At 41.4% G+C, this 144,179-nt stretch overlaps 1 protein-coding gene across 1 annotated transcript; it reads right to left on the reverse strand.

The window, feature by feature from the left end:
* Positions 1-27,421: 27,421 nt before the first annotated feature.
* Positions 27,422-113,193, reverse strand: FBXO32 (F-box protein 32). Its single transcript, XM_044066587.1, has 9 exons — positions 113,006-113,193; positions 93,974-94,077; positions 89,663-89,712; positions 89,468-89,560; positions 81,165-81,258; positions 62,200-62,384; positions 56,185-56,367; positions 51,037-51,180; positions 27,422-34,843 (listed from the first exon to the last, which is right to left on the reverse strand). The coding sequence occupies exons 1-9, from the start codon at positions 113,125-113,127 to the stop codon at positions 34,754-34,756; spliced, it is 1,065 nt and encodes a 354-aa protein (XP_043922522.1). The 5' UTR covers positions 113,128-113,193; the 3' UTR covers positions 27,422-34,753.
* Positions 113,194-144,179: the final 30,986 nt, after the last annotated feature.

The following is a 144,179-nucleotide window of genomic DNA, read 5'->3' on the forward strand; positions in this document are numbered from 1 at the left end:
TAAGAGTGGGTGAGAGAATAAGGGTGGATCCGTGTTGAATTCTGCAGAAATGGCTGAGGCGTGGATTTTTATGGAGGAAAATGAAAGTCCACTGTTCAGCAACTCAGCTAGATACTGTAGCACCTGAGGCAAATTCAGTTTTCTAGGGTCCTGGCCTTTTTTCTCATTCCAAGAGCAAAACTGTTTCCATTTTGCGGAGTAAGCCTTTCTAGTAGATGGCCTTCTGGCCTCCAAAATGATGTCCTGCACCTCTTTGGGGAGTAGTGTCTGATGAGGTGTTAAGGAATTTTCCATGCAGCTAGATTGAGTGTTTTCAGCTGGCTGTGAAGAGTTTTGTAGCTGTGCTGAGTCAACAGAAGAGGCATTAGAGGTAGGGGCCAGGGAGGAGTATGTGTTAGGCTCCTCAGGAGTGGATACCAGTGTTGCCTCGGCCAGTCTGGAGCAATCAATATCATCTTTGGTTTGTCTGTTCTTGCTTTCAAGAGCACCTTGGGCAGAAGAGGCAGAGGTGGGAAAGCGTAAACTGTCCATGCTGTCCAACTGAATGAAAGGGCGTCCACTCTCCAGGCCTTTGGATGAAAGGTCCTTGAACAAAACTTTTCCAATTGATGATTCCTGTGGGAGGCGAAGAGATCTATGTCTGGCCTCCCCCACGCTTGGATTATTTTTGTAAACACTTGAGGATGCAACTTCCATTCATGTGGATCTGTCATATTTCTGCTTAGATTGTCTGCCAGCGTGTTTTCCAAACCTGGCAAGTACTGTGCTTGAAGATCGATTTGCCATTCCAGAGCCAAGTTCCAAAGTGTCATGGCTGGTCTGCACAGGGGGTATGAATGTGTTCCTCCTTGCTTGTTTATGTACCACAATACTGTGGTGTTGTCTGTTCTTATCAATAACTGTCCTGGATGCAGGAGGTCCTTGAAAGCTGTAATTGCATTTATCACTGCTAGCATTTCTTTTTGATTGATGTGAAGGTGCTTTTCTTTTTGGGACCGTTTGCCCTGAATGCACCTGTCTGTCATGTGCGCCCCCCAGGCGTAATCTGAGGTGTCTGTTGTGATGACTTGATTTGCTTGAGGCTTGCAGAATGGGAGACCTGTGTTTGTTTGGCATGCTTGGGCCCACCATAGGAATTCCTTTTGCAAACATGGAATTATTGGTATTATTGTTTCCAAACTGTGGCTGTGTTGAGACCATAGGTTTTTTAGGTACCATTGAAGTTTTCTCATATGCAACTTTGCACATGGGATTAAAAGAATGCAAGATGCCATGAAGCCCAGAGCCTGCAGGATTTTCCTTGCAGTAAGCCTGGTACAATTTGCTAGCATTTTGAAGTACTGAGTTAGCTGCCCCTGTTTTTCTGGCATAAGATAGGCCATCTGGGTGTTTGTGTCCAAGTTGGCACCCAGGAAAATTATTTTCTGAGATGGTGTTAGTCTGGATTTCTCTATTGTTGATTGTGTATCCCAGAGAGTTCAGTAACCGTGTTGCATAAGCCAGATGATCCAGAAGTATGTGCTTGCTGTCCACTTGGATCAGGCAGTCATCCAAATAAGGGTAAATTTGTATCCCTTGAAGTCTGCAGTAGGCAATTACTGATGCCAGGCATTTCGTGATTACTCTGGGCACAGTAGATAAGCCAAAGGGCAATGCAGAGAATTGATAGTGGATTGAACCTGCAAGAAATCTGAGGTATCTTCTGCAGCTTTGTCTGATTGGGACATGCAGGTATGCCTCCTTGAGGTCCAATGTTACCAGCCAAAACTCCTTGCCCAGCATGGGAAGAAGCTGCTGTAATGTGAGCATCTTGAATTTTGGTACGAGTAAGAATGTGTTTAGGATGGATAAGTCCAAAATGGGTCTCCAGTCGGTTCCTTTCCTTGGTACCAGAAATAGCCTGGAATAAAAACCTTGACTTTGTTCGTGAGTAGGTACCTCTTGAATAGCTTTCAAGTCTATGAACTTTGAAATTTGTAGTTGTGCCTCTGCCCTTTGATTGTGTGGCAGGTTTGGCATGCCTCTCATTTTTGGTAGTGTGTGAAAATGAAATCTGTAGCCTCTGTCTATAACGTCCAGGATCCATTTGTCTGTTGTGACAATATGCCAATTTCTTGTAAATAATGCCAGCTTTCCTCCCAAAGGTGCTGCCAGCTGAGACTTGCTTGGCATGGAAAGGAGGAAGTCATTGGGTTTGTTTCCTATATTGTTGTGCACTGTCTTCGCCACCTCTTGGTGCTGGAGTTTGCCATTGCCTGCCTCTATATGATCCTTGTGATTGTCCTCTGCCCCTTGCGCCTGTATCTACCTCTTTGGGGCTTGTCCGTGGCTGGAAAGGACCAGTTTTTAGAAGGCCAATTTCTGCTAAAACTTGGTGGTTGAACTTGCAGAAAAGCTTTGACAGATTGCATAGATTTGGCTTTTTCTTCCATTTTCCGTAGTATCTCCTCAGCATTAGTACCAAATAGCACATCCTTTTGTAAAGGAGCATCTAATAGTTTAGCTTTCACATGATCAGGCAAGATTTGTTCCCTAAGCCATGCATGTCTACTAATAACTGATCCTGTAACAGCAGCTCTACTTGAGGCCTCTAGGGCATCATAGCCACATTGTAAGGTGTGTTTACCCACTTGTTCTGCACTATGCATCATATCCTGCAACTCCTTCAAATCTGGTTGTTCAGGTTGAGACATTTTATTTCTTAATTGTGATAACAGAAACTACTGATATTTAAGCATATGAAACTGACAATTTAAGGCCCTCATGGCTAGGGTGGCCGAGGTATACACCTTTTTTCCCCACCTTTCTAAGGATCTAGACTCTCTTTTGGAAGATAGTGGATTCTTAGCAGTAGAGGCCTTCATTCCCTTGGGACCTTGAGAAATGGTTTCAGGGTCAGCATTATGGCTTTTGTACAGAAATTGGTGAGAGTTAGGAACTCTGTAGTACCTATCAGGTTTGACTGGGGCAGGAGGCAGGGAATCCGGATTAAGGCAAGCCTCCGAATAAACATCATCCAGGACATCCAAGACAGGAGGAATAGCCAGAGGTCTGTGTTGAGGTAACAAAAGAAATTCCCTAAGTCTTTTCTTGGAATCAGAAAAGTCTTGGCCTTCCCAATGGAAGTGTTCCCTCAAGGTGTGCAAGGTTTCCCCCAAAGAAAAATCCTCAGGAGGAGATACAGAGGGAATGGACTGCTCCGCATCAGAATCTTCAAAAGGGGAGAAAGAGTGTTCCTCTACATCAGAATGATCTGAAAAAATGGAGCCCTGATCCGAAGAGGGAGAATCTTCCTCCACTCTGGGTCTCTTGTCTGGAGGGGGTTGGGAACCCCTGATAAGAGTAATTAAATCCTCAGCCATTTTAAGCATCTGCTTTTTAGGCATGGGGCCTGTGCAACAGGCCTCTTGGGATGCCTGGCTGATTTGGACTTAGTAAAGGCCTTAATTGAAAAGGAAGATGAGGGTCTAAAGACACCATGGTTGGAAGTGGACCTGTCCACATTAGGAGGCTCAACGCTCACAGTGGCTTCGGTGGTTGTAGTCTGGGTATGGGCTGAGGTACCTGCGGTCTCGGTTACAGAAGACCCCGCCAAAGAAGTGTCGTCGGTAGTCAGGGACTGCATAGGCATCTCGCTGAGAACCGGACCACGTTTTGCCGGGTTTGGCGTGGTGTCGGTGGGGACCGCGGACCTCACATGTCGGTCTTTGTCCTTGCGTTTTTTGGACAAAACGGTAGTTGGAGTCTCCGACGACATTTTATAATCAAAGGCTTTACCGAAAATGTGTTGGGCGAACTCCGTCCGACGCTTAATAGTGCGCTTATTGAAAGTAGCACAAAAGCGACAACCCGAGATGTCGTGGTCTGGGCCTAAACAAGGTATGCAGAGGGAATGGAAATCCTTATGCGGTATTTGCTTCCCACAAGAAATACAATTGTTAACTTTTTCTGACATCGGTCTGAGGCAAGAAAAATTTCCCCAATGGGGTACTTAGCTTTAATGAAGACTTCGGTTTCCAATTTTTCGTAAATTCAGGAGCTGGCCGACCGGCACTTGCGAACTGCTTCTGCTTCGGGCACCGCGCGGCAAAAAAGACTGAAGAATATGGTGTCAGCTGTGTCTTATATACCCCTGTAGCACTGACGTCAGGGAGGAGAGCGACGACAACCGATGCCGGACCAAGACTTTGAAATTCGGCCGTCCGAGGACCCGCCTGACGGCAGAGAACCCATCTGTGATTACTGCAGCTGTATGCACGATGAACATCAAGGACCTCAGGCCCATTTTAGATCTCTGAAGCCTAAATCTCTATGCAAGTAAGACCCTTCTCAGAATGGTCATGGTGGAAGCAATTTTGTGATGTCTTCAGGAAAATTACTGGATGTGCACAATAGATTTTCAGGAGACCTAACTCCATGTTGAAATAGTGCAGTCTTCCAGAAGATTTCTTATGTGGACGGCACAGTGGTGCAGTGGTAGAGTTGTCGCCTCACAGCAAGAGGTTCTCTGCACAGTCTGTATGCCCTCCCTGCATTCATGTGGGTTTCCATCGGGTGCTCCAGTTTCCTCCCACATTACAAAGACATGCATCTGGAGCATTTCTCCCTGGGCCTCCACTGAAAATTGGTGTCTTTCCAAGTCGGACTTTCCCGGTTAACAAATGTTAAATAAAAAATAAATTTCTATACTTCTATCTAGCAGCCAATCATTTCCAGTTCAGATCTCCTGCCCTTTGTTCTCATCACAGCCCCCCAGGTGTTTACCAAGTAAATGGGAGTAGTCGCAACCCATCTAAGACTCAAGGGGATTTGCATGTTTCCATATCTGGATGGTTGGCTCTTTGTTGTTACTACAGAATCTTTCATCGCAGTCAGAGGCTATTTTCTTCAGCTCTGCCTATCTTTGGGAATCTCAAACCTTAATCCCTCTCAGTCCATTCTGTTTATTAAATGTCATTTGAACACAACAAAATGCATAGTATCTCTTCAAGAAAGTGCATGGTTGCTCAGAAAAGCAGTTTTCCAAATATTTTATCAGCACTCTCCACCTGCAACCTTAGTTCTTCGTGTTCTAGGATTAATAGCTTTAACAATTATGGTTCAGTTCACCCTGTTCTATATGCAGATTCTCCAGTGGCTTCTCGGGATACAGTGGTCCCAAACAGTATATGATCCATCAGCCCCAGTCATCATTGTTCAGTTATATAAGGCTCATTTGGAGTAGTGGCTAACTTTTCACAGCATCTACACAGGAAGACTCTCACGGATCCACCTTCAGCAAATGTCTCCACAGATACCTCAGCTCTGGGTTGGGGGGCATTTTAAGTGGAGGATATTCCAAGCAACCTGGAATTGATTGAGGCCAATCATCACATAAATATCTTGGAGGAGAGAGAATTTTTTTTTGCATTGCAGGAATTTCAAGACACCTTGCCCACAGAACTAATTTCTACCCAGACAGAAAAAATGGCTTTAGTATAGTATTTGAACAAGCAGGGAGAAACTGGATATTACCCCATATGCTGAGAGACCATGAAGGTCTGGCAATAAGTGATCCTTTCTCATCACTTTCTGATAGCAACATACATTCCAGAAAGACCGATCCATTCCAATGCCTTATGAGTAGTCCCTTAATTTGGCAGTTGCTTGACAGATTTTCAATTACTGGAGCCAGCCCTACTGTGATTTTTGTTTTGCCTCCCATTCAATTCCAAATTCAGCAGTTACTTCATTCTGATCCCCAAGATGGGCAATCTCCACATGGTCTAGGTGGGCAGTGGCCTTCTGGGCTTCTTTATACATTTCCTCCTCTTCCTCTCATGGCAAGATAAAGTTGCAAGATGCAAAGCCACAGTAATCCTTATTGATCCATGTTGGCATTGGCAAGTTTAGTTTCCCCTTTTAAGGTCTTATGTCACGAAGCACCCATTAACAGCCTCACACAGATGTTATCAATCCCAGGTTAACTCCTTCATTTCTCAAATTCCCCTAATGGCCAAGGTCACTTCCTTACCCAAGAATCTTATCTGTTTTCTTACTTCATCTCAGAATATTCATGCAAGATTTATCACAGTAATGGAAATATTTTGCTATTTGGGCAGCCAATGTAGGTATTGATACTTTAGCTTTTATTCCTGACATTTTACAATTTCCTTTATATTGATTTTACACAGGTTCCACTCATTATACAATTATAGTACAGCAGGCTGACAGTTTTAACCAATGTATTGGATTTGACTGTCATCCTATAGCCTCTCATAGATTATGGAAAAGGCATTTTTAGGGCACCTTTCTGCTTTGGCCTTCAATAAAGGAATAAATCCTCCTTGGTACCTCAATTTTGTCTTAGTGTCTTAACCAAGAGTCCTTTTTTGCTGATGACTTCTGTGCAATTGAAATTTCTATCCTGGAAAACCTTGTTTTTGGTGCTGACTAGTTCAGCAAGAAGGGTTTGGAATTACAAGCTTTGTCTTCCAATTTTTCTTAATTTTTCAGAAGGACGGGGTAGCTCTCAACACAAATCCTTTCATTTCCAAAGCTACATTTGAATCTAATTTGAACTAACATATTCACTTACCAGTCTTCTTTCCAGCACTGAGGAGGAGGACACCAAAAATCTCATTGCTGCAATTGCAGCTATGACTTCTCTTAGTAAGACTGAGCTTGAGCAGTTTGGATCTTTTGTTCAATTTTCTCTTGAACGTCCCCCTTTTTCCCTTCCCATTCCTCATCAGTATAAAATGCAATAACTGTTTTTTTTTTTTTTCAATAAAATAACTCCTTTGTCAGGTGGTGGTGTGATCTACCAGTGCAGTTATTTGTATTGTATTTTTTAAGAGATTAGGGTCATATTAAGTTGTTATTGCTACTGGTCTTTTAGTTGTTACAGTCTGACTATTGAGATTGTTCCTGTGGGGGCACTTTCCTCTTGCATTTGAATTAGGTCAGGCAGTCTCTTTCAAGATTGCCATGACTTCTGTATGGTGTGTTGTGCAGTGGAGCAACTAGACAATGACTGCACCATATGTAAAAATTTTAGTTCTCAGACTGTGCTGGATAGGAGGAACAAACTGGGTCTGAAGGGGCTTCTGTGATCAGTCACAGCTGAAAAAGGTAAAGAGAGAGATCTCCTGGCAAAGGCAAACCAGCTGTTTAAACCTACTGTCCCCAAAAGAAGAAAGAAAAACAGGAAGACTGAAGATTCAGACACATATGTTCTTGACAAAAATGCCCCCAAAGTTGCTAGGATCTCTACTTCTCCTTCCTGCCTAGGACCCTCATCACAGGCTAGACCCAGGTCCCCTTCTCAGTATGATTCTTTTGGTATGATGGACTCAGCTTCTCCTAGAAGCATGAGCTATGCAAATGCCTGACATGGAGGCCTGTGTCTGCATCTTATCTGCATTACTTTACTCCCTCTGGAGCCATATACCCTTGGATTGATACCACATGCCAGCCTTTGTGAAGGCCTTGGTTCAACATGATGTCATCTCAGCCTCCTGTTTATATGGCATGTCAAGAAGATCCCCTTATCACTTGTTCTGTGGTTCCTCCTCTGGGCCCAGTTTCAACCCCAAAGTCTGCACCAATTCCTTTGACATTGGTAGACATTTTTCATTTGATTCCAATCCCCTTGACATTGATAAAATCTTCATTGCTGACCATGTCAATGCCAGGGACCACTAGGGCTGAGGGTCTTGGCATCAATTGATAGACACCAACTCCAGGCCTGATACAGTTGAGGCACCTGCCTGTGTCAATGACCTTGGTGCTGAAATCTTCTGTTGTGACCTTGATTCTGGAATCTTTGGGACCAGTAGTACATATTTGTGTGTCTCTGATGACCCCAGTGCTGGCACAATCAGTGACAGAGGCTTCAGTGTTTTTATTGACACAGAGAAGAACTAAATCAGGTTCCTTGCAAGGGCAGGTACAGGCTCTACCACTTCCACCCTGAAACACCATTGATGCTGGCCCAGCACAGAGGACCTCATAGGTTCACATTACTGAGATCCAGGGTGCCTTCTTCCAAGGATAGTTCATATGACTCTCTTCCCAACCCTGTAAGGAAGACGTGAAGTATGAAGAAGCATCTCAATTCCTACTTGGAAATCTCCCTCCCCAGACATAAATCTGAGTGAAGGCGAGGTTCCCCCAAATCTCATGGGGAATATGTCACATTTGGTGAGATCATAGAGATGATGATGAGGGAGAGGGCATATTTGCTCATAGACCCCACCTCCCTCATGGAAGAGATTTTGCAGGAGGCCTAAAGGTCATCTTCCCCAGTGGTCTGGGTAGTGCTATTCCCAGATAAATTTATGTATATGGTTTGCTCCAAAAGTATGGAATAGTTTAAAGGAGATTAAAAGAACAGGAAGTGGGATCTTAAGAAAAGGGAATGAGAAAATTACATATAAATAAATGGAATTTGTAGAAACAATACCTGTAGAAAAATGTTCAAGAAGAGGAGTGAGGATTAAGGGAAGGCAGGAGTTGAGCAATGTATATAATATAATATTGGAGTGAATGAAAATGTCACTATGGTTTGTTTTCTGTTAATGCATGTGTAACTATTACTGTATAATTTGTGATTTAATAAAAATGTTTAAAAAAGTATGCATTAATAAATAAGTCATGCAGTTCACATAGCAGAGGCTATACAACAAAACTGAAATATGTATATCTAGATACCAAAACACAGTACTATACAGTTAGTTAGTCAGCAAGTTAGTACTAGATCTACAACAGACAACTTTTTCAAAGAGGTCTATTTTTGAACAATGAAAGCAGTGTAACCTTGAAGCCTTCATATCCTAGTTTTCATAGGCAAGTACTTGGTAATCAGTCTGCAGATAATACAAACCTACCCAAAAATTGCATTCAAAAGTTCCCTCTAACTTCAAAGAGGGAGAGAGCCAATCCCAAACTGTGGGTCCTAGAAGTGACTCTTGATCACTACTGTTTATTTAAAATGAGCAACTGAGATTAGTACCTCCATTAGGAATGGATCTGTTTTCACAATGGGTTTCTTATCTGCTAGCCTAGACACCACTGTTTGATAGTAACTCATATACTGAAACTTATGCAGCAAAGTGCAGTTAGCCATACTTGGAGAACTCTAGTGATGTTCCTTTCTCAGTCAAAGAAATTTTGTTAGAAAGGTCTTATAGATTGTGCCTATTACTGTTCAAGGCATGTGTGAGGTTTGATGGAGACCATAATTCTAACCATTCATATATCTTTACCAAGTACACTACAAGCCTTGGAGCACAAGAACCTAGGCACTTCCATACCTGTACAATGAAAACAGAGTAGAGTTAAAGCAGATTTCCAGATATATACACTGTACAAAACAGATAAAGGCCAAACTGGAAACAGGGCTTTCAACTTAAAGGTAGGATGGTGTTAAATGTTCCTGTTATTGAGCACCACTGATGACCCAGTACAGTTGAAACACCATTTAATTCTGCACAACTGCTATAATACTGCAAAGGCTCATTGAAGTTTGGAATACCTTTTCTACATACACAATACCATCTCATATTAAAACAAATTTATATACCAATTTAATTTTACTTGAGTGACATGAGTACTAAATGGGTTTTAACCTTCAAACAGGAATTCATTCAGACAGATTCCAAGATGGCTGTACTTTGAAAAGCAGGTTGATTAGCGCTATCTGTGTGTGAAAAAGTAAAGAGCAGTAAAGGAGCCAGAGGAAGCTAACAATTTGGGTAAAATTCAGTTTCTGGTTAGTCACTATACTGTCTGAATTTTAGCAAAGATGAAATCTGGAGAAAGAAAGAGAGAAAAACTACAGAAAGATGAAAAAAAACTCGTCTGGGGAAGAGTCATAGCTGTTCAGCAAAAAGCAGTTCAGGTTTCATCTTCCAGTAATTTAGGTGTGTTTAAAATGAGAAACTGGTGGAATATATAAAGTCAAATGACAAAAGGCTGGAAGGAATAAAAATGTTAAGTAGCCATCAGATAAACTGATAAAACTGTAGAAATCAGAGGCTGAAATGAAGGAAAGACTGAATATATGAGGCCTCTCAAGAACTATTTCAAAAAGTAGAGTTAGAAAACAGAGCACATGAGATTTTCTTCTATAGAAGAGGAACTGGAAGGAGCAGACTGCATTAATATTTATGAAAGTACAAATAAGCAACTGGACTGGTGTTCCACAGCAGGATTTGTTAATTGAAAGGGCAGATGGTGTATACACTGTAAATCTGGCCATGAGAAAAAAACTATAGTAATAAAAGATGAAGTCATACCAGCAAAATGAGCTGCTCCTAATAAAAGTGAGGCAGAAGGAAATGATTAACAACTGGGGGGACCAGGATGTTTGTGGAAATTGATTATTCACTGTACGCTAGACAGAAGAAAAGCAAGCTTATTCCTACATTCAAAGAGATGTCAGGAGGCAGGTGTGAGATTCAAATTGATATATCCAGCTCTTTTTTAGAATATTTTTCCTTGATGATCAAAGACATGTTTGGATGGAAAACAGGCTAAGGAGGAAATAAATGTTTAGCCAGCAAAAAAATGAGCCAGGAAGCTGAAGTGGACTACTTGTTCTTCTGATAACAGAAGAACCTAGAGACCAAAATTGCTAGTGAAATCTTTGTTCACTGTTCCCAAAGAAAATGAGCAACAGAAAAGCCCAGGAGCTGAATGGTACTTTTTTTTTTTTTTTTTTTTGGAGTAACTTGGATCTGAACCAGAGGTCAATATTGACTGGGTAAGATGAGGAAGAAGCCCATCAATAATGTAAAAGTAGGAAATAAATGGAAAAACTGTAATGTGTGATTTCAATAAGATGCAATTTGAACATGAAACTGTACTTCTGCAAATGGTGACTAAAAAAAGTTTGTAAACTGTGATATATTGGTGGGAGGACTGTAACGCATAATTCCTACTTTGTTATTATAGTTAATGAAGGGACTGATGATGCAACCAAGAAAAAATACATTTATTTTTTCAGTATAAAAACCTTCTTGAAATAAACTGTATGGCAGATTTTAAAGCAGATCTGTAAAGTATACAAAGGTATTTTAAATGTGGGGTGGGGGGTTCTTAGTAGTGACTGCTGCTTATGTTAGTGATTCTAAAAGAAAGTATTTTTTCATGATTTTAATGTATGTGGGGTTTAAACTGTAACAAGATAAAGGCTGAATATCAGCAATATAATGTGATATTGGGCTGTTGAGGAAGGATGGGAAATTGTACTGATTGTGCTGTGCGTATTAAATTATGATGGTTTTCTCTGTGTTAAACAGGTGGAGCTATAGACTAATGTTTGTGAGAAGAGCTATTCCATGCATATATAAAACTATTGGCCAGTTTTCTCTCCAACAGCAAAGCCCTGCATCTGGAGATGATATGTCTACAAGTGCAGACAATTAATCAGGAAATGACTTAATTATAAACTTTGACACATGACACATTCATATGAGAAACACTCTAATTAGTACATAAAGGTGAAGTGGCAAGCATTTCAGTGAAAGTAGGACACATTGAAGGGAATACATTTGCAAGTATATTCATTCACAGTAGCATTTAACACAATCACAGTAGTCCACAATCTAGTTTATTAATTTAAGGGTAGCCAGTGCACTTTTTAAGGCTAAAAATCAATTGAGAGCATGCAAGTTGTTTTCACATCTGGGAGGAAAATAGAGATGGGACAAGAATGGATGATGGTACAAGAGTACACGTTCAGCTCGATTAATCCTAACACTACACCAGATAAAGTCTGAGTGTAGTTGCCTATCTGGAGTAACTTCCTGTCAGTTAAGGGCTGGGGGTTAAAATTAAAATGTATATAAATTTGTTGTTTCTTGAATGGTTTTAATGAAGCAAAAGGTCTGTGAAAATATGACATGGGTTTAAACAGAGATGAGAAAATTCAACTGACAAGACCAGCCTGCCAAACATATACAGAAGCTGCAAGTTGGAAGCACATTGAAAAAACAGTTATGTAGAATGTGAAAGCAATAGCTTTTTATCAGAATGACTGCCTTATCAATTATATCATGTAAATGACATTATAGTTATGGACAAGAAGCAAAGAAAATTGAATTAAATTAATAATTTGTAAAGTGCAAATGGTAATATTACAGGAGCACACGGATATAAATGAGCATGTGACAATTTAGCAAAAGGATTTCAGATTTGATATTCAGCAGACTATCAGGGAGAAAGGAAAGGGGTAATACTAATTGTGAGATGTGCTCCAGTAGTGACAGAAAAGGTAAAAACAAAATGGTAGATTATTGGTAATGAAGGATTTGTGGTAGGGAAGGATTACACTGACATGTATTTATATTCCCCCACAAAATTACTATTAAGGAGCTTAAGATAATTATGGTAGAGGTAATTAGCTTTCAGCAGGGATTATCATTCATGGGTCGGGTATGGAGCTTGATCAGTAATACTGATGATGTATCAGGAGGACCTACAAGGAAGAATATAATAAAAGACATTTGGAATGGAAGATTTGAAGTTACAAGAACCTAGACAGAACTGATAAGATACAAGAAAGTTAAAGTGGATAGAAATACCATTTCACAGGAGTATTGATAGTTAATTGAAATATATCCAATAACTACTTTGGATCATGTACCAATAAAGCCCACTATAAAGATGCAGGATAATAGATTAAAAATGAGACACTGTTGCTTTTCTTATTTGTTAAGAGACACATTTAAGGAAAGGGTAGTGGAAATTATTCAAGAGTTATTATGGAAGATAAAATAAATTCTTCAGAAAGGATAGCTAAGGAGTGGGATAAAATGAAAATGTAATTTAAACATATGGTAGACATAATGGAGAAACCGGTATGGGAGAGAAGTATTAGAATTATTTAGATGGGTTATCAAAGGTTAAAGTACTGCAGATGAAGGGAAATCCTACAGAACAAGATGCACAATTGCTAAGTGCTAAAATGGAAATGAGGGAGCATTTAGATATGTATGAAATTGAATGGATGTTGCGATACCCTCTAAATGGTATAGACTCCAATATATCACCAGCACTCCGACATAGACCAAAAATAGACTTTATTGTAAAAAACAGATAAAACCATTCGGTTAAGCGCTTTCATCAATAAGACTTCCTCAGAACAAAACTACTCCATATTAACCTTACTTAAATACATTCTGTTCAAGTCACATGATGGTTCAATGAATGCCTTAAAGTGCTAGTGCATATCTTGAATAATAAAAACATTTTCATTTCACTCTACATGTTCATTCTATAAGTTAGTACTTCCTAAAAATTGTACTACTTAATATACATCTTAACTTAACTGTAAATTGACAACAAAAAATTAAAAACAAGATTATTATGCATACGTTGAACAACATACTATTAAGCCTATATGTATGTGTTATTTTAATTTGATTTAATTTATATGGGCTTCTATTATGGGTTTTATGGATAAATACTCATTTATACCTGGGGAATCTGAGGCATTTAATTTAATTTGCCAAATAACCTCCTTTTCCGCTACTTTCTTCTTGATGTTTCCACCCCTAGGATTGGCTTTAACTAATTCTAGTATTCCAAACAGGAACCCCGTACATTCAGTGTTGTCATTTATATGTCTCCAAAGAGCATTTCTGTCATCTTTCTTATGTATACCATACAGATGCTCGTATATTCTATTTCTAAAGCATCTGGTGGTTTTCCCCACATAAAAGGCAGTGCATTTTGTGCACTTAGCTTTGCTAAGTGCACAAAATGCACTGCCTTTTATGTGGGGAAAACCACCAGATGCTTTAGAAATAGAATATACGAGCATCTGTATGGTATACATAAGAAAGATGACAGAAATGCTCTTTGGAGACATATAAATGACAACACTGAATGTACGGGGTTCCTGTTTGGAATACTAGAATTAGTTAAAGCCAATCCTAGGGGTGGAAACATCAAGAAGAAAGTAGCGGAAAAGGAGGTTATTTGGCAAATTAAATTAAATGCCTCAGATTCCCCAGGTATAAATGAGTATTTATCCATAAAACCCATAATAGAAGCCCATATAAATTAAATCAAATTAAAATAACACATACATATAGGCTTAATAGTATAAGTTGTTCAACGTATGCATAATAATCTTGTTTTTAATTTTTTGTTGTCAATTTACAGTTAAGTTAAGATGTATATTAAGTAGTACAATTTTTAGGAAGTACTAACTTATAGAATGAACATGTAGAGTGAAAATGAAAAAATGTTTTTATTATTCAAGATATGCACTAGCACTTTAAGGCATTCATTGAACCATCATGTGACTTGAACAGAATGTATTTAAGTAAGGTTAATATGGAGTAGTTTTGTTCTGAGGAAGTCTTATTGATGAAAGCGCTTAACCGAATGGTTTTATCTGTTTTTTACAATAAAGTCTATTTTTGGTCTATGTCGGAGTGCTGGTGATATATTGGAGTCTATACCATTTAGAGGGTATCGCAACATCCATTCAGTTTCGTTTTAGCAACTGTTTGACTGTTTACATTATTGGCATTATATGTATGAAATTAGAAAGGCTGCTGTTAAGCAAGTAAAAAGAAGTTATGTACTCACCATAACTTTCCATGTTTGTTGTCCAGTATCTTGCCTTCATTTTGCTGGTTAGGTTCGGAACTGAGCATCAGTTCTGACTCGGCCTTTTACTAAAGCTCGAGAGCTCTTTACTGGCTCAAGGCTGCTCCCTGTCCCATGAAGCCTAGTGCCAGATCTCATTTGGTAAGCTAATAACACTAGACTGACATGAGATTTGTTTAATTTTAGAAAAAGAATTGCACACATAAATATAAAGAACTATATACACATATGTACAGCAAAAGGCACAAATCTTAAAGGACCCCAGAACAAGAGAAAGGAACAAGATATCGGGCCAAAATACTCCTCCAAATCATCCAGGAAGGGGGAAGGAGGGAGGGACACAAGAATGAAGGTGAGATACTGGACAACAAACATGGAATGTTATGGTGAGTACATAACTTCTTTATGTTACGTTGTCCCATTTTGCTGGTTGGGACAGCATCCCCAGAACCTACTTTCTTGGGTGGCTCAAGGGAACAAACTCTTCAGAACAGTGGAACCAAAGGAAGCCCTGTTCCGGGAGGCCACATCTACTTTGTAATGAGTAATAAAGGTATGAGGGTTAACCCATGTGGCTGCAGCACAAATTGAATCCAAAGGTAGTCTAGCTTGAAAAGCAGTGGAGGTAGACACAGCTCTAGTAGAATGTCCTTGAATTTTACTTGGAAGGTGTTTATGTTGAGAACTACAAGCATGTATTTGTAAGCCATTTAGACAATGTAACCTTAGAAACTGGAACTCCTTTTTTTCCACAAAGGATACAAATAGTTGGCCAGATTTCCTGAAATCCTTTGTTCTGTGCAGATAAAAACATAACTGTATATGTACATCCAGCTGGAGTTTATATTCTGCCTTGTTGCCATAATTTGGGAAAAATACTGGTAATTCAATGGATTGATTTAGATTGGCTTCAAAGCACACCTTAGGTAAGAAGGAGGGATTTGTTCTGAGGGAGACTGTCTGTGGAAGACTAAGTAAGGAGGACAAATAGAGCTTGTAATTCAGAAACTCTTCTAGCTGAAGTGATGGATATTAGAAAAAAAAGTCTTCCAAGATAAGAATTTTAAGGGACAAGAAGAAGCTGGTTCAAAGGGAGGCAACATCAGGGACCTAATACCAAATTTAGATCCCACGGTGCTGGAGGTTTTTATAGGAGGCCTTAGGAGGAATGTGCCCCTCAAAAAAGGTTTACATAATCTGTGAGACATAATAGTTGCACCCTTGATGCCTATATGAAAACTAGAAATAGCAGCCAGCTGAACCCAAGCAGTAGCAGCTACCGCCCTTGATTAAAAATTTCCATCAGGAATTCCATGATGGATGAAATGGGAGCTGTGAGAGGGTCCAACTGGTTTTTGTTCACCCAAAAAGAAAATCTCTTCCACTTACTCACATAAAGTTTTCTTGTAGAGCTTTTGTGCACAGACACCAAAATATATATCACTGCTGGGGATAATTCTGGAAGCCTGGCTAAGACTGGAAGTGGTGTAACCAAGCTGTGAACTGGAGAGTTTGGATGGAGGAATGGAGAGACCTGGACTGATGAGTCAAGAGATCTGGCACTGGGTCCAGGATCCAAGGATTCTCCTGGAGATAAGGTCATAGGGAAGGTGAACCATATCTCATGAGGCCAGTAAGGAGCAATGAGAATTATCTTGTGACTCAACAAGTTTGCTTTCTGGATTACCTTCAGTATCAGGGGAAAGTGTGGAAAAACGAAGTCCCAGGGCCAATAGTGGGCAAGTGCATCCCTGTGCGACTCCCCAGTGGGGGGATTAGGGCAAAAAAGCTGCTATATTTGGCATTGATGGACGTGGAAAAAAGGTTGCAGCTTGGTTGGCCCCATTTGTGAAAGATTTTGTTTGCAACTTCCTGTTTCAGGGACCACTTGTGTGGCATTAAGATTGCCCTGCTCAGCTTGTCCGCTATCACGTTGGATTTCCCTGGAATATGCGTCGCAATGAGAAAGCGGTGAGAAGAGACTGCCCATTGCCAAACTCTCTGGGCCTCTCGACATAAGGGGTAGGATCTGGTTCCACCTTGTTTGTTGATGTACCATACCACAGGCATGTTGTCAGATTGAATTGCAATTGTCCCCAAAGGAAGAGAGTTTTGAAATGCCTGCAATGCCATTAGCACCACTCTCATCTCCAGGATATTGATGTGCAGATGGTATTCATGATTCCGCCAAGTCCCTTGGACAGTCTGTCCCAGATAATGCCCCCCACCCTATCTGGGAAGCGTCCATGGTCACAGTCACTACTGGTTGGGGGAGAACAAAAGGTCTGCCTAATGTTACCTGTGTAGACTGGATCCACCAACAAAGATCCTTTTTGCATGTGTTGGTTATCAAACTTTTGTGGGACATGGGCAACTCTTGCATGGACCATTGAGTGAAGAGAAGCCATTGTAGCATTCTCATGTGTAGACAGGCCAAGGGAACCAAGGTTATTGATGCTGCCATTGAACCCAGAACCTTGAGCACAAACCTGACTTGTACTTTCTTTTTCCTCAACAGGACTGATACCTGATGTCATAATGTTAGGACTCTTTCTGTGGGCAGTTTTGCTACCATGCTTTTGGAATTTAAATTTGCACCTATAAAGGTAATACGCTGAGAAGACAACAAGGCAGATTTTTTGAAATTGACTGCAATGTCTAACTCTGAGCAGAGATGAAGTGTAGTGTCCCTTGCCCTGATTAGTACATGCTCAGTGGTGGCAGCCAGGAGTCAGTCATCTAAGTATGAAAACATCTGGAATCCTAGCCACCTGAGGTGAGCCGTGACCACTGCCATACATTTGGTGAACACCCTGGGGGCTGTGGTGAGACCAAAGGGCAGGGCTCTGAATTGATAATGATTGGCTCCCAGCCAGAAGGGTAGATATCTTCTGGAGCGCCTGCTCATTTTGACATGATAGTACGCATCCTGGAGATCTATCCAGCACATCCAATTGTCCTTTCCCAGAAAGGGGAGTATGGACTGCAGTGTTACCATCCAAAATTTCTCCTTCTTTACTGACTTTAGTGTGCTGAGGTCCAATATTGTTCTCCAGTCCCCTATCTTATTTGGTACTAAAAAGAATAGAGTAAATTCTGGGTCCTGATTGGTCTGCGGGGACTTTTTGGATGGCCCTATTTTCTAGCAACCTTTGAATTTCTAGGGTTGTTTGATCCCTTTGACTGGGTGGTATGTCTGGGATGGATTTTTGTGGATTGAGTGGATGAGAGAAGGGAATAATGTATCCCCTGGATATGACTGACTACACCCATCTGTCTTTGGTGATGTCTTCCCAGGCTTCTGGGTACAGTGATAGTCTCCCCCAACTGCTTCCAGAGGTGGACAGGTGGGCCTCCTTTCAGGAGCACTGGAAGGGCCAACCAGGGACCATACCTCTGTCACCTTGGTTCTGTGGTCCCCCTTTGCCACGAGGATGGCATCTTCCATTATTTCCCCCTCTGCCCTTGAGGGAAAATTCACCACATGCATCAGACAAAGCTCCTTGTGATTTGTGGAGTCACATCATTCCACTCTTCTGACCTTTGAGGCAAGGTCTAGTAGGGGTGGAAAAATGCACTCCTACGGCTGATAGAGTTTTGCTGTCCTGTTCACATCTGGTTAGTTTCTTTAATTTTTGGCCCGAACAAGGATGAGCCATCAAAAGGGGCATTTGTAAAGGAAGACTTGAAGGGTTCAGCAAACTCGCAAAGCCGCATCCAGGAATGTCTCTTCAGAGCAATTCCTGTACCTGCTGCCCTACACACACCATTAGCCGCATATGAAAACAGGCATATGGAGGAGTTTGTTATGGACATTAAGATTGCAAGTTGAGTCATTATTGCCTCTGGGAGTGCCTCAGCTGTAGCACCTTGGAGGGATTCTCCTAGCTCCTTGAGGAGATCCCTCTGAAGTCTCATGAAATGAGAAAGATAATTCAGTGACCTCAGAGTAAGCGCAGCTGAGGAAAACATATGCTTCCCATATCTGTCCATCGTTTGAGATTCTTTATTCAGCAGGTGGACAGATGAAGTTTCAGCTAATTCCTTCTTGGTGGCCACTGCCACCACCATAGCATCTACTGGAACACCTTTTGTAAGAAACTGCTTGTCCTCAGGGGCAGTGATAAACGTATTAGGCCTTCTCGGGACAGGGTCCACTGTCTCTGGAGAGCCCCACACCTTTCGACTGACTATACCCAGTAGTTTGTCAAAAGGTGGAAACACCCAAGAGGTGGAGGGTCAATAGCCAAATGCTTCTAGGTAAACAGACATCCTCAGAAGGGGATAGGGACTTCTATTCATCCCACTGTTAAAGGATCTCCAGGACGTCTGAAAATGAGACATCCTCAGAGGGTGAACGTGGGAACTCTTCCAAATCCTCTAAGTCTGTAGCCGATGTGATAGGTTCGGGGGAGTCTATATGCTTCCTCTTGCATGTATGCTCCTGAGGGATCTCCTCAGAGGGATGGTCTGGGGAGGTCTCGGAAGAAAAGGTCTCCCCTAAGGGGGTAACCTGAAGCATGGACTCTCTGTGCCTGGGGTGGAGTGGAGTTTGACACTGGCCCCTTTCAGGGAAGAGTGTCTGGAGTCAACTCAGGGGAAAGCATGCTTATCACCTTGAAGGCACCTCAATCCTGGCTCAAGATAGTCTCTGGTTCCGAAGAACCTGGAGATCTCCCCCACACCACAGATGAGGGCTCTGAGGCCAATGTTGGTGCTGAACTTACCTGTGCCAAAGTGCTGAGTGGGAGGTCTGTGTCCAACAAGAGTCGGAGCAGACTCTCCCTCCCGGAGCCGACGGGCAAGTGTCGGCTCCCAGATCTTTCAACAGAAGCGATCAGAGCAGAAGTCGGTAATGAAACACCAGATGTGGTTCTCAGAACCAATGGTTCCACTACTATGACCTCCAGATGCTCTGGCTCTGAACTGGATCAAGTCAGAGGAGGAATAACTGGTAAAGGCGAAATGGGCTTTGGCTCCACATCCTTTTGGGCTGGTCTGGACAGAATTTTTGCTAGGGCCGGTGTCTTAAATAACCTCCATACCACTCGCTCCACGTCATCATCTGATAGACTCTTGGATGATTTGGAGGAACACACTGAGGACTGTGGCTACCAGCCTCAGACTGTAGTAAAGGAGATTGAGGCACCGAGTGTACAGGCTCCAAGGATGGTGACCAATCCCTTTTCTTTCTTTTGGATGGTTCCGAAGAAGCTGGTGGAACTGAAGGTTTGTCTTTCTCGGATCTGACAATCTTTGGGTCCGAGACAACAGTACAAAGTCAATTGCTTTGCTGGCTCAGAAACTGGAGCGGACGGTAATTTGGAAGTTGAAGGCTGCTGAAGGGCTTGTTCAAGGGTCCCTTAAGAAGACCTCTGTTAATGAGTTTGTTCTTCTGCTCCTGCAGGACTCTTACACTAAATCCATGACAAATGGAACAAGAGTCCTGCAGGTGCACTGCCCATAAACAACAAATACAGCTGGTATGTCCATCTGTCATCTGTCAAATAGTCACTCACCGAACCACTCCAAAATCTTCAAGCTAACTGCTGAGAAAAGGTACCTATATACCAAAATAAGTATTGACTTGGCTCACAAAAAATGGCTTAGTTAACTAAGGATAGGTTAACATAGACTCCTGTTTCATGTACAATGTTTTCTATAAGGTTTTTGAGTTAATGAATATTGCATGGAAATGAGACTTGTACTTAATGCATTGTCAGTGCTCATTGCCAGTTTTCACCTTGGAGCTTCTTCTGTATGCTCTTTTCCTTGATTTACATGCATCTGTTCATCAAGTTTAAAAAAAATACCTTATAATATATAAAAGAAATATATACAGTTTACAAATAAAGATAAACTCATTAAATTTTGGGATCAAGCACATCCCAGCATTTTAACATTTTGAATACACTGATTAAATGGTTTAAAGTCTGTAATGAAACAGACATGTACTAAAGATTACTAGCAAGTAACAAAAAAAAAAGCACAAATACACACACACACAATTCTCAACTGTCCATCTACAGATGGAGAAACAACTTTTCATAATGTGGAAAAAATGGGCAAAAAGTGGAAAACTTAAGTTCTATTAGGAAGCCCTCAGAGGATAGTCAAAATTGATTACTTTATACATCTACATTTTTTGATGAAAAAAGTTGCCTTACCATAACGTTCCATCTGAGTTGTTTCATCCTCGTTTATTCATTACTCATGGGATTCGGTTCCGACCTCGGAACCCAACCGGCCTTTTTTCAAGCTCGCGTCAGCCACAAACCTCTCGAGCTACGATTTTACCCATCACAACCTTCTCCCTGTTACCTCAGATCTAATTTGCAAGTTGGAAAAATGAAGCAGAGGCTACCTCTGTCAGACATGACCTAACAACTGGAAAGAAGGACAAATGAGATCCACCAGAAACCTTCGGTGGGGAAAAGCGGGTGGGCCATAATAAATAAATGAAGATGAAACAACTCAGATGGAACGTTATGGTAAGACATAACTTCTTTATCTGGTGCTGTTAATCTTCGTTTATTCCTTACTCATGGGACAGAGTCCCCAGCTATCTTGTTACCTGGGTAGCCCTATGGAAGGACATTCTGGAGCACCATAGTACCAAAAGAAGCTTTTCCTATGGAGGCCATGCCCATTTTGTAATGAGCAATGAAGGTATGAGGCCTAGCCCAGGTTGTGGCTGCACAAATATCATTCAAAGATGTTCTCACATGGAAGGCTGCAGAAGTTGATACTGACCTTGTAGAGTGGGCCTTTACTCTGCCAAGTAAAGGGATACCATTCTTACCATAAATGAAAGTAATACAATTTCTTAACCAAGTGGCTAAAGTAACTTTTGAAACTGGACAACCTAGTCTAGATTCAGAAAAGGCCAAAAACAGCTGGTCAGACTTAGTCTTGTCTGGGTAAAAACAAATTTGTCTATGTACATCCAAGGTATGCAGGCAATATTCCCCTCTGTTAGAATGATTAGGGAAGAACACTGGCAAATCAATAATCTGACGGATAGATAACTCAGAAACAACATTGGGCAAGAAGGTTGGATTGGTCCTTAATGAAACTCTGTCCTTGTGAAAGATGAGGTAGGGGGTTTGATAGACAAGGCCTGTAATTCAGAAATACGTCTGGCAGAAGTAATAGCAACTAAGAACAGCATTTTCCATGACAAATACTTTAGATCACAGGTGGATGCAGGCTCAAAGGGAGAAGTTGTCAACCCTTGAAGGTTGAAGGCCAGGTCCCAAGGTTGAACAGGTTCTCTGAATGGAGGCTTTAGTTGGGTTATGCCCTTCAGAAAGGTCTTACAAAGTCTGTGTGACATTAAAGAAGAGCCCTGGAAGCCATTATGAAAATCAGAAATCACAGCCCTGTGAACACGAACTGTGGAGGCTGCTCCCCCGATTTAAAAATGTCTGAAAGATATTCTAGCACAACAGAAGTAGATGTAAAGGAGTCCATTTGTTTATCTTGTAGCTATAGAGAAAACCTCTTCCATTTGCTGTGGTAGAGTAGTCTGGTGGATGATCTATGAGAAGCAATCAGGATGTCATGCACAGGAGAAGATAGATCATGCTGACTGGCAATGATTGGAAGTGGATAAACCAAGCTGTCAGTTTCAGGCTGGATAGGTTTGGATGAAAAAGATTCTGCAGGTGAGAGATCAACTCTGGAGTTGGATTGAGAATCCATGGTCGATCTAGCAGATGAGGCTACAGGAAGGGAAACCAAACTTGTCGAGGCCAATATGGAGCAATGAGATCACTTTGCTCTTCAACCAATGTGCTTTCTTGAGGAACAGGGGAACGAGGGGTATTGGAGGATTGGCATATAGCAGACCAGAGGGCCAACCATGGACTACAGCATCTCTCGGTGACTGTCCCTGAGGGAGGATCAGGTAGAAGTAGTTGCTGCACTTGTGATTGGACGGGGATGCAAATAGGTTGCAGCAAGGCTGGTGCCAGCTGTCAAAAATCTTCACCACCACTACAGGATTGAGAGACCACTCATGAGGCTGTAGAATGCATGTGCTCAACTTGTCCGCTATCACATTGGTGCTCCCGGGAATGTGCGTTGCTATTAGAAAATGGTTGGAGGCTATCGCCCATTGCCATATTCTCATGGCCTCTCAACAGAGTGGGTATGATCTGGTTCCCCCTTGTTTGCCGATGTACCAGACTACTGCCATGTTGTCTGACTGAATTGCAATAGTCCCTGACGGAAGGATCGATTGGAATGCTTGCAACGCTAGTAGCACTGCCCTCAGTTCTTGGACATTGATATGCAGATGGGCCTCTGTCTGTGATCAAGTGCCTTGGACTGTCTTTCCCTGAAACAGCCCCCCCCACCCCATCAGGGAGGCATCTGTGGTCACTGTGGCATTGAGCTGATGAGGGGTGAAGGGGCGAGACCACTGGTGAGAGTTGTTTGACATACACCAGAGCAAGTCCTGTTTGCAAATCTTGGTTATTCGAATCGGAAAAGATAAGGGGTGCTGGGATGGGTACCACTGAGTAAGAAGCAGCCATTGAAGAAGCTTCATGTGTAGCCTTGCTAGAGGGACTATGGTGAGGGAGGCTGCCATTGATCCCAGCAGTTGGAGAACAGATCAAGCTGAGGCTAGACTTTGTGAAAGTATTGCCTGAACCTGTTCTTTGATCCTCTGAATTCTGTGATCTGGGAGAGAGGCTGTACAAGTCACTGTGTCCAGAATCACTCCAATGTAATCTAATGAGTGACTCGGAGTAAGGTTTGACGTCTTCCAATTTATTGATATTCCGAGCTGCTGTGCAGTATTTAGGGTGTAAGTCAAGGCCTGATCCAGTAGACATCTTGTTGGGGCAGTAATGAGCCAGTCGTCTAGGTAGGGAAACACCTGAAATCCTTGAAGCTGCAGATGAGCTGTGACTACTACCATGCACTTTGTGAACACTCTGGGGGCTGTAGAAAGTCCAAAGGGCAGTACGCGAAACTGGTAATGACTGACTCCCGCCCGGAAGTGAAGATATCTTCCTGAGCACCTTTCCACCTTAATGTGGTAGTACGAGTCTTGAAGATCTATGGAGCACATCCAATCATCTTTTTCCAAAACTGGAAGTATAGACTGAACCATGACCATCTGGAATTTTTCTGTCTTTACGAATTTGTTTAGGGTGCTGAGATCCAGAATTGGTCTCCAGTCCCCTGTCTTTTTTGGCACCAAAAAGAATCTTGAATAGAAGCCAGATCCTGTCTGGTCTGGGGGGACTGTTTGGATGACTTTTTTGATACAGCTCTGATACCTCTATAGCTGCAGCTTTCCTTTGACTGGGTTATATGTCAGGCAAGCTTCTGGGTAAGGGGGGAGTGAATAAGAAAGGAATATGGTATACTCTGGTGATGAGCCTTTGTACCAAAGCATCTGTGGTTATGGTTTGCCAGGCAGAAGGGTACAAGGAAAAACAACCCCTGACTGCTTCCAGAGGAAAGCAATCGGGCTGCTCCTCAGGAGCGCTGATAGGGCTGTTGAGAGAAAGGTTCCCTAGAGCCCCGGTTCCGCGGACCTCCCCTGCCTCAAAAGAGGCATCTTCCATTAGAATCCCCCCCTGCCTCTAGAGGAAAACTCAGCCTGAGAGTCACAGAAAGGACCCTGAGATTTTTTGTACCACATTTTCCCACTCTCCTGATTCCTAGAATAGAACTGCTGAGAAGATAAATGGGCACCCATGGCAGAGAAGGTCTTACCATCCTGTTCACATCTGGCCAATGTATCTTTTACCTTAAAGCCAAACAAACAAAGTAGTGGTCTCAATAGGGGCATTAAGGAAGGAAGCCTTGAAGGTATCCGCAAAGTCATAAAGGTGCATCCAGGCATTGGATCTCATGACTATGCCTGCACCTGCAGCTCTCACCACCCCTTCAGTAGTGTGTGATATCAAATGCATTGAGGAATTGGAAACAGATGCTAGGGTCGCTAACCGAGAGGCCACCTTGTCTCGGACCTCATCAGAAACTGCTCCTGCCAAGGTCTCAGAGCGTTTGGACACCAGGTCTCTTTGTAGCCTTGTGAAATGTGCCAGGAAGTTCAAGGACATAATAGCAAAGATCAATGACACAAAGACTCGCTCCCCTAATCTGTCCACTGCCCAGGAATCCTTATTGGGTGGGTGAACAGTCTGGCTTCTCCACTGCCAGTTCCCTCTTTATGGTGGCAACCACCACCATGTCGTATGCTGGGAGACCTTTTGACCAATGGGGGCACTCTTCTGGGGGAGAAAGGATTTTGTCTGGCCTACAAGGTATGGCCTCCACAGAGTCCGGTGCTTTCCAGGCATGTTGTACGATGAGCTTGATGAGCTCATTGGCATGTGGGGTAACCCAGGAGGTAGGGGGCCAGACACAAAAAGCCTGCAGGAACACATACTCCTCTGAGGAAGGGTTACAGGACTTCCATTCACCTCTCTGCTTTAAAATTTTGCGGATGTCACCAAAGGAAACCTCATCAGAAGGTGAAGGTGGGGACCCCTCCCTGTCATCATAATCTGTGTCTTCAGTCACTGACTCTTCTGTGGAGTCCATGTGCTTCCTCTTACATGTAGTCTTGCGGTGGACTTCCTCAGTTGGAGACTCTGGGGAAAGCTGCAAGGACGGGGTCTCCAGGGGGAGAATGGACAGAGACTCTTGCGACTGAAGTCGAGGGTTGTGACTTGAGACAACTAAGGCTCAGAGGAAGGAGTAGTCTCTGACAGAGGCGGCCAAGAGGCAGCAACCAGTGTCCTCTCCAAGGCTGGGAAGGTTGGCCTGCCCGAGGAGGGATGCCTTGAAACCTCCACAGAGATCGAAGGAGTATAGGTAGGAGTCTGTGGAGAAGGATGATCAACTCCAGAGGGGAGAGACACTTTTGAAGGGGCAGGAATTCCTCTGGCAAAAAGCAGCTTGTCTATAAGATGCACCACATCATGTTCAGAAAGGCTTCTGGTAGACCTCATTGAAAGCCCTGAAGGTGATTCGGGCCTGTCCAAAAAAGGGCTAGCATGACCACTGAAAGAAGGTGCCTGAATAGGTAACGTCTGTACCAAAACTGGTGGCGTTTTTATAGTCCGCACCACTAAAGCCGGTGCAGAAGCAGTATGCACTGAAATCAATGGTGTGGAAGATTCCTGCACCAAGAACGGTGTTGTCAAAATTGGAGTTATCTGCACCGAAACCATAGGTGCCGAAAAAGCCTGCACCGAAGAAATGGTGCCGAGGGGGTTTGCAACAAGAAAACTGCTGGCGCCAAAGATGTCTGCACCGAGAAACTGGACGGTGCTGAAGGAGTCTGCACAGAGACTTCAGTCGGTGCCAAAGATGACTGCACTGATATACCAATCGGTGCTGTAGTAGTCTGCACCATGAAGGCTGAAGTCTGCATCGAAAGCAATGGTGTAGAGGGACCAGCAGACATAATCGGAGACAGAGTCAAGTGAGCCTTTTTATATTTCAATTCCTTAGGGTCTCCAGAGGAAGATGATGGAAGAGACTTAGACCTTTTATGTTGTTTAAAAGGAAAAGATTCCTGTGACCCCGAAATAGCCTTGCAGAAAGAGGCCTTAAGGAGTTCCTTTAGTACTAGTTTATTTCTACGTTCGTTCAAGGTCCTAGCAGAAAAACCTTTACAAATCTGACAGGGCGGCTTCACTGTGAGATGAGGCATGCCCAAGCAGTATACACACCAAGTCATGCATGACAGAGTGAGACAGTTTGTGTCCACACTCCGAACATGTCTTAAACCCTGAACTCCCTTTCTTCTCAGACATTATATCCACAAAAAAATTCAAAAACTAGGCGCACACACACACACACACACACACACACACACACACACACACACACACACACACACACACACAGTAGCAAGGCCCAAGGGAGGGTGAGGAAAGACTATCAAAGGTAGTAGAAGATACCAAAAAAATACAGGTAATAAAAGAAAAAGAAGATACGACTTAATAAAGTTGAAAAACTAAGACTTCTGTGAGAAAAAAAATCAAAAAATTATCAAAATATACACTTAACTGGAGGGACAGCTCGACATAGCTGAACAGCAATGCGGCAAACTAGATCAGAGGTAACAGGGAGAAGGGCATGATGGGTAAAATCTTAGCTTGAGAGATTTGTGGCTGAAGCAAGCTTGAAAAAAAGGCCGGCTCGGAACCGAATCCCATGAGTAAGGAATAAATGAAGATTGACATCAGATTAATATGTTTCAGTATTAGTTACCACGGATATTAGTTAAGAAATTATTAACACTAATTGTGTGATAAAAAGGCTATGTTCCTCATTGTCTAAAATTCAAAATGAGGAATGTTCCTTGTAAATGAGATACACTTTGAGAGGTAGGCCATGTCATACTCCATACTAGTTTGGCCTTGCACGGGTCAATAGAAATGTAAGCCTGTTTACCTACTGGCCTGCAGTAATCAGGACAATTAGAACAGACACAAACCTCAATGCAATTAGGAGGCATACTTACCAAGTTCAAAATTGATGAATCATAGAATTCCTCTACAGTGACATACAGCAAATCTGGAGTTGGTAGAAAAGTAGCAGGGGAAACCCTTTGCAAACACACTTTACATCAGCAAGTTTCACAATTTTATAAGTACATTAAAAATTTCAAAGCATTGAGATTCACAATAACAAATCTTGCACTTCTGCTAGGGAGCTACCTAATGCGCAAGTTTTCTTTTTTCTTTTTTGGGTGGGAATGGAGAGGTCATGGACTACGTACCCTTGTATATAAATTTAACAGTTACTGCATAGATAAAAAAAAACGGAGAACTTGTTAAGTAAAAGTGCATTTATTACAATGTATTATGGTAAAAACAATAGAAAAGTACATCATAAACTCATCAACATTTGATATAAACCACAGAAAATAAGCTCTACATGCAAATATTTCATTTTCTTAAGCAACACAAATTATACATCTGGACTGATCACATATAGACTGAAAAAAATGCACAGTATCATTATAATTCACTTAAATTAAAACCTTCCATTCTCCATGCTTTAAAAGACACTAGTATTATCTTTTTAAAGTACAGCAAACTGCTTCACAGACCTTTTGTAACTTACTATGAATGTGCAAACATGGTAGCCTAGTTTAAAATTTCCAGCTTCTGAAAAGTCCTTCAATTTTTAAACCAGGTTTACAACAATACTTCTTTGAAGTATTCATTTTTATTGGAAACAGAATTTTCTCCATGAAGTAAAACTGGAAGAACCAAATCTTGCTAAAATACACTAATTTTCCATCCTTTCTCAAGATCTTGCTTAAGAAGCAGGTCTTCTTACCCAAGAATTGATATAATTTCTTTGAAAGCAGTTGTGTATTTTTAAAGTGAAAGCTATTTACCATCATGGTTTCCTCCAGTTTAATGAGGATCCTTAGATGCACAAGTAAAGTTAGCCACCCATTGTCTCCCAGTCAACATTTGTAAATTACATAACCTACATCACAGAAAGTGTGACAAATGAGTGATAAGCTGAAGACACAGAGTCAAAACAGTGACTGAATTCTAGAACATATGGTTAAGAACCAAGACCATCCTTATTGAAACTGGAAGTGGTGGCTGCTAGGGAAGCAGCCGTATACAGTATCTAAAAAAAAAAAAAAAAAAAGAAAAATATTTGGGTCAAGCAGCTTTCATCTGGCATGAAAGGTATCAGAGAAGATATTAAAACAAAGTGGAAGAAAATGGTGAATCCTTGTCCAAAACACACACTTCAAAATCCAGTATGGTTCTTTCATCACCCTGTGTGCATGGTACACTTCTATGACAGTAGAAACCAACAAAGACAGACATTTGCTGCACTACTTTAAACTCAAAGTATTTATCTGCATTAGAAAGCATGCCTGAAGATGGCTGCTTAAACCTAAATATATTGTTAACCATAATAATTACAGATGGGTGTCAACTTTTGCATTTAAAATGTGGACCCCACACTCTGGTCAAATGAAACATTCATCCAGCAGACTAAAAACATTAATACAATCAATAATATTACAGTTTAGAATATGCTAGGTAAGCAAAAATTAATCCATATTTTGTCAACTTCTTTAAAACAATCTATGTAACTAACATGTCTATAGTTAAATGTTTACTTAATGCTTGTGTTGGTCTAACTCTTGGGAGAACAGACCAGAAAGCCTGCAAAACTACTACTAAAAATGTGCAATACACTTTAAATATGAGATTTACTGATTTGGTTTACTCTAGAACGTGTCAAAAATAGAATACAATACAATAAAAATGAAAACATGGACGTTGTTGGTGTCACAGCACAAAGTCTGATAGTTTAAACATATTTAAAGGCAGAATATACAGAAAAATAAATCCGTAAAATACATAACCGTTATGTGAAAAAGTATACATCTCTTAAAAAAGTAATAAACACATTACGTCTGCTTCCGACCACATCTACATGGGACACATTACTATATTTAGCAACAGTACCTGCACTCCTGTAGCATGTTAACAATGTTTAGGCATGTACAATGGTAAGGCACTGAGAAGTAAATGCCTGCAAGAAGCCCAAATGTAATTAAAGATACTCAGGCACTCAAAGGCAAATGACTACAAGCCCGAGGCTGAAGCAGAAAAAGAAATGGCAGAGCAATTCAACACACTATACAAACAAAGAATCCTACAAAGCTTCATCCACCATTTCATTTTCCAAAACACAGGACATTATCACCAACTTCATTTATCCTCAGAAATGTGATTAGCTTCTAATCATATACTAGGTTCTGTACACTTCCATTGGCCGACTCCCCATCCATGCAGCATGTCTTTTTTATGTAGATCAAACGTAAAATGTTGACCTTTAACAAAATTTGTCTGTGCTTATACTATGCCGGATGGAGCTTCTGTAATGTCAGAAAATTTAGTACCACTTTGTCAGCTTCTGTGTCACCACAGGCTTAACCATTGTGTAAGTTAATTTTTCATCATTTTTGAAAATTATAAATGCCAGTTGCCTAGCTGTGCTACTGCGAACTGACAATCACGACCATACAAAGGAATATGCTACATTAAAACTTGGCACACAATGTTAACATATTTTACATTAACATCTAGGTGACCACCACTGTTAAAGTAGCACCCTAACCCCATTTACAAAAAATGTAAAAAGGGGTTGTGGATGGATGAATTTTTACACTTCCGTAAAAAAACAATAGTGTACTATACTAGGGAAGTATCCCTGTAAAGACACTTCAAGTAGGACCATAAACTGCAGCAACACCTTAGCATCTGGAAATCATTTTGCATTTTTCACTATCTGGTGGCATCTCCATAACATAGGTAGCTCACATAAGACTATACAAACTCTAAACTAATAAGGAAAGTGAGCATTATATAAAGTTAACAGTGGAAGGGACTGCTTTTACTCAAACATCAGAAGCAAAACATTGTGGTACAGTAGGTTTCATGAGACAAAACTACCTCCATGCTTACCTGATATACAGGAAATGCACTAAATATTTTTATCCCCTTTCCAAATCTTTTCTATACCTAAACAGTTTCTTTTGCAAACTATGTCACCTCCACAATGTTTCAAGGTGCAGTATTCATATTTGCAAATGTGGGTGCTTTGCTTCCACACTGCTCACTGCTCAGTACTAATAACTTACTCTTAGCATAGCATTTATTATAAGTGCTGCAATCTGCACTAAAGCCACTGTGAAGCATACCCTTCAGTATTCAGTTCCATTGGCACACTAACTGCATACAGACTTCTACAACATTCTGGATTTGCAAGTATATGTCTCAGTCTTGGTTAAACCAAATAGTAACTCCTACCCTACATCTGTACTCCATGTCAAAATTTAGGGCACCTTATCATGTTAGTAGTTTTTTTGTATGCTTTTGCCAATGTACCTGCTGACCTTCAAGCCTATTGGTCAGACCCATTCATTCTCCTATACAAGCAGCCTTAGTAGGAATTTGTGCCCTCAGTGGCATCCCAGAAGTAAGTGCATGTGTGTGTCTCACCCCTCCTCTTCCACAAACTTGAAGTGTCTTTACAGGGATACTTCCCAGGTATAGTGCATACAAGTGCCATTCATAAAAATGGAACAGAAATATAAAACTGGGAAAGTAGGAACACAAGGAATACCTCAACCAGTCAAGCTGTAATTTTAATTTGATGTTGGGCTGCCTTGTTACCATGCCAGTATAACTATAAACATAACATCATCCCCGATTTTGATTTTACTACATTGTTAACAAGGTTATATTATCATATACAATATATTACAGCCCTTGCGCCTTATACATTTGTTGAGCAGAGGGGCTCAAAAATGTACTTAACAGTTCCTATTTATGTACAAGGTACCATAATTATCACACTACTCCAAGGTAATGTCTAAATAAAAAAAATCCTTGAAAAACACTCATAGGGTAAAGGATGCAGAAAATATACAAAGGTCAAGTAAAAAATACATAAATATGTATTTACAATATGCACAGCTCAAGTTGTAACTATTTATCTTGAGTACTTCCCCTTCATTAAATGTTTACACAGTACAAATGAAACATGCTTTTATACAGTTATATAACATAAAAAAGAAAAGTGCTTTGAACATGGTTTAAAAATACACCAAACCACAACTGTGGCCTAATACATAGACTTCTACTTTTGCTGCTGAATATGAATATGCTCTATGGAGTTCAGGAATAACTAGACACCTAAACCCTGTACAATTCTGACAGCACAGCAGCAATATACCCCTGACTGAATACGATGTGCGGAGTGCAAAAGTAATTAGGAGTAGAATACAAACATGAATTTAAGTCAAATTTTCCCAAAAAAGGTGATGAATAAAGATACTAAGGAAAAAGCAACAAGTATCATCTTTAAACCATTCCCTATGAAAGACAAGCCAGAGAACATTCCATAGAACAGCATAAAAAAAAAAAACACCTGAAGGCAATCAGATTACGTAATCGTTCCTTTCTAACATTTCACAAGGAAACTCCATACTTTGGAACATAAGCAGCCACCAATGAGTCACTGTTGTGTTACTTAGTGATCTTACCGTATTTCACTCAAGCAGATACAAATCCTTACTGTTATGTGGCAGTTAACAAGAATCACAGCTAAAAAATTCAAAATGCTGCTGCTATGTACACAGATGTATTATTTATGTAACACTATTTCAATCTGCATGAAGCTTGTACCATCTTCCACTTCTTCATGTCTTCATACAACAGCCACTTCTTACAGACAAATAAACGTTTCATTTTTGCACAGTAGAGAGGAAGCATAATCCCTGTCCATTAATCTTGATATACTTGAACATGTCTTACAAAGCAGCTGACGTGTACATCTGAACCCAAGTTTGATTTAAGTTTCAAAACTGACAAGCAGGAACTTTTAATCAATGTGTTCTGAAGGTTAAAATAATCTATGAATAACAATAGGAGGCAATGCACGACTATATTAACCTTCTCTAATGACACCTGGAACATTCTGCATTGTACTTAAGATCATACAATAAAATTCTTGAAAAAGTTAGTTTTGTAGATAGCAGTTCCTACATGCCAGGGCTGAAAAATGCATTTGGAACTATGTATTACTTTCTGAATTCAATTACAATGTTGTTGTTTGTCTTTCGGCTTTTCCCGGTAAGGGGTCACCACAGTGGAACTCCGGTCTGCTAATGATTGGCAGATTGTTACAAAACGCTGAGGTGCCAGCTTGACGTCCAACCTTCAATGAAGGCATGCCCATTTACACACGGATGTCTTTTGAATGCTTCCCAACCATGGGGAGGGCATGCAGACTCCACACAGAAGGCACTCCTAAGCCCAGCCGAGAATCGAACGGGAGAACCTCTTGCTGTGAGGTAACGCTACCGCTGTACCACCGCAGCTTTGAATTCAATTACAATACCAGCAGTAAAAAAAGTTGTCTGCACAAAATGCATTTTTCATTTTGCATTCAAGAGGCTGATAAGTAGTGCACAGGCAAAAGAGCCATGTAATAGAGGTGGTCTGACCCCATCTGAATGAATTAAATTAAAATGAAGATAATTACTAAAACAACTGTCAATACTAAAATGTACAGTGGGGTCAGCAAAACCAACTACATTGATTAGCAAAAAGTGCCAACAGGCTAGCATAACATACAGTGATGTGTTCATAAAGCTCAAAACTTTTTCACTTTCCCCTCACTTAAAGCCAAATTTTATGCCAACTGTCCACTGATGTAATACATACTCTGATATAAAGATTTCAGGACACCAAAATTGATTTGACCTGATAAGCTCATGAGATGTGAAGCTGTAACCCGCAAGTTAAGAAATTCAAACCTCACTGACGCAAGTTACTTTTCATGTGTTTCACTATAAGCATCTTTAAATACTCTTAGTTGAACTACAAAAGTACCTCACTTTTGGAACAAGTGGCAGTGTTAAGTAAACTGCTAACAGACTAAAAACCGTGTGTGTATATGTATGTATATATTAAAGCACTCCTTGTTTGGTGGATCATTGTATGCCAAACAACTTTTAGAGCGTGTTTAAACTTCGCAGTCTTATGAATTTCAAACTACTTAAAAAGTGGTGGGCACTGACATATTAAACATCTCTCAGTTTACAGAGTACTGTGAGCAACTTATGTTCACAGTAACTCAATTCTTTTTAAATTATTCAGATTTGTGAGGCAATGGTGGGGATTTTTCTTCTTGCTTTCTTACATCAAAATAAATATATTCTTGCTTTTCTTTACTTGTTAAAAAATTAATACTAGTGTTACATTACTTATATTTTTCAGGTGGAACCTTTCTATTTAGAATATCCTGTTCTATTTAAAATTTACATTTATATTTAAAATGAAAAATGCTCATATGCATTTTTTTTTTCATTTTGAATCACTTAAAATGTTATGTATGAATAAAGTAGTATTCAGTTTGTATTTGTGCTGAATGGCACTGGCTTCTTTTTGTCAGTGAAGCTGGCATATTTAATGTTCAAATGCTTCATTTAAAATGAAAATGACAGAAATATCCACAGCTGAGGGGAGATGGTATCACATGCTTCTGAATACTTCAGTGACAGAACTGCCTAACAGTGACTTGCTGCTGAGTCTCGGTGTCAGTCTGCCACCAAACTGCAATAAAAATGTTTGCTTTTAACTAGTTAAAATATCATTTTCCCATAAAGGCCACATGGCTAAAATATGAAAAGTTTGACAAATCATTTCTGCTTGTTTGAAATACAGTACACAAAATCTTGAAAGACTAATTTGGATGGACACACACTTTGCTATATAATTAATATTTACTGAAAGTTGGGTATTCCCTTTGATTTTCCACTGTACATAGACTCAAATGCCAAACACTGCATGTGGCATTCATTCAGCGTGTGTGTGAGTTATTTCTAAACACTTAGAAACATAAGAGTTTCAGAAACAGCCATGCACTGTCTTTAGATCTAAATCTTAAAATGAAATGGAGTGGCAAGTTTGATATCAACCCTGCAATAAAGGGAATTCCTGGAAAGAGACAAGTAACACCTTTGGAAGAAAGCTATCAGTTCTACTCTACATTTAAAGGGCAGAACTATTTACTTATACATCAGGTATGTAAATTCAAGTGGCTTGGTTTCTTAAACTAACAAATACATTGGTTACTTTACATAACAAAACTGTGACTACCAAGCACATAAAAGCTGTATTAAATTGAGCAGCTGCATTACAGTAGTGCTTTTTATATTAAAAAAACATCACAAAACCAACAGAAGCACAAAATCAAAAATTTTCTTCACGGTTTGAAATATATTATTTACACCTAACATACTACCATCAACTAAGACAATGTACCTGTTATAAAGCAAATTCAGACTTCAAGAATAATGTTCCATAGTCTTACAAATCCCTGCATGAAAAGTTTGCCTTATTGTACTCCCTTATTCTTAGCTGAAAAACTAGAGTAAAGCAACAGCTTCACAGAGTACTCGTGTAACAAAATGTATCTTCTCTACTTAATTAGACCCAGGATCTTCATAAAAATAATTAGTATGTACAGTATTTACAGTTCCAAGAAGCAAATTCAGTGTTGCTAAATGTCCCAGGAAAATTACTTCAGCAGACTCCACCATTCCCAAAACTCAGTATCTGAAAAGGTTGATGAAGTCTTGTGGGGACAGAGGAGTGCAGCAGCTCTCTGGATTGTTGGCTGTACAAGGATGAACTGTATCCTGAAAAACAGAATGACAGTAGTTTAGAGGACAGCAGTCAATTATGTGGGACCTCAAAGTCAATATTTTACAGCAGTTTCCAACTTAAAACAAAGCAAAGCACTATGACAACCAATTTTGCTACGCAAGTGTATGTGTCTGTTGGTTAGCTTTTGTGGTTTCCAGTGTAGACATTAAATCCAAGCTATATTAATTCTGTAATTATTCTTACTGCATTATGACTTCACCACATTTGTTTCCATTCTTCTAAATAATGCACTAAATCAAAATGAACTGAAACTACTACTGTGTATGAATGTATACAGTTCCAGCATCTCATTTTAAGACACAATATCTACTTGGATGTTTATACAATTGATGGCTGATTTGTTTCATTCCACCAAGGTTACAAAATTAAGGGACTTCATTCAACTGTAAATAATTTTTTTACACCATACATCACATTTACAGACTGCACTGGTCTACAGCTATAACCCAATTCATATTTCTGATGCTAACATCTACTCAAAACAACTTGCATTAATATGGAACAACTAGTAAAAATATAATCTGCTTACTCACTCTTCTTCTGTTGGTGTGACTGAGTAAATACCAGTTCTATCCCCATTCAAACTTGAGTTTGAAATTCAGTAATGACAATATATTAACACAAGCTGAGATTTGTAAAAAGGTTCTTATAAAATAATGTAAAAATGTTTTAGAGTATGTATGTGTGTGTATTATATATACACACTATTTTGTGAAGCCGAGTGAAACTCAAGAAAAGAGAGAGAGCATGGAGACCAGTGTGACCTATGAAATGTATTATGTGGACTAGCTGGACACCTACAGTTTTATAAAAAAATGTGACAAGAAATTGGATAAGAAAGTGCACAGCCTGCAATTCAGGACACAGTTCTTGGTTTGTATGTATTGTGCAAAAAAAAGTGCTAAGGGGACAAGAAGAGTCCAGCACATAGAAAGCTACCCTGCTTTTGAGTGTACATAATGTGTTTAAAATATGCAGTTTCCCTTCAAGGGATATATTTTTGGGATAACAGTGAAGTCATTTGCTCCAGTACTATAGTAATAAGGTAATAATGAAGTATGCCAAAACAATGACACTTTCCGCTTGGAGTTAATGCTCCGTGGTGAACAGCCAAAATAAATCGTAAAAATAAAATACTGAGGAGCAAAACAATGAAGGAGTATATGTACCAAAGTCCCATTCAAAGAAATATTCGTTGTAAGAATGTGATAAAATCCAGGACACTCAAATAAAACTGAATAAATTTATTGTAGTAATTGAGTAGGTTTGGTTAGCTTCTTCAGACCTCATACAACAAAATACTCAAGAAAAATTATGAATACTAATTCGCATTATTTTAATACATTAAAAGTCATTCATTAATTAAAACCACATTGATGCATTAAATCATATACCTCAATGCAATGTAAAAACATTTACATATGAAGGAGTGTCTACAAAAAAAATATATATATATATGTGACACACTAAACTTCATAAATTTACTGCAACAAAACATAAAAAACAATAAATATCTAAATGTACATGCAGCAGAAAAAATGTAGGGAATAAATAATTAAAAATAAGAAGCGTATAATAAGGGAACATCTGTAGCCCTTTATTTATTATGTCTCAAGCTCCTCATTTTTAACAATGGTCTCAAAGGAACTTTACCATTGAGACCTGGTGACACGTCAGATCTAAATTTAATTATCCAGTGTGTTTCTCTGGCTTGAGTGTAATTATCTATATCTCCTCTCCTGATGTTAGTATATGTCCGTTCTAAAATCCTAAACTTAAAGGAGTGCTCAATACCTGCATCACGTACATGTCTGGCTAAGGCATTGTGCAAGTTCCCCTTCCTGACATGATATATGTGCTCACGAATCCTGTCCCTCAGACAGCGATTAGTTTTTCTATAAAAGCTTGACACAAGTCACATGTATATGTTATCCGTGGATATGAATGAGCGTGCATGGTTTGGTAAAACTCTGCTCCATGCAATACTTGTTCTTATAGACAAATTTGGGTCTATCACCTGTAATTTCCTTAATTTTAGGGTCTACTGAAAGTACATGCCAATGTTTGTAAAAATGTCCGAAATCGTTGTCGCTTGCCTCTCACTATGGAACAGGTCATCCACAAAAGCATAATAAAAGGAAACATGTTCCTTAAAGAAGACAATAACTACTTAACATATCAATACCCACATTTTGGTTGTATAACCGTGAACAAGTTGAACAAATATCACATCATCAATTAATGGTGGAAGTGTTGTGAACTGACACAAATCTAAAAAAGGTATCTCTTCTCTCTACAATTGGAGTGGACAGGTCCACAACAGGTCTTTGGAGACTTTCAATATAGATAGAAAGGGTTCAGTAGACCACCCTCTTCCAGCTACTATTGGTCTCATAGGTGGGGTATAAGGCTGCTCTCTGTTTTATAAGAACAATTGTATCTTCTCTTTCTTATTAAGACCATACCTTGTATTACCAGTTACATTGTCTTGTCCATTGAAAGCAATTTTCAAGGATAAATCTGATAAACAATTTGAAGTCTCTTAATGTTTCCTCCATACCTGCTGTATGTGGTGGGATAAATGTAAGTCCCTTCGATAACACATGTTGTTCATGACTCAACATATAACTAGATAGATAAGTTACTAACTAATTTTCCTGGATAGGAAAAGGGTTCCCCGATCAAAAAAATGGGCAGCAGAGGGTGTTGATTTAATCATATTAGTATCGTAATATCATATCTGTGTTGGTTCTCTTAATAACCTTTCTCCTGACTACTGCTTCAACTTGTGCATTATCTGATATGACCTCTGCACCTGTGGTGACTACCTCACTCTGCACAGTCAACTTTCATTTGAAAGAACAACATTTGCATTAAGTTTCTTGTTCTTACATTTAGTATCCAATTCAACAGTAGGTACAATATTTAAAATCATTGCTATCCCTTAGCAGCTTAGCCCTTTTTTCAGGAGGCGGCGTCCTACTAATGGCTATCCTTCTTAGCCTCTTTTTGGTTCAGGCGGGGCTCAAACTGTTTGTTTTGGTTCAGGAGTTTGGCAGGGCCTCCTCCACTAAAGAAGGGCTAGCTAAAAACAACTACACTTACACACAGGGAACTTAATGCAAATGTTGATGACATTGATGTTAATAATGATAGAGTGCATCCGCTGACTGTGCAGAGTGAGGTAGTCACAATCAGTACACCCTGCACCCATTTTTGATAGTGAACCCTCCCTTCCCCTATCAGGACCCCAATGAGAGAGGGAGGACGCGCGCTATCAGCAGGGACGCCCAGAAACGGAAAAAACCAGGAAAATGAATTAGTACTTAACTATCTAGTTAACTCCCAAAGATATGAACAGATATGCCTCATCTATGCTAATTTGAGAATGAGCTACTTACTACCAACAGAATGACAGAGTTAGTTTTGAAGTTGTGAAGATACACCAAACACTCCTCACAATGATGTCATTCATCAAGTCATTGACTGTTTGACTTTTGATGTTCCACTAATACTCAGTGATACATAGGGTCGACTCCAATTGTCATATCCTTAGAGAATACCAAGCGTTCCTTTTAGATTATTGTCAGTTCACCTTCACTAACCACCACACTGATGATGTGATATTCGTAACCATGAATGTTCATGTTCAATCCTTGTTCATACCTAACATACCCAATATTGATGTGTTAAGTATAGTTTGTACCTCCAGCGAGAGATGCGTGGCCATGGGCAATATCATGCGCCGCCAATACGCGCCAATCTCGTTATGGCATGGGAGAGGCATTATTTGTTTGAGGAATTCAGTGAATACTGGGCTATATCGCAAAAACCATGCCATAAGAACACCTTGCTGCATCGCACAGTATAATCGGGTGGTGTGTAAAAAAAAATAGTAGAGAGGGCAAGCGTCGCATTTCTAGGTATACCCCATGGATGCAAATTAACAGAAGATATGCCCAGCTTGGGATACGTATAGGAGGTTTGAAGTGAAACAGTATAGATATGATGGAATGCGCAAACAAACCAGTTTAGGCATAAACATTGGCATGTACTTTCAGTAGACCCTAAAATTAAGGAAATTACAGGTGATAGACCCAAATTTGTCTATAAGAACAAAAGGTTATAAGTATTTGCGTAGACAGAGAGCAAACCCAAACCATCTGATGCACTTTTTTTGTTTCATCGCATCCATATTATAACATAACATCATACATATCTTTTGGGATTAGAGATTTAAGATTAGCCCAAGGGAGACTGTATGATCGGCTAGAACTTGCACAATGCCTTAGCCAGACATGTAATGCGGTATTGAGCACTGTTTAAGTTTTTTATTTTAGGACGATAGAAGACGGGAATACTCAGATGACATAGAGATATAGATAATTACACCCAAGCCAGAGAACACATTAAACACAGATTTTATTTAAATTTGTGGTCACCAGGTCCATTGATAAAAAGTTCCTGAACATAATAAAATAAATGCTACGAATGTGAGGCTTATGATTTATAATTATTTATTATGTTCCCTTCTCTATTATCATTTTTTATATTTATTTCCTTTTTTTTTTCTGCTTTTCTGCTGCATGTTATTTTTTTATTTTTTATTGTTTTTTACAGTTTTGTTTAAGGTGTTTTATATATATATATATATTTTTTTAATGCTAATTAGTATTCATAATTTTCCCTTTTTTAGGTGCATTTAAATAATCTATTTTGTTTTATTGTATGAGGTCTGGTTTATTCAGTTTTATTTGAGTGTCCTGATTTTTTCACACATTCTTACAAATATATTTTTTTTTTTGGGGACTTTTTATATATATCTTCATTGTTTTGCTTAATAATGAAGTATGGATTAATATGGAAGGTTGTTCTGTGAGGACATTGAAATCCTTAGCTCCAGTAATATAGCAATAAGTAATGTGAAATAAATTATAAAGTCTAGATTATATGGGGAGGTAGCACAGTGCAAAAAATACCTGAAAGTAAAGACATAGCTTTAGAAGGAAAATAAATGAAAAGGATACTAACAATTTGTAGTTAAGCTTGCAAATTTGTTTAAGAATAAAAATATTAGCTTAAACTGATGAAAATGACAGGTCCCACTGAAAAAAGTAGCCCCTCAGCAACTACAGAGATTACTACTAGGATGCTGAAGGCAGAACAGAAGAGACTCGTGCCAAGATTAAGAAGCCCTTTCTACATCTAGTTGCTTAATGCATTAGGAACTACAGCTGTGGGATCTCTATAGAAGCAAATATGAGCATGCGTTAGTTCACAGAAGCAAATATGAGCATATTAGGATGGACCAAAACTGAGGTAGAATTAACCTGCAAACAGTAATCATCTTCGATTATATATTATACTGATGTGATCTGAATATGGAACAGAACACAGACTGTTATTAACAAAGGAGCTGTCTGGTGCCAGCAGTGAAGGCTACTTTTATTTTCCTAAAAGCAGTCACAGCTTTGAATCTGCTGTATGTTGTTTGTAGTAAAACTAATTATGAAGGAAAAAGAAACGAAGACTTGAGAACAGTTACTGTCCTGAAACAGGTGTGTGTTCCTCCCAAGAAATGTACAAGTTCACCAAAACATGCTACAGAGGTCCATTGTTGAAAAGGAAACTGCTGAGAAAACTAATATTTGAAAGATGTTCTGACTCTCAAACAGTTGTCCACCCTTTCTGAAAGGCATACAAGTAAATCAGAGACTGTTGAATATGCTTGTCAATGAACTTACTGCTGAGCAAACTGATACCTGAAAAATAGAAACTGCTCTGAAATAGCCATGTACCCTTTCTGAAAAACATGCAAATAATAAACTGTCTACTGTCTAGTTCTGAATTTTGAGAACAAGTTACTAAGGATAACTGTAATCAACGTTGTTTGAAAATAGCATTGTATTTTTCCTGCAAATCAGCAGATTTTTTCAGAACTTGCTGTCAGTTCAAGGAACGGCATATATCTGAGAGTGTTGAAAGGTATACATGCAGACAGCACAAAAGGTACCCCATACTTCAGGGGTAATAAAAACATTTACTGTACATTTTGTTACTTACTACTGGACATCTGAATAGCTACTGAAGTTACCCTTGCTGTAACCAAAGTACTCCACAAGATTCCTATCTTTCTGATATGTTACACAGAGGTCTTACCTGAATAATCTGATGGCAGTTCAGGAAGGTGCTGTAGCTTGTCTGGCAAATAGTAGGGAATTTCCTCCATGCCCTGGAGAGATTTTCCCCACTGTACATACACTATGTTTTGTGATGGGAAAAGAATCATATTACAGTGCACTTGCCTGATTACCAAAGGAATACATAGGACATTATTTTTCATTTGATGGTGGGAAGCTCAGGACTGAAAGAAGATTTAGACTTCAGGATTGAATCTGATGTGTTCTACTTTGTTTATCTGCAGATATTTTTTTACCAGAAAGATTAAAAAAAAGGACATTTTGGTATTGTGGAACATTGAGATACTTTCAAGTCTTTTTTGGCAAATAAAATTAATGATGATTAAACAAAGGCTATAGTGGTAAAGTAAAACTATGTACCCTCACATGAATAGGTTCAGGAATACCCATATTTACGGGGACATAAGATGATTTAGGTATATGGATAAAAAATGATTCTATTATGGCAACTAATGATATGTGGGGAAAAGACTAAACACAAGATGATGCAAAAACTAAGAAAATGGAAGCTCTTGATTATGGATATGGACAGTAAGATATAAGCAGTGAGTTTTTCGTCCCTTTAGTTTAATATACTGGGGATACATGTTTTTATCAACCAGAGGAGAAGCTGTGGATGATTGAAGGAATTTATTTGGGAGGGGAAGAGCACAACAGTCAAGTGAAATAGGCTGATCATTCCCACAGAAAAAGTTGGCTTGGATTATCTGATTTGAAGGGATACTTTACAGCTACAAAGTAAAGACTTGTATACATAACATAATCTGAAGGTTATAAATCAAAGTAGAAAGCAATGATGCAGCTGAGGGGTCAAGAAATGAGAGTTGGGGTTTAAGAAATAAAGACTGGTATTTTAGATGCAGGTCTTTACGGAAAACCATACAGAATATTATATTCATAAAGTAACAAAGTATTCTAAGAACTAAGACAACAAGGGACTGGAGAAAAAAAAATTGCCAATAAGGATGACTGTGAGTAGGGCTATAGAAAACATGCAAGAGGGGGCTGGAATTTACTGGAAAAATGGCAAAAGAACCAAGGTATTGACAGCAAATAATTAGAGAGGGAAAGTTACTAGAGGGACAAGGCCAAACAGAAGTTTAGACTGGAGGTTAATTTTTCTCCCTACTAGGGATTGATAGAGTACTAGCAAAGAGAAGGAGAAAGGGGAATGTCAAATGAAAGACCAGCTCTGGTAGACTTTTCAGCCAAGTCTAGAATAGTTAAAAGGAAAAATTATTACAGCAGTATAAAATATTGCTTGATAACAGTTAGAGGAGGTTGGGAAGAGACTGAAAAAGAAGTTATGTCCTTACCATAACGTTCCATGTGGAGTGTTCATCTCGCCTTGGTTATTACACATGGGTTCAGAGCCGATCCTCGGCTCCGTGCCGACTGCAAGCTCTGCATCGAGAAGAAGCTCGAGGACATCTAATACCCACAATCCCCCTCTGCCTTTACCTCAGATCTAGTTTGCAAGCAAACCAGACATAAGCACGCACACATGCCAACTATATACATAAAAAAACATATATATACAAACATACCCAGTGTATGACAGTAACAGTAATACTGCAATAGCAGAAGGAGAATACTCCAGACCAGGCACCAAATCGAACGTTCTTCCTAAGGGTGGGAAGGGTGGGAGTGTAATAACCAAGGCGAGATGAACACTCCACATGGAACGTTATGGTAAGGACATAACTTCTTTATGTGAGAGTGTTCAATCTCGCCTTTGTTCTTACACATGGGTAGCGTCCCTAGCTCCATGATCCTGAGGAACTCAAGGGAGAACGTTCTTGAGCACAGTGGAACCAAAGGTTGCCCTATCCCTAGAAACCCTGTCCACTTTGTAATGAGATATAAATGTATGTGGTTTAGCCCAAGTAGCAGCCGCACAAATAGTGTCTAAAGGTAAACGAGCTGCATGAGCCAAAGATGTAGAAATTGATCATGTAGAATGTCCTCTGGGTTTTGCTGATAATGTTTGATCAGAATCTTCATAAACATAAATGATACAGTCAGTTAGCCACTTCGAAAGAGTTCGTTTCGTAACTGCAAGACCCTTTCTGCTGTCAGCAAAAGCTACAAATAGCTGATCAGATTTCCTGTGATCTTTTGTTCTATCCAAATAAAATCTGAGTTGTCTATGGACGTCCAGTTTGTGCAACATATACTCTAATTTATTAGAGTGGTCTTTAAAGAAGGTGGGTAATTCAATGGACTGATTAATATTACTAGTAGAACAAACTTTGGGAAGAAAGGATGGATTAGTGCGTAGGGATACTCTGTCAGAATGAAAAATTAAATAAGGATGTTTGACCGAAAGGGCCTGCAGCTCAGACACCCGTCTAGCAGATGTAATAGCCACTAGAAATAATGTTTTCCATGACAAAAATTTCAAAGTGCAACTTGAAGCTGGTTCAAAGGGTGGTAACATCAATTTAGAGAGCAATAAATTTAAATTCCACGGTGATGTCGGACTTCTGACTGGTGGTCTGATATGAAAAGAACCTTTTAAAAGGCTTTACAAAGTCTGTGAGCCATAATAGGTGCACCACTTTCTTCTACATGATAGTTAGAAATGGCAGCTAACTGTACTCTTAAGGTAGCCGGGAAGCTCCTTCCTGAAATAATTCGGTCAGAAATTCTAAAACCTTATTCAACGGAGCTGTAACAGGGTCCAACTGATGTGACTCCCAGAAGACAAAACGCGTTTCCATTTACTGGTGTAAGTCTTTGTAGTGGAAACTTTATGAGAAGCTACCAAAATATCTTGAACCGCCGATGTAAGGGGAATTGACCTGGCTAAAAGGGAAGCAGCCAAGCTGCTAGATGGAGAGATTCAGGGATGGGTGAGGAACTCCTGACGAGTGAGTCAGTAGATCTGGCTCTGGGTCCAGCATCCAAGGTCCCCGAATGCGGTGATGCAAGAGAAAGGGGAACCAAATTTGACGAGGCCAGAACGGAGCAATGAGAATTATAGTCCTCTGAAGGTTGTTTGCTTTCTGTAGAAACTTTGCAATCAGGGGAAATGGAGGAAAAGCATATAGGAGACCCGGGGGCCAATCGTGCACCAGCGCGTCCCTGGGGACTTCCCCTGGAGGGGGTAATAGGGCAAAGTAGCTCCTGCATTTGGCGTTCATTGGAGACGCAAACAGATCGCAGGTAGGCTGGCCCCATTTGCGAAAAATCTTTTCCGCAACTGACTGTTTGAGGACCACTCGTGAGGCAATAGTATTGCCCTGCTCAGCCTGTCGGCTATGACGTTGGATGACCCGGGATGTGCGTTGCGATCAGAAAGCGACGGTGGACTCTGCCCATTGCCAAATTCTCATGGCCTCTCTGCATAGTTGGTAAGACCTGGTTCCCCCTTGCTTGTTTATGTACCAGACTACGGACATGTTGTCTGTCTGAACTGCAATGGTCCCTGGAGGAAGAAGGGGAGCAAAGTGTTGCAACGCCAAAACACTGCCCTCAACTCCAGAACATTGATGTGCAGATTGTACTCCAGATTGGTCCATTCGCCTTGGACTGTCTGTCCCTGAAAGATGCCCCCCCACCCTATCAGGGAAGCGTCCGTGGTTATCGTCGCTGACGGTGTGGGTAGCACAAATGGTCTTCCGCCGGATAGGTTGCAAGTCTGTAACCACCACATTAGGTGTGATTTGCATGTTTTCGTTATCAATATTTCGTGAGTCAGTGGAAGTTGTTGGAATGACCATTGTGCAAATAGAAGCCATTGTAGCACTCTCATGTGCAGTCTTCCCAATGGTATTGCTATGAGAGAAGCTGCCATGAGACCCAAAACTTTCAGAACAATTTTTGCTGGGGATTTTCTGGACGACAGCAGAAGGGAAATGTTGAATTGAAGTGCTACTATTCTTTCTGTCGGAAGTTTTAGAACTAACTGACGCGTATCTAATTCGCTCCTATAAATAAGATATGCTGTGATGGCTGTAGCAAAGATTTTTCAAATTTACTGAAATGCCAAGGTGTGTACAAAGTTGTAGGGAGTAATCCCTGGCTTGTATCAGTTGACGCCTGGTGGTGGCAGACAGGAGCCAGTCGTCCAGATACGGAAACACCTGGAATCCTAGGCGCCTCAGATGAGACGCTACCACTGCCATGCATTTGGTGAAGACCCTGGGGCTGTGGTCAGGCCAAAGGGCAGGGCTCGAAACTGATAGTGACTGGCTCCCAGCCGGAAGCGCAAGTGATCTCTGGACGCCCTGGCCATTTTGATGTGGTAGTATCGTCCTTCAGATCTATTGAGCACATCCAGTCGTCCTTCCGTAAGAATGGAAGGATCGATTGAAGCGTGACCATTGAACTTTTCCTTCTTGACAAAGGTGTTGAGATGACTTAGGTCCAGAATTGGCCTCCAGTCCCCTTTCTTTGGAACTAAAAGAACCTTGAGTAAGTTCCGAATCCTATTTGGTCCGCTGGGACTGGTTGGATGACTTTTTTTCTAGCAGCTTTGAAATTTCTGTAGCTGCTGGGTCTCGCAGATGGGGTGGTACATCTGGGAGTTTTCTCTTTGGAATGGGGTGGATAGAAATGGGATTTTGTAACCTCTGGTAATAATGCTTTTACCCAATTGTCTGAAGAAAGGTTTTGCCAGGCCTGAGGGTATAAAGCTAGCGACCCGACTGCCTCCAGACCAGCTCAGTCGGGCCTCCTCTCACGTGTGCTGAAAACGTTTTCCAGGGAGGTTATCCCTGTCACCTTGGTTTTATGGACCCCTCTGCCGCCAGGGCGGCGTCTTCCACCTCTGCCCCCCCCTCTGCCTCTAGAGGGGCATCACCCTGTGTGTTTGGAAAAGATCCTTGGGGTTTTCGAAACCACATTTTCCCACCACGTTGCCCTTTGGGGTGCGGTCTGGAAGGGTGGAAAAATGGACTCCGACAGCAGACAGAGTCTTTCCCTCCTGTTCACACCGGGTAAGGGTCTCCTTTACTTTAGGGCCAAAAGTGTGGCTCCATCAAATGGGGCGTTAGTAAAGGAAGACTTGAAGGCTTCCGCAAACGAACATAAGCGCATCCAGGATTGCCTACGAAGAGCAATCGCTGAAGCCGCTGCCCTACTCGATCCTTCGCTGCATAGGATATCAGCCTCATGGACGAGTTCACAATGGACGTAAGGGTGTTGAGGATGCGCTGTAACTTTCTCTGAGACAGCGGCATCTGTAGCACCCTGGAGGGTATCTCCCAACTCTTTGACTAGATCCCTCTGTAAACGTGTAAAATGAGTCAAATAGTTCAAGGAACGCATAGAAAGCCGCTGAACTGAAAATGCGCTTCCCGTATCTGTCCATGGTCCTAGAATCTTTGTTAGGCGGATGGACAGATGAGGAAGACTCCGACATCTCCTTTTCGTGGCGCTGCCACCACCATGGCGTCTACTGGAACTCCTTTGGTAAGGTAAGCTTTGTCCTGTGGTGCCGTGATGTACTTATTTGGCTTCCTAGGGACTGGTTCCACCGTGTCAGGAGTCTCCCACGCCCTTGAGCAATTAATTCCATTAACTCATCAAAGGCGGAGTGACCCAGGAGGAGGAAGGACGGGCACCAAATGCCTTCAGCAAAACTGACTCATCCTCAGAAGGGGAGGGCTTGCCAGTCACCTCTCTGTTTAAGGATCTCCAAGATGTCAGAAAAGAGACATCCTCTGAAGGTGACTTAGGGGACCCTTCTGACTCATCTAAGTCAGTATCAGATGTCAAGGATTCTTGTGGAGAATCCAAGTGTCTCCTCTTACACAGTCTTTTCCTAGGAACTTCTTCGTGGGGAGCATCCGAAGAAGCCTCCGAGGAAGAGGGGGCACCCTCCAGGGGTGGCTGAGACACTGGTGCCCGGCGCTTGGACGTGGCCGTGGGTGCAGAGGAGGATAACGGTCCTTTGCAGGGAGGAGAAGCTGTACCTGCTGATGTGGTTGTCTGGGTAGACAACACCTTCCTCATGAGGTCGAAGGCCCCCGGGTCCCGAGTCGAGGTATCTCCCGGTTCCGAAGAAATGGGAAGAATCCCCGAAACAGGAGCCGAAGGCACCGACCCCGAGGACGGAACCGAATCGATCCGTGCCGAGGCCCCGAGAGGGAGAGTCGGAACCGAAACATCGGTTCGACTCTCGGTCCCGGAACCAAGGACAGATCTTCGGGCCCGAGACTCCGGTACTGGATCGGATGGAGTCGAGGTAAACGGTGCCGACCGAGAAAAAGACGGTTCTGGCACCGAGGGCTCCACAATCATCAGGTCAGCTTCTTCCGGCTCCGAAGACTGAACAGGTCTCGGAGGAGGAACAGATGGAGATAGTGGCAGGCCTTCAAGTCTCGACATCAACTGAGAGGAGACCGAAATAAGTTTGGACAGGGCCGTATGCTCCATAAGTTTCTGCACCACCCGGTCCACGTCGGTGTCGGAAAGGGCTCTAGAAGAACGAGTCGAAGGGATCGAAGACGGAGCCGACCTCAACAGAGTCGGTGGAGGGAGCTCCGTCACGGTTCCAAGACTCGAGGCTCGAACTGCCAACAGTTGAACACTCGGCCCCGAAGTCTGTGGAACCGGTGATCTAACTAGACTCGAAGAGCTCGGAGCCGATGACTTTGGCTCCGACGCCTTCGACCCCTTCGAAGACTTGGATGCCTGGTCTGAAGCATCCAGAGCCTCCTGGAAAGAGGGTTTCAGTAATCCTCTATCCATCAGTTTCCTGCGCCTATCTGTCATGACCCTCCCACTAAAAGTGACAAATAGAGCAGTCCTCTTGTAAGTGGAGAGGGCCAAGACAGTAGACACAGGAACTGTGGTTGTCTGTGACCGACATTTTTTGGCCACACTGACAACGTTTAAAACCAGATTTCATCTTTTCAGACATATTGACAAATGAAAAAGACAGTCCAGTCCAGTAAAAAGTCCAATCCAGTAATAGTGTCAAATCCGGGAATAAGAGTCCGTTTGATAATAGCTAAAAACAAGACTACCACAAGTTTTTAGTCAAAAAAGTCAAATCCGATAACTGCCTAAAGGCAAGACTACAACAAGTTTCTAGTCACAAGTCCAAGAAGGGTAGGCCCGAAAAACTCTAAACTTCGAAAGTTAACTAAGTTAAGCTATTCTAAGTGTCGAGAATTTCTAATGCACTCACACACCTACTTTTATACTCTAAGTAACTAGATAGAAAGAAATTTCTGAAATTTAAACAGAATAGATAAATATCTTATCTGTACAGCCTCGAGCTAGTCTCCAGCGATGCGTATGCAGCAGCGGCAAACTAGATCTGGGGTAAAGGCAGAGGGGGATTGTGGGTATTAGATGTCCTCGAGCTTCTTCTCGATGCAGAGCTTGCAGTCGGCCGGCACGGAGCCGAGGATCGGCTCCGAACCCATGTGTAAGAACAAAGGCGAGATTGAACACTCTCACATAGTTAGTTTACAAAGGAATAACGGGAAGACGAAGTGTGAAGCTCCAGGGTATGCAACAAAGACTAGAAGGTTTAGCATTTTTGCTTGGAAGTTGTTTATGTAAGTATTTTTATACCTCAAGCAAACTCCACAGAATTTTTCCTCAGGTAAACAGCAAATGCAGTAGGTGTAATGGGAAACTGAGAAGTAACTGGAAACATGTTTTTTTTTGTGAGTGTGACGAATTGGCAGATTTAAAAAATTCCCTACACAGTACCTTGTCAGAAATGTTAGGGGAGCAAATGGTTGTAGCTAAGAAAATTCTTTTGATCTGGGTACAGGATCCAAATTGCCTAGACTAAGCAAGGCATTACTAAGTATAATGCTGTTGGCTGCCAAACAGGCAATTAATAGGAATGGAAATTAAAATCTAAACCAACTGTAATTGAAGTACTGAATATTGCAAATGATATAAAAGAACTGGAGGTGGGATCTTTAGAGATGGAGCCAGTTACAGAAATAAATGAAGGAACAGTATGTGCAGAATAAGATTCAGGAGGAGGAGCGAGGTTTAAGCGAAGGCAGGAACTGAGCAATTTATATAATGCCAAAGTGAATGATAACTGTTAAAAAAAAGAAAGAAAGCATATATGTAATGTATAATGAATGAAAACTACTAATATGGTGCGTTTTCTTTTCTATTAATGGTTGTGGGTCAATGTCTTAAGTGATAATTTGAAAAAGGTATTAAAAAAGACAACTCCTGACAAGACAGACCTTGAAGTAACACACAAGCACATTTTAGTAACTGCACTCCTATCTTTCCAAAGAAGTAACCAGTTTCTATATTGTTACTACTATGAAAAGTCTAAATTTTCCTGAGTTTTTTCTTAAGTAGCCCATTTGTAAGAAACCATTAGGGCTAAATAATTAAACTGTTCTCACAGCTAAAGAACAGGCTGCATTAACCTTTTCACAAATCATTACTTAAGGATAAGATTGTTAAGGCACAGCATTCCCATTTGTATCACAGACAGTAACAATCAGCCTCCTGTTACAGGTATCCCGTTATCCTTCTTGGCATCAGAAGGCTTTCCATCAGGAATCTATTAGCTTTTAATGACAGAGGCAGGTAACTGTCACCAATCACCACAAGTGGTGGGAGGGTGTCCTAATTGTTAAGGTGTTTGCCTTACAAACACAAGGTGCAGGGTTTGAATCTCACAAGAGGTAATTGGCTAGGCTTAAAATAGCTTGCAAGGGCAGTCAGCTTAGTACTAACCTATGAACCTATGGTGAATTTGTCACAACAGTGTGGTAGGTTTAAAAACCTCCCACTGCAAAGATTCTGTAAACCTAAAATAGACTCAATGCTTGCAAAAACGTATTAAGTGCTTTTACTTCTGATGAGCTTCACAAGGTGAAAGTGCTTAATCATGTCACAAGCAGGTTTTCCTTTTGGAATAAAGATCCACTTTGCCTCCATTACTGATGGGAGGATTTTTGTGGCATATTTGTTTAAAAAAAAAAAAAAAAAGGTTTCCTCAAAGTACAACATAAGAGAACTTCAAACCGTTACAAAATTAACTGTTGAATGTTAAAATCTTCAAGTAATCCAGAGAAGTTGCACTGATGAAAGCTGTGCTTACTTTAAGTCAAAGCTAATAAAGCCAGCAACATGGTACAGTTCACTGTGACTCAAGCAACTGGCGCTCTCAAGCAATCAGAAAAATCGAAGAAATACAGTACAATTTTCACGTGTTGCACTTTGCCCCCCCGCACAACAGAGTTTTAGAGTTTTAAAAAGGAAGATGGGAATAAATTCCCTCGCTCTCCAACCTGAGAACAAGTCAAACCAAACAACTAGTATAGGGTACTATTACAAATAGGCCTGACTAATAATATAACTCTCAAGCAACTAGAAACTATAGTTATCCTGCATTTACCACTCCCCATGGATGACAGTTAACTGACAGTTTACTGTAATTATTATGGTCAGTGTTGTGTTGTGAAGCAGGCCAATAGCTGTATTTCTGCAGATCTACAAGATCTGAATAAACTGACTGAAGAAGCAGGAGTCAAGGCAGATGGACATGAGGTGGGGCTAGGCTTGGCTGTCTCAGACATGGACTCCAGGTCACTTTCATTTAACCATTTGTTCTCCTACCTAGGATCATTGCACAACAGTTTGAGCTAGTCCATACACTGGTATTACTGTATCTTTGTTAAATAATGGGCAGTGAAAACCTCAAGCTCTCTCTTAAATACTGGTTAAAAAGATCAAAGTGCGATTAATAGTAAAGGCTTTCAACACTGATCTGTCCACAAAGCAGCAGTTTTTTACTACGAGTTCAGGAAAAGAAATGTGGTGACTTTCCAACTGATGCACATTAGGAGTTTGAAACTAACCCCTTTAACCATAAGAAGTGCAACCTTGTATTATGTTCACTGAGCTGCTCTGACTCAACAGGCTCCACATATCAGGCTTATTTTATACTGACACCAGACACATTGAACAGAGTCCTACTAAAAAGAGTGGCTATATTTATACAAATACAGCAAACATACCTTCCAGGAAAGGATATGGCAATGACTGCAAAGCTGAAGTGTTTCTCCATACTGCTCCTTCCGAGGGTAGCATCGTGATAGTTTGAAATACATTTTCTTCCAGTCTAGGTGACCTTTCTCGGACAGGATTAGGCGTTTTCGGATCTGAAAACATAATCACTAATTAAAAAGTAAACAGATAAATGGCTTTTTCCTAAGTTAGCACTACAGTAGACAGTTGAAGTTTCAGGATAAGCAAGGCACTACTGTCAAATGTCTGTGCCTCTCTTTCTTAAAACAACCTAGAACAAATAGCTGTTAATCCAGCTAGGGGTGGCAATATCTTAGGTCTCATGATAAAATAAATAGGATCTCTTTGCTCCCCACCCATGGTTACATTCTCTGTAATTACCACACATTATACCATCATCTTTAGCTTACATTTAAATAAAAAAACTAATGAATCATCCTTCTCATTCTTTCTAAACTTCACCACTGGGGATTATGATGCAATAAATGCATAACTATGAGAACAGTTAGGGGAAAGTTGACTCCATAACCCAAAATAAGTCTGCACTGGATTATCATCAAGGAGTTCTATGAGATTAATAAACATGCTCATATATTCATGTTATGCTGGTGTAAATTAAAAAAAAATACTTTAGCAGAATTACAAAATGAATAGGCTATATAATGTAAAGGCAAGTCTGCATTAAAGTACAGAAACATTCTCTTCAAGTCAAACCAGGTTAAACTATGAACAAAGCTTGGTCTCAAGGGCTGAAAATAGTAAGGTATTACATCACAAAATTGAAAGGGAAAATTTGTGATGGGACATAGCAGATGCAGTTGCAGAAAAAAAATGTATAAACTTCACAAAAAGAAAAACGTTATACTACAATTTGCTGAATGTAATGTGGATGATATTTCAACCATTCATGTTCATTTCCCCAAGGCTGAAGTCCCTTAATCACTTTAATTACAAATCTTTCTTTCCTCCATAACTGTGGAATTAGTACATGTTAGGGTGGGCTGAGAGACTAAAGATCCTCCCTCGTGGGTTGGGGCGCCTGGGGGAACTCACCCCTTGCAAAAAAATTATTTTCATGTTAAATGAAGAGAAGTTATTTCCTCTGGTTGAAGATTCAGTCAGTTTAATTTCAATGGAATGTAACATAATCCAAAGAAATACATCAGTGTGTTATGGAGGCAATATGAGACAGCCTTTGTACAACTATAAGCATAACACCAAGCAACCCATAATGTAATTAAGGGAAAACTCAGTAACTTCCAATCAATCTTGTTAATTGATACTGTAGTATGTAAACAGTCAGCTCTACTTCAGTAGACTGAAATCCCACTTACCCGACTTTCAAAACAGAGACAAAAAACACGAAACTCCACAAGACCGACTGCTCAGAACACCGACCGATCACTACAGGTAAGTAATTGCTCACCTAACCCCACAAACATACTAACATCAAAGCAAAGAAAACTCACCCATGTGGGGGGGTCTGCCCCCCTCAACTAAATATACCAACTCAGAGATCGCACTACCACGGAGGTAAGTGGCAAAGTTCAACATACTGGCCAAACACTGATAAAGATGCAACAAATCAGGAAGGGGTTTGCCTGTCTACCCAATACTGTCTCGAAGTGATCTGTACTGGGCCCCTTTTATGTTGGAGACAAACAATCCAGAAGATAAACATGCTGTTTAAACTCTTCAGTATGTAATCAATGTTAAAGATTATGTTGCACAAAGCTGTCTTATAAACACTTTGGTTAATGTATAGTTATTTCACTCAAGAGAGCAGATGCGCAATAAATAATGATGAAGGGGGCTACCATGTACCTCAGAAGCCACAGAACAGAACCCATATATGAATGCAGAGTTACAAGTTATGACTGAATGACTACCTGAATGCACTCTAATTTGAGAAGCAGAAGTAAGGCCAGGATGGGTCACTGTCCATACAATACCCCAGAAAAAAGGAAAGACTAAAACAGAGTGGCCTATGACTCTATCCAGTTGGAAGATATGTCTAGTCTTCAAAATGTTTTCCATAAACATGGTTGAGTATAATGTAAAGATGACAATTTACTTTCCTTGAATTTAAACTCTCCAGTTGCTTTTTCCATTATAAACCACTGCCATTGCTGTTTCTGTATTCTGGTAGTGAGTTAAACATTTTGGGCTTTACTTTTTTCTTCTCCATGGTTTTGTGACTGTAGATTTAGTATACAGACATAAGAGGAGATATGGTTGTGAAAACTCCCAAATGGAGGATACAAGGGGCCTGTCCACTTGCAAAAATCTTTACTGTTAGTTTCATCCAGTGAAGAATAAGCTGGTTTGTTTCATCTGGTTGCAGCTTCAACACGTTTACTGTCAATGAAACACAAGTTAAAACCTCCAAAACAGGTGTGAATCTGATCCCTCTGCCTAATACAAGTGACAAAAAACCAATTATCCATTTGTGGAAGCACGTGAATGAACAATATATGCAGCTGTGCCAACACCATGTATTTTGTGAAGGTTCTGGCAGCAGCTGAGAAACTAAAGGGTAAAATCCATAACTAGCAATGGTTGGCTCCTATATGGAAGAAAAATTATCCCTCTACCTCACTGTGATGAAGCAAGTAGGACATCCTAGGAGGTCTAACAAACAAGAAACAGTTTGCTGCCGAGGAGTATTAATGAGTAGTTTGACCACAAACAACCTCATCTGGGGAGTGAAAAGACTGAGAGAACAGAGTAATGATGGGTATCAGCCCTCCTGACTTTCATACTTCAAGGAAAACAAATGACCATGACCAATCTTGTGCATTAAGCATGCAAGAACATAAATGGTACACTTCTGAAAAAGGTTCTACAGCTCTCATTGGGCAGCCAAACTCTGCAAAAGGTATGTAGAGAATGAAGGTGGGCCTAGGATGAAAAAAGTCAAGATATAAACTTTGGTGACTACTTTCCCTATCTATTCATTAGTGGTGATAGCCAGTCAAGCTTCTGAGTGGAGAAAGATTCTCTCCAGTGCCCCCTCATAATAGAAGTAGGTCAGGAAGGATAGCTGAGAAGAGCCAAGGATAGCATCTCCTCTGTGTTCTGAAAACACAAAGCCTTGGTTCTAAAAACTACAGTCGGCATCCTTGTCTTACATCTGCTGTCCAGTGGCCTACTGTTGCTATGTCTGCCAACTCAATCAAGGTCTTAGATGTTTATGCAGAGACCTTAAAAATATTCCTTTGGGTGGGTGAAAATGAGTCCCTGAAATAGAAGCCCTGAGCATACCTACTTCTGTACATTCCAGTGCAAGATATATATATATATATATATATATTTTATACATTTATACATACACACACACACACACACACACACACACACACACACACACACACACACGTGTGTGTGTGTGTCTATGTTTAGTGCAATGATATGGAAGAAAGGCCTTGCAGTATACTCCATTCCCTACTTGCCTAGTAAACTCTGTGGGTTGCAATATCTGTTCATAGAGTCCTTAATGAAGTCAGATGCGACTAATCAACAGTGTAAGGTTGGATGTGTGTTGTGCACGAGTGAGCTTGTCCTGTAACAGGTTGCTTCCCCATTCAGGATAAGTTCCTCTTTTTGTACTAGTGTGTGCTGGGAAATGGTAAGGCTTTCCAATGATCCTGATCTCAGTTTAGCAAAAAGTAAAGAATATTTTTTTACAATGTTCCATAAAAATAAAATCACACAACCTAACAACTTAAGAATGGCAGTAGTCCACTTTCCCTTAACCCAGTATATGGTGTTCCTGACAAAAGCATGTGTACAATCAACACAAACTACAAACACTGAATTTTGTAAGCACATACACATACATAAAATCAGTATAATTACAAGTCAATCAGGGTTATAGAACTCAGCTGATGCTCTTTGTATCTCACTTTTAAATTAATGCATTCAAGGAAAGAAATAAGAGCATAGGCTCTGTGACGGAAGTGGCTTCTACCTTTTACCCCGTTTTCCTTTTACTAAAACAGTAGAGAATTTCCTAACATTAAATGTATGCACATCTAACAAGGAGCAAGTATTAGGAATGGATCTGATAATACAGAACATGCCTGTTGTGTTCACACAAGAGCATTAGGGAAAGGGCAGATGAAGAGCAATACAACAATATTGCTACGTACGTCTTCTGTTGAAACTGCTTTCTAGATCATACCTACTGGGTATTTCCTAAAACCTATTGCTGTAGGACATGTTACAGCCCAACAAATAACATTATTTGAATAACAGCTATTCTTTTTAGATGTCTAATTTCCCATAGATGCAATACTCCATGAATGCACTAAGGATGGAATGGTAAAGTGGCAAACTTGCCTGTTACTGAAAATAAAGTCCTGTGAAAGGAGAATTTGCTGTTGCTTCAAAGAGATCTGGTCACTCAGCTAAAAACCGATAGGAAAAGTTTTAATAGTGATAAAGACTTCCAAACTAGTACTGTTCCTCTGACCTGCCTGTTCTGAAAGTTGGTGTTGCTTCATAAACCAGCAACCACAAAACATAGCCGGCCCTAGGCATAGGCCAACTAGGCAGCCGCCTAGGGTACCGCTGTAGCAGGGGCACTTTTCCAGTATTTATTTGGTGTAGGTAGACCAGGATGGGGGCACCAGATGGTGTGGTAAGGGGTGCCATGGAGCCCTTTTGCCTAGAGCACCAGTTGACCTAAGGCCGCTGCTGCCACAAAACATATAAACAACTATCTACATGAAGACAAAAACTACTTCCTGACAAACAAAAAAAAAAAAAAAAAAACTTCAGTGTGATGGAAAGTTAAGCTGTTTTGAGTCACTACAACTTCAAAGACACAAAGCCATAACCTCCGATTCACAAATTAGATAGACTCCACGTGGAACACATTTTTAATATCAGACTGGTGGCTGTTTGACAGAAAAGTGACAAAAAATTTATTTCACACAATTCTTGGACCAGCTTGTATACTGAAATTCCTAAAACGAATGGCCATATATACCCTGAAATAAGTTCTTAATGGAAATTCTTTAAGGTTAATCTTCAAAGCTCAGAAGAAAGTTTTAAAACCACCGCTATCATCATGCAAGCTACAAAACTAAAGTGGCATAACAGCAGAACACTCCACTTCTTGCTGACACACTTACCTGTCTCTCTGTGAAATGGTAATGACACAGTTTCTTCCATAGTAATCTGTCTTCACTTAACACATACAGTTCAGGTGAAACCTGACCAAGACTGACAATATCTCTTCCATCTGTTAACCGCTGCATGATGTTCAGTTGTAAACAAATTGGTAAGTCTGTCAGGGTTAGCCCCTTAGAAACAGGCTGAAGGAGAAAAACATATCCAATTAAACTTTAGGTAATAAAAACTAGAAAGAGATGATCATAAAAATCCATTCCATTTTCAGAAATGCTCTAAACAGATGCCATCTAAAAACTCACCTGGAGTACTTTAAAACATTTTTATAGAAGTTAAGAGCCAAAAAAAAAATTACATGCATGGTACCAAGGCTCTGAATTTTTCATTTTTATGTTACAGCTGCTGCAGATACTTGCTGTATTTTACAAACTTTTTGCCAAAAAAATATACACATCTGCATAGCTTAAATAAAGGCTTACAGTTAGGTGGGTACTTAAAGAAAAAACCCTAGAGAGTATTACATGAAAATGGACCATGCTCAGTAAGAGCTGCACTCAGGGAGTGCCAAAACACACTCCTCAGGTTCTTCTGCAGTACCTATACATATATGTGTGTGTGTGTGTGTGTGTGTGTGTGTGTGTGTGTGTGTGTGCTCACCCATGAGCAGAGCTTAACAATGTACATTAACAAAAGGACTTGATAATCATGTTTACCAGTAACAGGGTGTAGAAATTTCATCATCATCATTAATGCATCAGGTATCCATTTCCTCTTTCTGCACGTCTTCAGACACTCAAATGCCATACCTACAGTAACTCAGCCCCATTCCCATTAAAAATAAAATTAACTGCAAACACCAAAAAAAAAATACACTCAAAAACCCTACAGAAAACTCCACATAAAAGCAAAGCCATCAAAATGAAATTTTATAAAATTAAAATAAAAACACAAAACCACCACCAGTGAATGAGAAAACAGAATTGCTAGCAAGTCACCCTGACTCGAAATAACAAAATTAAATAAGATTAAAACTATTCAAAAAAAGTATAACTATTAAGTAGATTGAACATAACTCTCACTACAGAAATAAAAGTAATATAAAAAATTACCCCATATCCTAAAGTAGAAACCCCCCCAGAAATAGCCCATTCATAAAAATCTACAGAAACTACATAAAGTTGTGCAACTACTTAGAGAAAAGTACTGGTCTGAAATGAAATGAGGACAGCAATTAAAAAAGCAACAGAACAAGTAAAGGTCTTGTTTGTGTATTAAATGGAATACTCTGTATTTCAGGATTAGGGAACTCCATTCCAGAACACTACGTCTGGAGTGATACATGAAATATTATGTTGTGTACATTTAAACGTATTCCATACGTATATATGCACATATACATGTTATACACACACACACACACACACACACACACACACACACACACACACACACACACACACGCAAGTGTGTGTGTGTGCGTGTACCAGCAGCATGTATATGTGGGTTACATATGTATACATTACCAACTTATTTGCTACTGGTCTCCAACAGTAATGCTTTATCTTCTCTTGTCATAAATGTATTGACAGAGGGAAAAACTGACCTTCACCATAGAAGTCTTACTGCCAAAATGAAAGACAAATGTTTTCCTTGTCAGTCCAAGACAAATCTCACCACTCAAGGGGAGGTATTAGGCCATTTACAAACTATATGCTATAATTGCCGGAAAGCTGGTGAGTACCAAATTCCCCCATGTGTGTCTGGATGACAGTTCCTCTCAAATCTCTTACAGGAAGAGCTGTTCACATGAACTCTTGGGCAATGAATGGGCTCAAGTCCAACAGAGGGTAGCTTGACGGTTAGCAGGCTGGGGGAAAAAGCACATAGAACAAAAAAAAAAGGCATATTAAAAATTAAACCATTATCTTGCCCTTCACTCCCTCACTAAAATCAGTCAAAAATTCAAAATTCTCTTCCCAAACTAGATAGATATGGAAGTGGAAGTTAGGGCCTTTTTTTACCGGCAGCCTTGAAGCAGAAAGCCAATGGCTGACTAACTATCACTAAATGCCTCATAATACAGAATCAGGAGTCAGTTCAAACTGTTGGATAAAACAGGTTTCTCAGTTTTGAGTCTCTTACATGTCTTAGTTAAAAACTGGACGTTTCAAATAGTGAAAATTCGAAAGCTAGCTTGAAGTCATGCTAAAGTGAGACTGCTTGAGCTTCTGATTTCACAGACCTATTTTCCTTCACTTCATTTTTTTTAAAGGTTATTTTTGTTCATAATTAAGCCCTCGGAGACTTAGTTCATTCATTCCAGCTTGGATGAAAGGTGATCACTGGAGGTCATATTCCAAGAAGCTATCAAAAAATGCATGCATGCTATGCCTCCTCAAATTGCTCTGTTTTAATTGAAGTTAAAAAACACTAAATACTGTAAAGAAATGTTTTATACTATACAGTTGTCTGTCTACAGAAGTGTAACTGTTTTCATTTGGTCAGTAATGGAAGAAATGTAGTATGCTGTGGAATTCAACTAGTTTGAGGAAGAAGCTGGCCAACAGTCCCAGAGGGGTGGCCATGATGTCTTGTGACCTGCGCCTACAAAAGTGAAATAGGTGTTGAGATTGAATGTGGCTGAGGTCGCAGACAGTACAGATGCTACCTAAACACTGCCGTGGAACCTGCCTAGCTGAAGCGTACATCAGAAGAATGGCCAGAGTAATATCAGATGCAGTGTAGTTTCTACATAACACCAACCACATACTTTTTACCGATTTTGAGACAAGGCTGTTGACAGGCTAAAACAAACTGAAGAAATCAAACTATGGTTGGCTGGAGTATAGGAACGAGGCAAGAAAACAGACGGTATGGAGTAGCAGAAGGTTTGAAAAAGTGAAAGCTTGGAGTATATAAAAATAGCAATGGTAAAACAAATGCCCCTTCCAGAACTGGGAAGCCCATCCTGATACTGACATGTTATAAATGAAACATTGCATACTGTAGAAAACCGTGGCATCAAGTACAAACCAACCAGCAATGAGAAGACCAATATTTCTACAGCACAATTATTCTGAATTCATCATTGAGTCTTTTATGAGCTATGCATGCAAGCAAAGAAAGCTAAAATTTAAACTGCCCTTCCCTGCTATCCTGAAGGTGTTTTTGAATGGGACTGTGCTGACCTTTGTAGGGAACAAATGGAAGTTACAACAGACACATTTAGATAGAAATAAGCATGTGAATTTGGCAAAGAAAGAATTTCAGAATAGCTATTTAGCAGGAGTATCATGTACAAAGAAAGGAAGGGGGGGGGGTTACAATACAGATTGTGAGAGGGGCTCCAACAATGATAGTGGAGGAGAAGAAAGACAGCAATGTTAGATCGATGTTAATAAGGGATTACTGGCAGTGAAGGATTACACTTGTCTATTAATTCCACCAAAAAATACTACTAAGGAACTTGCAAAAATCATAGCCTTAAGAGAATTATGGGTGATGTAAATAGCTTCCAGCAGGGAATATTATTCATGGGTGGGGACTGGAAACTGGAACTTGATATGCAATACTGAAGCTGTATCACAGGGACCTAGAAGGGGAAATGTAACAAAGGAGGGCACACTTCTGAAGAAATGAGAATATTTGGGATGGAAGATGTAAAATTACTAGCAATAACCCAGACAGAATTTACATACTATTCCCCAAGGTACAATAACTGGTTTGGAAAAGGCAAACTATATTTTACAGCAGCATGGATATTTAACTGAAAGCTTTAAACACAGCCAATAACCATTTCAGGTCATGCACTAGTAAAACTAGGATAAAGAAGTGGACTATTTAAGTACAAATGAGATACTGATGCTTTCCTACTTATTAAGAGAGGAATTTATGGACTGAGTAATGGAAATTATTCGAGTTGTTCAGGAAGATATACATTTTTTCAGTAAGGATGGTTGAGAAGTGGGATAAAATGAAAATTGAACTCAACAATATGGTAAAAATGAGAGAGAAGGAGATATGGTAAAGTAGTAATATGACTTAAAGGGATTATCAAATGTTAAATACTGCAGATGAAGAAAAGTCTTACAGAACAACAGCAGTGACTGTTGAGAGCTACAGAAAAAAGAAATATCTGAATGATATACACAAGTTCTGAAAGGTTGCTGTTAAGCAAAGTATTTGTACAACAATCCCAGTGCAGAAAAACTAGCACATCTTATCTCTAGGTTGTAGAGATATTCGAGATACTTCAGAAATTATATGAAAATTATATGAAAATTTGTAAAGTGCAGAGAAATGGGGAACCAACAAAAGACATCAGTGGAAATGTTTGTAGAAGACTCATATGCCACGATTAAAAGATCAGGCTCAAGAACTAATAGCCAAGACGTGATAAATATCTGAAAGGTTATGGTTAACACTATTATAAAAAAAGGACAGTCCCAGCATTTTGGAAGAAAGCTAATACTACCAAAAGAGGGAAAGACTAATTAAACCCAACTTCACATATCCAGTTTCAATTCTTCCTCCCTTTTTGCCTCCTACTTTTTGTTCATCTCAGTGGCCCTGTCCATTTCCAGGAATACAAGCTCTTTCTTCCATCCCTGGGCTTTCTCTGAGTCAGGGCTGGGAGCAGTAGAATATTAAGAGCGGACTGGGTAGTCATGTGACTCCTTTTGCCAGAGATTTTTTTATTTAATGACTTACCTTCATTCCACCCTCCCCTGCTTTAATCTACAGCATCTATACTATTAGAGGGCTACTCCCTTCTAGGAGACACACCTCCCTTCAGGAAACACCTTAGGTGAATGCCCTCTTCCACAGAAAGGTACACCCATCCCTCTGTATGAACACCTCGGATACCCAAGCTGCTATCTGAACTCAGGTTACCTAGGTTGCAGTTAGGGCTTAATCCCTCTATGCCACAGTCCTGACCTTGAAGTCTAGGATGACAGAGACATTTGTAAGCTTATCAAATGTTACTGTGTTACAGATATTTTCACTCCCTTTGTACATATTAAAAGGATCACAATGCATGGTGGATGACGTGGGTCTGAAATATAGGAGGGGTGCTGGTCAAAGTATCATGGTGAAACAAGAAATGGAAAGTAAAACTGATGAAAGAATAACTTAAAAGCAGAATGTTGATGGACAACTGAAATTTAGTGAAGCAGTGACTACACAAATGAATAGCAAGTTTGAGGAATAAACAAAATAATGGAATAACATGTGATTTGCTAGGTAGAGAGTCTGGGAAGACAATTTATGATGAACAATCCACAGAAAGTATAATTCCTTGTACTTATGTATTCTGTACATTTTTCCCATGTTCTATCTGACGTTGATGTTAAGAAGTTAGACTGACGTTAGTTTGACAAGGTAGGCATATTTGCTTATCTGACCTGGGTCACAGCTGAGAGTGGTCCTTCGACCAGTTCACTTAGAGTAAAAATAAATAATCTAACTAAATAAAATAAAAAATATACAACACTGAAAACAAAAGAACAGAAATGTATAGTGAACTAGATACACCAGTGACTGATGCTGACAACATATTTTCTTCTTAAGACTTAAAATTCCACACACCACTACTTCTTACCATTTGTCACCAACATTGACAAAACTCCACAATAGATTGCTTTTTGCATTTCATAATCTCACTGTCCTTTTAATTCTTTCTCCTCCTCATTTTCTATCCCTGCTATATACCATTTCTGCATTTTTTCTTTTATTCATTAATAAACAATGATCACATGTTATTTTTAAGCCTTGCAAATAATTATTCTAGTTAATTCTCTTTTCTTGGACAGCCTCTGCATTCAACACCATGATATTCTGTAGTAATGTCATTTTTATCCAATTCTATTTTTATACAGTTCATACCATTTCTTTATTCCTAAAATGTAACTTCTGCTTAAAAGCAATCCATCACTTTATTCAACCACCATTCAAAAATTTAATCTTAGAAGTATGCACATTATTTCTATAAGTGATCATCTGAAATTCCTACTTACCCTGATGATCTGAATGTTGTTTAGCAGTTGTTGCCAGTGGAGAATGGTTTCCATTCTATGAACCCAGATATTAATGTTTCCAACCAGAACACATTTGCCCACTCCTTCCACAAGGTTGCAGAGGGACTCGTAAAGGACCTGTAGAATTTCCCTTATTGCCCTTATATTCTGCTGGTCTTCCAAAACTTAAAGAATGAAAACATAAGACTATTAGTTGAGATGAAAAAATATGTACTAAAATAATTAACCATAAACAAAAACTGTTTTTAGTAATGTAAACCAAAACTGTTTCTAGTGGGCTTTTCATGTTAAAGTCTCTAAGTAATAAGACCATGTTTTGTTTCAAACAACCTATTGGGTCACCTTAACTGCTGCAAGGTTCTCAAGCTTGTATTTTTACTTGGAGGTTGTCCTTTCCAACAGTGACTTTCTTTCTAGCCCAGTGATGAGCGGTTACATTTTCCCTGCCTACTAGTATCTTTTACAACACCCAAAGGAGCCAAGTAGGGCTAAGCACAAGAGTACTATAAAAACTCATTTGCAGAGGTCCAGGAGACGTGATTCCCAGTTTTCTTCCATTGCACCACTATCCGGATTAAAGCACTACACATTCCAACCTGGTACTTTGTATCTGAAGGATAAGGAAGAAGTGTTCTCTTCCCAGATGGCAAGTCTTATTTAACTGGCTGGCAGAATACTGCAAGATTCACTGCTAATAAGGCAGCCTAGACAAACAGCAAGGCTACAAAAATAGAGCACAGTAAGCCAATGCTACTGACTCAAAGGTAGCATATGCCTTTGATGCTGAATATCAGAAGACTATGGGTTCCACCTTCATATCAGCCACCTAGATTCACAGTCACACTGTAAAGCAAAACCAGAAGGGCGCTGTAGTCCTTCAGGTGCCACCTTTCAAATAAATCAGGTGTCACCTTTTGGATGAATCAATAAGCCAAACCAATGCACCCTATACTGATAAAGTCCTTGGGCAGAACTATTTTGGCAGTCAGATATCCCCAGGGACACATGGATGCAGTCTCAATCTGTGGCCCTAAAATAGAGTTTTGCAATACAACAGCACATTATATACCTTATCCCTGTTATGAACTGGAAAAGTCTGCCTCATTCTCTAGGAGAAGGCAAATGGAACCCTGAAAGCCTTAAACAATTTATGCAAAATATGTAGATGCAAACAAAAATGGTACAACTTCAGAAATCAGTACAATACATCTCCAAGGAGCAGAATGAGGAGGGTGGCAGAGTACACCAAAAATAATATGGGCCATCTGTCTGTAATCTTACAAAACACACCAAAACCCATAAGCCTGTACTTAGTTCAATGCTAACTACATACAAAAATGACAATAACCACAACCTGCAGGATCAGGGGATAAAAGGAAGAAGCCTGTCCTGCAACAGAAATCCTATTATTCAGTCATCTACTGTTATGGAGAGTAGACTCACAAAACTGTAGTATTTTCATCATGAAGATCCCTCTGCAGGAATAAGATGTACAAATAGGAGACTACTAAGTAATCTGTCTGCAGCAGTAGGTAACAGATGAATAGTCTACAGTATATCCTGCAGGAGACATGAAATAACTGATGTGCTTCCTCAAGACTTGACACCCAGCTTGCATTGCTTGAAGAACACACGAATGCATGTCCAGGCATCAGCCTCACAGACAGTTTGAGCGATGCATTTTAAAAAAGGCTGCACTGGTAGCTGATGGCTTGCTGCAATTGGCAGCACTGGCACCATCTTCCTCAGTTAAATTTTGTTACACCTTTCAAACAATAGACAACGCAGTAAAGCAAAGTACAGTTTTGTACCTACCATAAATGTAGATGTTCGAGGATCCACATTGCTGCAGTCCTAACTATTGGGTAGTCCGCTGTCCAGTCGGCCCGAATACCAAAGTATATGGCTGACGTCGGTCAGGGCGCATTAGACTGACGTCAGTACGTCAGGGTACTAATGCGCATGACCGACGTCATATCCTCAGTCTTTTCTTGCCCCAGATGTCAGAAGACCCTGAAAAGATAAGGCCAAAAACCAAAAACTCCCAACATACCTGCACCAAAATATATATATATATATACAAAATATACAAAATTAGCAGAATATAACCTCACCTACACAACCACCCCTAAACACAGAGGGGAAGGAGGGAGGGAATTGGACTGCAGCAATGTGGATCCTCGAACATCTACATTTATGGTAGGTACAAAACTGTACTATGTTCTTCATTCCACATTGCTGCAGTCCTAACTATTGGGTAGAATCCCAAAGCAGAGGTAAGGGAGGCTGGCAAATCATAAGGAAGCAGGAACTGACAACATGCCCTGCAAAATAGCTGTGGCAAAACCAGCCCTAGACTTAGAGTAGAGAGGAAGGTGATAATGCTTAGAGAAAGTATGCACTGAACTCCAAGTAGCTGCCTCCAAAATATCCTTAGTTGCCACCCCCCTCAGAAAAGCTGTTGAAGTGGCAGTAGCCCTAGTGGAATGAGGCCTAATCCCAGCTGGAATCTCCTTGCCATGATGGGAATAACAAAATGTAATGCAACACCCAATCCATCTAGAAATAGTTTGTTTTGACACAGGCTTGCCCTGAGAACTCAAAGCAAAAGAAACAACTGCTGAGACTGCCTAAAATCCTTAGTCCTGCTCAAATAATAACGCAATTGCCTGTGTACATCTAAAGTGTGCAAAATCTTTTCCCCTTTATTTTGGGGATCTGCATAAAACGTAGGCAAATGAATAGTTTGGTTTAAAGCCACACTAGAAACCACTTTAGGCATAAAGGAAGGATTAGTACGTAATGATACCCTATCCTTATGAAAAATCAAAAAAGGCTCAACCGCCATAAGGGCCTGTAACTCAGAAACCCTTCTTGCAGAAGTAATGGCCAACAAAAAAGCAGTCTTCCATGACAAGTATTTCAGTTCAGCAGTAGCTGCAGGCTCAAAAGGTTGTAGAGTAAGTTTCTCCAACACAAAATTGAGATCCCAAGCAGGAGTAGGAGCTCACGGGGGTCTTATATTCTTTGCCCCTCTAAGAAATTGCTTGAACAAAGGATGCGAAAACAGCGGTGGGTCACAATCATAGTGAGCTGAGATTGCTGCAGCATGAATCTTAATGGAAGAGAAAGACAAACCTTTGTCCAATAACTCAGTAAGATATTGAAGAGCCACACTCAAATTTGGCTCAGAAATCTCCAAATTGTTTGCTGCACTCCAAAATAAAAATCTCTTCCATTTTTCTGCATACACTTTCCTTGTACTAGGTCTCCTGGCTTCCATAATCACATTTAAAACTTGTTGAGGAAGTTGAGACCTGCTGTCTTTCAAAACAGAATATGCCAGGCTGTTAGATGAAGAGAGTGAAGCTTGACATTGAGCAGACGACCGTCCTTCTGAGACAACAGATGTGGAATCAAGGGTAAAGGCCATGGAGGCTTCTTTACCAGACTCCTCAGTAATGGGTACCAGTGCTGCCGAGGCCAATCTGGAGCTATTAAAATCATCCTTGGCTTGTCTTGTCTGACCTTTAGAAGCACCTTTGGAAGAAGAGGCAGAGGTGGAAACGCATACACATGAAGATTTTTCCAACTGAAAGAAAGAGCATCCACTTTCCAAGCTGTGTGATGAAACCTCTTTGTGCAAAACTTTGGCAGCTGGTGGTTTAGTGGAGAAGCGAACAGATCTATGTCTGGAGTTCCCCAGGACACTGTCAACTTTTGAAATACATGAAGATCCAGTTTCCACTCGTGGGGATCCATGATTTGTCTGCTTAACACATCTGCTAAGGAGTTCTGTGCTCCGGCAGAAACCTTGCCTGAAGAGTTAGTTGCAAGCTGAGCGCAGTCTCCCATAAAATCATTGCTTGCCTGCACAATGGGTAAGAATGTGTTCCCCCTTGTTTGTTGATGTACCACATGACAGTTGTGTTGTCTGTTAGAATCAACACCTGCCCTGGAAGAAGTAACTCCTTGAAAGCCATTAATGCAAACTGGACTGCTAACATCTCCTTCATGTTGATATGTAGATGCTGTAGTCTGGCAGGCCACTTGTCTTGTATCCACTTTCCATTTAGATGAGCTCCACAAGCAATGTCTGAGGCATCTGTCGTTAGAATTTGACTTGCCTCTGGCCGGGTCACAGAGAGTCCCTTGTTTAGGTGACATTCCTGAGCCCACCACAAAAATTCCTTTTGAATGCAAGGTATTATTTGAATGACAGTGTCCAAATCCTGGCAGTGCTGTGTCCATACATTTTGAGATACCATTGTAGCTTCCTCATATGCAGTTTGGCATTGGGAAGCACCAGAATACAAGATGCCATGAACCCTAAGGCTTGAAGGACTGTCCTTGCAGTCAGCCCGGACTGAAGAGATAGTTGTTGGAAGTAACTGGAAAGATTCTTTTGTTTGTCCGGGGTTAAAAAGGCCATCTGGGCTGCTGTATTCAGTCTCACACCCAGAAAGCACATGTCTTGAGAAGGTACTAGACTGGACTTTATTTCGTTCACAGAATACCCTAGGCATCTTAGCACTGCTATGACAAATTCCAAATGCTGTAGAAGGTCTTCCTTTTCTTGAGCCAGAATCAGGCAATCGTCCAAGTAAGGATAGATTTGAATTCCTTTTAGCCTGAAGTAAGCTATCACTGGAGCCAGAACCTTTGTGAATACTCTGGGCAGTAGATAAGCCAAAGGGCAATGCAGAGAACTGATAATGAGAATTTCCAGCTCGAAAACGCAGATACTTTCTGCAACTTAGTCTTATAGGCACATGAAGGTAAGCTTCCTTGAGATCTAAAGTTACCATCCAGTGATCTTTGCCCAGCAGAGGTAAAAGCTGTTGTAACGTCAACATTTTGAACTTGGGAATGTCCAGATAAGTGTTGAGGATAGATAAATCCAAAATTGGCCTCCACGTGTTCCCCTTCTTCGGTACTAGGAACAGGCGAGAATAAAATCCTAGGCCCCTTTCTGGCACAGGAACCGGCTGAATGGCCCCTATTTGGAGTAACAGAGAAATTTGCTTGTGAGCCTCTTGTCTTTGTAGAGGAGGAATGTCTGGCATGCCTTTGAAAGGAGGCAAGGTATGGAAATAAAACCTGTAACCATGGTGAATGATATCCAGAACCCATCTGTCTTGGGTAATTAAATCCCAATTTTCTTTGAAAAGAGACAGTCTTCCTCCCAACGGTGCTGCCAGGCGAGAATGAACTGGCAGCTGAAAAGGCAGGTCATTGGGTCTGCTTACGAAAGGACTGACCCCTGCCCTCACCAGAAGTCTGAGCAGGGGAACTCCTGTCCTAGGCCTAAAAGAACCCTGAGCTCTGCCCCTACCACGCCTAGACCTACCCCTAGACTGGGAATCATAAGCAGGATAAGTCCATCCCTTAGCAGGCCAATTTCTACTAAACTTCGGAGGCTGCACCTGCAAAAATCTTTAACAGTTTGCATAGACTTAGCCTTGTCCTCCATTTTCTTCAAAACTGCTTCTACAGGCGAACCAAACAACACATCAGACTGCAAGGGAGCATCTAAAATCCGTGTCTTAACATGCTCAGCTAAATTCTGATCTCTCAACCAGGCGTGCCTATGAAGAACAGAACCAGTGGCAGCCACCCTGGAGGAGGCCTGCACAGCATCAAAACCACATTGCAAGGAATGTTTACCCACTTGTTCAGACACATGAACTAAATCCTGCAACTCTTTACACTCAATACCTTCCGCCAGAGCATCCACCTTAGATTTCAACTGTGAAAGAAGAAAATTCTGATATTTTAACATGTGAAACTGACAATTCAACGCCCTCATGGCTAAAGTGGAAGAAGTATACACTTTCTTTCCCCATCTATCCAAAGCCCTTGCCTCTTTATCAGGAGGGACAGGATTTTTAACAACTGAGGCCTTCACACCTTTAGGCCCCTGAGAGACAGTTTCCGGGTCTGCCCTAGGACTCTTAAAAAGATACTTTTGAGCTTCAGGCACCCTATAATACCTATCCGGTTTAACTGGGGCAGGAGGCAAAGAATCAGGATTCAGGGAAGCCTCTGCAAAAACATCTTCCACCACATTCAAAACAGGAGGTATAGCTAAAGGCCTATGCTGGGGTAGAAACAAGAATTCCCTAAGCCTTTTCCTGGAATCAGAGAAATCTTGACCTTCCCATTTAAAATGCTCCCTCATGGAATGCAGAGTCTCTGAAAATGAAAAATCCTCAGGAGGGGAAGCTGAAGTAGTAGAATCATCCACATCAGAATCAGAATAAGGAGGGTACTCCTGCAAGTCTTCAGCCGAAGACTCAGAAGCCTCCGAGCATTGCTCAAAACTCTCAAACTCAGGTTCCACCCTAGGCCTCTTATCAGGAGGGGGCATAGAACCCCTTATCATAGTAATCAAATCCTCTGCCATTTTAAGCATATGTTTCTTAGGCAAAGACCCTGAAGCACTAGGAGAAACCCCCACTGAAGCAAAACTTGGCCTGCCCCTCAAAGAAGCCTTGGAAACAGATGGGGAGGCCCTGACCACCTTAGGAAGAGAGGGAAGAACAGCTACCTGAGAAGCCCCCTCAGCCTGGCCTACTTCCTGAGAGGATACATCCTGTAACAGTAAAGTCTCTCCCTGAGACTCCAAAGAAACACCTGGCAAAACCTCCGGCTCCACTGAGCCCTCTAAAGAACCGACGTCTGGGACTGTCGGTTCTTCCACTCTAGGCTTTGCTGTTTTGTCCTTGCGTTTTTAGCCGAAGGCGGCGTCGGAGCATCCGACGGCATTTTATAATTACAACGCTTCCCAAACACTAACCTGGCACAGTCTAACCTTCTCTTAATAGTGCGTTTGTTAAATCTAGCACAAGAGCGGCATCCAACAACGTCGTGCTCAGGCCCTAAACAAGGTATACACAAAGTATGGTAATCCCTATGAGGTATCTGTTTCCCACAAGAAATACAGTTATTCACTTTTTCTGACATCCGGTTAAATACTGAGGCAAGAAAAAACCAAAATATTCCCCAACGGGGTACTTAGCCAACTTTGATTCGGTCTGAAACTCTGGCTTCAGAAACTTTCAGAACGCCAACCTGCACTCGCAAAATTGCTTCTGCATCGGACCATGCGGCAAAAAAGACTGAGGATATGACGTCGGTCATGCGCATTAGTACCCTGACGTACTGACGTCAGTCTAATGCGCCCTGACCGACGTCAGCCATATACTTTGGTATTCGGGCCGACTGGACAGCGGACTACCCAATAGTTAGGACTGCAGCAATGTGGAATGAAGAACATCTACCTGGAAAGCCTTCACATGCAACTTTTAACCATTTTCTTTTCATAAAGGATACAAACAGCTAATCAGTTCTGAGTGGTACCCAAGCTGCCTATGTAAATCATAGTATGCAAGATTATTTCAAGCTTGTCACTCAGTCTAGAAAAGAGTAGATACATGGCAAGTTAATTCAAATACATCTCTGGTGATTCAGCTTCATGAAAAAGGTGACTAACTAAAAATGTGTTTCCAATATAGCACCTGAAATCTGCTTAACTGTCAGGCTGTAAAATGTACAACATTAGCTTTAATTAATATCTCCAGGAGGGGGATAAAGGAGGTCTTGGAAATGGAGATCAATTAATCTCAACAGTAAATGCTTTATACAACATTCTTCTCTGTCAACCTCTCAAATGTAGTAAGCTAGGGGAATCTACCCATATAGCTAGGGCTAATGTAGCAGTGATCAATATGATGAACATAGTACATGTTTAAACTTACTGTAACATGTTCACATGATTACAGCTGCATTAGCCGTTCCCTCCCTCCATCACCATTGTTTTAGTGTGCTGTTTATGACAGGGTGTGGTTATTTATTCTTTGTTCTTCCTAGCACTGGACTTTTCAGGGTTCAGCCTTCTTCTCTCTGTTGGCAGAACAGCAGTGAAAGGCTTGGCAACCAAACTTGTTTTTTGTCAGCTCAGTTCCAGCTGCATGATTGTTTGGATGCATGGAAGGTCCCCTGAAGCTTTGGAAGCTGGCTGGCTGTTATGTCCTTGGCAGGGTATAACCCATACACCTAAGGCTACTGCAGCATACTGCAGCAGTGATCAATATGATGAAGTCATACTGGATTCTAAACAGGCTGGTTACAGTTTGAACAGTTACAGTGAGCACTGCCCTGAAAATGCTTTTAGCAGTAGCAATACAAGGGAACATAGGAATCACGATATATAAACTAAAGAAATGTAAAAGTAATACCAGAGTACAGTACTTCTGAAACTGACTGATCAAAATACATCCTGCTCAAATGACTAGATCCATCCAAAACTGCTCAGAAGAGAAAAGTGAATACTTTTCCTATGACTGCTTGAGACATGAACAACACAGTTACTTCTTGATCCCAAATGGTTGAGAACACAACTAATCTAAATTACAGATGGACTCATTAACAGTGTTCTTCAGCAAGGCAAGCGCTCCTCACCCCCATACATGGGGGGAGGGACAGATTAACTCCCACACCTCTTTACTTATAAATACCAGCAAAGTGGTGGCATTACAATGAAGAAAAGAGAAAATCACCAGCACAGTGCACAGCAGATTCACAAATGATGACGCACTACACACCCCAATCAAACACCCCAATCACAGTACACTTAATAGTCAGGAATTTATAATACATGAACACAATTTATTCAGTAGGCGCCATATACTGAATGGACACTGATTATCTTAGCAGCTTTGCAGTCCCCAGGTCTAAATTGTTGACTAACAGTTATAATATTGATACTGTCACAACTGTTACATTTATTATAGCTTTATAATTTATCATTCCTTTACAGATGCTTCTTTCAGTATGTTATGGAGTGTAATTTCACTTGGTACCAGAAGAGGTCAACCTTGATCTATAATACATTAATGCAATTCTAGAACACTTACAATTTCAACTTATATAAAATAAAAAAAAAAAATGAATGATACATTCAGATGTGATTGTCATTGAGCATAACTTAAAGCTTTTAGCTAGGTTTGAGTTTTATGACACCATCTTTAAGTAGGATGAATAATGATTTTTAAGATTAATTTGTCATAGCAAAGTGGTGCTGTAGTTGTTGTGTCTTTCGGCTTTTCCCGGTTAGGGGTCGCCACAGCGGAACTCCGGTCCGCTAATGATTGGCAGTAGATTTTTACATACCAAGTTGCCAGCTCTGACACACAACCTTCAACGAAGGTACACCCATTCACGCATGTCTCCACAGAGAAGACGCTCTAGCTGAGAATCGAACAGGACAACGTCTTAGTGTGAGGTGACAATGCTACTGCAGCACCACCACCGCATGAAAGTGGTGCTTGTAGTGTTGGAAGTCAATTTGATTGTTCTGCACATTGCAGACTCATTGGAGTGTGCCTGCATAAAGCAGTTCATTACCTGGAGATACTACTGACTGTCAGGTTTACAGACTAAACATCAGGATGCAGAATTCTATCTTCTTGAATTAACCTACCGAGAAAGGACAGAATGACTAGTTCAGCCTTGAATATCTTGCTAGAAGTGTGCATCATGGCCATCTTGGCCAGCATGGAGCTATAAAAATGAGATTGGTCTTTTTCTACATTTAGTTGCAGTTTCAGGATTAGAGGTGAAAGAAATTCCTGTGACACACACACCCAATAATGGCATCAGTCATGCATGCCTGGATGTGGAAAGCCTGCAGCAAAACATAAGAATCTGATAAAGAGGACAGGCAAAGATTCACTTTCAAATATTCCCATCTCTGTCATCTTGCGATAAAGGTCTTTTCCAGTACCTACTCATGAAAGATTGCAACTGTTCTGCTTATAGCACATGCCAGAGTGTTCGCCCTAACTTGCACTGCAAACAGCCTGAACGGAGGCTGATCTTCATTACCTGCTTGCAGATTACCAAAGGTAGAATGCAAACAATGAACGAGTACCTTCATGTTTACTGACATCACACCATTGCAGTGCCATCTATGGCAATTTGCAGAGTTTTTTTAACAGGGTCTAGTGAATAGCAAGTATGAGACTGAGGTGATGTTCTTTCTCTGGGATGCAGACCACAGGATTTTAATTTCTTTGGTCCTGTGTGGTAAGTTTATCATATGGACTCCCAGTAAATAACCAAAGGAATCTACCAAGTTAATTATATAGTATAAGTGGAGGGTACGCCACAACTGGCTGATGGTAACCTACCAGAGTACTGATGATAATGAGTCCAAAACACTTGGTCTCATTGTAAGTGACTTACTCTGGTGTATTACTCCAGAGTAAAGTCACTAACGTGTTTTGGAATCCAGATCTGGGTGTAAGGCTGTTTACAGCTAGGTCTTACACTGAAATAAGTCACTTACACAGAGGAACTCTTTTGGAATATGGCCTGACGTTTATATCCTGAAAAGCCTATTATGTTTATGGAAGAACTCACTGGCACAACAAATTTATTTTGCAAGGACCAAATTCACCTAAGTCCTCGGAAGTATAAAAAAGTTAAAACTTTTCTTGAAGTAAGAATAAAACACCAAAGGAAAGATGGCATATTTTTTTATGATAATGACTTAATATTAAGAGAATTGTTAGCCAGTTTATACAGAAATTAAAGGCAAGCTAGTATAATACAAACAGGAATTACAATATGAAGTGAGGAAAAAAACAGGCTTATGTCATAGTTAGAAAGAAAACCAAGGAAAAGAAATTGATACAAGTAAGATAGTTCTAATCAATTTAGGCTTTTTAGTGTTACAGTGGTGGGTTCTGAAAGGGGTATTTGCTGCAAATTTAGCAACTTTGTTATAGCATTGTTCATGTTTTGATTTTTGTGATTCGTGAAAGTTAGAAGGATGGGAGTGCCATAAAGAAGTAAGTGTGGGGAGGAGATTAGTAACAAGTACATGTTTAGTTGCATTGGTCAAAGTTTTTGGCTCTGTAAGACATTCCTAGTTTTGATGAGATTTTCTTATACACTTTTGTATATGCAAGAAACTTAAGATTATCATTCACCATCATTCCCAGTAATTTGCTATGAGAAGTTACTTCAATGGTTGTATTATCAAGGGAGGGAACTTACATTTTTGCTTTTTTCCATGATAGAGAGATTGGGGAAAAAAGTAGTATTTTTTTAGGGTTGAGCATGAGTTGCGAGTTACAAAGCCATGCTTCATTTGCTGTTAAAGCTTTCCGAGTAATTGTTTGAAAGTGTGCCATGTTGTCGGATGTGCAAATAAGTGTAGAGTCATCTGCATACTGTATTAGGGAGGCCTGCTGCATGGATGCATGGAGGTTATTGGTGAGAGACCCAGGATAGAGCCTTGTGATACACTGGTGGTGACTGGGAGGTATGGAGAGAGGATGGAGTGTCATTTTACTGACTGATGCTTATTGGACCAGCAACTTTTGAACCATAGAAGGGTGGGCTGATAGAGAGCTAATAAGGACATCTGAAGTAGAAGTTTGCTATGGGCCCATGGATTGAGAACTGCCTAAGGCCCAAGGTACACAATCTGCCACTGGGGAAGCTTACCAGAAGGCTAAGCAGAAGGCTGCTCTTATTTCAAGTCTTCTCCAGACTTATTACCTCTATGCGACACCTAAAAAAAATTCTAAACTTTAAGTGTTCTGTAACTTGTACTATTACCATCTTGTATACAATATTGCCAAAAATGGTCAGAAAAAAAAAAGTTACACGTGTTTGGCTATTAAGCAGATAATTGACAATGCTGTTTTACAAAAGGCCTTAATTTTATGGTTCTAATTTCCATTATAAAACTTCTGCTGTACTGTTCTATTTAGTTTACATCTACCTTCCTTGTTTGGCATAAAACAAGGTTATATGCCTGCATGCTTTTCATTCGCTTGTTTATAAATATTTATTTTAAGAACAGTTTAGCAAGACAGTTTGAGGAAACAAATTTTTTTAGACGTGAAAGTGACCTTTACCACTGAATTCTGTTAGGTCAGAATGAAATTCTGCTGTTACTGCATTCAACATAACAACAGAGCGCTATTTTTTTCAGGAGGAGTTGAAAAACATTCCTCTTGTATTCCTGAAAGTTTTTTTTACAGTATCTGCGTTACATGAGGTGGCTGTTACTTTACTGTGGTGAGTCAGATGCATGAAATCTTGCCGACAGTGTTAATCTCAGACCATCTGATATGTGAAATGGCACTGCACCTTTCATCCCACAGCAAGGCTTCAGCTTGCCAGAATGAACCATGATCAAGCACAACAGCTCAGATCTCCTGGCTGGATGAAATGTTTCTGTAACTTTCCTCATTTGTCCCAGAATACTTTAACCTGCCCACACAAGAAGAGAATACTTTTTGCAGGCTTGCAGTTGCATGCTGCACTAAAAGCTATCCTATGTTTGTTTCTTCCTATCCCTCTGAAATAATCGCATTACGTAGTTACACTATAGCAAAATCAATCAAAGTAACAAAAACTGGTGCAGATCTGGATAACCTCCAACACAGCTCGAACAAGAAAATTCTTTTATTGTAAAATTGTTAAAACATCCACTGGTTAAGCGCTTTCAACTGTCAACATACAGTCTTCCTCAGAACCCTGAGGTTCGTGGTTCTACAGTTGTATTTGGAACTATAGCAAAATCAGTTATTCTAATAACTATGCAAAAACTGGCTTACATTTAATAGTGTTTTATTTCCTGTACTGGATCTCTCGGTGAAGTATAATGCTGAGAAATCCACTACTAGTTATGGCAGCATTCACTGTAGGTTGCTGAGTGGAAAGCTTTTTGTCCGAGTATCAGCATAATTCCTCATTTAGTACAGAAACACATTTTATTTGCAGTTTGTTTTTATTGATGACATACCTCTCAACCTCTCAGAGCAAGAAATCTAGACAAAGCCAAAAATAATGGGGGGATAAAGGCCCAAACATAGGGACACTTTTTAAATATTACAAACTTAAGTCGAAAGAACAGGTGTTGCATTAGCATGATTTTTTTTGAAGGATAAGAAGTCTGAAATTCAGATGTGTGACACTTCTGAGTGCATTTCTTAATGACGTGCCATTGAAATTCCAGAAAACCACATTTTTGTGAGAAACCGAACAAAAATAGGAGTCAAAAATATGGACATTCTGTGAAAATCTGGACAGCTGAGAGGTATGATTGATGGTTGTTGATTGAGGCAGTGCAGTGGACAGATCTTAGCAGAATCTTATCCCTCTGTACTCGATTTTTTGAGTGAACTAACTCATTACTTAGGGATAATAAGCTCTGTCCACAGATACACTGACAGTTTTAAAGGTAGTAATGACTTTACTCTACTGGTTTTAGCAATGGCTAACAGCTTTTAATTTTTTTTCTCTATACTACATTGTCTCTGTTTCCAAACGGTGTACATACTAATACTATCACAGCAGACTAGAATGTTCCTGACCTACGTTTGTCTTCCTCAGCTGGATTTTTCACAAGAGCTCCCTGCAGGACACAAGCCTTAAGGGTCTTGCTTGTGGGCTGTTAGTTCCCAGTTAGTCTCCATGGAGTCACACCATCTCTCACTTAACTTTAGAAGGGATCCTCTTCCCCAGGTCTATAAGAACTCTGGATAACAGATAGCACCCTAATATTTCATTATATAGCAACATTCAGTAGTACTGCACAATTACCTTTAGGACTGGGCAACAGTAAACCCCCTTTTACTTACTGCAGACATAGCTCTACTCCATCCCACTTGCTGCTATACCCATTATTCTATTGTACAGCAGCAGACTCACCATCCTTCAAAACATGCATGTGCTTACACTCGTGTGCAGACATGTGTATACACACACACACACACACACACACACACACACACACACACACACACACACACACACACACACACGATGGAGTAATGAATTGTACAGTACATTTATACCATTGGTATGCAAATCAGTCTACTCACTCTGCTACACATCTGCATTTAGCATAACAAAAAATACAACACATTTTCAAACTTGCATGGGCCTCACATGAAACTGGATTGCTGGCTTCACCATTTGAGAAACTCTGTTCTACAGCAATCTGTATCATTCTACTTTCCAAAGTCCTCAATGCTCAAGTCTTTCACCCATTGGACAGTACACAGGAGTATACTATGGTCCCACAGGTCAACTTTAAAAATCACATCAAGGTAAGGGAGCATGGACTGTACCTATATCCTGCCCACACCATCACGACTGTCAGAAACTCCTCTACAAGGAATAGCAGCAAATGAATAATATAATCCACGGTTGGGTGCACCCTACATGTCATAGGATCCTCTGGTACCACTGAATTTTCCTCATGGGCAGTTTGGCACCGTGAATCATCAGTATGGAGGAAATCACTATGCGACTTGAGCAATATATGAAATTTCCATCATGAGATGAACACTTCAGAGAAAAATAAATCTTTATCTTAGACATGACAGCTCACATATGCCTTGAAGTAGGATGATCTTCGGTTCAACTTCTGAAGCTAGCAGTGCACAGATGCTGGAAGGAATGCAGAGTCTGTTGGAGTGCAGTTAGTGGCTCTGAACAAAACCAAATTTTGGACACCCTTCAGTCAATGGCATGAAATACCGGTGCCAGGTGTTTGAGACTTGAGAGCAGTAGGAAGGTGAGCTCATAAGAGTTCCTTACCTGCCATATCAGAAAGTGATCGTGACACTTGTGTATAGGAATATCCTATACATCTTGTATGTCTAGACTCAGACAGAAAGCATTCTGCATAAGAAAGGGTAAACATGCTAAACTGTCAGCATCTTCAGCTTTTATTCTGATGAATGTAAACTGCTTTGACAGATGCAAGGTAGGTCTTCATGTATATTTTTTTGTTTGGAACTAGGAAAAGTGTGGAGTAAAAGCTGATTCAGTTTTTTTTTTTTTTTGTTTTTGCATGATGCCCTGGATTGGCTGAGTGACCAGAATATCTGGATGGTAGACTAACAGGGAGGCCAACTCTACTTGGTAGGTACTTTTGAGTAGAAGGCATGGTTCTTGGAACTGGAGTGGCACAAAACCTTTCTGACATCACCTCTATATCCCACTTACCTGATGCTGACTTTAAACCATTGCAATATAAAAACGAAAACTATTTTACTCACCACTTGTCTGTTGTGATCTCAGTCCACTGGAATGAGAAAGGGAAAACTCATTCCTAGGGGAAGGGGAGATGTGACAGTTGAAAGTGATGATGAAGCTGGTAATCAATAGTTGTAATTATTATTACAGTAAGGCTTACTACCCTGTGCTGGTGTTTATGCTATTAATTCTCCTGTGCGTGTTTTTTCTGGTACGTCTTTTTTTCCTGGCAATATAGCTTCTGCTTATTGTTAAGTGTCACTTCAGTAAGTTAAACTATTCCCATGCAATCTGTTTATAATCAGAGCATGGGACCCCATGAAGCCCAAACCTTGGGTGCCTTCTCTCAGTACAGAAGCTATTCAGAGCAAGCATCATGCTCAATTGACATCTGGCATCCAGACATTCCAATTGTTGGAAGCTAGCTGAAGGGAGAGTAGCAGATAAGCATGGTGTCCCTGGAGACAGACATGGAAATGATTTAACAAAAAAGACAAGCTCCAAGTCAGATGACAGAGGCTGACAGCAGGTGATTTTCTTTTAACTAGAAAGTTTAAGCATTGGAAGCCATCTTTACTAGTAAAGATAACTAAACATCTTGCACGAAAACTGAACAGGTAATGGGATTAAACAAAGGGATAGAGAGGTAGGGAAGTGAACAAATGTAATCCCATGCTGTGGGAAAAATCTCAATTCCATCAGTTGCAGAAGGAGGAGATTCTGTCAAATAGATCTGCTTCTGCCATTTACTACTAATTACAGACAGTTCATATGACAGTTCTGTAGCTTAACTTTCTTACTTTTCCTAGGAAACACAGTGTTTCTTTTCATATCTCCCTAGATGCAGAACTTTTTTAATTTTCTTCTACTTTTTATCCTAAAACTGAGGAAAGAGAAGAGAACGTAGTACAGGAAAAAAGACAATGACCTATATTCTATAAAAGCTTTTTCATTTTTAGCAATTCCTATTACATTTTCTTACTGAAAGTGGTACAAGACTCATAACCACACTGTGCTCTTCTCCTAAGCAAAACATGCAGTTAGGTGAAAGTCTCTAGACAGAAACAGACTGGGACTAAACACTTGCTTGTAGCTTTTACTGTGGTATAACCATTAGCATATTTCTTAAAATTAAGACAGTGTACTTATTTCGTAAACGACAGTACAAACTTTTCTTCAACACTGCCACAATATGCAAACCAAAAAGAAATAAACACTCAAAAGCACCAATTTACTTCAGACTTCAGGAATCAAAGGAAAACAAGTACATGGTGCATTCTTTTTTCCTCTGTTTTATAACCATTTTGTCTGACCAGGACCATAGCAAGAGTTGGCCAAAGGGGGTATGTATGTGCCCTGGGTGCAACCTGTTAGACTGCGCAATCAGAGTGTTGTTTCTGCATACTTTCTGTACCAGCACTGCAGAAATGCCAATTCAGAAAGTATATTTTGTGCTGTTGCTGGTAGGGAGGGGTGTGCCTGGGAGGATGTGTGCTTCAAATTGCCATGAGCAGTCTATTGGACAGTTTTCTATTTTTTTTTTTTTTTGCTCTTCTAGTGAAGAGCTGGTAGGGAGGGGGTATGTGCTTCAGCTTGCCCCTCCCCCCTTTTTTTGCTCTTCAGTATAAGCAAGTGGGTGGGGTGCTAGTCCGTGGAATCCAACAGAGAGCTGGGTGAGTCAGCTACACCTTTGCTTTGAATAGCCACTCTTGCAGACTGTATCCAAACATAAAGGATATCTTGCAGCTGAAAGAATCTGGTCAGAAGGCTGATCAGCCATTTTCCCTTCTGGAGCTACAAAAAGGCTATAAGAAATTACCTAACACAATGAATGACGGGAGCTCCTAAAGAAGAATCCATTTATATAGTAAGCAGGAAATGGGTGAAGATGACAGCATGTGGACCTCCTGAGCATACTAATGTAGGAAATTCTTTTAAGGAATCCCAAAACTAGAAGCTCTGGAAATCTCATCCCAGCTCCTGGCACAGATACAATGACATCCATCTGCACTTCTTCATTTCAGGAACAAGTGTTCGCTGCCAACAGGGTCAGCCAGCAGTGAAAAGCTGACATGCCAGGAAGAGGTGGGGCCCAAACATTGTAGGACTACTGGAGACATGAACTGGCAATACCAGTGGTAATTTTAGGAAGAAGGAAACATTGCAACTGTCATGCACATCTGATGTCCATGGGCAGCGCAACTTTTCTCCGTAAGGAAAACTGACATATGTTGCTACAACAATGTTTTAGTCCATCTAACTTACCCGTGCAGATGCCCCAGCCTCATATGCATGATAATATGAATAAGGCTCTGTCCCTTAAGAAGACAGAATGTGAGGTGCGTAAAGGAAAGGCACATCTGAGTAAGTGTTGCAGAAGACTAAGGGCAAAAGCTGGGCACAGCATAAAAAAAATAAAAAAGGCAGAAATTTTGATGCTAAACAAGCCTGGCAGCATACAGGATTAAGGCTATTAGTCATTAAGGAACTGTTTCCTGTAATCCAGGGTTTGATTCCCCTTGGTCTCCATTGTGTGGCTCTGAGCAAATCACATAACCACAGTGCTCTGGTTCTCCTTGACCATATGCTAGTAACTACCTATGAACCTAAAAAAAAAAAAAAAAATGCAAAAGGAACACTGCTTTATATGGTAACTATTTGAAATGTTGGAACCCGCTACAGTGAGTCCCAAAACAGACTGAATGGCTGAAAGAACAGACTTAGTAAGAACAGACTTAGTAATATACTAAGTCCATGATGGCCATTTCTCAGAATATTCTCCTTTCTCTGAGGTATGGCAATCTTGGAGTTGGTATGTAAGTTTGGGGAGAGTGAGTGGCTTGACCCCCACATGGGGATGTACAGGGGGAGCTTGCCCCCTGCAAAAAGGAGTTGTAGGTAGAAGAGTGATTTTCGAGAGTTGATCTTCTCCAGGTTTCTACTTTTTTTTTTGGCTGACATTTCAATAGGGAGCCATTTTACATACATTATGAATGGATTTTCACCTCAGTTAGTTTGTTGTGAACATTGTGCATTTTGGAAATGTTGTTCAGGTACATAATTTGAGAGTGCAATTATATACAAATAATCCTTTGAGATACAAATATCTTGAGTGCTACTTTGTTCAGATTTGCAGTGGAACATAAGTTCGTTATAGCTCACTATAAACAGCATTTGCAATCTGTCTTGTATACCCATGACACACAAAAAAAAGGGTTCACCCCGGGGATCACTTCAACAGCCTTGCTTGATAGGGGCACAGGAAACTAACGTCTGGCAACAGGACGACTGGGAATATTCTTGGGCTAGGCTTGTGTTGGCTCTAGGGCCATTAGCCTAGTACTCACTTGTGAACCTATGAGCATCATCTAATTTGATAGTAACTGCAACCAAGCCATGGCAAACTTTTATAGCAAGCAATACTTCTTAGTATCAATCCTGAAAAAGCTATTTCTTTTAGCTCATTCCCTCCAGTACAGCTCTTTTGAGTGTGTACCTTTAACTCCCATTGGGTGTGGCTTGAGCCTTTAAAAAAATTAAGTCATCACCTTACAGTTCTAATAAATGTCAAATATCAATACAATTGTCTTTGCCATCATGTATGCGTCGAGGTAAAATATTCCGATACCTTGTATGTAGCATGGATTTGGAATTATTAATGCAAATATGAACAAGCAATATTTGACGCCTAGAAGCGCAGTAGGAGGTAAATATCAACCCAACTGTACAGTAAATGTATGGCATTGTTGCAGTCAATGATTTTTTTTTTCAAACAAAGTGATTCCAGTGCTGTCTGCAAGCAACAGAGATATCTATTCTATTGTTCTTTAAACCATGTAATGCGTTTAACAGCAGTGGAGAAATAAGTTGCTCACCTTTTTGTACTACTTTTTCCAAAATGTTCATGTAATTCTTCTGTGCAATACCACTCAGGGATGTTAGCTGGAACTTTGCTATTAGATCCAGCAGCTGGAGATAAAAACAGTTATTAATCTTTCACTTGTGGTGGGCAAAACATTTGTTTAATCTGCTGCTCTGATTCACAGGATGTGGTTAAAAGAAACCAGAGGTTTACTCATGTCACAAAAATAGGCACAAAGAGCATCAATAAAAATAACCACATAGTAAAATATTAAGTGAAATAAAATAATGATGGGCTACTTAAATAATAACTGAATTTACTCAGATATACACAGATATTCTTACTTCCGTCCAAGTGCTTACAAGGCAAAGGAAAATGTCTGCTAAGTGCTTAGAAGATAAAAAAGGTCTGCTGACTTTATTGTGCTTTGAGAAGAAGTTAATAACACCTTACTGTGTGTGCATTTTCTAATTAGATGCGACACATGACAGTTGTGTTACTTCCAGCAGATCAGTTTTCTTCCTGCATCACTAATTAAGAAATATAATGCCACAGCCAAATAAAATGTGTATACTGAAAAGAGAGAGGACATCCAGGGATTCAAGAATCCCTGACTACATTATGCATGAAGTGAAATAGGCGCATTCAGGAGTTTACTTTGTTATCAGAAACACCTATCAACAAAGTCTAATGTCATGGAAGGATTAAAATACCAACATATCCATGTTACTCAACAGTCACTATCTTGTGACTCGTCATCCTGAACAGCACAGCAGTTCAGAATGGCTAAAGTTAAGTACATTCTCGCTCTTCCTCTCTCACTCACTCTTTCAAATAATCATGCAACCTCCCAATGGAACAACATAAACACATCCCTGAAGTGTAACTGGAAAACAAGCCCTAGAGCTGAGTGCCTCCGATTCAGCATCCAAGTGCAATAAGATTGGCAAACAGAGATTTAAATTTACAAAGATTCCATTCTTTAATTTAAAAGAAAATATACTGAATTATGAATTTAAAGTACATTGCAATATATACACATTTTACTAAGAGTTTATTATGTAAAAGTATCTGCATATTTCTCCACACCAGTTGTAGCACTGGATAAAATGCTGTTATATGAAATGTTTGAGAAGGTAATACTATACCAAAATACTAAACAGTAAAATATTTGAGGAATGAAGTGCATCCCATAGGAGGTGTTGTATTCTATAATTGAGCTGATCAGTACTGAATACTAGGAGGCAATATCATCTTTACATCTGGATGACACTTTTGATGACCATCTACATCAAGTGGAGGTATTTCCTAACTACTGGTGACCAATAGATAGAATCAACCCAGGTTCCCAGATTTCTAATATTGGGGTACTGCCAACACTATGCTGGGGGGGGGGATAGTTTGCCTGCCAAGTGAGACAATGTTGCATTTTTAGCACTTCATTTAAGTCTAAAATTGCTGGCTGACATCAGAATTGTACACTGTTATTTTTGCTTCACTGTATAGTTTTTCAGATCTCTGCTGAAGGTGTTGGTTTTTCCCTACCCATCCTCCCTGTTACTGTCTTGTTTAAATTTGGAGGCTTTTGCAGATGCCCACCCCCACTGTAGATTTGATCTGGGACACCCCCCCCCCCGTGCCATCTCTTTACCTCATTTTACCTAATAGACTCCTCCTGCACTTGTTTTTAGTAATTTTTAATTTAATTGCGTTTTTTTAAACTGTTTGGGTCTAACATTGCTACATACTCAAGTATGCTAGCTTGTACTGCATTTGAATTGCTTTTACTGCTGTTTTAGCTACTTTTCTGTATAAAAAAAAATAAATAAATAAAAAAAAAATCTAAGCCTGTTTCCTACCTTTCCTGTAACTAGTGTAGTCCATAGGTTCACAGTACTAACCCTATGAACCTATTGTTGTTATTGGCCGTTTCGGCAGTTTTTCCATCTCTCTCAACTTCCTGATTTAAAAGCCCACATTTTCACTTGTTTCCCCCCTTTCCTGTAACCAGTTTAGTCCAGATACAGATTCTTAGTTTCAGCACTTGAATTTGCTTATTTGTGAACAGTTTTGGTACTTACTTTCCTCACTTGCTTAGAGAAAAACAGCTCTGTACTCACTTTCCTCACTCATCTAGAGGAAAACAGTTTTTTATTTCTGCATGTCCAAGGGTCAGCTCCCAGTGTTCTCTCCTGTCTATCTGATGAATCTGGGCATCTTGGGGCAATGTAGAAATTGCCTCATGTATACAGACAACCCTCTCCTCCTACTACCCAACACTACAACCTGTGAGAGATGCACTTATCTAGCCAAACTGGAGGTAAAGCTCTCTCCAATCAAGACTGAACTTGACAGTCAAGAGGAGAAGGTAAACACTTGCACCATACCACACTCACCACATAGTCTCACTAAATCTACACCACCAAAATCCACACAGAGAAACACAAAAACATTTGCGGAGGCTCTCAATAATAATCTGCTCAAGCAGCAGAGACCTCAAAAGCAGAAATGCAAGCGACCTCCACCCCCCAACACAAATGACACATAGCCCACAGACTCAGTGTGCCACTCAACCACAGGCAAAACAATGTACCAAACACACTAGTCATAGGTGACTCTAGTCAGGCACACCGATTTCCCACTCACCAGGCTAAACATGGAGAAGATTATGGTCAGCTGCCAGGATCCGCCACATAACCCACGCATTCAGGTCACTCTACAACAAGTACAAATATGACTCTGTCATTGTCCATGTTGGTGTGAATGACCTGAGATGCATCTCCCTGGACTATATGAAAAGAGACATGGAAGAGCTCTCCGATCTTGTAGCCCAGGCAGGTATGACCCTAGCCCTGAGTAGCATTCTGCCATCACCCAGAATGATACCGCAGTACAAGGACAAAATGACTGACTTCAACAATTGGCTAAGCTTCTGGTGTCATTCTAAAGGGATCCAGTATGTGTCTGCCTGTGACATGGTCGACAGACCACAATGCTTTGCCAGAGATGGCCTGCACCTGTCACCCCTGAGATTCCAGATACTGGCTAAGGTTCTTGCCGCCCCTATAGTGCCTTTTCTAGGCAAGGTTCAAATGACAAATTCACCATCATAACAGGAACAGGCAAGAAAAAACTGAGGGTGATGCTACTCAATGCTAGAAGTCTAAATCTCAAAATGCACTCACTCGAGGAACTCCTTAAAATGGAGAACATCAATATCTGTGCAGTGACTGAGATCTGCTTCAAGGATCCAGAGAGCACCCCTGCACTACCAGGCTATAACTCATACCACACATTTCGGCCATGTAACCTGGACCGGAACACCAAAGGCAGAGGTGTGTCCATATTCATTAAGGATATCCACACCTCCAGGCTAGTTGCTCAGCATAATGCATCCGAGGTTATCCAAGTGCAACTAACTCTGGGCAAAACTGCAATCCAAATTGCAGCTTGCTACAGATCCCCCACCATGCCCCAGGATTCCCACTCCTCTTTTCTTGATGTACTGGAAAATATTAGGGCTCAACCAAACACCCTAATAATGGGCGATTTCAACTACCCCACCATTAACTGGGAAAACTACTCATGTACCAACTCCTTCATTCAATGCAGAATTCATAAACTCCAATGCCCTGGATCAACTTATCCACACCCCCACCAGGTGCAACAATATCCTAGATCTAGTCATTACCAACATGAGTGACCGGTGTTCCACACCTGAAGTCAATGCCTCATTGGTCTGATTCGACCATAATTAATTACACTAGATATCCACATCCTGCCCCCACCCCCCATTAAGGAAACCACAGTAAAATATTTCTCCAAAGCCAACTTCATGCTTCTTAAGTCAGAAGTGGTGAACTTCATGACACCCATGCAGATAGACAATACAGTTACGACTAGTGAATCCTACACAACTGCACTTTATAAGCACTTACACGAGTGCATGGAACGTGCTATCCCAAAGGAAGCCAATCTGGTGGTCCCCTGCCATAAACAAACTGTACAACAGAAGAAAGAAACTGTTGCAAAAGAGTAAAATCCCATGAGTGGAGGAGCTCCCTGGTCAGCCTCAGTAAGAACCTGCGATCCCTGATAAAATCCTCCAAAGCTAGTTACGAAAAAAAAAATTGCCACTGATTCTAAAGACAACCACAAAGCATTCTATAGCTATGTCAAGAATCTCAATGGCAACACTCAGATCTGCTCTAAGTTACAGCACAATGGCATTAAATATACAGACCCAACTGATATTGCCAATATCCTGGCAGACAGGTTCAGTGTTAACTTTACCCCCCTAAAGAGCACATCTCTATACCAGAAGAATGCAAAGTTCCTGTAATCACGGCTGCACAAGTAAAAACCACAATCTCCAAAGCCAAGAACACAGCATCCATGGGACCAGACAACATCCCAGTCTGCGTTCTACATGAACTACAGAATGAATAGCATACAGCGACGGTTATCCCACTCCACAAAGGGGGAGCCACCACGGACCCCAGGAACTACCGCCCCATTAGCCTGACGAGCCTGGTATGCAAGGCCATGGAACGTATCATCATGGAACTTATAAACAAAGACATTGGCAATCTCCAAACTCTGGACCACACCCAGTTCAGGTTTGTAAAAGGCAGATTAAGTCTCGTAAACCTGATAGACTTCTTTGAAGCAGTCACCAAAACCATAGACGAGGTGAAGGTGGTTCACACAGCCTATCTAGATCTTGCCAAGGCTTTCAACACCATCCCCCACTCTGGAATTATAGATAAACTGACTAAACTAGGTATAAATCCCTGTGTCACAAGATGGGTTGCCAACTGTCTCACTGACAGAACCCACACTGTGAAAGTAGCAGACTCCAAATCCGACTTCAGACCAGTGACAAGTGGAGTACCACAGGGTTCAGTCCTGGGTCATCTCCTGTTTGGTATATACTTCTCTGAAGTAGATGCTAACACAGAAGGTCTTTGGCTAACGAAGTTTGCAGATGACTGCAAACTAGGAGCCATAATCGAAACTCCCAACGATGTGGACATCCTACAAAAGGGCCTCACTGAGACAGATGCCTGGTGTCAAAGCCATGGCCTCAAGCTCAATGCCAAAAAGTGCATTGTCCTCCCCTTTGGTAAAAACTCTGTACCCATCAACTACAACATAGGCAGTAGTATACTTAACACCGAAAGTGTGATGAGACCTTGGGACACAGGTGGACAGTAGTCTCTCCTTTGATAATCACATTGCCACAGTAGTCAGGAAATCCTTCTATGTGGCACACCTCATCACAAAAGGTTTCTCATCCAGAAAAAAAGAGGTCATTGTTCCCCTCTACTCATCACTCATTAGACCCATTTTAGAGTACAACGCCCCTTTTGGTATGTACCTCACAAGACATCTACAACAACTGGAAAGGCCGCAGAAATACCTCACAAAGAGGATTACCAGCCTCAAATAGATGCCCTATGCAGACAGTCTCAAAAAACTCCAGCTTTACTCCATCACATATCGCCTACTCAGAGGTGATCTCTGCCTAACATACAAAGCTATGTCAAACCCATTGCTGTTGGACATGCTCCACTTAAAGAAGTTCCAATCCCTCCGAGCTACACGGCCTAGGGACCTAAACCTTGTCACCACAATAAACAAAACATGCCGGAGGGATAAATTCCTGTCCCAAAGACTTCCCATACTCTGGAATAAACTACCTAATTATATCACACAAAGCTCCTCATTAGTACTCAAGAAAAATCTTGATTGGATGGGAAATAGGAAATTCACCCCAGGGATCACTTCTGTGGCTCTACTAGACAGTGGCACAGGAAAATAATTTTCTTGGGTGGCAAAAGCCAGGATACCTTTTTGGCTGGGCTTGTATAGGCCCTAGGGCTAATAGCCTAGTACCTACCTATGAACCACAGACATTTATAAGTGTAACTTCCTGCTAGAGAGCTTCTGTGGCAAGATTGGGATTTTACAATGACTCCACAGTTTTCAGTCATCTGCAGACCTGGTTAGCCATAAGATTTGTTTTTTGGTCTGTAGGTTACAGAAGTAAATATTAAACAAAATCAGTGCAGGATACCACTAGTTGTTTTTGTGGTATTTGATGCTGCCCCTTTCACCTACACCATGTAGGTGATGTATTTTACAAATTTGCTATCCATCTTACCACAAAGGAGTCTATTTGTAATGCAGTTAGTTTATTAATTACGCTAACATGGGGGATGGGGTGGAATGCCTTGGCCAAATCAAGACAGGCTGTGTGTACAGTGCGACTTCTGTCAACAGCTTGAGTTACCTTTTCAAGGAGGTTTACCAGGTTCATTAGACATGACCTGACGTTTACAAAACCAAACTGCTGCAGATCTATGAAACAGCCTGAAGAGTGTCATTTGTAAGGCCATGTAACATTGTTATACCAGACTTATTAATATAGACATTTATCTCATCATATTGATGAGCCTATAATTTCTGTGGTCAATAGTAGGGCCACATTTATGGAGTGGCCAAGCTCAGGTTAAATAGGTTATTGAAAGGTTCTGCCAGGGCATGTTTAGTACTGTTTAACTAGCCCAGTGTATTATCTGGTTCCATAGAGGAAAGAAAGTCTTGTCCAAGACTATCAATACATTTTCTTTAGTGATGCTGTTGGGGGGTGAGGGATATGGGTCCTGGTGTGGCTATGGACAGTCACCTCAGGAATGAAACTTGTGGTAAACATATATGCTAGTACACTGGTAATGTTCATTAGGTCTGATTTCCATTTAGTAGGAGTTCTGTCTGTACATTGTTGAATGTTGTTTATTTTCTAACACAACAGAATGACATTTTAAATGTCATTGGCTTCAGATGCCAATAGGAGTTCATGGGCTCCGTTGACTTTTTGAACTTGATCTTGCTTTTCTCTGAGGATTTTTTTGGTATGCAGCTTCTAAACTTGAGTTTGGGAAGTTTTTTGGCTCTTAGTTCTAGCCACGGGATGACATTGAGCAGGGTACCAAACAAGCCAGCTACAGCTTTGCTCAGAAATCAATGTGCACCTGCTATATTACATCCCAAAAAATGTACTAGAATACGTCAAACTCTTTCAGAGATACAACCCCGTACCAATACATCCAAAGCAACTGACTTTAATCGTTTTTTTTCAAACAATTTGATGTCAGTCATTAACAAATTACAATTAAAAGGATCATATAAATGACCATATTCATTACAACAGCCAACAATTATTTATTTTTTTTTTTTACCTGAAGACAAAGAGGATTTATTACAGTCAAATATTACAATGAATAAAAGGAACTTATTTTGTAACTACAAAGGAAAAGTAACATTATGTCTGTCAGGGTTTGATTCTTGGATTCATTTCCTGTCGGGGAAGCTTTCTGTGCAAAGTCTGCATGTACTCTTTCTGTCTATTCAGGTTCAGTAGAGTTTCCCCGTTTCCTCCTACATCACAAAAACATTCCAACAGGTGAAATGATAAAGCTTTAAACTATGCATATGTGTTCACACCTCCTGCAAAGTAGTGGTACCCCTTCCAGAAAAAAGTTATCTGCCATATGCCCACTGTTTACTGGGACAGGCATTGGTTCTTCCACTTTCACAACCATGAAAATAATAAAGCTAGTACTGAAGATTAAATAACATTCAGTAGTACTGCAATACAAATGTGCATTTTAATGAATGGATGTTTAAATAAGTGAACAAAGTGACTTTCTGGGAACTAATGACAGGTATAAATACAAACGCAGCAATTTCTGACCATTAATGAATACAAATAAGGTACTTCCACATACTGATTACAAAATAAAAGTAGTCAGTATCATTCCTACCCTTATTCTCATGGAATTGCAATATAATCTAACTTTCATTCCCACTTGCACTCTGCCGATCACACTGCCCTCAGGACATGCTAGCTAATGTTTGCCTAGAACTTTCTCTCTCCATCTCAATTACATTTTGTTGCAAAAATTCTGTTCTCATATTAGATCACTTGCCCCCGTGCCCCCCCCCCACCCACCAAAAAATAAATCTGAAATAATACATATATTCTGAAGCTAATATGCTGGAATCTGTGTCATACTGGATCTTACTCATATTTTTTTTTTAATTTTGAGTAGCAAGCAGTCTACTCAACATATTTTCATTCATGCACTGACATATCTTTACTGCTTTCCAAACTTGTTTATAGTTAGACATAAAACTTAACTTATTGTAATGTTTTTGCCACAAATACTTTAGATTTAATTCATTCAGCATTCTCTGCAGTCAACATCTTAATAATGACTTTTACATTACAAAAAAGTACACATTACTTACCCTTACTACATAATTAAATTTTTTGCAGTCTTGGATTGCACTTGAAAAATCTAAACGGTTGAAAGCTTCTCCTAATGTACAATAGCCATGGCGCTACAACAAAAATACAAAATATAAATAAAAAAAACAGTAGGCATGCGCAGATAAAGACTACAAGAAACATTAGAAATATAGGTCTTTAAGAATTTTTCTTACTTCTTTTGTACTTCCCTTATGAACATAGATCCATTTTTCTTGATGGAAATCTGAGAAAATAAATTAAATAATTTAAAATTGTATAATGGTCAGGTGTACAGCATATCACAAACCATGAAGCCAGAAATACTGACATGCCATTTAAACAAATGTTGCAACTTCATGAATGGCCTTTTTTTTAACAGTAAAGGAATCAGCAGCAATCACAGACTGCCTAGACCACCACTCACTGGTCCCTTGTAGCACTTCCAGTGTAGCGCCTACAGCATAGCCAGTTGCTTCCATCTTTTCCAGGAGTTAAGAGTGCTTAACTGATATGCTTTAAGCATACCACTATTTTTGTAATTACTATATCTGTTGGTGGGCTGTCAAGTGTATAGTCAGGCATATGCCATGTATGCTGCGGTAGCCACCTTTTAAAAATAACTGTGTGCATTGATGTATGCAAAAATGTAAATAAAAACTCCTGGCACATTTGCTGAGGTTTTACATTATTAAGCTATAGCTCTATTCCATGGATTTTTTTTAGAATACCCGGTTGCCAAATTGTTTTTATTTTTTTAGCTCAAGCCTTTTATTTGCTTTTTTCCCCATACAGTACTGAAGTAATGTGTTTATAAATATGCACTGCCTGGGGGTTGAGAGAGGGGATGGCTACATTTAAGGGTTTAAGGGCTATCTACACCTAAAAAGTTTGTCATTATTAGAAAGATCCTGTCTTTCTCTCTCATGACAAAACATTTTTTTGCAAAACATGTGGGGAAATTCCTAGTTTGGGAGGCTGACCATTATGGTCATGTAATGAAAAGCAATTAAGGGCTGGTATGAAGGCATGAGAGACAGCTAGTAACAATTCACCATTTTGTGTTTTGCAGTCCTTGGCACCCCCAACCCACAGAGGGCTGCTGCTACATACATTGTCAAATATGTAGTAGCTAGATGTGTACCATTAATTGCTGTTTAGTGCTAGATACCTAAACAAAGTAGCCAGTGCTGCCATACCACTCAGGGTACTGGGAATGTCTAAATGCCACCCCCAGTATAACCAGCAAGATACCCACCCATTTCACTGTGCAAAGGAGCCTGCATGCCTCCCATGTTCTGCCATAACAATGTACCTCGTATTTTAAATGACAGATCACTTTCAGTTTCTGCACACTCACCCTGAAAGACAATACACTCACTATTAAAAGCCATAAAGTTTTGTTATAAAAAGAAGAAAGCCAAGGCTTAGGAGTTCTGCATGCCAGAACATATCTAGTTATAGATCAGCCAAAGAATAAAAGGCTACAGATGCACTTTCCTAAACAGCTCATCTTTTAGCAATAGGTTTCCAATATCAGAAACTGCACATCTGTCCTGCACCATGAAGAAAATTACATGCTGAATGGAAATGTGGTCTCCATCAAAAACTGTTGATACCATACCAAAAGTCCTGCTTTCTGTTACAGCTGCATTGTTGGGGGGGGGGGCTACACCAGTTGAGTCTGTTTATCTATGAAAGACTACAAAAGTCACACTGTAATAAAATCCTACAATTCATAATCCAAGTCTGTCCACACAATCCACAACCCTTAGAACAAAAGCTACATGAAAATTAAAAATATATACAATTGTGTAAGAAAGCTTGCCATAACATTAGATGTTTTAATAGATCACTGCTGTAGTATCCTAAGCTATTTGGGTTATATTTTGCCCAGGATAGGACAACTGGCCAGCTTTCAAAAAATACAGGGCACTTTCCACATGGCAAACAGCCAGATTAAAAAAAGCTGTTTGATCAACAAAAGATTTAGATCTTTCTTGCATTAAGAAGGGAAGCTATATGCAAAAAGGAAAATGCTAGGGAATGGATGGCAATTGAAAATAAAAGCATATGTAACTGTATACACAAAGGAATATACATCTCCAACCTGGCAATCCAACAAACAAAATAAGGGGGCTGGAAGGAGGGGATGGCTACAGCAACAGTGATCTCATTAGAACACTGACTATTATGGTTAACTTTACAGACAGTCTGAATGTGCATTTGAGATAACAAATAAGCTTCAGCTGTGAGCCTTAAGTGCAAATTCACTACAGATTTTTAATAGCTCTAATAATTCTTTAACTTAGGTTGTTCAGATATTGTTTAAACTTGTGTCTAAGCCTTGATAGCCCATCTAATTCTAACAGGCATAATCATTCCAGATAGTGGACAGTTTTATACTTCACTGATCTGACCCACTACTGAACAAAATATTGTGTTCTGCTGCCTTTCAAATAAGCCAATTGAAAAAAACTTGTAACGATTTATTCCCAACAAATTACAGGATTGGGAAACCTGAACCAATCAGAAATGCTTTAGGAACTGTCATTATAGTCTGCTTCTTACAGATTTAAAGGTGACCTCTGCCTGGTCTATAAAGCCCAATGTTGGTCTATAACATAGATGGAAAACACAGAGTACTAATAAGAGATTGAGGAACCTAAAACTAAAATAATAATAATAATAATTATAATAATAATAATACCACCACACACCCCATTTGTGCATGATGTATGAATATGTGTGATATCAACACAAAGTTATGGCAATCAAGGTTTTTGAAGGACAGTAGTTTGTTAACTTGACAGCTGAACCTATGAGACGGTCATAAATGTCAAATAATTTCCTCTAAATTTAGAGAGAGGAATACAATAGAATGATTTCAAAGTTTAGGACAAGTTCCAAAGTATACCACAATTTATCAGAAACCAATCAATATCATATAAAAATACACAATACATACACCAAGGACATCAGCACCAGTATCAAAAAAACAGCCAAGTTTAGTTAAGTTCCCTTTACTAGGAAGGAAAGAGTATTATACAAGACCTGTCTACTGTGAGGACATATCAGCATGCGTACATGTAGAATGCTGTAAACATCAAGGGTGTAGCATCCTTGAAATATCCTCTAACCCTAGCAAACTACTGCAGTTTGGGTCACTGAATCATGCCTTACCGTAAACCAAGATAACCATTGCCACAACTTTGCCACAACCCTTCCAACTCAGAAGTGTAGCCTGTGACAAAGCTAGCACAGTGTGAGCTAAAAAAAGTTAAAGCACGTCACCTGGTGACTAAACACTAAATTAAAACAACAAGAACTCAGCACCAAGGTGAAAACCACTTGAACTAAGAACAAAACCTTGGGATTAGTACCACTAAACCACCAGGAAAAATGAAGCTTATAATAAACTATAAAACATGGACAAAAACTAAAAATAATGCAGATAACAAGACTACATATTTAGCACTTTCATCCCAAATTTTATTTTACCGGAACTTTTGCAGAACGAATAATAGTCAATACAGCCAACCTTAAATATACAAAAACCTACCAAACCCATTCAAAGGAACCAATCACATTAACAGCACAAAGGAAAAAAACTTACCAGCTGTAGGAAGTTCAAGCTTTTTGTCCTGGAACAAGTCAATTTATTTCATTTTGTTAATGAGTGCAATAATTTTCTTGAAGGCAGAGAATTAAAATGGCAAAACTGGCTAAGGGCCGATTGTTTTCCTAGTATTAATGGAAGTATTGATATAAAATGTCTTCTTTGGTTGAGGTTAACATAAACATGAAATAATACATATTTGATTTTAAATGGTTAATTTTGTAAAGGGTAGATATGTTTAATTATTTTTTCACAACCAAATTATTTTTTACATTTGAGATATGTTTTTAATGATCATGTGATTTTTTTTTTACCCACGGAGGTGATTGGTTAAGTTTTTCCTGGTCTGAGAAAGATACGCAAACAACTTGTACTAGCTAAGGCATGCTCTTTGTCCACATCTCACTTCCACTGTTGTGTTGTCAACAAGGCAAAAATCACAATGAAGGTTTTGGCACCTTCATCATTAAATGGCATAGACTCCTGTCCCCAGTCCAACAGTTCTGCACTGGTTCCGGTTACAGCAAAAACGGCTACTGAAAGCACCAACTGTCATATCCTTCCCTGTCTACTATGCAGCAGACAGCAAGTGTGCAAATTCTGCAGAGTAAAATAAGCATACCCATAGACCTCTAAAAGGGACAAGTTTAATCCTAACTCCTATTATTGCATTCTAGACGACAAGCAACAAGCAACAAGTGAATCCTCAGAAGTGGATGGTAATGTTAAACAGCTTTCTGAAGGAGCTGACATAATTATCCCCCCACCTCTGAAATGTTTCAGAGAAAGATATACATAAAATATTTTGCACATTTAAAGTTTTTGTACCACTCTTTCATGTAAATCAGAGAAACAGTCCTACAAATGATTAAGAAAGTACTGAACTCACACTGTGTTTTTGTCTTGTTATTTAACACGTCCTTCCTTCGTTTCTTGGCTGAGACATCATAGTTTAAATTCTTGAAAATATTCTCTTTGTCTTCTTTACAAAAACTGCAGACAGAAAAGTATTTGTTTAATCTTTGCATTGCAGAATATTTTTCACTTACTATACAACCAGTCCCATGTTAAACAAATGTTGAACAGGAAACAAACACACTTGCTTCACAATATGAGGTAAACATTTATGTGGGTTCAACCTATTGTTGTCAAACCCCTTGCTAATTCGTGGAACAGCCAATATCTACTGATTTACATTTTCATCTATCCCCGATAACCACCTTAAATGATTTTTAATGAAGCAATTATCCTACTACATGATTTGACAAGTATACATGTAAAGTCATGACTCATGAAAAAGTTTCTTTTAAGATAGAAAACAAGCAGAAAACAGCAACATAAAAAGGTGCAGTTTCTGCAAGTACAAATGTAAGGTTCTTTCATGAAAAAGTATCAAAGTAGACAACTTTGTGGCAAACTGATACATCAGGAAAACAGTAACATAAGGAAGATGCAATGTGATGCTGCAGGGATAAAGTTATTGTTAACTTTATGAAACAGGATTAAATACACAATCTTGCAGCACACAAACTATTTCACACCAGGGATTACACATTTTAGAGCCTGGAGAAATAGGGATGTAAAAATTTGCCTAGCAATTCTTTTCCAAGTTACATGGACTTTACCTGGTCTGCAGAGCCATTACTAAGTAGGAAAGGAAGACATACTACATCAGGTGAGGGGACTGAGTAGTGCAACATTGGAATGCATGTATATGACTGTGTTACCAGGTCCCTAACTTATAGGAGACATGCAATGTTGTGGCACAGAAAATAAATGACCCCAGGAAGGTTCTGGGGAAAGTGGCCAGTCACATACAAGATGGCCAAGGCAGAGGGGGTGCATAACAGCAGAAGGAACTAGGTCCATAGATTAGTACTAGACTAACTGCCCTTGTGGGCCATTTTATGCATAGCCAACTAACCCATGTGAGAATCAAATCATGCACCTTGTGTGTAAGGTAAATATCTTAATCATTATGCCATCTTCCCAATAGATCTAACCTTAGATCATCCTGCAATACAAATAAATGGTCTTTCTTAGTCTTTACTGCAGAGGAAAAAAAAAGAGGAAAACTGGATCACAGCCATAAAAAAGGTGTGCAGGCTGGAGACAATTGATTAGTGACAATTACTACATTATAGACTGTACAAGAACATTTTATAAAGTCTAGGAAATCAGAAATAAAATCATTGTCTGTAAATTACATTAGACCCAAACTAGAATATGGAATAATACGGAAACCATATGCAAAAACGAGCATGAGAAAATTGGAAAGAGAAGAGAAGAAATATACCAAGGACATCAATGGATGTGAAAGTGTAAGATAATATGAAAGCTTAACAAATCTGAACTTGTACAATGTCTCATACAGATATTTAACATACCTTCTTCATGTATGTAGAGCATTTAGTAACAACTACCTCTGGGAATGTTTTGTGGTCATCAAACAGTAGTAGAGAATCAGACAGCATGTGTAGGAGATTATACAGGAATGACAGATGTAATAGTTTTATCTGTATGGCAAAAAGGGCAACTAGAAAAAAAAACACCTAGACTGACATATTTTACTGACTTTTTGCCTTGACAGTCCTTAAAGGATATGAAATACTATTCATCCTCAAGTTTTGTCCAGTTAATACCATAGTTTCCTGTGCACATCCACACAGTGGAGACATTATTCATCCCGATCAGAATATCAGGAAAAAAACAGGCAAATGAACAGACATTGATCAAGTTAATTTCTGAAACTACTTTAGCCATAAGCAAAAGGTTAGCCCATATCAAAACCCTCCACTTATGAAAGTTAAGATAATAAAAATTAAAAGGAATGCTTGTAACTCAGAGGGTCCATATGCAAAATTAACTGCAACCAGATTCACAGGCTCCTTTGTCAAGCTCACAAACTACAGGCCTTAAAGAAGCTTTACTGTCATAACAACCCAAAGGTGATATTTTTTTTTACTGCCCATGCCTTTACTTCTGACCAAATCTAATGACGGACTTCCACTAATTCTAAGAGGAAGGCACTATATAATGCATCTGTCACATTTTTGTTTCCATTGTTGATATTCATTTTATTATTTTCTCTAATTTGCGGTTAGTGCCCTTGGGTGGAGCATTCTAGAGACCGACGTTCAAATGGAAAAGGCTCAGACAGTGCCTTACAGACCAGAAGATATCACCTCATCACCTCAAAGTAACCTGTAAGAAACGGAATATTTGAATAGTTCAAGCTTTCTAACAAAGAATCATTGTACCTCTCTGAGTTGGCTAGAGTGGCTTGTTTGAAGGTTACAAAATGCAGCATTTGTATAACAAGTCAAATCATTGACACGCAAGACCACAAAACTAAAGCTACTCAATTATCCATAATTACAGATTTGCAAGAGATGGGTCCATTGTCTGTAAAAACAATTCAGGACCACTCACCAGATAAAAATTGCTCAGGCTGCTTAGAGCATTCCTCATTTCCAGCCATACACTACAAGTCACCTACTTCTCCAGATCTTTTGCAGAAGCAGTGAGCATCATAAAGTAACTGGCAGTGGGGAGAATGAGGGGGAATTCTAGACCATCTGCACCAAAGGCAAGGTTGTCATGGTTTTCTACAATTTAAAGAATGCTTTCCTTGGAATACTTCAGCATTTATGTTGTCCAATGATGTGCCCAGGTCACTTTTACATGTCACACAGGACATGGGAAATATACAAATGGAATTGTTTATGGAAAAATTAAATATGCCAAGGTTAGAGGTAGATGAGGCTCAATTACTAATGGTTAGGATAGGAGGAAATGAGATAAAATTTGGAAAAATTAAATATGCCAAGGTTAGAGGTAGAGGAGGCTCAATTACTAATGGTTAGGATAGGAGGAGATGAGATAAAATTGTGATGTCTAACCAATCTACAGGAAAGTCCCCAGGAATAGATGGTATTCCTGTGGAAGTTTGGAAACTAGGAGGGAAAAACTGATAAACATCTGGAAGGTTTTGTTTAACAGTATTTTATGAGGAGAAGTACCAACATCCTGGAAGAAAGTGGTACCCGTAATACCTAAAGAGGGTAAAGATCCACTGGACCCAGCTTCATACAGGACCATTTCAATACTAAATAATGATTATAAAGTGTTCTTGTCTATAATGGCTAAAAGACTGACAAATGTACTCCCAAAATTTGATAGATATGGATCAGTGTGGTTTTGAGGAGGGGAGGCAAACATTTAACATCAACAGAACACGGATGAGTCAGAGGGAAACAAAATGTAAGAAAATACCATTGCTGGTGGATCTTGATGCAGTGAAGGCATTTGAAAGAGTAAGCTGGGACTTTATGAGCAGGGCAATGGATGCATTTGTATTCCCTGAGAAAATGATAAGGTTGATTAGGAGGATAAGAGAGGGATCGGAGGTGAAAATTAAGGTGGGTGGGATTCTTTCTGATAACTTCTGCTTGAGCAGAGGAAGCAGGCAGTGGTGTCCTCTTTCCCCTTTGTTATTTGCACTATATTTAGAACCACGGGCAATGAAAATAAGAGAATGAGAAACTCAAGGATATAATTGGTATGGTAGTCAAGAAAAGATGGCACTATTTGCAGATATTTTATACCTGACAAAACCAGAAAGCCATTACAGTGTTGTGTAACATTTTCAAACAGTTTCAAATCTTTTGGGGATACAAAATTAATAAAGCTAAAACAAAGGCAATAGCAGTAAATTATGTATCCACACATGAATTGGTTCAGCAATATCCTTATTTATGGGAACACGATAAAATAAAGTATTTAGGAGTATGGGTTAAAAAGGATTATGGTATGGCAGCTACGGACATGTGGTAGGAGACTAAACAAATGATATAACAAAGCTTCCATTTTCTCATTTTTTGTATTATCGATAGTAAGATACAAGCAGACAAAATGTTTTTAGTTCCTTTAGTCTTGTACACAGGTCAGGCATATTTTTTATCAACCAGAGGAGAAGCTGTGAATAGCAATCAAAGACCAGAAGGACTTTATCTGGAAGGGGAAGACGGCAAGAGTCAAGTGGGATAAACTGATTCTTCCAGCTGGGATTACCCAATTTGAAGAATTATTTCAGAGCTACACAGTTAAGGCTCCTACACATAGCACAAGCAGAAAACTATAATTCAAAGTGGAAAGGGACGACGGTGAAACAGAGAAGACGCTTAAGAAAGAAGGAGAGACTGGGATTTTGGATGCAGGACTTTAAACAGAACAATAATCATACAGAATATTATATCCATAAAATAGCAGAAAGTGTTCTAAGACCTAAGCCAACAAGGGAATGGAGAAAGGGGATTCTGCCAATAGGGATGACTGCAATTAGGGATACAGACAATAGAAATAGGGGGCTGGAATTTGTTGGGAGAAAACTGGCAAAGGAACCAAGGTACTGGGGCAAATAACAAGAGAGGGAAAGATGACAGACTGGGAAGATGCCAAGAATTTATTTGGACTGCAGGATGGAGATTGCCTTCCCTATCAAGGATTGATATCAGAGTATAGGCAAACAGAAAGAACCAGGGGTCCTAAATGAAAGACCAGTACTAGTATAGCTTTTAGTAGAATCTAGAACAGACGCTGTGATTTAAAAAAGCAATCCGTACAGCATGTAAAATACTGTATAATAACTAAGAATCAGAGGAGATTAGAAAGGATTGGGAAGAGAGTTTAGATAAGCAATTCACAAAGAAACAATGGTAGGATATATGTATGTCTCCCAAATATGCAACAAAATCTAGAAGATTTTGGATTTTTGCTTGGAAATGTTTACATAGATATTTTTACCCCAAGTAGACTACAGAGAATGTGTCCTCAGGTAGATAGTAAATGTTGGAGGTGCGATAGAGAAGAAAGAGGTAACTGGAATATATTTTCAGAGAGTGCAGTGAGTTGGCAGACTTTAAGAATTCCCTGTGAGATGCACGGTCGTAGATGCTGGGTGGGCAGATTGGTGTGATGAGGGAGATTATTTTTCTGAGCTATGATACAGAATCATAATTTCCTAGACATGGCAAGCCCTTGCTATCTCTAATTATGGTGGGTGCCAAAAACATTTACTAGAAAATGGAAATCAAAATCTAAACCAACTATATTAGAAGCAGTGAATACAGTAAGAGAAACAAGTGGAATTAAGATATTTAGAAAAATACAGGAGCAAACTACATAGGAAAAATGGGAATTGTGAGAACAATACATACAGGGGAGGAATTAGGTTTAAAATAAGACAGGACTTAAACAGGCCATGTAATGTTTGACTGGAAATGATTGGATACATGAATGTATAATGTATGATGCATAATGTTTGCAACCGGGAGTGTGTCAGTATGGTTTGTGATGTAAATGCTTGCAACTAGGATTGTGTCAGTGTGGTTTGTTTCATTTACATAAATGTATTATTGCCTGTGTTGTAAATGATGGTTTAATAAGGCTGTCTGTTGTTAAAAAAGAGCCAGTAATTGAATAATTTATGTAATGTTCCTTAGGTTATATGATATACATCAATATATGTGAACCATAATGTTTGGTAATTTTCACTTGTTAGTACAGTTTGATTACTTTTACACAAATATAGTGTGCCTATGTCACAAGTGTAATTCAATAAAGATGTTAAAAAAAAACACAGAACATGTTACCTGGGGTACAACATTGAACGGAACATTTGGGTGACTGGCTACTGGAGGGATGCTCATTACTATTTAATAAGCACTCTGCATCTGTAAATCATTATGTTTTAGCTATCAAAACTTCATATACTGCCTAAGGTTGTATCTATATGGAAGAAACTGGGTTACAACTCCTTTGCCTCAAACTTCTGACATATCATAGTAGCAAAAATGACATTAAACAAAAAGAGGTGTCACACTAATAAGGAATGATCTGCAGTACTATAGAAAGACAGTGGTAATGGGCACAGGAAACCTTACTTCCCTACCATAATGCTCAAAAGATCATTGGATATGGTTTGCATGCTTTTATATAGCTAAGCTACCTACATGTAGTGTCTGTATTTTTGACAAAGCATATAGGTTCTTGGAATTATGGATTTAATCTCTACAGCAGTGTACATGACTCCTGAAGATGTGGCTATCAGGTATTTCAAAACATCTTAGACTGCAAATGTGACATCTGTGATCTTATTATCTTAATTTTTCTATCACTAATAATCACTTACTGAGCTATTTCCTTGTAGATGTAAGTATATATGTGGACAGAATATTTATGGTCATTTTTGGAAATCCTGCCCTACTTATAAACTCAACGAAAACACAAAAATGAGCTGGATTCAACACCCAATACAGAAGCTTTATTCCAAATATCTTGAGCAACACGCTTTCGGAAGGTGCAATGACCCTCCTTCCTCAGAAGACAAAAAACAATGAACACCATTTTACAAGCATTTAAATAAGTCTTCTAATTGATCTTTAACAGCAGGATAAGTGTTAATTAAATCAAGCACACCTAAAAACCTATTAATGAAGCTAGCACAACCACTGATAACCACAGTTATAGGCTGCAGAGGAATGGAAAAGAGACACAACTAAATGCTGCAGAGAAATAGGGGAAATAGGGGAAATAAGGTGAGGGATGGAAACATTCCACTTCATTTTACATTAGGTACGTTTTAAATAAAAATTGGGCGTTTATCAAAGATGATTTTGGAATTTTCAATAAATTAGGTGATAAGCCTCTGATCACGTTCAGGAAGGGTAAAAGTCTCAAAACCCTTTTAGAACCAAGGTTAAAAGAAAGCCCCCACACTGGCACTGGTATAAATAAATGTGGGAGTTGAAACCAGTGCAAGTTTATCTGCACTGATTCACGAGTTAAGTTAGGCAGCTTTTTGTGTAACATTAAGGTAAAAGCCAACTGTCACACTCATGGGGTGGTATATGCCGCCCTATGTCAAATTTGTTCTGCCTATTATATAGGCAAAACTGAGCGAAAACTCAAGAAACGCATATATGAGCATCAATATGCCATAACCAAACAAGACCAGTCTAATGCTTTAGCCAAACATGTTATGACACATCATGACCATTTTTTTAAATTCACGATCTTGAAACACATTACTCAGGACAATCGAGGTGGCCCTTGGCAAACGCAACTTGAAACTGAAGAGTTATGCTGGCAAATTCGTACGGCATCATATTTCCATCCTGGGCTTAATGATCATGTGTCTATAGCATGTCTCCTTAAGCATCTAGCCCTAAGAAGATAAAATATATGTGTGTTGATCTGTTTCAATATGCTGTTTTCAGCTATTTTAATATTGGTTATCAGCTATATATGTATTTTAGTATTTGAACAATGATTTTTTAGTATTGTATAAAGTTTTAAAGTATTAACACATTTATAATTATTCATATAAAATTAAGGGATTTTATCTGAATTTTTATGATTTTTCATATTATGTTATGCTAAGTTACCCAATCTTTTTAACTTTTGAATAATTATTCTATTAAATCGGATATCCTGGGTATTTTTAATGTAAAATGAAGTGGAATGTTTCCATCCCTCACCTTATTTCCCCTATTTCTCTGCAGCATTTAGTTGTGTCTCTTTTCCATTCCTCTGCAGCCTATAACTGTGGTTATCAGTGGTTGTGCTAGCTTCATTAATAGGTTTTTAGGTGTGCTTGATTTAATTAACACTTATCCTGCTGTTAAAGATCAATTAGAAGACTTAAATGCTTGTAAAATGGTGTTCATTGTTTTTTGTCTTCTGAGGAAGGAGGGTCATTGCACCTTCCGAAAGCGTGTTGCTCAAGATATTTGGAATAAAGCTTCTGTATTGGGTGTTGAATCCAGCTCATTTTTGTGTTTTCGTTGAGTTTATAAGTAGGGCAGGATTTCCAAAAATGACCATAAATATTCTGTCCACATATATACTTACATCCCAACCACACTAATATGATTCTGGCTTGTTTTATTGTAACACCAAAATAAAACTGAAACAGGTCCATATTGATCAGTATTCTATCCTAGTAAAACAAACAAACAAAACAAGTCTTTTTATAAACTCATGCATTGCTGATCTCTAGGTTAGTTAGATTCTTATACTATGATAAACTAAGTTCAGCCCATGTATGTTTAAAAAGGAGCAATTACCGCCTGTTAAATACTGTGTTTCTTATCAAAAATACTCAAACGCTGAAGCCTACACAATTATGGAGGTGTAGACCTGTGTCAGCTGCTTCATCCCTATCAGTTAAGTGGGACGCTACAAAGTTTTAAACTTCCCGATTACTGACAACCAAGCATATTAACATTTTTTTTATACCATTGTATGTTACTTTGTGTAATGAACCTTGGGAATATTTTCAGTGTTAAAAAAGGCCAACAAAAATATACAATTAAATAAAACAGCAATTCAGTTTTGAGGGTCAGCCTCATTCCTGACATATGGAATGTATGGATTTCTTACAAAACAAAACTGAAGATCAAAGAGGAAAATGCGGAGATTAATAAGAGTGCTGGTACCAAACTCTTGGTAAACCATTAAGTACAGAAAGAGTAGCTAATTTTGGCAGGAGATATATTACTTCATGGGATGGGGTGGGGCAAAGAAGGAAAACAGGACAGAGACTACAACTTACTCAGCCTGACTAGAAAATGGAAGGCAATGTTGACCTAAACTACTATCAACATCTTCAATTTGCACTCTTACAGGACCTGTGGTGATGATGGTTCACAAAAAATCATCTGTGGCAAAGAAACATAAACAAGATTTACCATAAGAAATACAATTGTTTCAGTAGTATAATAAATAGTAAATATCTGAGACCACCATATAAGAATGGTGCTCTGACAAGCTGAGCACTTTATAAAGCGGTCAGACATAAGATGGCTGAAAGATTGGACATTTGGGTGCGAATGGAATCGGCTCCAAGAACAGCAACATGATTCACAAACTCATCCAAATGTTTTGGGTTTCTAATACTGTTATGGGAATGGACCCAATTCCTAATTCAGGGTATGATTAAAGTTAATGAAATTAGCCTTGCTTTATTTTTTAATGTTAACCAAAAATGTTCTCAGCACGTGCAATGTACCCAGAATTGCCTCTTTCTGCAGTTCATACAGGGTTACATGTTTTAGTAGCATAGTTAAGTATGTTTGGTAATTATTAATCCTACTGCTCCCATGTCTGGGTATATTTCTTCCACATTGCTCAAGTTTCTACTTGCAAAATGTTTTTATGACTGTCACACTATAATTGTTGGGTGTTGCGATTTCAATGATTAACATTTTTTGTCTTTTTAACTATTATACCTGGTTTTCTTGCATCTATTTTCTCAGCTGTTGGTATTAGGTGATCCCACATGATCTGAACTTCATTGTCAACAATACTTTGTGGTTCATATTTCTAGTGCTTCTCGGCTACATGCACATTGTACAGTTTTCACAATCCCCAGTGCAACAGTATACATACCCTCAGCTGTGACTGTATCACAATTAGTAATAACGTGTGTAACTGTTTCCACTTTACATAATCTGCATGTCTGCTTTTCCCACTTTTTCTATAGGCTTTGCAAACCAACACTTGCATAGCCCTGTCTTGGGCTGCCGTTATTAACATTTTATCTTGTGGTATAAATTCACCTCTCCTTAACCATTCCTGTGTCGGACCTTGGTCAACATGTGGTTGTTCTAGGAGTTCTCTATACTTGGCACTACATTTTGGGCTTTCCAGTTTTCTTTCCCTTTCTTCTGCTCTTTTTTCTTTATATATATATATATATATATTGGCACTTTCAGTTTATCTACTTCTGGTTTGATTTCCACTCCCATTCTTTTCTAAAATGCTTTATTGTCTTCATATTTTAGAACTTTCACTTTGTTTGGATCTGATAAGGTCAGCAAACATAAGTGCAGTCACATGATTGCACAGCTATACACTCAGTCAACTTTGAAAAGGCCAATCTCCCTTCAGTGCGAGGGGAAAATAATATTGGTGTGCATTTTTATATACATCACTTGTTAAGTATCAAGCATTTTTATTATTTTCTTGTCCAACTGATCCATAGCTGTTTGGGGCCAGTCAGTCCTGCTGCAATCAAAGCTGTAAGTTAGAACAGGAACATCAAATCAATTTGTAGCCTGGAATTTATTCCTATATGTTAAGGCAGTTTTCAATATTAGCTTTAGTAATTAATACTTCAGAATACTAAACTTTGTTCTTAGTTGTTCATGTTTTACTGCCAACCATTCACTTATTACCAAATCTTTAAACACTCTTTCTTGTTCAAGTTCCTTTATATCACAATCCTGTCCCAGGTTGATATCTTGTTGGTGCTGCAGATTTCCTTTTATAAATGTTTTTATAGATTTATCAAGATCAAATGTTATTTTTATTTCAACTATAAGCTTTAACCATTTGTAGTTGTATTTTACTTAGGACAAATCATTGTGTAAAGATGTTAATACGTTTGGACAAAAATTAAGTACTGTATCTGGACACAGGGTTTTACAGTTAGGAAATTTTCTTAGTTTTGTCTCAGTTTCTCTGGTTGTTATTTCTCCCCATTTCATAGCCTCTATATTAGAGCTAATTACTATTTTTTTTATCATCTGCCCATTCACCATCTTTGTTATGTTCAACATGGTCTTCATAAGTGCTTCTTCACAATGTACCCATTTCTTCTGTCTTTGGTGGGGTTTTATTCCCTTTGCTCGTTTCCCAGTTCTCTATATATTTCTTATTTTCTATTTTTCTTTTATATTTATCAGCATACATTCTTTTGCTTGTGCTGATATTTGTAGTTTACTGTTGGAAACAGTGCATGATAAATCCTGGACTGTTTTAATGTGTTGCTTTTACCACATGTAACTTTCTAAGAATAGTGATGATTTGTTCCCTTTTCTATATTCTTCTAAATGTGATGAGTCATCTCTTAGTTGCTTTACAGTTCAACACTTTAACTGTTATTAGTTTAGCTGCACTGTAGACATAGGGTGCTATAATAATGGGACAGTACTTTCTAAAACTGTGTTCTGTTTAGTAACACTAAAAGGAAGGCTAGAAAGAAAAGTAAAAGTTATGCAGACAACACAATTTATGTATATTGGAGCTATACTGAAAGCATCCAACATATAAAAAGCGAGAAACAGCACTATGGAGGATTTGTCAAGTCAACAGAAATGCAGTGGCATAGATAAAAAGGGATGGGACACAGAGGAATGCATTCAAGATGAAAAAGGAAAAAAAATCAGAATACAACAAAAAATTGACTAAAGTAGCCTGTTGAAAGTGTTAAAAATAAAGGATACAAACTACAAAAGTTTAATATAATGATTAATGCCAAGGCAACTGACTAAACAGAGATGTTTCTTTGCTCACTGCCTGGCACTGCCTGCCTCAGTGACTTTCACCTTGATAAAGCTCTCTTTTGCATAGCTTTCAGCCTCTTAGCAAAAGAAATTTGGACAAAGCCAAAAACATGGCGGACAAAGACCCACAAATAAGTACTTTAAATATTGATTTAATAAACTTAGTTGTTAGAATAAAAGGTATTTGTGTCACCATACATTTTTCTGAAGTATATGAAGTCTGAAACTCAAATGTCTCATTACTTAGTGAATTCAGTCCTCACTGGTTTGCCAAAAAAATAATGAGTATCAGACCAAAAATATGGCAAAAAATCTGGACAGTTGAGAGGTACACTCCTCTGTCATGTCCTCTTCCTCCTCCTCAAATATTGTTTCTAGGCTATCCCATCTGCAACTCTCGGTAATGCATTAACTGACATTTTTCTCAGATATCTGAAATAAAAACTAGTTAAAGTGCTTAGGGCATTCAGCAGAATGGAAACAAACTGTCATGAAAGGAATAATGAAACTGGATATCAGGCACTATCTTTACGTTAAAGAAAGAAGAAAATAAAGATAAAGGAATCATCTCCATTCATCTGTATGGATTCAGTGTTTAGGAGCACATGGGATTAATAATTCTCCATTGTTCTACAACATACCTCTCACATGGGATTAATAATTCCCCATTGCTCTACAACATACCTCTTACATGGGATTAATAATTCTCCATTGTTCTACAACATCTCTCACATGGGATTAATAATTCCCCATTGTTCTACAACATGCCTCTCACATGGGATTAATAATTCTCCATTGTTCTACAACATACCTCTCACACGGGATTAATAATTATCCATTGTTCTACAACATACCTCTCACATGGGATTAATAATTCTCCATTGTTCTACAACACACCTCTCACATGGGATTAATAATTTTCCATTGTTCTGCAACATACCTCTCACATGGGATTAATAATTCTCCATTGTTCTACAACATACCTCTCAACTATACAGATTTTTGCAGAATGTCCAAATTTTTGCCTCATAATTTTGATCTGTTTTTTCATAAAATTGTTGTTTTCTGGCAAATCTTTGAAGATTTATGTCAGAAAATAATGACAGGCATTTCAGTTTAAGACTTTACACCCTTTAGAATATTCACGCTAATGCAAAACCTGCTAGTCTATTAACTTTTTAAGTTTGTAAATGCAATATTTAAAAATTGTCCCTATTTTTGGCCTTTTGTCCACCCCATTACCGATAGCTTTGTCCAGATTTCTTGCTGTAAGAGGTTAAGAGGTATGTTCTATAACTCTGCTCACCAGTACCACATAGGCGTGTGACTGCTTGTACTAAGAACTGGCTTTATGTACCACTACTCCAGTACCTGCTTAACAGCAATTCAACTGCACAGACTGTCTCTAGTTTATCTGTTAACCAGGTAAACTTACTACTCACAAACACTTTTTTGCAGGCATCACTAGGAAGCATTGCCTAGTTGACTTACTCAAGAGTCAGAAAGAATGCAAATGGATACTAACAGAATCCAACCCAGGACTACATATGAAGCTTATTAGCCACTCATATCCTTAATTTATTTTATTTATCCTTTGTTGACCAGGTTAGTCTCATTAGGCTAGTGGCATTTTTTTAATAAAACACCTGAGTTGATATTTATATTAGGGGAAATTTGGCCAAGGTGTCTAGCAACTTTCCCTACTCTTTTCAGTAGGTGCCATGGGATCTTTTACATTCAATTAAGCTAACACCAGCTAAAGCAGATGGGGCTTCGGCTTAATGTCTCATCTGATGGACAATATACCCAGGAGTACAGCACCCCCTTATACTGCACTGCAGTGTCAGTAATTGATTTACCTGGCATGGGAATAGAACTCATGGCCTTTTGTACCAAAAGGGAGTCTGTTACTTGTTGCGCCACTTAGTCTCTCTGTTAAACTGTTACATGTTAAGACATATGAAGAGTGTAACAAGAACAGACCTCTTTTATTCAAGACTGATTTTTTTCACAAAAATTAGAGTTCTGAGAAAACACATATACTCACTTATACATGTCTACAACAAAATTTTACCCTCCCTGTTTTCATACAATGTTTATGTTCTGCTCACAGGTGAGCTTAGACAACAGCATGCCCTGCAGCTGCTGGGAACACCAACCAGAAAACATCATACTCTAATACTATCAATAAACACTGTGTAACTAGTGAGATGGGTAGTAATAACTATCACAGGGTACTTTTCCGTTAAACCCCTACCATACCACTTCACGCTGGTGTGTTTTGCCGCTATTTCGTCGGCACTTTGGATTGCCTTCTTTCCTATCAACTCACTTACAGTACAGATAATTTCATTAGGTGTAGGCTGAACAATTAAAAAATATTTCAGACTTTATTACAGACTAACTCCTGAGATATGGAAACGTGTTGAAAATCAGTAACAGTTATGTCAACCTCTTACCACAAGAGATTTAGACAAATCTGAAAGTAATGGAGGAGCAAAGCCCCCCAAATAGGGACAGATTTTAAATAGTGCTCCCATAAACTCGGAAAGTTGCACAACTGCTTGGTGTTAGCATGCTTTTTTTCTGAACGATGTTTAGTCTGAAACTCAAATGTTTGTCATTATTTTATGACTTTAATCTTCACTGATTTGGAAGGAGACTACACATGTTATGAGGAAACCACCAAGAACATGAGGCAGAAATGACATTCTGTGAAAAATCTGGATAGCTGAGCGGTATATATTAAGGGAGTTGTCAGCAATATGCCTAATTCTCTAACTCAGGGCCAAATGTCTGAAATAAGCTGCACAACTTGTCAGGGATGATCAGAAATTACATATTGACGTAATGGTTGCATATCTCTCAAGCTGCTAGGTGACCAAAATTGGAAAGAAAACATAAGTAATGTGGAACAAAGGTGTAGAAGTACAGATGTGCATTTTAAATATTGCAGTTAAAGACTTAGAAAGTTGATAGCATAGCAGATTTTGTATTATCATGAATTTTACGAAGGGTATGAAGTGTGAAGATTAATACCTTCTTTGTGTATTTCTTTTAATGTCATCTTCGTCAGTGTTGTAGGAAAGAAGGCAATCCAAACTGCTGATAAAATACTGCCAAAACACAGCAGCATGAAGTGGTAGGGGTTTAACTATTTTTTCATTGGCAGTTTGGATTTATTTATTTAACATTTGTTAACCGGGAAAGTCCAACTTGGAACAAAGCCAATTTTCAGCAGAGGCCCGGCGAGAAATGCTCCAGATGCATGTCTTTGTAATGTGGGAGGAAACTGGAGTACCTGGAGGAAACCCACATGAACACAGGGAGGACATGCAGACTCCACACAGAAGGCACCCCAGCCGAGAACTGAACCAGATAACCTCTTGCTGTGAGGCGACAACGCTACCGCTACACCACTGCGGCGTCCTTCTTTGTGTATTTGGATAGCCATCTTTGTGTATTTGTTTTTATGTCATCTTCATCAGTGGTGTAGGAAAAAAGACAATGCAAAGTGCAGACGAAATAGCAGCAAAACACAGCAGTGCGAAGTGGTAGGGGTTAAACGGAAAAGTACCATATCACGGAATGAAGATTCATGCAGACTAACACTGGTTTTATTCCATTTAAAATTCATACATCTGATGCTGTACCAGAAAAAAACAAACTGTCAGAACATAAAAGAAATTAAATAATGTGGAGACTGTTAAGTGAACTTTATTATTTCAATAACTCTACTGCAAGTCCTTGATTCCAACTCAGAGAAACTCCACAATGTCAGTTAAACCTGCTGGAAAGACATACTCTACATTAAAACATAAGTGCACACCTGAATTTTAATGGAAGGTACCTTAACTCTTTCAATGCTACTATGGATCACCAGGCTCCAATAATGCTGCTGACTTCAAGGACTCTGATAATTCTACTGGTAACTCCTGATCATATTTATATTACTGGGCCTCTGGACTCTATGAATCTTACAAGGGTCTCCCAACTTTACTTGTCCTCAGAATACCCTGAACCAGCTCTGCTGGGATCAACTAGGTGGAACATCCTATTCCAGTTCATCCTTTTAATGGTCTGACTTTATTAATATTGCATTGTGTTCTCAATGTTACCCAAGTTGGACTCTGATTCTAATATTTCTGTCAAAACTTCTAATACCCAATTTTAATCTTGCAAGCTGGGATCTCTGATCTTGCTAATGGTGTATGTGTCCCTAAATTTGTTAATTCTGTGTGGGAAGGGGGTCTGACTCATCCAATCTTGTAATGGCTGTGCTACTAATTCTGCTTGTAACTCTTCCTGAGGAGGTCCTCAAATATGCAAGAAAAGGAATCCTGCTATCAAGACACAAATTTGGTTTTGGGAATGAACTAATCTGAAACAACAATGTGTGACTACCTATTCCAGTCGGAAACATAAACTCATTTACTTAGCTGCTTACATGCAACAAACACATTACATACCTTATCTTGTATGTCTGAACAAGTAAACAAATGATTTTTGTTGCTGTTTTACACTGCTACCATGATAAACTATTATCAAACTCGAGTAGGCACTCATGGGGTGTAGCTAGTGTAAAGCATGCCACATTGTCTTAAGTGTTGACTAAAACATTACATTTCATTCATATACTGTAACTGTAGTTTACAAACATTTTAAGGTGAAAAGTATGTTAGTTTAAGGTGACTTGTATGCTAGCTTACTTGTTTACATTAAGTATGCATGTATATGGTTAACTTAAAACTGTGTGTCTGTTTGTTAATTTGTCCTTATTGTGCCAGAAACCACATGACCTGAAAGAAAAAAAATAAGGATATCTGGTGGATAACAGAATGTTCTACATATTTTAAAGGAATAATCATGCTGAACAGTGTAGCTAGAGAACAGAAAAGTGTGTTTGCACAAAACTACAGTGATACAGTGGATAGTTCAGTGTATGACAGTGAACCAGACCTGTAGCTTGTGCTGCTGAAATCTTATTTTGTGAATTACGATGGTGTTGCAGTGGGTGATGTCAAAGGCATTAAGATTAAGTACAATTAAGAGAGTAAACTGAGAGAAAATGATTATGGATGTGCTGCTGGGGAATGGAATCAGTACACTGCAACATCATTGCTTCTGTTAGTAACCCCCAAAAATGTTAACACTGGCCTGCTTGGGAATGGAAACATTTGAGTCTTGCTATCCTTCCTACTTCCTCAATTTCCTCTTCCTCTTTTGTGTGTCTGTGTGCGTGTATGTCTTGGTGTGTGTATGTGTGTACATATGTGTATTTAACAGACTGAGCTACTGCATGTATGTATAGACACACACACCTATAAGACAATATAATGTACACAGCTGTAAATAATGTATTTTAATTTCTTTACTTTTGTAAATTTATTAGTTTGTCAACTAACAAAATTTCTCTTAGATGGATACTCATTAACTTTTTAATTGTCTTTGGGCTTACACTTTGTTAACTTTGTTTTTCTTCTTGTACTGCTAGCCACAGCCTGAAAATGGTCCACATGGATAAATGCTGAATACAAGTTAAAAGACAAGACATATTGATCGAGACAGACAGTAAGGTAAATGTACAAAGACCCCTGTAAAACAAGATAAAGTAGGCAGGGCTTAATTCATGTAATATTGCTACCACTGCATCAAAACTTTGGCAAAAAACTGACAACAAAAACTCTCAGCTTCTTAGTGCAAGAAATCTAGACAAAGCCTAAAATAACAGGGAGGCAGAGGCTCAAAAATAGGGACATGCTTTAAATATTGCTCTTATAAACTTAGAAAGTTACTACAATAATGGGATATGTGTTAGCATGCATTTTGTAAAGGACAGGAAGTCTGAAACAGTGAAACTCAAATGTCTGTCATTACTTGGTGACTCCAGTTTTCCGTAAATTGCCAGAAAAAACACAAAATTTAGGAGGAACATATCAAAAATTTGAGGTAAAACCTGGACATTCTGCGAAAATTTGGACAGTTGAGACGTATGCACAAGACTCCATACTATCAGAAAAAAAATCACAATTTGTCCCATACATACCGTTAACACCGCTGTTATGGGCGGCAACACACACACACACACACACACACACACAGCAAATGCGCACTCCCAAGACTCCTACACTTACTGGCTCTGCGATAGATGCTTGATACAAAAAGAACCCTACTCTCTTGCTAGCCTTCTAGAACTTTACCATGTCAATTCTCAAAAACATCCGCTTGGAGTGTGTGTGTGTTTCATACTCCATTAGAATTCTTAATTCTCGACAAAAAACAATAACAAATAATTTGAAGACAACCATATTGTTCTATATAAACGCTGCAGTAAGAACAAAAATAACGTCAGAGTCAGGAAATCTGTAATATGAATACGACACGAGAGCACCTAGTCTCAAACACCAGCGTCCTTAAATAAGTAAAGTGGATGCTGATCTTTTAAGCTGCATCACATAGCCCCCCCCCCTCCCCCCATATAAACAACGCAGAAAGGACAGTCCTATTTACCGGTAAACAAACACCCACAGAAACTGAGCTTTTTCACAAGGGAAGATTGCGTAACGGGGGGGGGGGGGGGGGGTAGCACCAAAAGATTCGAAAGCAAGACAGCAAAACACTACCCTGTGACACTGCCTCACGATATTAATAGCAAATAGCTGTCTGTCCAACAAACACAGTAGCACCATATAAACTACTTTATCGCAATCAGATTTAATAAGACATAGTCTACTTACTGATCGCTGTTAAACCAGCGATTACAGCAAGTAGTAAGTTACCATCACTCAACTATTGTGGTGGTGGTAGCGCTGGCGAAATCAAACTGTCCTTCCAGTTTTCATAAAACAAATACAAACTCTGGGTAAAGCATCCCAACAACTGTTTTCAATAACACCTAGTAAAGACACCGCACACTGTACAGATGATTGCATAAACTGCAACATCAACTTGGAAACCGTGTCTAGTTCTTCGCCAATGCAATGTTTTTGCACCTCATAACACTACTAACAAGCGAAAATTATGGCCACTGCAAGCATCATGCATTTCAGCATACTTTTTAGAAACAGCATCGTCTACACTTCCTATTATTTTACAGCATATCGTAAGCTAATAATAGTACGCAGTTACTATCTTACTTGTAATCAAACCGCACTGATTAAAGAAAAATACTTTCGAGCTTTGCGTATTGAGCAGGATTCAAAATGCAGAGCTGACAACCTATTTTCACCTCTCCCCTGCATGCCCACACGTTCTCTCTTTTCCCCAGTCCTCCTTTACCTCTTATGTATAAAGCATACACATAAACTTGCAATAACTTCCCTTCTCCAACAGTACATTAGTCGGTACACCGACTCTAGTAAGCGAAAGATGTCTTGGTGTCAAATATAAACAGGTACGCAAGCTGAATAACTGGATAACTCAAGCTGAATTTCCTATCAGCATAAACTATACTTATTGTACTACTTGTAAGCCGATTTAAAGTCACTAATACTCAAGACATACGTGTCTGTTGTTGAAACGGATGTAGATAAATCCACATATTAATGTACGATCGTCAACTTCTTACGCACCTGTTAGAATTGGAAATGTCATCGAAGTAATCGATCACATCATTCTTATATCTTTTCCAGCCATCGCCGGTTTTCACCCAGTTCTGTCCTGGAGATCTCCAGTCCTGTCCTAGGAAAGGCATGACTACAGAAACGGGAAATTTTTGAAAACGAGTAATACTCCTTAAAGCGTTATAATTTATCTTTCTAGCGCTTTCGCAGTAGCAATGGGCTTTTATAAAGACGACGGTCCATTTGTTGCCGGAAGTGTTGGTTCACTCAGCTCCGCCCTCTTCAATTCAGCAAGCACCACCCTAAACTCCAGCCCATGTGTTTCTAGCACGTGGTTGTGTTTATTCTTGGGACCGCTTATTGCAAAAGCCAAGAGTCGTTGGAAAAAATTTAGACGACAAACAAATTGGTGGCAAATGGATAGTCAGACAACAGACGTACTTTGCAGTTGTTCATTGGGTTTTAAATACATGGTACATGAAGTACCAGTTTTTCTAAGGAACTTCTGAAAATAAATACGTCAGATTGTCGCTGAAGCAACTGAGATATAGCTCTTTCTCAGCCAATAAGTGGAAGTGGGTTATGAAACAGAAAACTTGAAACTGAAATAAGAAAAACGGCAAAGATTAAAGTTTTTGCCTGTCGGATGACATTAGCGCGTCATGTGCAGGATAATGGGTTCACAAGATGCTGCTAGAACTATCCATGTTTATTATTGTAAATGTTCGCTGTTTCACCTTCTTGTTGCCATAGCTGAAATAATGGCCCGATGTTGAATTCCGCTATACCTCTGAACTGTCCAGATTTTAGCAGAATGTCCAGATGTCTGCATTATATTTTTTGATCTGTACCTAATACAGTGTGTGGATTTCTGGCAGATCAGTGAGGACTGAAGTCAGTAAATAATGATAGACATTTTAGTTTCACTGCAAGCTAACACAAATCATGTTTTTCGAGCAACTTTCAAAGTTTATAAGAGTAATATTTAAAATCTGTCCCTATTTTTGGACATTTGTCCTCCCATTATTTTAGGCTCTGTCCAGATTTCTTGTTCTAATGTGAAGAAACGTTTCTGGTCCCACTCTGAATTTTGAAAAATCCCAAGATCTTGTAACGAAAAATCCCAAGATTGAACAAAAATTCCCAAGCTACTGAAAATACAAGAAAACGGTGAAAATGAGAACACTTTTACATACATGGTATATTCACAAATATAGAGAAAACTATCATACTTGTACATTTCTGTTTTTTTCCAGTAGGGTACACTGTGGATACATTTCAAGCACTTTGCAAAAACCTTTTCAACACACACTTCTGTACCAGCACTTTGATTTACACATGACATACAGTTCTAATACATTTGTAACACAAGCATCTTATATGAATCATGTTGATATTCCCAAATACTATGTACTTATTTACACAGTTCCAGCTAGCCATGCTGTCAGTACCTCCTTTGTCACACTTCTATATAAATCATGTTGATATTAACAAATGAAATATAATGATTTACAAAATTCTAGATAGCTGTGCTGGCAGTATCTCCATTCATCACAGACCCCATCAAATATATTACTTCTAAGGAATAATGACATATCACAGGACTCATTTTGCTGCCACTGCTATTCAATATATAGCACAAGAATGTATAACATTAAATGTAAGACTACAGGAGGCAGCAAGGAAGTAATGATGGTGTTACAGAAGGACTTAAAGAGACTCTTTGTAGTTAAAAGCATTACCATTGGGGTTTCATGCTGCCAAGCTCAGAGTGCTGTAGTCTGAACTAAATGCAATGAAGTCTTAGCAATGAGGTCTTTGTTTTGGATCAGTAGGCCTAATTATACATACTATAAACCAAAGGGATTCTTGTGATCCCACAGGCTGAATAGGACATGGTTGTAGTGAGAACAATGGTTTACTATTGTTTGTTTGAACGGCAAACATTTACCATTTGAAACAACGAATAGTAAACCTGAAAACACACATTCCGACCTGCTACAATGTTGTCCCAAATGATCAACACATTCGACTCGACATTGTGGCCAAAACCATCACGTGATAGCTGTATAGGAGCTGATGTAAATCAGACTCCTACATGACAAATCACATTTTTACATGGGGGCTGTGCCCCCCACACACCCCCTACTAATATATCCTAACTCCGAGATCGCACTGCAGTGGGGATGTGGATGAATTTCCAATCCCCACTGTACTGCGATCTCCATGCAGATAGTCGAATACACTTATGCAAATGCACTACAGCATTTGCATAAGTGTATTCGACTATCCCATCCATTAATGTTTTGTGCACAACATTCTGATTTTCGGCAGCAGTGCTGCCGACAGAATGTCGTTCGCACAAACCATAGTAAACCGAGAACAACACAGATGCATCATTTTTCACATTACAGAAAGATAACTGTTATGTTCAGCAAAACAGTATGAGAAGGAAGAGAGGAAGATCAGTCTACTGGTGTACAAATCAGCTGATACAATTTCATTTAGAAACTAGTCTACACTTTTAACCCATGTACCCAAACAGCAAATGCACGGATACCTAGTTAAATTGGCATTTATTGATATTGCCAGACTGCCAGACATACTCATTGTAATCCATGATGACATATTTTTAAAACATAAGTTGTTTACAGTTTAATGTGTTAGAAGTTAAACAAAACATCTCTGGCATATTTATCACAGATTATTATATATGCTATGTTGAATTGCTTTTATCCAGAATGTCTGGCTGTCTAAATGTATTTTTTCTTGCTAAAGTCAATCATTTCAATTTCAGAAGTTTTTTTCTTCTTTTTTAAGTAGTGAAAATGTATACTGTGGTGGTAGTTAAGGGAGATTATATTCTGAAAACTGTTCAGCAGAGGCCAGGGGAGCACATCTCCAACACAACAACATAAAATCATTTAAACAGATAATGAAATAACATATACAAACACACAAAATCAAAATAAATATGTTGCATGTAATATACAAAAAAAAAAAAAATAAAGTTACCTATGTCAGTGAAGGAAAAAAGTTATCAAACTGACAGAAGGTGATATAAAAGACTAAGTTTCTATGGATGAAATGAGTGTTTATGGTAGCAAATGGAGTAGTAGTGAATAACAGCAATTGTAGTGTAATATAATAAAAAGAGTCCCCGGGATTCATGAACCTTGCGCCAGGCGCCAGCATAGCGTCGGCGTTATAACGCCAAATATGGCTGCTTAGCGATTCAGGTATGAATGAATTCCACGTGCACTACCGGGCGTCGCGGACGTCCCCGGCGTAGGTATGCAAAACACACTGGGTGGAGTATCGCACCATGCAAATGAGGACAATAGCGATCCACGAAGTGGCGCGAAGCGTAAGAGACGGCAATGTAAACCAAAAAATGGTTTACATTTACCCAAACATACCGGAGGAGTAACGGAAGGCTGTCAAAGTCAGGTATCATATAGGTGCAATATGCCAATGTGGAAAGGCACCGAGAATGTCCAAAGAAAATATGCAAAAATGTAAAAAATGACATAAATGGCACGTCGAGAAAGAACAGCAGACCCCCGGGATGTGTGCACAGAAGTTGTAAAGCAATGAAATAATATGATAATGTCCGAAAAGAGCATTAGAACACAAATCAGCTGCACAGCCACCACACACCATAGTATGTATGTAAAGCTGCAACCCCAGCGCAATGGTTGTCAAGGAGTGGAGGCGGTGTCCGGCGCCGTAACCAGGTATTAGTAGTCAATTCCATGCAAATGAGGCAGATAATAGTGAATCGCAAAACGGCGCCAGCGTAAGGATGGAGCAAACGGCGAGCGGTACTACACCGAGGAGTGGCCTACATTGTCGCTGAAACAACTGAGATATAGCTCTTTCTCAGCCAATAAGTGGAAGTGGGTTATGAAACAGAAAACTTGAAACTGAAATAAGAAAAACGGCAAAGATTAAAGTTTTTTGCCTGTCGGATGACATTAGCGCGTCATGTGCAGGATAATGGGTTCACAAGATGCTGCTAGAACTATCCATGCTTATTATTGTAAATGTTCGCTGTTTCACCTTCTTGTTGCCATAGCTGAAATAATGGCCCGATGTTGAATTCCGCTATACCTCTCAACTGTCCAGATTTTAGCAGAATGTCCAGATGTCTGCATTATATTTTTTGATCTGTACCTAATACAGTGTATGGATTTATGGCAGATCAGTGAGGACTGAAGTCAGTAAATAATGATAGACACTTGAGTTTCACTGCAAGCTAACACAAATCATGTTTTTCGAGCAACTTTCAAAGTTTATAAGAGTAATATTTAAAATCTGTCCCTATTTTTGGACATTTGTCCTCCCATTATTTTAGGCTCTGTCCAGATTTCTTGTTCTAATGTGAAGAAACGTTTCTGGTCCCACTCTGAATTTTGAAAAATCCCAAGATCTTGTAACGAAAAATCCCAAGATTGAACAAAAATTCCCAAGCTACTGAAAATACAAGAAAACGGTGAAAATGAGAACACTTTTACATACATGGTATATTCACAAATATAGAGAAAACTATCCTACTTGTACATTTCTGTTTTTTTCCAGTAGGGTACACTGTGGATACATTTCAAGCACTTTGCAAAAACCTTTTCAACACACACTTCTGTACCAGCACTTTGATTTACACATGACATACAGTTCTAATACATTTGTAACACAAGCATCTTATATGAATCATGTTGATATTCCCAAATACTATGTACTTATTTACACAGTTCCAGCTAGCCATGCTGTCAGTACCTCCTTTGTCACACTTCTATATAAATCATGTTGATATTAACAAATGAAATATAATGATTTACAAAATTCTAGATAGCTGTGCTGGCAGTATCTCCATTCATCACAGACCCCATCAAATATATTACTTCTAAGGAATAATGACATATCACAGGACTCATTTTGCTGCCACTGCTATTCAATATATAGCACAAGAATGTATAACATTAAATGTAAGACTACAGGAGGCAGCAAAGGGAAGTAATGATGGTGTTACAGAAGGACTTAAAGAGACTCTTTGTAGTTAAAAGCATTACCATTGGGGTTTCATGCTGCCAAGCTCAGAGTGCTGTAGTCTGAACTAAAATGCAATGAAGTCTTAGCAATGAGGTCTTTGTTTTGGATCAGTAGGCCTAATTATACATACTATAAACCAAAGGGATTCTTGTGATCCCACAGGCTGAATAGGACATGGTTGTAGTGAGAACAATGGTTTACTATTGTTTGTTTGAACGGCAAACATTTACCATTTGAAACACGGAATAGTAAACCAGAAAACGCACATTCCGACCTGCCACAATGTTGACCGAAATGATCATCACATTTGAGTCGACATTGTGGCCAAAACCAACACGTGATAGCTGTATAGGAGCTGATGTAAATCGGACTCCTATATAACAAATCACATTTTACATGGGCTGCCCCACACACCCCTACTAATATATTCTAACTCGAGATCGCACTGCAGTGGGGATGTGGATGAATTTCCAATCCCACTGTACTGCGATCTCCATAGATCAGTCGAATACACTATGCAAATGCACTACAGCATTTGCATATGTATTCGACTATCCCATCCATTAATGTTTTGTGCACAACATTCTGATTTTCGACAGCAGTGCTGCCGACAGAATGTCGTTCGCACAAAACATAGTAAACCGAGAACAACACAGATGCATCATTTTTCACATTACAGAAAGATAACTGTTATGTTCAGCAAAACAGTATGAGAAGGAAGAGGAAGATCAGTCTACTGGTGTACAAATCAGCTGATACAATTTCATTTAGAAACTAGTCTACACTTTTAACCCATGTACCCAAACAGCAAATGCACGGATACCTAGTTAAATTGGCATTTATTGATATTGCCAGACTGCCAGACATACTCATTGTAATCCATGATGACATATTTTTAAAACATAAGTTGTTTACAGTTTAATGTGTTAGAAGTTAAACAAAACATCTCTGGCATATTTATCACAGATTATTATATATGCTATGTTGAATTGCTTTTATCCAGAATGTCTGGCTGTCTAAATGTATTTTTTTCTTGCTAAAGTCAATCATTTCAATTTCAGAAGTTTTTTTCTTCTTTTTTAAGTAGTGAAAATGTATACTGTGGTGGTAGTTAAGGGAGATTATATTCTGAAAACTGTTCAGCAGAGGCCAGGGGAGCACATCTCCAACACAACAACATAAAATCATTTAAACAGATAATGAAATAACATATACAAACACACAAAATCAAAATAAATATGTTGCATGTAATATACAAAAAAAAAAAAAATAAAGTTACCTATGTCAGTGAAGGAAAAAAGTTATCAAACTGACAGAAGGTGATATAAAAGACTAAGTTTCTATGGATGAAATGAGTGTTTATGGTAGCAAATGGAGTAGTAGTGAATAACAGCAATTGTAGTGTAATATAATAAAAAGAGTCCCCGGGATTCATGAACCTTGCGCCAGGCGCCAGCATAGCGTCGGCGTTATAACGCCAAATATGGCTGCTTAGCGATTCAGGTATGAATGAATTCCACGTGCACTACCAGCGTGCGCCGGACGGTCCCCGCCCCCGGCGTAGGTATGCAAAACACACTGTGTGCAGTTTTGCACGATGCAAATGAGGGCAATAGCGATCCACGAGTGGCGCAGGCGAAGGTAAGAACGCGGCAATGTAAACCAAAAATGGTTTACATTTACCCAAACATACCGGAGGAGTAGCGGAAGGCTGTCAAAGTCAGGTATCATATAGGTGCAATATGCCAATGTGGAAAGGCACCGAGAATGTCCAAAGAAATATGCAAAATGTAAAAATGACATAAATGGCACGTCATTAGAAAGAACAGCAGACCCGGGATGTGTGCACAGAAGTTGTAAAGCAATGAAATAATATGATAATGTCCGAAAGAGCATTAGAACACAAATCAGCTGCACAGCCACCACACACCATAGTATGTATGTAAAGCTGCAACCCCAGCGCAATGGTTGTCAAGGAGTGGAGGCGGTGTCCGCGGCCGTAACCAGGTATTAGTAGTCAATTCCATGCAAATGAGGCAGATAATAGTGAATCGCAAAACGGGCGCCAGCGTAAGGATGGAGCAAGCGCCGTAGCGGTACTACACCGAGGAGTGGCCTACACCAGATACATGTCAACCACACAGGGGTGTGCCACTGTAGGAGGAAGGATATTGGAGGACAGCAAACCTGGGCTGTACAATGCATATTACAGCATCATGACTGGCGTGTTAGGAAATAGATGCGCTGATAGTACCGAACGCGCATACAAATGCATGTGCACGAGGACGACTACGTTCCCGAAACCAGTCATGACGGCCTCACCGGCAACAACCAGGGATATAGGAAGGTAATGCTGAGAATACGAGGAAATCGCGGAAGCAGTGTAAATGTATCCGTAACGGTGCAATTAACACCAATCAATGCAGGAAGGGCAAGCGCCGGCAGCTGATAAGTCTGCATGCAGACTCCTGCAGAACGGGAAAGGGAGGCATATGAGAGCAAAGATAATAGGGATGTAGTAGAAATGCAAAGAGCAAAGAACCGAAATAGCACAGCCAAGTACAGATGTAGCATAACTGCGGCCACAGATAAAATGCATCATATGCCATATGCGTGCAGGATGCAGTAATGTAAGATGCCAGGCGAAGGCAATGCAGGCAACTGTAATGTTACACTACAGGCAGTACCGTTGCAGCTGCAAGCGTAAAACCACGGAAATAATCCATGGATACGGGCCGCACAGACACACCCAATGACATCACCGGTATACAGCACAACAGTACTAAATGGGAATGCGCGCAACACACAGCGCTTCCAACGCGCACTGTAGGGTGTAAACAGACGGGAACTTTTAACATGTATATGCTGGGTGCCGCCGTGGCGTGATGCATAGGTATGTGGCAGAGACAGACGGAGTTGCGGAGGGTGGTGCCGACAACCACCGTAGGCCTCACAGGAGAAGGAGAGTGTTCAGACCAAGGGTGACCTACCAGGGGCTGCGAGACCTGGAGATAGTAGAGCTACAGGGTGGACAGGGACACGTTACAGCAAATAGTGGAGCTGTGCGGCGGCGCCTGAGAACAAGAGACAACAGAGGGAGCCCATCCCAGTGGACACAAAGGTATGTGTGAGCTTGCGAATACTGGCTACAGGTACCTTTCAAAGGCCCACCGGGACATAATGGGCATCTCACAGGCATCAGCATCCAGGGTACTACACCAGTTCCTGGATGCCATGTTACCACATGCCCATGAGCACATAAAGTTCCCCACATCTCAGGAGGAGTTAGCTAGCAATATGCGCCGCTTCCACCGTGTGGCACAATACCCGGAGGTCCTGGGTGCGATAGACTGCACGCACATAGAAATCAAGTCACCACCTGGGGAGCAGGGTAGACGCTACATAAACCGCAAGGGATACCCCTCCATCAATTGCCAGGTCGTGTGCAATGCGCAGGGCATTATCATGGATGTGTGTGCTGGCAGCCCTGGAAGCTACCACGACTCCCATATCTGGCATGCCTCACAGCTGTATCAGGTATTCGCCAGTGGGGACATCAACAAGGTCACCTTGTGGGGATGCTGGCTACGCACTGGAGCCGTGGTTGATGACACCCATCGAAATGCACACACACACATGCAAGAACGCCATAATGAGGCACACGCAAACGAGAATAATCATAGAGCGTGTGTTCGATGTTGAAATCACGGTTCCGGTGCTTGGATACATCCGTGGAGCCTTGCAGTACTCTCCAGGCACAAGTGCCCACATATTCATAGTATGTTGTATGCTACACAATATGATTCTGCGGAAACAGCTGCTGCAGGGACATAATGCCGAGGAGCCACCAAGCCCGCCACAACTGCCAGGGCAAGCACAGGCACAGGCGTCGCGTCGCCGCGGACACACTGAGCCAGCCCCAGTAGGTAGACAGAGGCGTACCCAATATGCCTACGCCCTGGCAAAGAGGGAACGCATAGCACATACTTTGACAGTGTAGGCCCCATGGACTGACACCTCTGACCTGCACACACAGTAAAATGGACGCCACACAAACATGTCCGCCCGTAATGTGTACCGTAATGTGCGGACGTATGTGTGACGCCAAGGAAGGCACGGGCCAAGCACGGCGCACCCAATAGTCAGCAGAGGATGGAGCGCCAACACCTCAACGCGCGCCGGTTCAACAGCACCCGGCGTAGCCATATGCTGCCACTATCGAGCAAGTCGACCACACATATGCGCATTTGCATACACAGATACCGAAATACATATCAGTACACATGTAGAAACATATGTACGCGATACACAGATAGAAAGGACAACAGGGTAATATGGAACCCAGGGATGCAAGGTCACAGATAAGTAAGACGCGAAATCACCACATATTAAACATAGTGACCGACAACGCGATCATCCTGGAGGGTGGGGAGGGCAGGAAACGCCCGCCATGGAAATGTTAACCTGCAGCAATACATATCAGCGTGTCGGGATGGTCACCGGTCCACGGTACAGTAACGGGATATGTGTAGGGTCACCACCTCACCCACGTTGTGAGGACAGTCCACCTTTGGGCAGTTGTGTCCTGCAAAACAATGACAAAATGGCAAATGTCCTGAGATTGTAGGACAAAACCATTTCCCATAATTACGCTTATCAGTTGGAGAAAACAGTTATTTTGTAGAAGAAACATCTAAATATGATAATAAACAGAATAAGCAACTGTAATGCTACAGGTTTGTATTCCGTCAAAAAGTGAATCGCTGTCCTCTGTACTGGCCGTGGGTATGTGTTGGCATGCAAAACCTGGCGACGTACTAAAATGTCCCACCTTGGCCATTTGAAAGGTGGCAACTCTAGATATGTGCGTGTCATATCCATAGGACATGTGTGAGGAGATACACACCGCCACCGGCGATCACGAACGTGAGGTATTGTGTCCAACGTGGTCGCGGCGGAAAGCATACCAGTGAAGTGTACGACATTATGAGGAACGACCTCATCTGGGGTGTAAAACAGTGCATGTTCCTCGCAGTTCCTCCAAGTTCCACATTGAAAATGTCTCTCAAACAACCATTGTTAGGAATGTATATAAATGACATCCTGGTAAATACAATGTACTCATAGTAAGTTAGTAAAGGTTCTTCACTGTAAGTAAATCATCATATCATAATCAACCTATGACCTACTTAGCTGAAGTTGTCACTATGCCATTACTATGTGTTCCACATTATGCCCATGTGTTTCACATTACTACTGTGTGTGTTCCCCCTCCGCAATAGAAGGTTGACAGCCATGGCGGCAATATGTGTATGTGTGAGGTGAGGTTGTCGTGTGTTCCGCTGTGTGTGTGTAATGTGTGCCAGTGTAAACTGTGTATGAAGGTGATATGTCACAGCCGGAGTGTAATAATAGCGTGAGCATACAGTACAGGAACCATAGGCGTATGTACAGCAGTACCCACAAAGTAGTACCGACATCTCCTCAGTGGCTATGCGTGGCGGCGTAAAATGATGCAAAGCGCAAATGTCCCAAAGTGTACCACAGGGCCATAGCAAACAGGAGATGCAAAGGGCGCATGTACAAACCACGACCGTAGGTATGGTGGCCATAGCGTACACTCCACACGGTCCGGGCAACGTTACACAGCATCAGGCATGTAGGCGAAAATCACAATGTGCCATCCCGGCACCGATCGTGAACAGTCACGGTCCGGTAAATACCGCGGTGTGTTCTACGCGACGTGGCGTAAGCAAGCGGCACCACGAATAGGAGGCTACCGGTAGCATACAGTCCGCCCCAAGTATAGGACCACAATCACCGTAACTATCAGCGATAAAATGCCAATGGATGGTAGGCACGGACGAACATCCGCAGATATATAACGATGTGAAGGAGGAATACGTGCAGGAAGCACACATGCAGGCGATACCGACAGCAGACGACATCAACAAAACAAATATTCCCGGAACAACACACAGGTAACCGCAGCTCCCTAAGCACGGATGGAGCACACACACAAGCATATCTGGTATGTATAAATGCAAGACTCACACACCAACCCGTCACCCACATCCGCAGATATACCCCATTGCACTTATCAAAGGGATAACAGCTAAAACAGTACAAAACACATACAGGCAGTGAATGACAGCGGCATACCCACAACAAGCTCCTGGGAAACACTAGCAGCGGCTCCCGCATCCATGCATTCGCTATGTACAGGAAAATAACAGCCAGGTAACACATTTGAATGCACAACGCCATCGACAGACGCCGCCAGGACACGGGGACCCACATGTCGAACACAATACCATACCCAACACACACAATCCACGGCTAACACCACAGCGAAATGTACCCGACAACACACATAGCGGATGCAGTCACACAAACATGATACAATACATACCATCCTCACGAAGGTATTGCAAATAACCAACGGCCACACGAGGAAAGAACCATGGCCTAGTGCCGCCGCGTAACGAAAAGGAAGGGGATCACCGCTGATATGCGCATAAGTACACACCGAGGAACAGGTATTGGTTTGATTAACGCACATGCATCAGGCGGCGAATATAAGGGAAGACCTCCTGGATATTCAAACCGTATGTTCATACCGAACTAATCCAAACAGAGAAAGAGAAACAAGAGAAACAAGGGAATAGAGACGAACTCAGAACAAAGGCGGAAAGGTATGTTTAACCCATGACATGTACTGGTGTGTAACGCATACGCATTATGATGAATCTGTACAGTATGTGAACGGTGTGTGTAGGTAAAGATACCTGTCCATCAGGCAGAGAGAGGCGGCGTTGGATATGTAATGCTAAAACGCGCAGCATACCAACAACTGTGGACAACGTGGCACAGCAGTGGGACAACATGTAAACACCGCGAGCAACCCCAGGGCGGGCTTGCCACCCTTTGAAAAGGCCAAAGGGGGAAATCGTCGGGACACACTACAGATGTTACAGGTGAAGACATAGCCATGGTCAGCACAAAGGTTAGAACTCTACTCTTTTGCATAATGAAATGTAGTCTTGTAGCAGGTCAGTTGCTTATTGTGTGTCTTGTAACAGTTAGGAATGTACATACATAAACAAGTATGTTATGCAACTCCTACATAAGAATGGGATATAGTGATGTCCCACAATCTCAGGACATTTGCCATTTGTGATACATTTGTCAGGACACAACTGCCCAGGAGGACTGTCCCTTGCAAAGAGGCACAGGTGGTAACCTACCCCAGGTCTGCCATAGAGGTTCCAAACACAGAACAATGCCACCACCCACCCCGATGTTGGCAGTGGATATCCAACACTGAAGTGCCACAGCAGGGGATAGGACATTTATGTATAGTGTCACAGCACACATGTGCATGGGCATATACCGTCGATGTCATACGGAATGTCCGCACGACGTGCACCTATCCCACGCAGTAGGGGCGACTATGTCAATTATGTGTAATGCAAAGCTGGCATGATGGATATGTTCACAAATCATAGACAGTATCACAGGCATAGCATGCATGATGGAGCGATGGGCTAATGTTATATACATACACAAGATATGTATGGCCTGCACATATGGGACAATGTAGTAGCAGAATAGGTACCCAAAATGGAGGTAACAGCAAGTGACCATGTCCAAGCGTTCCATAGCAGGTGCAATGTATTGCCACAATGATGTCCAGCAGGTCCGTGTGTAAACACAGTTGCAATGTACACAGTACTGACACCCCCCCCCATGGTAGTGTCCACTGAACGGCAGAACTGGATGTCAACTGTCATGTCTATACAATACGTCCGCTGTGGTGGTACCATGGGTGTGTCACCCACCAGCAAGGCAGCTATCACACGACTAGTGACACAGTGTGCCCCTGTGGGAAGTGCACAGGACCTATGTCCCACAGCATGGTGTGTGTCCAGTCTGTGGATGTCACACACACGCCCGGGCTGAGCAATGTGGCATGTGTGCACACATGCAGGACTGCTACTCCCCCCTGCCCACAGCAAAGGACATGTAGGAGTACTACATGCATCAGTACTGTGGAGAACATGGCCCATGGCAGAGTACATTACACCCCTGTGTTCGTGGCATGCAGGTGAGCACAGATGTGTTGCATGACTGTCATTTGCATATGTCAACTGTCTGAGCTGGGTAGACAGCACAGCATGACTATACTGAGACATGTAACGTTGTATCCATTGTGTAAGGTACACCACACATGTGTCATTGTAACCACGGCCTGCGTGTACATGTGTGTATGGCACAGGTACAAGGGCACCCAAGGTATCAGCTAGACATACGGTCCAGAAATGTGTAGTCCTGCACATGTGTACTTGCACGCTATGGTGTAATATGGCAACCACAGCACCATGTGGGCCATGTGTGTGTACATCAACCATGTACAACGGATATGCCTGTATCGGACAGTATCCATGTGATACACACCGCATGACTGTCGGTATGCAAAATGTGATGTGTATGCACTATGTGTGATGTAACTGATGCAATGATATCTACATGATATATCTGCCACACTGACACCTGTATGGGTGTCAGCAACATGAACAGGATGAGCTAGAATGCTGCCAGGTATGTAGAAGTGGTACATGTAGGCATGTACAGTACTGTGTGACAGCAGGTAGTGTCGATGCAAATATTGAGCATGAGGGGCCACATGTCTGAGGAATGTGCAATGCCACACGTCCTGAAATGTTGGAGTCAGCATGATATGCCTGCACCACTGTGTGAACTGTACAGAAGGCACATGGCGTAACATGCGAAACATGCAGTGCGATGTGATGCAGGATGTGTACACTGTCAATAGCATAAAGTGGAATGGTGCTGAAGGGCAAAGAGCGGATCATGTCTGATGTGATACCCTCTGTAGCACCCCAACCACCCATGCAATAATATGACAGGTGGCCAGCATGGGATGTGGTGTGCTGTGGCGCACAGAAGCCCAACAAGGGTGCCAGGAAAGGCATGCAGGTAGTCATTGAGTGTGTGAAGCATGTATGTCAAGATGTGGCCCAGTGCCATACTGAATGGCCCAGTCATGGGTGTAGAGATGCAGCCCCATACGTGCAATGCAGTACCATCCATGTGTAGTGTGATAGATGTGGTAGTGTGGTGGTCAGGGTGCACAGCGATGCATGAATGGGCTAGCAGTCACTGGCGTGTGCTGCTGCAGAGACATGTAACAGCCAGGTTGGCGGGGATACAACAACTGGCGGTTGGAGGTGACATTGGGACTGTGTTCCCAGACATAACATGTGCATGACAGTACTATGTATGTGTCCACAGGGTTAATACAATGTCCAGCCAAGGATTGGAACCCTGTAGTGAGTGAGAGTGTGTATTGTTGGTAGGTACCCATTGGCAGGCAGGATGCCAGCAACATCTGTGTCGACAATGCCTGCATGACCGTGGTATGCTGCATTGAATGTGGATGTAGTCAAACAGCAGAGACATACCACCACACTGCGTGAGGGCCCACACTGCAATGTCTGGCAGTCATGTGTAGGTAGCTAGCTGTGGGTATGTCATGCACCAGCAGGACACACCATGACTGTCAAGTGACACACAACACACAGGTGAACAAAACTACCGTGCAACAGCCTGCACATGTGCCCATACAGCACGTGTGCATGGAACAAGGAGAATACCACTGTGGCGTCTGTGAAGAGTGCCAGCACCACCATGTCTCAGTGTGGGATAGCATGGTCCACCAGTGTAAATGTAGCAGAAGTGCACTGATCACTGTTGGCATAGGCACATGGAGCTGTCCATCGGACGGGGTGCCATGCCCTCAACTACCTCCGTCAGTGGATGTCAGTAATACCGGCTGTAGTGTGTATGTACCATGCATGCTGCTATGGTTGTGTGCTTAGGGTGTGGCTAGCAGGGATGGTAAGCATGGATGTTCAGCAAACAGAGGGGGGAGGTATGTAGGCCTAGCATACAGACACATGGAGGTTTGGTGCATGCTGAGGGTATTGCAGGTATGGTATGTGTCGTGTAATGTGTCACCCAGCTATCGTGCTGCATGGCCAAGCATGTGTAAGTGCGGAGTCCATACTAGGGAAGGTCCTGTTGCCCGCAATACATAGCAGTAGCAACTGTCCCAGGTGCAATGTACAGCATGCCAACCCGACTGGCATGTAACCTGTGGTGTACAGTGTCTGCACTGTCGCTGTCACAATGTGTGTACTGGCCACAAACATGGGTATCTGAACATGGACTACCTATGATGCAATGTGTCATGGGAAAATACAGTATGTGTGTAAATCACGGTGTGGTGTGGGAACCACCACCTGTGTGTTGTTACAGTCCAGGTATGTGACTGGGAGGTATGATCTGTGTACAATCTGGACTGGCAGGTGTGCCGTGTAGGGCATGGAGGCATGTCCCAGGCACGTGAATAAATGACATGTGTGCTGTACTGTGTGTGCAGTGCTACTGTACAGCACAGTGGAGGGTGTAAGCATTGTCACACATCACTGCATGCTGTGCCCACCTGGCGACAGCCCTGCCAGAGGCAGACATGTATTTACCGCTGCACAGGCAGCATAGCATGAGAAGATGTACATGTGGGCTGCACACCTTAGCCAGATGTCCACACGTCATGTGTGCCACGGTAGTGTGGTTCAACACGACTATCAGACTGGACAAACAGCACATGCCTGCATAACAACAGTATGACCATAGTCAACAGTCCCAGTGACAGAGTAGGCCAATGTAGACTATCCCTGCATGCAGACCAGTGGCTACTGGACACCTGGCTAGACACACACCTGGACGGTTAATTCACCATTGAGCCATCATATGTCCACGTCCATGTGGGCCAGACAACGTCATCACAGGGTGGTCACAATAGCAGGTGGTAAGGCAGACACGGTGTACCAGGTGATGTGTCATGTGTGCATATGTTGAGTAGCACAGCCGTTCACATGTCTGCAACATACTGGTGCATGATGTATACTGTTACATGATGAATGGAACTGCACTTGTCACCCACTACAGGGCCAGCTGGCACAGGTGTGGTGTGACTGGTGTAACCATGTTTGCACAGGATACACACCGCGGTTGTAGGCAGCCATGGGGGTGGCCACCAGTGGTATAGGCGGTGGTCATACAAACATACCGCACACAGTGTTCAGCAGGTGGTGAATGTCAATTGTCGGACGATGTGCTGCTATGTGAATGTGGGTGTTTGTTGTGAATGTCACATGTGCAGAAGACACCATCTGGTGCAGTCATGGTTGTCAACACCGGTACACATCCACAGCAGTCAGAACCCAGTCAGTCCGACAATGTGGTGTCAGTCACCCTTGCAGACATATGTGCACATGGCGGAACACCTCCTGTCATCTAAGCTGGCTACATGATGGCTGGAATGTGCTGTGAAATGTACAATGCTGGTAGCCCAATGAAGTACCTGGAATCAGACACAGTACACTATGTCAGCCATGTAAACCATGCACAACAATGACTGCCCAACAGACACAAACAATGCATTGACACATGGAACATGTGCTCATGACAACCCCACTGAGGTATGTTGCACATATAGATGTACAATTGTCATCTATGGCCATAGCATGGATGCAGACACACATACTCCACAGGTAGTACCATGTGATGTCGGTAGGGGGCATTGCTTGTGTATATGTCTGATAGATGTACACTGACATGTCCTGCATTGCCGTCATGTAGGGATTGCTCTGCTATGTCTCTACTGGACATGCCCATACAGAGTACCAGTCCCGCAGGAGATGTGTTAGGTGTGTACCACATGTGACATGCTGACAACAATCTGCGATGTGTATGGCTGCCGGTGTACCTGTGTGACAATGTCTGTGATGGGTGCAAAGGCACATAGTATCGTATTGTATGCACACAAGCCCCACATAGCTGCATAGCCCGAACATACAGTACAAGGAGTGTGTGGGATGATAGCAACCCACAGGTGGAGATGGCAGGCGGTATGGGCGGCCCAGAACCACATGTGTGTGTAGGCTGTACAAGTGCACGACACATGGGCATCTGAGAGGCTACAGACACAGTTGTACAGGGTCGCATGTACATATGTTCCGCAACATCCCTGTATGTCCCACCACTGGCCTGTGGACCGATGGACAACAAGCAAATGTGCAGGTATGAGATGTGCACAGAACATCACAGATGCCTACCGTAGAACAGGCCTACCATGTAGACATGTGCACAGTAGGTCTCGCCACCTGCAGTCAAACACGTTAGTGCCAAACCACACCAATAGTCCGCTAATGACACAGATGGGCGTGCATGCCTCTGTGTATGTATGTCTGTGAATGGCTCCGGCATAGCAATATAGCCGTGTCACCATTGTGAACAACAATATGAATGGGTCGTATGTGTGAGGGGGTGCATCATATGTGTATGGTCAGATCGACGATACCATCAGTGGGCCTGCTATGTGAACATCCATGTCCCCATTACGGATACCTCCTAGCTGAGGCCAACACCACATTCACACAGGGAGGGATGGCGGTGTGTAGTGCTGGCAACAGACATGTGGGTGGCAGCGGGCAATGTAATGTGTCACACATATGTATTTACCCACATCAGTTCAGGCAGATATCCATATTGCATGGGATAGCGGTGTGTGTACACATACAGCTCTGTGTCGAGCAACATCCCAGCACATAGCACCTGCCAGGGCTACAGTGAAAGCATGGATGTGTGATACCTGCATGGACCACAGACACCCACAAGAAGCAGCGTACAGCATACCAGGCTGGAGGAGAGTGTCCACACCATGGTGATAAACATGTGGAATGTCCATTTTCACACAGCTATGACAAAAGCAATGGACAGCCACCCTGCCAATACCGTCCCAGCCCCTGAGTCTTCAGCTGGGTCAGCACCCACATTTGCCATATATGTGGCATACCCTGCCATATCATGCAGAGATGGCCAGCAAGGCTGCATGAGCTATCCGCAGTCCTACATGGCGCAATGCACAAAAGGCCCTCTCACTCTCAACCATACACAGCAGCAATGTGCCGGCGGTCCACCCTGTCATGTTACACCGGGTGCTGTGTGATGCTCTGCACAATGTGCGTAAAGTACCTGCGCTATGCATGGCCTTTCCTGCCAATGTGTCATGGTTACACATTGCTCCATGTGTATCACATACGTAACACAGGTGAGCTGGGGCAAGTTGTCCAGCACCGGTACAGTGCTGTGTGGAATTACATGGCACAACTTACATACGGCATGTGCAGGTGTCCATGTATTATGTGTACAGATGCGGCTGCTGGCGTGCTCACAATGGACACAGGCGTGATGTGTATGGGACATATACACAGTGTACAGGTGAACAGTAGCACAGGCGTCACATGGGGACATATACCCAGCTGATATGGACATAGGTGCAGCCAGGTACATATGTCCATGGCACATTAACATACCTACGATGGAAAGTGCGTGCATTAGTGTGTGATGATGGGGTGGCATTGGCACAGATATGATGTGTACACCCAGTGCTCAATAGTGTGAAGCCACAACATGCGGGCTGTGTCACCGCTTTCATGATGCCCTTCACAAGATCACTGTGCAGATGTCGTGCATGTCATAGCAATGCATTTCCAACAGTATGCCAGCACAGCAGTGTGAATGTGACCTGCCACCATCATTTATAAAGTGTCTTCCAGATAATGCCACGTTCCTCGGCTTCCCACCATTTAGCCTCGACAGGGAGGAGGAGGTCATCATACCATACCTCCAGAGTAATTCGTTCATAGCGCCCTGTTTAGCCATGTGCCAACAGCAGGCACAAGAACGGCAGGAGATGTGGGATGGAAGGTTGTGCAGGGAGGGTGAACAGCGTGCATGATAACCAAATCAAGTAGGCTACCAACAAATCCGCAGGGCACTGCACAGACCTGATCCGGCATGCAAGACAGCAAGTAGTCAGCTGCAATCGCCAGGTACAACAGCATTAGGACAGGTGGTGGGGCCACCAACACAGCCCCCACCACAGTTAACATGAGGAGCTTCCTGGCTGTCTGGGGACACCCACGAACAACACGCAGAAACACCTGCGCCCATCGTGAGGTGGTGGCCCCCCGAGCCATGAGCCTGAGCTGCATGGTAAGTCGGGGTGCTGCATGTTTGTATGATAGGCGACGGGTGTGGGCATTGGGTAGTGCCAACACATGATATAGCACAGGCACAGGTGGCGGCGGCCACACAACATGCAAACCATTGTACGCTATGTTGTGAAGAAGCAGACATGCATAGCACATGCAACCACATTACGCATGATGTGTCATGCACAGTGCTGACCGCGTGGAGATAGTAGTCAGCCACGGTGCAATTTTGTGTAATGCCTTGCGGCACGTATGCCTGGCGCAAAGTAAGGCCAAGGGTCTGTTGCAGGTGTAAGTCTGTCAGTCAAACGCATGTTCTGCTGCATTGATATTCCCCTATGTGTCTAGGGCATGACATGCTCACCTGTGTGTGCCCTCGCCACGGTATATACAGCTCGCACTCACCCGGCTACACATACACACCAGCCTATATGTACAGTAGATACAATTGTCAGAGTGCGGTATGACACCACACAACCAATTGGTGTGTGTTACGTATTCAGCTATGCATACAATGGTATGTGTTGGCACACAATGGCTGTGCGTGTAGTGCATGTACTGGTATGCCAGCAGTATGGACACAGTAACACAGAGTGAGAGTCGTGATCTGGCCAGTGAGCAAAGCGTCAACGTGAACGGTTCTCCTGCATCGGTGTACACGCGACATGGGTTACGCATGCCATGTCCTATGCACGCGGATGTCTGGCTGCAGTATCATCACACCATGATATGACCTATGCACAACATAGTAAGTATGCTGCCACCACTGTCGTGCAGTTAGTCCAGAGAGAATGTGACATCGCCACACTAGTATGGGTGTATGTCACATGGGTCGTACCATGGTACGGTGTGCACAATGTCTAACACACACACTGTCAATGAGTCAGACAGACAAGGCCATGGTTGAGTTGGATTTACAGGCATGCTGCTATTAGCACATCCACAGTGGGTACTCTGCCCATTGCACCCCAAAAAAAAAATACTGCAGGGCCTCATCAATGTAGTGGACCCCTGACAACTGTCTGATGTAGCACTGCGTGACATTCCTTCCCACAGCTACTACAGGTGCCTCCAATGTCCACTATATATGTGCCGCTGGAGCAGCTTGAACTGGCTTACAGACATGGCAATGTGGGCGTCCAGGTCACGCAGAGATCGCACAGACACATAAAGGTGTCCTGGTTACTGTGCAGTGGCACAGAGCCCGGCACTATTGGACCAGGACAGAAGCTATGCACACAGCTTCACAGCAAATGCAATTTCCACACAGACATCACTGTTACATACATTGTATCTGGTACACTGTACATTATCACACCGCACCATGACAGCCATCATGATGTGGCGCACATGTGGTGGACATTCACACGCTCATACGATACCGCATACGTTTGGCGCGGTGGCGTCAGCATACCGTTGCCAGCCGCCATGTACTCCTTAACTCGTTCGTAATATTACACGGTGTATCACGCTGATGTACGCAAACTACCGAATGTGTATTGCATGCCTACTAAATGACACACCTGCCTGTTGTACTGTCCTCACCAGGGCAGTGTGTACATACTGCCACTAAGAATGTCTGGTCTGCATTCACTGGTCTGTGTTGTGTGAATGCTGCATGCCACCTGCATAATCACATGCTGTGTGTGTGTGTGTGTGTGTGTGTGTGTGTGTGTGTGTGTTTGTGTGTGTGTGTGTGTGTGTGTGTGTGTGTGTGTGTGTGGTGTGTGTGTGTGTGTCTGTATTGTAAATCGATGGCGGGTTATGTCTTTGTATTGACAGGTGCCAGGTGCGCGCACTCCCGGCGGTCAACACCTGATGCCAGTGTCCCTCACAGATACTAGCAGTGGTGATGAGCATGTGCATGAGGTGCACAGGTAGGTCACACAGGCAGAGACTGTGCCACTGGAGAACATCACACATACGCCCTTTTCATCCCTGCACACAGTTCAGATGCCGACATACCCCAACACCGCTGCTCCATAGATGACGCCGTTTGTTGTCCCCGAGCAGAATGTGTGTGGTGGCTGCAGAAGGTGTGGGGACACACGATGTTGCCAGTGTGGCGACTGGTGCCACGGCATGTGGCAGGTGCTGCCTCAGGGGAGCACCGCTTAGACATGCATACCCTGCCGCCCAGTGGTGCAGCAGCTGGTATAACCAGACGCATGTTCCAGATCGTAATGGCGGCGCAGGCACGTGCTTTAACGGCAGAACCAGGAGGGGGGGCAGAGGCTGCAGAGGTCTGCAATCCGCATCTTAAATGACAGCATATCCAGGCATTGGCACGCACAACAGCATCTTGCCGGGATGTTCTGATAGGAGATTGGGCGATGTGGCTGGTCTCATTGACCGAGGCTTGGCCATCTCTGAGCGTGCAGCACTGCAGGAACACCAGGTAGGGGTGAGGGTATAGGGCACGCGGGCGCAGCGCAACACCACCTGCTGCAGGTCAGCGCAGCGGCTACCCCATGCTCAATACAGACAGTGAAGGCGGCAGCAGCTACCCGTAGCTACAATTTACACTCCATCTGGCTACCTGACAGAGCAGGCCACGGGATGGCCCCTGACGGGCCCCGTCAGGCACGCTTCAGCGGATATGACATCGGAGAGTGGACAGTTCGTACTCCACCCGGTCGCAAGCGTTCGCGCGTAATTTGCAGGCAGTTGCTGGTCACTGGCCACCGGCAGACGGCCAGTGAGCCGTAACACCTGCACTGTACAGTCAGGGCCGCCGAAGCATACCCCGTGGCATCATGATGACTGAACTGTGTACACACACACCCACACACAGCAGACACAACTGTAGGCTCCACCACACCCACATGTATTCACCCATAGTCATGCCCACTCACGCACTCCGGCCCTTACACACACATGATGTCATCCATTGTACAGCTCCATGCCTGTGGCATTACACATCACCCTGTGCAAATGATTAAGTCTCCTGCCGTGATATCTGTGAGCTACACCATCAATGCACGGTTAAGCTGACATATTATGATGCACAGGTGACACGATAGTGAGGGTGATGCCTGTGTCCGTGAGCAAGGCGTATGGCTGGTGACAGGTGGCGTGATGTGTTCTGCACGGACATCATGCAGCAGACATACCGCGCAGGGACAGGTGCACCATTCATTGATATGTGTGGCTGTATGTGGTGGTGGCAGTGTAGCACCATGTCGTGCAGTTAACCCGTATGATACTGATGGTGTACTTGCACGTGCCTGAGTAAATTGTAATTAGTTCCCCACATGTCGGTACCCACAGGCATGTCTGCAAAATCAGCATAGCACAGTTACCTGCCACATCTGGCATGGACCTCATAGGTACATAGTGGGGCACACGAACGTGACAGGATATGTGTGCCCGGCCATGTGTGGACCTAGCATTGTGTGTGGTAATCTAACACCTCAGGATGGTGATGCCATATCCAGCTCAGTTCCCAGTCCCTGGTCTAGCAGTGACACACAGAGGTACTGGGATCCGCATAACTATAGCCTTCGCCACATCCACACCGCCAGTAGCAGTCCTGGACAAAGGCAGCAGTCAGGCCTTCACATGGCCTGGCACCTCCTTCGCAGGTTGTAGTGTGTGTCTGGCTATTACCCTGTTCACCCCAGCACGTCCTAATTTACCTTGGGTCGAGGTGTCTGACAGTCGCTTGTGCCCGTGTTCGCAGAGGCTCGGAGGTGGAATGTGCCCATGTCACCCAGGGTTATTACGTAATGCGGTATGTCGGGCACAGCTCACCACGGTGCAGCTGTGATGAGGTGATCCACAGCCAGTGTCCCCGGTCGCGGCACTCCAGACACATGTCCCCAGCATGCCATCCCCCGCCTTGGTGGAATGCTTTTGCGCCCCTCCGCGCTGCAGGCGCCAGGTGCTGGGGCTACAGGCCACATGTGCCATTGTAATGTGAAATATTGTACTGGTGTGTGTGATGTGTACAGGGGTACAATGAACACCCTCTGGGATGTGGTTGTGCTATTCCATCTGCACTCAGGAGGCCACAATACCTGCCTCACCCACATTGCTATTGTGTGTGTTGACAGAGGCTGCCAACAGGTGTGGTAGCCATTACCCCGAACATGTCCACCATCTCAATGGCGACTACCCACATGTGAGAATAATTTGGGTTATGTTCGGCTGACTGGGTAGGGCTGCAGTAATCTCTGGCATTTGTTAGCAGGCCATGGCTCTGGCACCGCCGCCATGTCTATGACGCCTCTAGGTGGATGCACTGCAACATGGGGTGCTGGGTATGTCGCCGGGTGCGTAGTCATCTGCATTACCTTGTCATATAATCCCCAAGTGATTGTATGCACATTGAAGGTCGGATTAATCTGGCAGGGTGCACAGAGTGAGCCCTGTGGCCTCCACTGTCCAGATAAGGAGTGTGACAGCACCTTCAGCACTCAACCCCTGTGGTGTGACCCAACCTGTGTGTGAGAAGCATCAAGTATATGTCCCACACATGTATGTTGGCGAGCCTTACATGGGTCCCATGTAGTGTGCTCTGGAACGCCCCACCACCAGGTCATGGCGGTCGCGTGCAAAACCCACATATCCTGAACAATGGCCTTTGGTGAACACTCCAGACTGGACGAGCAGGTTTGGGAGGCAGGATCCGCCCTGACTATGTGTGGAAGCGGGTATGTTCCGCATACGGTGGCACCGCTATCTGTAAATCAGTTACGCATTACCTGTATGACCTCCACACAGCTTTTGCAGACAACACTTGTCAAGCGTGAGTAGGTGTGGCTGTTGACAGTCCATAGAGCACTACCCCTGGCATAGTAGACCACAGATGCTATATGGCATCCATTGGGGACATAGCCTGTGTGCTGGGCCAACATGACACAGTGGTCGCATGTGGGGCCGAGGGCCTCAAAGAGGATGGGTAGTGCCGTCAGCCAGGGAAACCATCGGTGCTCATTGCTGGACGTGTCAAACGCTATAGAGATATGGGATCACCCCAGGCCATATGACATGTTTCTGGAGGATACACTCTGTGGGATGGTGGATATGTTCCTGTTGGGGGATGGCGGCTGGAACATGTCCGTGGCATGCAGACAATGTCTGTGGGGTGCAGTGACTGTACCATTCTGACCATTTCCAGGCAGGTCTGTGTGCCCCAACCATGTCCTTACCACACAGTTAGAAGGCCCTGTGGTTGTCTCATGTGCTCCTCTGGTACCCAATTCCCACGAGCGGACCTGGATGTTGGTATGTGGGGTCGTATGGTGACGCGTATGAGGTTTTGGTGATATCGGTACTGGTTAGCCGCCTGCCATGTAGTAGCTCCAACTGTTGATGTACAGGTAGTCAGTGGTTGCGTCCACCACACCATGCCTACCTGTGGTGGACAAGGTCCTGATGTTACCGCGTTTGCCTGTTGCAGTGACATGCATGGGTGGTCAGGCGCGCATCTGCAGGTGCTTTTCTCCGCCGTCTGGCCTCTGTTCAACATTGGCATGGAGGAGATATGTAGGTACCACACGTCACATGATGTGTGTGGTTTCTGTGAGGTCATCACTGAGGTCCCCATGCTGGTGTTGGTTAAGCAGTGAGTGGATGACCAGTGATCCACTATGTCTTGCATCACCATTGAGGGCTGTGGCCATCCCTGTGGGGCCTATCCTCACCATGCGTGATGGCAGAACTGCTCGTGACATCCCCGGTATGTGGGCGGTGCATGGCTGCGCTTAACAGTGGGTTGTGGTGCAACACCTGACCGTTGGCGATTGTGCTGCGCACGCCATGGGTAATGTTCCTCCCAGGCTAGCGGTGAAGGGGGGTGTCTATGTCACACAAATGGTGCTGTGAGAAAGCATGCCCACTCACCAGTGTCCTCAGGACATCTGTGGCTGGTATCCTGTGTTTGTGAGGGTTGTTGTAGCATGCACAAACTGTAGGCCAGTCCCACATGGTTAATTGCACCTACATATTCCCCCGCAGCAACAACAACGCCTGTGGCATGACCGGTTACTGTTGTGGTCACACACAGGATGGTCCGTGACCCGCCACCCATGCCGCCGCCGCACTACGTGTATGTATGTCTGATTTCGCGTCTGGAGATGCCCAGTAGGTGCTGTGATAGACACACAGCACAGTGCACCGCAGCGCCGCCTGCAGTAATACCTCGGTGCATGCCTCTATCCCTCACGCTAACGTTACCGCCTGTGGCATGGCCAGGTTTCTGTTGTGTGGCTGGACACACACGACGGTCCACATTACGCCACCCATGCTGGCCGCAACATGTGTATGCATGTCCGCCCCAGCCGAGTCTATGTCTGAGTACGCCCAGGCGCAGTGTGATGTACTGACTGTGTGTTGGTCGTTGGCTCACCGCAGCACTAACGCAGCAGTGTACGGGCGACCTGATGGTAATACTGACGCGGACCGCGCGACTTGTCCGAACACCAGCCGGGCGCATTGGGTTTCTTTGCGTAAATGATACCACTCACCGTGAGGGTATGCCTCCTGACAGCAGCCTGCTCAGCAAACTCGTAGCGCTGCTCAGAATGCTTCATACTGTAGTGTGTTCATGTAGATAGCGAAGTTCGGCCTCTGCCCTTTCCGCGGTGTGTGTGTGTGTGTGTGTGTGTGTGTGTGTGTGTGTCTGTGTGTGTTTTATTCGCTTCTGCGACTGATTATGCTTTTAGACGCCTCCGCGAACACATGCTCATTATTGCCAATCATTATTGTCTTGCAGGCGGCGTTGACGCCAGCAAAATTAAGGCATGTGCCTGTGACAGCGCTTCGTTTTAGCAAACTCGGTAGCGCTGCTCTGTAAATGCTCTGTTGTGTGTGTGTCTTTAAGTAGAGGGTCGAGGTCTGGCCCCCGCCCTTCCGGTGCGGTGTGTGTTTGTTTCCAGCCGCCTCTGCGACTGATTATGCTTTTTGACGCCCGCAACACATGCCTTTGCTATTGCCAACCATTGTCTTGGCGGTTGACGCCAGCAGCCCAGCGTTGCGCATGCCTGTGACAGCGCTTCTGTTTAGCAACTCGGTAGCGCTGCTTTGTAAATGTTTACACAGTAGTGTGTTCAAGCGTAGATAGTCGAGTTCGCCCCGCCTGCGCGCAGGTGTGCTTGTTTCCAGCCGCCTCGCGCATCAGATTATGCTTTTAGACGCCTCAACACATGCCCGGCTGGCTACAACTATTGTCTTGGCGGCCGATCGCCAGCAGCCTGCCAGTATGCCTGTGACAGCGCCTGTTTAGCAAACTCGGTAGCGCGCTCGCCATACAGTAGTGGCTCGTGACAGTTTAGGGTCTCCGCCCGTAGCGTAGTGTTTGTTTCAGCCGCCTCTGCGACTGATTATGTTTTCTAGACGCCCGCCAACACATGCCTTTATTGCTAACTATTACCCGCGGTTGACGTCAGCAGCCTGCTGGCATGCCTCGCATCGGTTTAGCAAACCGTAGCGCTGCCTGTAAATGCTTCATACAGGCAAGTTCGCGATAGTCGTAGTTCGCCCCCGCCTTCCGTAGCGTGGTGTGTGTGTTTGTTTCAGCTGCCTTCAGACTGATTATGCTTTAGACGCCCGGCAATACACACACATGCTCAAGGCCGTCATAACTATTGTCTTGCGGCGGACGCCAGTGCCTGCTGGGCATGCCTGGTGACAGCGCCTGTTTAGTAAACTCGGTAGCGTTCTGTAAATGCTTCATACAGTAGTGTGTTCATGTAGATAGGCGAGGTTCGCCCCCGCCCCTTCCGTGTGTGTGTGTGTGTGTGTGTGTTTCCAGCTGCCTGCGATGATTATGCTTTTAGACGCCCGCAACACATACCTTGGCTATTGCCAACTATTGTCTTGCGTGATGTCCAGCAGCCTACAAGTATGCCTGTGACAGCGCCTGTTTAGCAAACTCGGTAGCGCTCTGTAAATGCTTCTGTAGTGTGTCATGTAGATAGGCGAGGTTCGCCCCCCTCCTTCCGTGTGTGTGTGTGTGTGTGTTTCCAGCTGCCTCTGCGATGATTATGCTTTTAGACGCCCGCAACACATGCCTTGGCTATTGCCAACTATTGTCTTGGCGGGTGACGCCAGCAGCCTACAAGTATGCCTGTGACAGTGTTTCAGTAAACTCGGTAGCGCTCTGTAAATGCTTCATACAGTAGTGTGTTCATGTAGATAGGCGAGGTTCGTCCCCGCCCCTTCCGTGTGTGTGTGTGTGTGTGTCCAGCTGCCTCTGCGACTGATTATGCTTTTAGACGCCCAACACATGCCTTGGCTATTGCCAACTATTGTCTGGGCGGTGACGCCAGCAGCCTACAAGTATGCCTGTGACAGCGCCTGTTTAGCAACTCGTAGCGCTTCTGTAAATGCTTCATACAGTAGTGTTCATGTAGATAGGCGAGGTTCGCCCCCGCCCTTCCGTGTGTGTGTGTGTGTGTGTGTCCCAGCTGCCTCAACATTATGCTTTTAGACGCCCGCAACACATGCCTTGGCTATTGCCAACTATTGTGGGTGATGTCCAGCAGCCTACAAGTATGCCTGTGACAGCGCCTGTTTAGCAAACTCGGTAGCTGCTCTGTAAATGCTTCACTGTAGTGTGTTCATGTAGATAGTAGGTTCGCCCCCCCTTCCGGGTGTGTGTGTGTGTGTGTTTCCAGCTGCCTCTGCGACTGATTATGCTTTTAGACGCCCGCAACACATGCCTTGGCTATTGCCAACTATTGTCTCGGGTGACGCCAGCAGCCTACAAGTATGCCTGTGACAGCCTGTTTAGTAAACTCGGTAGCGTGCTCTGTAAATGCTTCATACAGTAGTGTGTTCATGTAGATAGGCGAGGTTCGTGTCCCTTCCGTGTGTGTGTGTGTGTGTGTGTGTTTCAGCCGCCTCTGCGACTGATTATGCTTTAGACGCCCGCAACACATGCCTTGGCTATTGCCAACTATTGTTGGCGGTGACGCCAGCAGCCTGCAAGCATGCCTGTGACAGCGCTCTGTTTACAAACTCGGTAGCGCTGTAAATGCTTCATACAGTGTACATGTGGGATAGTCGAGGTCTGGCCCTTCCGCATGTGTGTGTGCTGTGTTTGTTTCAGCGTGCATATTATGCTTTTAGACGCCCGCAAGACATGCTTGGCATTGAACATTCGGCGGTGACGCCAGCAGCCTACAACATGCCTGTGACAGCGTGTTTGCAAACTGTAGCGTGCTCTGTAAATGCTTCATACAGTGTGTGTTCATGTAGATACAGGTTCGGCTTGTGGTGTGTGTGTGTGTTTCAGCGTTCATGCGTTATGCTTTTTGACGAACACATGTGGCTATTCCACTATTCATGGGTGACGTCAGCAGCCTACAAGTATGCCTGTGATAGCGCTGTTTAGTAACTCTAGCTGCTCTGTAAATGCTTCATACATATGTTTGGATATAGGTGCCCCGCCCCTTCCGCTTGTGTGTGTTGTGTGTGTGTGTTTCCAGGTCTGCATGATTATGCTTTAGACGCCCACACATGCCTTGGGTTGCCAACTATTGTCTTGGCGGGTGACGCCAGATCCATGTATGCCTTGATACACTCAGTTAACCCGGTAGCGCTTGTGTATGATTCTACTGTATTGAGTTCAGGAATAGCTGTAGGTTATCTCCGGCCCTGCATGTGTGTGTGTTTCCGTCATTCCATCTGAATACATTAGTTACAGTGTACAATCAACATGTGCATATTGAACCGTGGATCACATGTTGCAGAACATTCAGACTGCATACTGCACACGGTGCAACGAAAACGTTGCATGTTTTCATGAACTGTTCATGCAAGACTTGCCAGCAACCTGGGACTATTCTGCTGCATGTTTCCGGGGTTTGTGCGCAATATCATGTAAACGTGGTGTTCATATATGCTTTCAGATGTGACATGTGTGTGTCTGCACAGCTGTCTGCTTTCTATGCTGTGGCTACACATTGTGCATAGAAATGACAATGGAATGTAAGGGTAGAACATGTTGACTGTGTCCATTCGCCATGTTACTGTGTCCAGCCAACGTGATAGCGCTACATGTTATGAAGCCTTGGATACCATATGTCCTGTCGTACAAATGTTTATGCTGACTGTTCCATCTACCCATGTGTACATGTTTAAATATAGGGTGCCAGGAAGTCTATCCTGTCATTGTGTATCCGGTATGTATTGACACAATCCTATTATTCATGAAGGATGTTTTATGCGTAACGCCATAGTTTACCATATGACCTTCCTAGTTGACGTTGGTTGTGCCATTAATATGTGTTCCACAGGTCCCATCTGTTCCACTGGAGTGGAAGCGGTGATCCCTCAGATGTGCTGGCACCTTGTGTGCTGTGTACCGGGATTCGCCCAGCGGTCTTTCATGTGTGTACTGTTGTTTCCATCTGTATTTCCTGTGTTATGCCTAACAGCTGTGTGATTCCACCAGGTTTGCTAGGGTGCCATCTTGTCCGACGCTTGTCCATCCTTGGGAAATGCCTACTGGACACTGTAGGGCTGTAACATTTCACAGCTGCATTTAGCATTCTCCGTGGATGCTATTAGTATTGGGCGGGTAAGGCATGTTCTCCCACATCCCCACGGGCGGACAATGGATCATCTGCCAATCAACACCGAGCCCCATTTTGCATACCCACGATCCCATGGCTGCAACCTGTACCCATTGCACATCCTTCATGTGTGCGGAATGGGATGTGGACGCATGGACTCGCATCTGGGATCCTATTCATATGTCCTGCATTTCATGGACAGTTGTCATCAACCTTGAAACACGCTGTGGTGCATATATTAGCTGTGCCGTAGTCACGGCTGTCACTCTTCCGTTCACACTGTTGCACACCAAAGGAAATTTTTGGGTCCTACAATGGACACATGTGCATATGTAAAGTGTAGAACATGTTGACTGTGTCCATCTGGCCAGTGGTTTGACTGCTGTATGTTCCCCAATCGGATGTCTGTGTTTGACCCATATTATGTTGTGCTACGAAACCCATGTTCCTACAATTAACCCAAATGGTGTTACTGTAATGCTGCAGGTTGGCAACTGCTTTAAGTAATCCTCAGAAGGCCCAGTGAACATATCCGCCACTGTATTGTCAATATAACACAGCCAGAACATGTAGAACCCTATTTATTCATTGAAGGATGTTCTATGTGGGAACGCATAGTTTAAACATCGTATGACCTTCCTAGTTGACGCTTGTTGGTGTGCCATTAGTATGTGTTCCACAGGTCGCCCATTTGTTCCGCGAGTGGCGGTGATCCACATACTGATAGCATGCTGTGTACGCTGGATTCGCACGGCGGATCTGGATGTATGGGTGTATGTACTGTAGTCCATCTGTATTTCCTGTGTTATGCCTTACTACGGCTGTGTGTATTCCACCAGGTTTCCAGTTATGGGTGCCATCTTGGTCGACGCTTGTCCATCCATGGGAATTGCCTACTGACACTGATATAGGGCTGAACACATTTCACACCTGCTTTAGCATTACAGTGGATGCTTTGCATCCTTAGTGGGGACTAAGGCACGCCCCACAGCCCTCCCACGGGCGGACAACGGATTATCTGCCAAACAACACCGAGCCCCATTTTGCATACCCAGGATCCCATGGCTGCAACCCCCACGTACCCATTACACATCCTTCATGTGCGGACTGGGATGTGGACGCACTTCTATGGACACGACAATCTGGGGATTTCTGTTCATATGTCCTGCCTCATGGACAGTTATCATCAACCTTAAACACGCTGGTGGTGCATATGTTCAGCTGTGCCGAGTCACGTCTGTACTCTGTCTGGTCGATCTCAGCTGGTCGGTGCAGAACAATTTTTGAGTCCTACAATGGACACCGATGTGCATATGTAAAGTGTAGAACTGTTGGACTGTCACCATCTGGCCAGTGGTTTGACTGCCGCTGTATGTTCCCAATCGTGATGTCTGCTTGACTACCCATATTATGTATACATGGCCTATCTATATCCACGTGCCAGTATGCGGAAATACAGCAAACCTG

This window comes from Protopterus annectens, chromosome 3.part1, assembly GCF_019279795.1.
Source record: "Protopterus annectens isolate FY-2018-M chromosome 3.part1, PAN1.0, whole genome shotgun sequence".
In the NCBI taxonomy this organism is placed as follows: domain Eukaryota; kingdom Metazoa; phylum Chordata; order Ceratodontiformes; family Protopteridae; genus Protopterus; species Protopterus annectens.

Bases quoted from the DNA above. Each gene is read 5' to 3' on its own strand.
- FBXO32 (XM_044066587.1), bottom strand. From the start codon at position 113,127: ATGCCTTTCCTAGGACAGGACTGGAGATCTCCAGGACAGAACTGGGTG. The intron at 89,713-93,973 runs GTGAGTTCAGTA...TTATTTTCTCAG, and splicing joins TAACAAGACAAAAACACAGT to ATTTCCATCAAGAAAAATGG. The intron at 56,368-62,199 runs GTAAGTAGGAAT...TTTCTCCTTCAG, and splicing joins ACAACATTCAGATCATCAGG to CCTGTTTCTAAGGGGCTAAC.